Source organism: Nesoenas mayeri (genome assembly GCF_963082525.1).
Source record: "Nesoenas mayeri genome assembly, chromosome: 6".
Taxonomy (NCBI): domain Eukaryota; kingdom Metazoa; phylum Chordata; class Aves; order Columbiformes; family Columbidae; genus Nesoenas; species Nesoenas mayeri.
Window position 1 is genome coordinate 11,687,336 of NC_137545.1, and position 121,896 is coordinate 11,809,231.

The 121,896-nt window shown below is 42.9% G+C and overlaps 2 protein-coding genes across 2 annotated transcripts; one reads left to right on the top strand and one right to left on the bottom strand.

Moving 5' to 3' along the window:
- Positions 1–2,902: 2,902 nt before the first annotated feature.
- BARD1 (BRCA1 associated RING domain 1) lies at positions 2,903–46,950 on the top strand (the record flags this gene model as incomplete). Its single annotated transcript, XM_080346834.1, has 11 exons — positions 2,903–3,045; positions 3,176–3,232; positions 6,789–6,934; positions 13,080–14,080; positions 22,720–22,800; positions 23,468–23,640; positions 33,025–33,133; positions 34,600–34,729; positions 35,758–35,850; positions 45,817–45,914; positions 46,621–46,950. The coding sequence occupies 11 exons, from the start codon at positions 2,903–2,905 to the stop codon at positions 46,948–46,950; spliced, it is 2,361 nt and encodes a 786-aa protein (XP_080202960.1).
- A 22,671-nt stretch (positions 46,951–69,621) lies between these two features.
- VWC2L (von Willebrand factor C domain containing 2 like) lies at positions 69,622–116,695 on the bottom strand (the record flags this gene model as incomplete). Its single annotated transcript, XM_080346835.1, has 3 exons — positions 69,622–69,770; positions 98,754–98,883; positions 116,285–116,695. 3 exons carry the CDS (start codon positions 116,693–116,695, stop codon positions 69,622–69,624), a joined length of 690 nt encoding a protein of 229 aa, XP_080202961.1.
- Between the last annotated feature and the right edge of the window lie 5,201 nt (positions 116,696–121,896).

Genomic DNA, 121,896 nt, shown 5'->3' on the forward strand with positions numbered 1-121,896 from the left:
ATAAAATTAGGGAGAATTAATCACTTGTGACTTTTGCACCTTTCTTGAACACAAGTATTTGTTAGATGCTAGCTTCCCAGGGCAGTGCTTTGCCTCAGCTTAACTTAGTTGTAAATGTTTGTAAATTTGCACATAATGTCTCAGCACAATGGAGACTAGGCACACAAACATGGATTTATTGAGGGGGACACTAAACATATTTCAGCCAGAGGAAAGGAAGATGAGATACTTATCTGTTTTGTTGTCCTATACAGTAAATATTGGCATCTCATATTTTGAGAACATAAATGCCAAGTTGACTCAAGAGATCTATGGATCAAGTGCTGTTTGTAACCTGTGCTCAACGCTTCAAATTGCATTAAAGTTTCACCTTGGCAGCAAGGCCTTTTGCTGTCTTCCAGCAACTCTGGCAAGGTGCTGAGCACTGGTTTTTGGAGCACAGGACAAGCACACAATGGCCAAGAGGCAGCAGGATGTTAAGGATGCATCTGTCAACTGTTCAGGTTTAAAGGACAAATGACTGTTTTAGTTTATTTTGTGAGTTTATCCTTGTTTCAGCAGCGTGAGGGAGCAGGTCCCAGTCCCAGCTCCATCCCCTACAGCCCTGTCCAGCTGTGTCCCTTGATGTCATCCTTCTGCAGCATCCAGATGTTTTGGTGCCTGTGCACAGGATGGGGAGAGCCACCATGGGACAGGCTGACCCCAACCTCACTGGGCTTGGGACAAGCTTCCCTTTGGGCAGGACAGGGCACCTCTCTCTGTCCCTTTCCTCCCCCAGGACAGACAAGGAGGACGCAGCTGGCTCCTGTCAGAAACACACCCGAGCCCTCCTGCCGTGCAGCAGCATCCAACAGCTCCACAAGTCTCTTAACAAGGTGTGGTTTGCATTTGGGCTCGTTTTACTTCCAAGCTCACTGCTGGAGCTGCTTCCCTCAGTGGCAGAGGGCTGGCCGATCCCCACCACCGAGACGACAGGCAAAGGGAACACTGCTCCATGTTATTAACGCAGCGGGGGGTTTCCTGAGCTCCAGAAAACAACAGGCTATTACAGACATACAACCGCACTTTTCACAGCTGGATCCAAGCGCACAGCTGCAGCTACCAGGCGGTCGATGACAACAAACAGCCTTCCTCTGTTCCGGCACAACCCAGAGGTGTGCGGATGGGGACACTGACCTCCCTGCAAGGACAAGCTGTTGTCTGACCCTTTAGACGCTCCATGTTCCCGCATGGATAAGGACTGGGAGTTACCAGGAATGCAGAGAAAGCCAAGACAGTGCTTGCTGTGCTTGAGCAGGCTGAGAGATATGATGACATTGGTTTAATAAAGGCTGAATATGGCACCATTCAAACCAGCGTGACTGATGGTGTTTTACCCTGCAACACATCAGCTTGCCCCAGACGACAGCAGCAAATTTTCTCAGATCAATGGAGCTGAGAGATTTTGTGATTCCCCATCCTCCCCATCCTTGCTGACCTCCTTATACCTCTGGCTAATATTAGTAGCAAAGATAAATATTTAACCTTCCATAAATAAAGAACAAAAAATCTCAATTTATAACATCACTGGTGTTCAGGAGCTGCAGAGGGAATGAACTACTGAAGCAGAGGAGTGTGAAACCTGAAAACCGATGAACCTCCTTCTTGGAAGACAAGGATAACTTATTAAGAAATGTTTTCAGCCCTGATTTAACACTCATCTGAGAATAAGTTCTTCTCTCTAGGTGAGGCAAGGGCTGTGGAAAATGCCCCTGTTGCCACCAGCGGTCAAATTAGTGCCTCTGGTCAGGCTGCCATTGCTCCGCTGAGCGGCGGTACCCAACATCTTGCTACTTTTATTTTGCCTGATGAGTGGGGACGAGGAAAACGGGGGGAGATGCAGGATGAGAAATGCCACTGAAGTTCTGGATGTGTTCCTGGGATGCTGCTCTGATGGCTGTTTTCTACGACTGTGGCCAAGCAAATTTTGTGGCTCCATGCCACCGTGTCCTTTTATGATGAAGTTCCCTCAAAGAATAACTCGCTCCCTTTAATCATGTTTGCTCCGAGATTTATGGGTTGATGCTTATTCACCAGCGGAGCTTCTCAATGCGAAATGTCAGTAAGCCTGTTATAAATCGCTCCTGGCATTCCTGCTCCATCTTTTATTTGGCTGGGAGTATTTCTACCTGAAAGTGATAAATTCCTGCTATAACTGCTTTATGTGCTTCAGTAATTACACTGTATGGGAAGGCAGGGGCTGTGTCTGCTGAGGTACCACTTCAAAAACAGCAGCCTGTAAAATGCAGGAGATCGGGCTGGACCCTCTGGTGCTGCTGGGTGCACAGGCTGAAGAAAAAACACCCTCAAAACCCAAAGTTACAGGGATGGGTGAAGCGTCTCTGTCAGATAGAAGCTGGTGAATGGACAGAAGAGCGGATAGAAGATAAAGTTTTTAAAGTTGAGACGGAAAGATGCTGGCATGGGGCAGGCGCCCTGCCTGGCTCTGTGCTGGGTGTGAGGGAAGCCCTGAGCACCATGACACCGCGTCTGCCCATTTCGGGTCTGGTTTGGACAGATGTTTGTTCTGTCTTAGTCATGTTCGTTATAAACAGACAGATATACATGCACCCAGTTTCAGTATTTGATTGATTTGGATACTGAGGTATCTCAAACAGGCCTCCAAGCTTCCCCTACAGCCGCCGCGCGCTTCCCCCGAGCCCTCTCCTCACGGCTGGCCCCGCCCCTTCCCGCGCTCTCCTCTGGCCCCGCCCCGCTCCTGAAGCGCGGGAATCGCGGCGGCCGGCGGGCGTGGGGTGCGGCCCTTCCGCAGGCGCATGCGCGCCGGCAGGAGGGCGGCCCCGGCGCCTGCGCAGTAGCGGCGGGCGCGCAATTCGGAGCGGCCGCTCGGGCAGCGGGAGCGATGCGAGAGGCGTTGCGCGGCCGCTCGGGCAACCGGCCGGCCCCGGGCGGTCACACCTTCGCCGCCACCCCCATGGAGCTCCCCTGGGCCCGCACCCGCGCCGCGCTGGGGCGGCTGGAGAAAGCGCTGACTTGCTCCCGCTGGTAACGGGCGTCTCCTTTGCTCCGGCCCCGCCGTCGTTCCGGCCCGGCTGCGGGCAGCTGCCCGGCAGAGCGGTGCCCATAAGGCTGCGTGCGCGTTAACACTTTGCGTTTCTCCTTCCTCTGCCTTTAGCGCCGGCGTCCTGCGGCAGCCCGTGTCCTTGGGGCGGTGCGAGCACGTCTTCTGCCTGTAAGTAGCGGGGGTGCCGGGGCCGCCCCCCTCGTCCCCGGCACTGGGGGGGCCCGGTCCTCCTCACGTCCTGCTTTGGAGAAGGGGCTGCTGCCCTAGGGAGCTGGACACCGGCAGTGCTTTCTGCCCGGGGACATGGTGTCCCCCCGCTGGGTCCGGCTTGCTGCTCTGGGACGGGTGTCTGGCTTGCTAAGAGCACAGGCCTGGCTTTGCCAGTGCTGGTTTTAGGCTTCAGGATGCTAACCATGTGTAAAGGGAACCCTCAGTCTGATGGGGGGGGTCTGTCTGCTTCCGGTGGGGTAGGAGGAGAAAACAGCTTCCAGTTCCTCGTGTCATTTCCACCTCCTTTTCCTCCCTTCAAAGCAAAAAAAAAGCAGCCTGGAAAGGTGCTGCTTGTTTCCATGGGGTGTTGCTCTGCTTGAGAGGACTGGGTGCTGCTTGTTGCTGCTTTGGCCCTTTGCTGTGCTAATGCAGCTCTGCCACTAACTTCTGTACTCGTGCCCATCCAAACATGCTGGGATAGCATGAGAAGCTCTGCTTACACTTTGTCAAATGATGAATGCTTAGGAAACTGAGGAAGTTAGAAACATCCTGCTAAGGAGGCAGTTCTGAGGATGTGGCAGTCACCTGGCCCGTCGTGCGGGCAGAGTCAGGAATCGTTCCTGCCCTAGAACCTCATTGGGGGAATCTTCTGGGTGTCCCGTCTGTCACTGCTCTTCATGACATACAAATGCAAACATTTGGAGTTAAAAGATCAGTCACAAGTCTTAAACCAGTTTATCTGCGCTGCACAGATGTGATCAATTAAAATCTTATGCTTCTTACAGTGGATAGACACTTTCTAACTTCTGCTTGTAAGCCAGGGTAGATATTTAGCTTTGCTTCTTGTTAGTACTGTAGTCACTATGTCAGAGGAAATCCCCCCCTCCCCTGTGTGTTTACTCCCTGTCTTCAGCCGAACCTTCCTAATGGGAGCTTAAAGAGTTGAAGGCCCGAAGACTGAAATACTAGCAAAAGAGTGTTTTGATTTGTTTAAGGGATAACTGGTTATAGGACAGATGCCTGCAACATCTCTTCCACCCAGTACGGGTGTATTAGAAGATATACAAATGCTTTCTTGCTATCCAGACACGGGTTCTTTCCCAGCTTTGCCCAGTAATTGCTGTAGAAGACTCTGCCAGCTGAAGCAATTTTTTTGCTATTTGTTCCATTTGTACTACCTGTCCACAGAGTACATGGTAAAATAACCCCCTGAAGCTTGTACAAGTTATTTATAAGTATGTTCATATCTATCTTATAACATGGTTTTTCTCAGGTATGGATAGCTGAACGGTAGCGTATGGGTGGCTTGATAAATATAATTGCTTTGCTGTTGGGCATCTAAAGCCTTGTGTTTTGGGTTTTTTTTTATAACCTCAGTGTATTCTAGGTTATAGATTTCAAGCACCTACTGGTTGTTGAAGTATTTTAGTTTTAAGAAAAATTTTCAAGACATCAGAAAATGCATTGGTGAGTCTAGAAAGAAGAGCCAGTAGCTGTCCAAAGCATTCATTAGAAGCTATTTCTTACTCCAGAAGAAGAGTTTACTTGCCATGACCCAAGTTATTGTTATACCTGATGTTTTCTCTTTTGTGTCCTGACCTTGTACCTTGTAGTCATTAATTTAATGTGTCCTTTGATGACTGATTCTTGGATAGTGGCTGGTGGTTTTGTTTTGTGTGTTTTAATAAAACTCAGGAAATTTAAATTAATTTGTTTACAAGCAAATTTGGTAGGGCATGGATTGAACGTGACACGAATTGGTTCTGATCCATTGCTACAGACAGACATTTATTAATATACCTGTGAAGGAGGGGGGTGAATGGCCAGAGCTGGCTTCTGATACATGAAGTGAAAGATGTGAAACTAATGAACTGTAATATTCAGGTCACACATAATGTAGCTGGTTCTCCCTCAGCATGGGTTTTATTATGGGCAGGGATATTTATTAAGACCAGTTTCTGCAGTTTTGTCTGAGTAACTCTACTAAGTTAGCTATAGTTAATGGATAATGACTGTAAAAACCCAACAGCTAGAAGTAATTAGGAAATGCCGTGGTATAAAAGTCATTCTCTATTTCCTTTGCATTACCTTTTAGAGAAGTGGGAGACCCGAGGCCAGCTTTCTTAGAGAACCAGACCCGGTCAGTTCTTATCTTTGCTCCAAGTGATTTGTCAATGTCATCTAGAATATGTCAGAGCCAAGAACTGTACTTCAGGCTCCTGATCATAGCAGCATCTCAACCATGAGGTCCTTTACCCGCTCAGAGCAGGCTGTTAAAGCACAAAACACACCCAGCAGCAATTTTTACATACCAAATTTCCTGTCTTGGAGTTAACTGAAGGCATGATACTTGTCTTGTGTTTGAGGGAGAGATCTCAGTGCAAAGATCTGAAAATAACTCTCCTCTTAAGGAAAGTGGTAGTAGTTATAATTCTGATATTGTTAACCGATATGCTCCCAATTTTGGGTTGTGTGAACCTCAGTTTCTAAGCTGACTGTATGTTTAGAGTCTATATGCATAGACTTTGATCTTTCTCTCCAGGTAGCAGTGTCTTGATATTATTTGTATTATATTCCTCTGAATGTTTAACATGATCTGCTCACATTTAATTTTATGCCTTTGGCTAGAATTGCGTGTGCTGTGTGGTGGTAAGGTAATAGAGACTTTTGAAATTAACTCAGTCCTGAGTATGTGAAATTATAATGTATATTTAATAGGATAGATTGGAATTAAGAAGTAACAATGGTCCTTGAATGCTGCAGTTCATGTGGCAAATCATAAGGTACTCTCACTGGACTAATCAAATGAATAAAAGAGTTCAGGCTCATATGGGGAGAGTAGTATTACTAAGAAAATAAAAATGTTAAATGACCTTTACTAAGTAAACGTGTTCCCCCACCCACACTGTCTTGATCTTCTCTTGACCTAAATGCTCTGAAAGAGAAAAGTGATGGAATACTCTGAAGACCTGCAGATGCTCATGGGACTTCTTACAGAAAAGTGTTCAGGCAGGTGAAACTTCAGAATATCAAGACAATTTTAAGTAGGAAAAAGTGGAATTAGTAGTTTACTATAGCTTGGCTTTGGGTCACTTGTTTTAAAAATAGAAGGCTGCAGAAGAATAGCCCTGTCTGCAGCCGATGTGTAAAGGAATGTAGAGTTTTAACTGTTTGAACCTAATTATTATCTGACTACAAACAGCAGTGCAGCTTTAACATCCCTTGAAAATCTGGATCAGCTTGTGAATCTGTGGGAGTAAAAAAATGCGCCACATCTTTCATGACAGTGTCCTGACAAGGCTCTGGACTTGACTTGCTTAATTGTGGCTTGTCTATTGCCATGATAAATATGTCCTCTCCTGCATTTGTGGCTAACCCATGTGGGCTTTACAGTAGTGATTTGTCAATGCTAAAATAAGAGAGTCTTGCTGAGGATTTGGCTGTGAAAAGGTTGATGGCGACTACAGTAGATAAGTTATGCTGGATAATGGATTTTTTTACATTTGGCTTTCAGATCTTGCATAGGCGATTGTGTTGGCACAGAATGCCCAGTGTGCCACATGCCAGCCTGGGTGCAAGATGCGCAGATAAACCGGCAGCTCGACAACATGATCCAGCTTTGCAGCAAACTGCGGCATCTACTGGGATCAGACACCTCAGGTAAGAGCAAACCTGGGTCTCTGGCAGGCGCCGAATCTAGAGCGCTCTGTTTCATTTCACGGCCTTTATAGAGAATGAGCAGGGCAGCCCTGTTTGGGATTCCAAAAGGCTGTTCAAAATCGTGTTCGGAAAATTTGATTTGAGGAGAACTGTCTGTATGGATTGCTCATTCTTTGAATCTGTTTTACTAAGAAATCTGCATGAGCAGGTTAGTCCATAATTCATTAGAATCTGTCTTCCAAAATTAGGTGGAAGTGGGATAGATTCCCAAGTCTCATAGCACTTAGTTGCACAAACCAGGGGCACAAGTCGTCATAGCTTGTGCCTTTAGGGGAGCACAAATGTGTAATGTTCTACAGCATAGCCTTGTTTAGGGGTCCCTATTAAAGGATTAACGTATATATTCTTTTGCCTCTTGGGTTCTTGCACATGGAAAAAATTATCTGTGTTCCTTGCCTAAATGGGGAAGGAGGCAAGTCTTACTTCATTTATTTTCTGGTCCCTAACAATCAGTCTGCTACAATGGAATTTTGTCATTGCTGACTGTGCAAGAAGATTGCAGAGATCATACTCTGGGAATTCATCTCTCTATCAAATTTTAGGCTGATTGTCAAAGTAGGAAAAAATGAAGTGAAATAAGCGTAGGTGAATGTAAGCTTCTGCAAGCTCAGAGAGGACCATTTTATGTAATATCAAGTTTTAGAAAACATTCATTTAGCTGTCAGATACAGAAAAGGTAATTCTTCCTTCATTGTTACTTCCTAATGTGTTTGTCTAAATTAAATATTCTTTTCCTAAGTCTAATCCCATCAGCACCTTTCATGTTCTTTTATGGCGTAGCTCTTTATTGACATAAAAATGCATTTAAGTGAGGAGGCTGGAAGTCTATGTCCAACTGTAAAGGAATACATTTTATATAGATACAAAATCCTATCGTGATTAAATCTTCTGGAGCATAGAAAATATAGATAATGGCTTAAATAGGATTTCAGGGAAATACTTTAAATGGTGAAGGCTTTTGAAAACATAGTTGGAAGAGAATCTCTGAGGGGAGCTATTTGATGCTATAAATAAAACATTTAAAATACAACATGGTAGTATTATTGATACTGTTTAGATGTTTTGGAGATCTCTTACAGATGGATTAACTCTTAAAAATTGGTCTGAAATTTAATCGTACTAGGAGTTGAATAATACATTTAATCCCATAGTTCTTCTAAAATAAAGTTTGCGTGGTGTGGCTAAACCACAGAACAAAATGAGTGTTCTTTGATCATTCGTTGTTCTGACTTGAAAGCAGACACAAAATTGAAGTCTACAAGAGTGTTTTATTTGGAGATGAAGTTATGAACTGAGATGGGAGATTACTTTCCATCACTTGTGGTCTTTGCAGTGTAGTAAGGATTAATGGCCTTTTGGATGTTTCATGCTGAGTTTAAGGGAAAATCCTCCTGAGTTGTTGATAGTTCACTCTCAGGAATGGTTTGGATACGTAAGTGAGCAGATGTCTAAGAACAGCCAATTATGTTTTGTACTATGCCAAATCACAGGCTGCTGTAGCTTTAGAGATTTTGAGAACAAACCCTTTAGGATATTTTGTCACTCATCTCTGGCACATCTGTCACCTCCCATAGATGTTTGTCTGGAACTTAATGTATACAAAGTGAAAAATATTTGAGTTTGGAGAAAGAGGGCCTCTGTTGTTAAGGAGTTGCTTTCATGGTCTGTTAGAAGGTCAGAAATTGTATTTTATGTTCCAGTAAAGGAAACTGACTGAAAAAAATCAGTCTTTCTGCAGAGGAAAGGAAGAGAAGCAATTGGAAAAGGAATGTTTCCATATATTTGTTTTATGTCTTTTGCATATTTGTTTTATATGCCTCATGTTGAGCAATTGTGGCTTCTCTCAAGGCTTCTGCTTGAGATCCATATTGACACTGAAGTTTCTAATGCAAATGCATCATACTACCCATTTTTTAGTCTAAGACAGAGATAGTGAATGCAGTGAGTCGTGTGTGTTCTTTAAAAACACACAAGTGCTGTGACTGAAAAGGATGGGATGTTGAATAGTTCAAGCATAAAAATCCCTGTACCCCCTGGTTTCCCAGTGGAGATGAGAGGGGTCTCACTTTGTACGCCACTGGGATAAGGATGTGACAAACTGTGTGTGTGTTCCAAGCAGCAACAATAATAATTCAGGAAAGACTGCACAAAACAGCTAATTCTTTCCTTTTAAAAGAAAGGGAAGCATTAAATGACACTACAGAATAGTACTGGGGTGACTGAAGGGGAATTTGAGGTGATGGGATGATAGGCTTCACAGGTGGGTAATTAGTAAGAACTTGTTGATTTACGGACATAGTGTATATAGTATACTCGAGATGAAGAAGGTTGATTTACAGTAATGATTTTGAAAGTGAATTTCTAAAGACTTCAGCAGATTTTTGTGTGATGTTCTTTAAAAAGAGACTGTCGTAAATTTATAGATGATTTTACCTTATTCTTTATAACATAATCTGCTTCACTCTAACGAAGTCAAACAAAAAGCCTTTCCTCCCCTTTCTCATGCAGAGCTAGACCTTGCAGGTGTTGGTCAAAGCTTCTAAAGCTCATGTTGATACTGGTGGAAAGTAGGAGAGATTAATTTTTGATTAGCCTTTATAGTATCATAATTTAGTTTCCCATTTACTCATGTGGAGGGAAAGATGTTGAACTCCTGTTGTAACAGATTACATTGCATTTCATGGATGCTAGGACATTTTTCATAATAGCTAAAGATGAGTTTTTGAATAGCTGGAATTTCTCCCTTTTTCCCCCTGTGTTGAATACTTAACTTGCAAAATAATCATTCTTCAGTGAAGGCACTAATGTTGCACAGATGGTACCAAAGCACTTCCCTTTGATTTTTAATAAGGGACTAGTTTGTCAAAGAGATTTCTCAACTTCTGTTCTGAAACCCATAATAGAGAATAATTTGAAAGGCACACAATGTGCATCATTATATTCCTTTGATGCAGATTAATGATAGCTAAACCATGTTTTCTAATTGCTTCTTTTTTTCCTGCTCTAGCCTGTTATTGCGCTACAGCAGAACTTGGAGATGTAGCTCTCCAGTTGTAAGGCACCGCATAGCTCCTAATGTTTTTGTCTACTCAACCCTTTTAACACTTAAGAAATTCAACTCTCTTAAATGCCAGCAATAAGAAACTTGCACTTATCATGTGCAAGTAAGTCTAATTTAGAAAGAACTCTGTTAATATATTGTGTGTATAGATGTTACATTTAATAGATAATGGAGAGTAAATGTACTGCATTTACTATAGGCTGATTCTAATGCTGTTATTGTAGATAGTTGTTACACTACGGCAGATTCTTAAAATGTAGAATTAGTAAGGTATGCTTTACTGATTTATATTGTCTCAATGCATCTCTAAAAATGTTGGGAGGATACTTCTAATGTATTAATAAGACAAACCTTAACCATATGTAGTAACTTTTCCATACCTATTGGGACATAACCTCTGGCTTCCAATTTGGAGACAGCCAAGAATTCCTTTGGACTGATTTTTCTATAAGCGATTTTCTTGGAAGGTAATTCAACTGAATGCGCTTAGCTACCAGATCGCCTCTTTATAGAAGTTAACATTTACATGTTAAACCATAAGAACTTCCTTTCAGCTTTGTAGCCCTGTGTCTCCTCTCTCCCTTTAAGAATAATGTTTCTTTGCAGATGCTATGCAGAACTGTTCAGGTAAAGTTGAGGTTAGCTACAGAGTATTCTTAAAGCTGGAGATATTGAAGAACGGCTGAGAGACAACAGCCACCCTGGCAGATATTGCAGTTTCTGCTTTGGAGGTATTCCTGGCCTTTAAATCATGTTCTGCGAGTTCCTCCCTGTTGTAAAAAGTGCAACATTCTCTTTTACACCTAAAGCAGTTGCATGTGAGGAAAAATAATCCTGAGAAAGTATTTATTTGGTGTATTTTCAGCAAGTTTTTAACAACCCGACTAATAAGTCCCTGCTGAGCAACCAGTAATGAACAGATCAGTTGAAGAACCCTTGTGGTTGATTCTTCACAAGCTTTCTGGCTGCCAGAAGTGGTGTATGCATAGCTTCCAGTGTAAATACTTAATTGTGTTATGCTGCTTTAGATCTTACTTCTGAAAGACGGGGACTTTGATTGAATTTGTCACTTGGACTTTAAAGTCTTACTGTACTATACACATCAAAAAGATTTCTGGCCGTCACAAAATTGTCGCACAAATTATTTTTCCAAGCTGATTTTATTCTTGCTCTTTACTCGGAGATGACTGATAGTTCTAGCAAGGTAAATATTTTAGAAGGAAATCTGCTAGTTGTGTAAACAGTCGAGGCAAGACAAGTAAATAGTAACTGTGGTTTATATTTTGCATCTGTTTGCAATCAAGCGCTTCCTTTTAGATGCTATTGTCAGAATGAAATTGGATGTGATATCTTTCTGAAGGCTCGCTAGTTGGGAGTCTTCAGTCTCAATTTCAGTGCTTTTTTTCCCATGTTTGCAGCAAGCCCAGTCCTGCAGGAAAACTGCATAGCTGCAGTTCTGTACTTGATGATTATCTTTAGATACCTAAATGATTGATTAACTAGCCTCCAGCTGTATTCTTAAAGACACTTTTGGTCTGATGTCTTACATGTTCCTCTAGCTAGATCTCCTAATAGCTAGGATATTTTAATTCAAGGGGTAAATAGGGTGATTTAAATCAAGATTGAGGCAACATTTAACCTTGAACTATTGCTTTAAAAGAAAACCGCAAATGTCTATTCTGGTGTTGAATTACTAGCTTTGCGGTACTGTTTTAAGTGAAATTTCAAACATTTTTTTTTGTGCCTAAGGGATTGGGACTAGTTTGTCTGCTATCTCTGAATTTATCCTAGCTTGCTATGGAAAACGGGCTATAGTTACTAGCGCCAAACGCAGAAGAGAAGGTATAAGAAGACAAACTATCCTTAGAAAGTTAATGCCCTAAAGTGAAAATTATACCTTGTTGCAGTGAGTGTTTGTCTTTCACTTTTAATAATCAAGACTTTGAATGGCTTATTTCAAGAATGTTGAAATAAAAACTAAACACTAATCTTGGTCTTAGTTCTGTTTAAAAATAATACCTTACTTGCCTCACTAGGCAAAATTAATATTGGTTTTGTGATTGATTGCTATAAATCACCAAGCCTTTGTGCATTTACTTTAGAGGACTTGTCCAAATAACCTAAAATAACTTAGGTTTCCAAAAAGGAATTTGTAAAAAGTCACTTATCGTTCTTTTGCACTGAAAGAGTTGTTGGCAAATTGAATTAATGTCCAACTTAGAGGTCACTTTATGCTCCTTAACTTATTCTGAAGCCATTGAGGACACCATCTGTAGGCTTTGTTCTCAACCATTATTTCATGCACTGGGAGTACAGGATATTCCTCCATCATCTTGGTTATTGATTTGTAATACACTGTATGATGTGATTTACAAAATTGCTTCACTGCCTATTTTTAAAGAAATGTTTGAGATCATAAAAATGTGTAGCTTCCTTGCAATTATTTACTACTGGAGGTAAGAGATCAAATGACAGGACACAATTACTTACAGATTTTTCTATATATTCCTCTGATTCATCTGCTGCATCTGTGGAATCAGTCAAAAGTTCTCAGGGATGTTCAACATTCTTACAAGGATGTTATTTTTGTTTGCTTGCAGTGATTCTTCCTCTTTATCTTCAGGTGAACTATAATATCCTTTAGAAAATGGTTTCTGTGCTTGTCTGTGTATGCACAGACTACTTTGTTAAACCTATTTCTAAGGAAAACTGAGAGAACCAGCTTCTCTCCAATCTGGTCAGGAATCCGTGCACGTGCTGTGAGCCCACGACACTGAGGAAATTTCTCACCCAGTTGGTACCTTCAGCTGCACTGGGGTCCCGGAGCTCCAGAGCAATGTGTGACCTTGCCAGTTGTTTTAAAACCATTGCATGTGTCTCTTCGGAAGAAATGAAGGCACTTGTAGTTAGTATTTAGTAACTTTTCATTGCTTGTTACAGTTGTTATCCTGATCTTTTTTTCTTTGTGATCTTCTACTGAAGAGTACTCTATAAATTATTTTTCCTCTCCCCTGATGCACTTAGATTCAACAGAAGATAAGTTGACACCAACTGACTCAGACTTTGAAAAAAAGAGTAAGAAGGAACAGATAAAAATGTGGTTCAGCCCAAGAAGTAGGAAGATTCGATGCATCCTGAACAAGACTCAGCCTGAGACCAAAAACAATGACCTTTGTCAAGACACATCTTCAATTTATGATTTCTTTCCTTCCCCTCCTCATGAAAAGCCCTCCAAGCAGACAAAAAAGGCAACACAGAGACAGAGTAAGAAGATGAAGAAGAAACGTTTAGCAGACATTAACAAAGCGTGGAGCTTAGAGCAGCCTGAGCAGAAAGGCGGAGTAGGAGAGAAGACTCTCAAGGAAAAGTGTGTGACCATCTGCAGTCAACCAGTGGTCCTGTGCACTTCAGAACCAAATAGCCCTGAAGAGACACTTCAGCAGGAGTCTGTAAAGGAAGCTGACTCCAGTAAAAATAGAGAAAATATGGAAATATCGCCGCAGGTAAAATTGTCAGAGAAGAAAGATAACAGTGAGGTTGCATGCCCTGTGCAAGTCAGCAGGGAAAAAAAATGTGCTACAGAGCCATCACCATCAATAGAAAATGAAACTACACCTTTAAAACGTGGAAGGGAGGAATCTAGACTTCCAGTTTCTTCGCAGTCTAAGAGACCAAGAAGAACTGAGAGGAGCATTATTGGGAAGCCAGACAGTCAAGCAGATGGTTTAGAGGAGTCACTTCAGGGCTGCCCCATCTCCCCAGCAGCTGAACACAAGACACCAGTTCAGATTTCCTCTGCTGTGTCAAAACTCCCTGACACTGTAAGGAAGACAAGAAGCTCTGCAGCCTTGCAAGCAATAAATAGTGCTTCGCTTTCAGCATTGCCCTCTACCCCCTCTACTTCTAAGACTTGTAATCAAGTAGGAATACCCCACAGTCCTTCTGTATTGAAGTCCCCTGGTGGGAACACAATTGCCAGAAGAAATTACAAAGGAGAGACTTTGCTTCATGTTGCATCCATCAAGGTAGGACCATCATCTTCTAGTTCAACTCTAAACAGGGGTTTAAAAAGACAATGTTGTACTAAAGATATCCTGAAAAACAGTTACTTCAGTACATCCTGTTTCGGGGCCGGGGGGAGAATCTTATCTTTGTGGTCTTTTTCTTTTAGGTTTATTGAGGAGTTTCCAACCCAATTATTTTTTTAAGACATTACTATTGGAATGATCAAAGATGGTTATACTCGAGAAACTCAATGGACTACAGTGTCACTTATATCTGTGAATTCTAGGAAGTGATAAGCATTCAAATGTTTTGGCCTTATGTCCCAGAAAATGTCTCTGTGATTTGTCATGAGGAGTTATAACTAAGTATTTCAGATCTCAGCAAGTGATCTTGATCAGTTTAACTTGACCTGGTAACTCAGCCAGGACAAGATCTGAATTATCTACATGAAGATAATTATATGTAATGTTAATTGGGGTTAACTGTTTCATAATCTTGTGAGATTCTCCATCTGATGTAAGTTTTGGCGCCAGAGGAGTGAAGAGCTGAGATTGGGATTCCCATGCTGAGCTGTATGCTCTGAGCGTGCTGTTCTCCCAGAGAGTGGACAAAGGAGAATTAGGACAGAGTTGGCATGTTCCCAGCAGACTTTGCTTTTCTGTAGGATCAGTGTTACTCTTGGAATGACAGCTGTCACTCATTTTGCTGTTCTTATCCAGTTGCTGCTGTGGTAGAACTTCATGGCTTTGCGAGGGCTGTCCTTCGCTGTTGCTGTAGAAAAGCTGCAAGCAGGCTGGCTGAGCTGGATGCTCCCAGTCAAACTCAGCAGATGCACTAGCACAGCAGCTCTTTTCTGCAATGTCATTTCAAGGAGTTTGTAGTCTGGCAGTTTAAATGTATTTTGTGCTAAATCAAAATATGGAAATACTGTATGGTTAATAAGCTGTCTATACTGGTAGAATTGAGTCACCTGTAAGCATTCTGATATTTTTTCATCGCTTATTTGTTGAGACAGGCTGTTTTTGATAAATAACTATCCTCTTTCGAAGGTGTTCTAATGAGCCGCTCCTGCTGCACAAGACCTTTTAAAATGGAAGTGGCAGCTGAGTCCAGTTCAAATATCTTACTTGATACCATTAATATGGAATTGGGGAGAAAATGAAACGTTGTCCTCACAGGACTCAAGAGCCTTAAAGGACAGATCTTTTGTTACCTTTCATCATGAGTCCTGTGTATTTCTCTTTATTAAAGCACTGTTGACAAATTAACCTTCCATGATTTTCTGGGAATTTGTAAGGAAACTGACTAGCTCTGAAGAAATTGACCCACCTTGACAAGTTTTCACACAGGTATCTTTTTCAGCAATAAGTCTGATATAGTTCTTTGGGACAGTTATTTCACCGAAGAAAACAGCATCTCTGCGGCTTTTAGTGAGACTTGGAGTAAAGGGTGATATGCCAATGAAGTGGCTTTCCATTGCAAAGCGTTTTCAAGATAAATGAGTAAAAATTAACCAGTTCATGCTATAGACAAAAAGAATAAGCAAGTTTTGATTATCCAAGTTCAGTGGCGTAGCTGGCACTCTTATTGGTGTTGGTACAGCCCTCTGAGCAGGGGTTAGGGCTGTTTTGGTGGGCTGGAAAACTGACCCCCCAACTGTACTGCAGGCAGTGGGCTGGGCAGACACATAAATGCTTATTTCAGTACTGTGTGTGAATTCATTTTGGTGTCATCTTCTAATATTTTATAATTATTGAGCTAAAATGGGAAGTTGCTTCTGGTTCTTGTTAGTTCTGCTGTGTTTTTAATCCACCAATTCCATTTGTGTTGAGGTGCTTGTTAGCAAAGGCTTGTTTAACTAGGTAGGGCTTCAGGGTGATCTCAGCTTTACCACTGTCTTTGAAAGGTAATTAAAATAAGGCAAGGAGAGTGGTCTTTTGGTTATGGCCTTAGTTTACTTGCATGTATCTTTGTTTCCAGCTACTGAACTTCCAGTGCAACTCTGAGAAAGTTGTTTTACTGTCTCTGAAACTCAGTTCCACATCTGCAGAAGGAGACTATACAGCTTACCTCTTTTCAATGTCATGTTAATTTTATTCTTATATAGCTTAATCATGGGTATATTGTGGTATTCCTCAGAAGTTGCTGCATCCCCTGGTAGCCAGTAAGTGTAGGCACAGTTGCTAGTCCATGTAAAATGAATTAAGTCTAAGTTGCTCAAGCCAGCATGGTGGTCTTTGTAAAGAACTATTGGTCGTGGGGTTTGGTAACGTTTTACTTTGTAAAGCAGTGAGCAAGAAATAGTACTGATTAATTGCTATGAATCTGCTGGGGATGTGTGGCAATTGCAAGGAAAGATTTTTTTGCAAGCAATTATATTGTGTATAACCTGTATGTTCCTAGATAGCTCTTGTAAGCTGTAGGAACCCTGCTATAGAACTGGTAAATGTGTTTTCTCAAATAAGCTGGCCTCAAATACTAGGCTTTATATTGTATGTATATACTCATTGTGATTGTTTGGGGTTTTTTTTTTCCAAAATAACCCTGTCATTTTTTCTGTTTCTGGAAGAAGTATTTCTCTTCCAGTTTTGTTTTATAGTTGGTTTTTTTCTCTTGTTCTTTCCACAGCCAGTAATGTTTTTCCATGTGTGTAATGGGAAACAGACTTGTAGCTGCCACCCTCCCCCCAAAGTGAAATAAAGCCTAATTCTCTGGGACTTCATTAATTATAAAAATAAATCTGTATTATTTTCATTAGCTGTTAGGGTCTAATACCCTGAATTTAATTAAAACTAATTGAGTTCTCCCTTTTTTCTTATTTAAAAGAGATAATAAACAACATTATCAGGCGTTAAAAGTAAGTGTATTGGGCTGTTTCAAATGATTCTGAGGGATTGTCCCCATTTACTACAAGTTATAAACTTACTGAAATCAAAATGGTTTTCAGGAAAGGTTCTAGTGGGGATGAACTTAATGCTGAGTTAAACTAATAAATTAAAATGTATGCAGTCTTCCCATAGCAAACAGCAGTCATGTTTATTTTCCTCCATAGCCATTAAAGGTAAAACTTCTAATTAGTTAAAATATAAACTGTGACCTATTGCACTCCTGATATTGTAAACTGGTGGCGAATTTCCAAATCCACAGCCCTCCCACACAGGACTTTTTTACAGTAAAATAATGAGTTGTTCACAGTACCAATGCTTATCTGGCAATTAAAAATGCAGCACAGTACTACTGAAATAGTTAGTACAGAGTCTCAAATCTACTACAGAGAGAAAAAAAAATTGTAGTTTCTCGGTACAGTATTTAAGGTCTTGGTTGTGCCTGAGCTTCTCCTGCCTCTGAGGTGACAGGGCTGTTCACAGGGGGGAATCGCTGCCTCCATGGGTTCCAGGAACAGCGAACTGACGGTGGCAACAGCTGCACCATTGCAGAGGAGCGGATGGCCGGGAGCTGGGAGAAGGTCTTGATTTTTGTGCTTCAAGTTAGAAGCCATTAGAGTGTTGTCCCTCTTCTGAGGACATTGCATCTCTGCAGAGCATCTCCTTAGGCTGAAGAGAGAGGGAAGGAGCATTGAGACTGGTTTTGGTTATGTCCTTTTCCAGGGACCCTTCAGTTTTGACAGTTGACCAGCAGGACCTTCATAAAGGCTTCACCTGTGGGTTAGCCTGCGGTGCTGAACTCTTAATGTTTGTTATACTTAACAGTGTAATAACTCTTAGATAGTTCCTTCTGAGCCTGTGAGATTGTCCTTCCTTTTTATTGCTTTCTTACCAGTTAATGACACAAGAGAGTGGAAGATTATTTTGTGTTTTTTGTGAGCATGTGATGGTCAATGGCAGAATATCTTTTAGATCTTTTCTCCAGATGTCTGACCTAGTCAGTTGTGAAGTTCATCACTTTCAGTACCAGATGGGTATGTGTTATGGTTGAGTGTTGGGTCACACATGCCCATGGAAGGAATGTCTCTTCTCCTGCCCTTCCTGTGACACTCCCAGTGTCCCCTGAGCAAAAGGCAGCAGATAGACAGCTTTGTTCCTGCCAGCTCCTTCACAGGGAATGAATGAATGAATGAATCCCTTGGTACAAGGTCTTTTTGTCCAGACCGCGTGATTTTGTGTAGCAGGTGACTTAGCTGTGTGTATAATACCCATTTCATTGGAGAAATGAGCTCTGCTGGTGGAAGGTAGCAGGATGACTCAAACACAAGTGGAGCACCTGTAACTGCTTTGAAGTTGTAGTTTGACGTGGACTTTCAACTTTAAAGCCAAGCAGTATAAGAATGGTAACCAGCATCCCTGAATATGGGTAGTATCCAGCAGGTGGCTTAGGGTAAATACAAAGCAGTGTTGTATAATGGTTTCAAATGCAGAACTTGAGAATATGAAAATTGACCATGCATCAAATCCATCTTCCCAACTGCTGATTTGAAAGCCTGGAAACAAATTGCCATTTCTGTTTCAATAATGCTTCATCATTATGTCTCTTGTTTCTGAGGTGGGTTAAACTTAACTTCTTGAATGTTTTCTTTTTGTTAAAGGTTAAGCATAACTACTTGTACACTTGTTTATTAATAAATGGTCTGCTGGATAAGGAATTAATTTAGAGAAATGTGAAGTGAGAAACTTGCTGATTCCTGGAAAGAGTTGGTTAGAGCATTCACAATTACTATAAGCACCCTGTAATTTATAGTTGCCCCTTTTTGACCACTTAGAGGTTGTAAAAAACCTAATCTTCCTCCCCCCACCATAACTTAAACAAGTAAATATTTGTGTGTTTGAGAGCCAGTTTTTGTTCATTTGTTTGACCTAAAGATTGAAGTCACTTGGTTACCTTTTCAAATAAAGGGTTTTTAGTTGGAGTGGTACAGGGTTTTAGCTTCATTTTCATGTGTTGCCCTAATTCTTTGGTTCTCTCTCCTTTGAACTGGTAGAATACATTTTCATTAACTTAATCATTTAAATGTGACTTTTGGGTGGAAAATACTTGTGGTTAATGGAAATAGTGAAGGATAAAATGGGGGAAAAAATACCCCTGTAAAATAGGGCTGAAAGGACTCTTGCAGTTCTTGCACATCTGCCTGCATTAGCGTTGTGACACGATTGACTTGAAAAAACAAACAAACAAACTTTGTCTAAACCAAGTGAGGATGGTTTTCTGGTTTTATGCCATCTGTGTCTGCAGGAACTAAATTCCCACTGGGAGGGAAGAGTTTGTAAAGCCTGTGCAAGCCCGTGCTGCCTGCTGGATGTGCCAACAGATGGCCCCAGTGCCTTGCTTGCTTCTGTGGTTTTCGGAGCCTTAAGCTGCAGCAGAGGAAGAGCAAACCCATGGCATTATTATGCTGTCACTATACATAAGCTTGGTTACGAGATTAAAATGTCTCTCTCTTTGTTTCTTCCAAAAGCATAATTTTACATTCTGCGGTAGTTGCTGCCTCTTCAGAAGTTGGTTGTAATCCTTCATTGATAATGAGATTTTAAAATAAACACTTCCCTGTGAATTGTTAATGTTAGCATTTTCCTACCTGGTGTTTGTCCTGTTCTCTGCTTCTGAACAAGTAGTATCTCCAATTACATTTCCACTCTGCCGTTGTTACAGATTAAGACAAGCTGTGAGGGCCCCTCCTGGTGTTGTCTGGTATGGTTACAACTCCGTATGTGGGATTAGTGATTTTATGCTGGCATTACTAGAGCAAATAAACTCAAGGGGCTAAATGTATCAAGTCTATTTCACTACTAGTCAAAGCACAACTTTATGAAGCATGTTTGAATTAGCCATGTCAAAGTGATAGGTGGGTATAGGCGTAGTCTCTTCTACTTTCTTGCTTGTGGAGGAAAGACACGTGGAATACAGATATTTGTGACTGGGACTTGCCCCTACCAGGTGCTTAGCCTTTCTCGTTTAGAGCTGAGCGAAATGTGTTAGCTTTTAAACATGTCATTCCATCAGCTCTGATAGAACTGGTCAGTATGTTAACTGCACTTCTTTTGCCCTTGGATCACCATCAGATTATGATGGCCCTTCTTCCAGGGGGGACCCTAACACATGTTTGCTAAGGATCTGCTTGAAATTTCTTCTTTTTTAAACTAAATATTAACAATATAGTAACTGACTGAAAAGCCTCTGAGGGGGCAAAGGGCACGTTCTCCTGGCTATGAATTATTTTATTGACACATCTCCTGTAATCCTGATTGCCAGCACCCATCCCACCACTGCGCAGAGCCACTGGCATGACAGCTTCCCCTCCCTGTCTGTCACTCTCATTACCCAGTGCTGCTTGCAGGGAGCAGGTTCCATTTGCAGCTGTGGTGATGACAATATTTTCCTTCTGTAAACAGCAAAACAGCAATTTTCTAATTTTGACTTAAACCTGGATTTCATTCACTGGATGTCGTCAGTACTTGTGTCCATACCAGCAACATTTCCTTGAATAAACTGCAGTAATGTCTTAAAAATCAATGTTCAGATAACTGCTCTGAAAATCTGTGATGCTACTGAATGCTCACAGAAATTATTAGCTATGCTTACTGCTTTAAAGGAGAACTTTAGAAATGTCAAACCCTTGCTGTACATGTTTGCAAACTTAACTTTAAATGATAAGCTCAAGTCTTGCTCATTATATATAATTGTATCTTCTCTCTGTAGCAAAAGATCAAATGCTGAGTGCTGTCTCAGCTTGCTTCAGATTTGATGCATGTCTGTTACCTTGCAACCCTGAAGTATTTTAACAGCAGCATATTCTTTAATTGCTTTGAAAGGTAACATTTTGCTGGGACATATAGGTAATGAATATTATGCCTGAAATTTATCTCTGTGTTAATTTGTCTGACTGTTGTAAATCCAGCAATTCTCAGCGTTTGGGATGAATTTGGAGTTTACAATTGTTGCTTACTGGATTTGTTTCTGTTGAGCAATCTCTCTTAATATTTTTTGTAACTAATGAGTAAGAATTAAAGCTATTTTGTTTTTCCAAAGTGTTCCTGGATAAGGAAAAAAAAAAAAAAAGATATTATTTTTGTTCTATTTAAAGCTTAACTTAATGTTGTCTCACTTTTTCTAAGCTGGGGTAACAGGAGTTCCTTGACTTGTCACTACTTAAGGGCAGAGAACTTTCTGTATATTGTGGTTTAAACTTAACTCCGCTCTAGGTCCTAGTATTTATATATTGCAAGTTTGGCCAAGGGCAAGAGCCAGGTACCAGTTTGTGCATTAGTCTTTTTGTTTGGGGCCAAAATACCCTCGCATAAGGAAACTGTTAATGGTTGTTTTAAGATGCTCGGCTGGGGGCAGATCCTAAAACAAACAAAAATCCCTGAAACCAAAATTAAAAAGAATTGGTGGGCATTGGTGGCAAGCCGTGCAGAAACTTGAGGCCTACTAAGCTAGTTTAGCCTTTGAAAAACTTGCATTATTTAGGTAGTTTTGTCATTAGATTACACTTGGCAATCTCCTTCCCTGTTACCTGAGAAGTGGTGCGTAGCTGCTCCTCATCAGCAATAGTGCAGGTAAATCATCGCTTTGGCTGAGAGGTGTGGGAAAGCCTGGCCCCTTTGGTTGTGTCCCCTCAGCTCTGGAGGGCTCCTGGCATTGCAGCAAGGATTTTGGAACAGAATTCACGGTGCCTCCTCTGGTAGGGCAGCCCTTTGCTCTGTGGTAGCAGATGAGAAGCAGGAACTGGCTGACATTGCACAGACTCAGTCTGAAGTCCTGACACACCTGGGCGCGGGTGGTGCTCTGAAAGAAAAGAGGATGGGAGTCCTTTTGCTCTCATTCTCCTTGGATTGCTTTTCCCACCTGCTTTTAGGATGACCTGCACTGCAGAGATTTCCTTGCCTCAGCGCCTGCAGAAGGCTTCTCCTTGCCTATTTATAGCTGCATCTGTATATGCTCCAATCTTCTTACCGGCTTTCTCCCGTACTTGACTTTTTAGAGTATAAAAACCTCTAGTTCACAAATTCCTTCCTTTGCCTTGTCTCAGCCTCTTTCCTCTTCCCATAATCTCTGCACTGGTTTCCACCCTTTTGCACCCACATCTCCTTGCTTAGAGTAAAAACTGAATATTTTGTTCTTCCAAAAGAGGAAATGAAAACTATTTTGTTAGAATAACTCTCAGAGAAAGTGTCAGTGAGATTCAACATGAGTAGTATTTACACTGTTAAATAAAACTCTTTCCTTTTTCCTTTTGACTTTTGGGAAAACAATTTCTAGAAACTTGTCAGACTTGTTTATTGGTTTCACCTATGCATGTTTCTAGCCATTTCTTTAGATTAGATTTTTGAAAAAAATCAAGTCTGAAGAACAAGGAAATTCTGCATAATTATTCCAGGTTTTAATCCTTGCAGTTAACTCTGGTGGATGGGTTACAATCAGAACAAACTTGCCCATTTATTCTGAGTTCAGTCTGTTGTGTGCATCATTTTTACAAAACTATATATTTTTGTAAAATGTATAGGTCCTTTTAAATGAACAGTAATGATAAACAGTGGTCTCCAAAACAGCTGAGTTTTTATTATCTTGACATTATCTAAATGGAAGACTTCTATCAGTACATTTTTATTGCAGCTAAATATATAATTCTACATCTGTGAAATTTGTATTGTCTTTGTGTATCTTCTTCATTACATTTTAATAACTATGTTTTTTTCCTATGTAGGGTGACTTAGCAGCTGTCGAACAGCTGCTGAAAAATGGGGCAGATCCCAATGTCAAAGATAATGCTGGCTGGACACCACTGGTGAGTGCTGAACACTTTCCTTTTGTCATCTGTCTTCTGATCAGTTTTCATTTCATCCCTCCTTTCCTCTCCTATATTTTAGTTCCCTTTACATTAAAGGAATTTATTAGTAACTACTGACCTACCCAAATCTGACTCTCTTTTGCTGGGAGAGCATGCCAAGATATCTATCAGCCTGCAAGTCTGCGTATGCAGAGAACATGACTATGATAACCAGAAAAGGATCGGTTGCAGACTGTGTGTATTTCATGGATTCTAAATACCCTCAGTGTTTTTTACTATTTTGGAAATGTATCAAGTAGTTGAATGAAAAAATTACTCACTTGAATTACAGAAAATAAACAAAAGCTTATTTTCAACCATGACTTCTTCCTTTCCTGAAGAATAGTCTTGACAGAATGTATAATCTGAGAGGCTTTGTTCCCTGGATTCTGATTTGCACACAATTGGCCTTTGTTCAGTTCTTCTCTGTGCTTTTGTTAGTGCCAGGTTCTAAGGTGAATTCACATTAGGAATGTCCTGCAGTATCTTTGCATTGTCCTCCTCGAGCACCTACCAAGAATGTGTTTGAAAGTGACTGTATTAACTGCTGTGACAGAGGCCCTTCCTCTGCATTCTGTTTCACCTGAATTTTGTCTTTTTACTGCTTACGGATTTACTTGACTAGCATGAGGCGTGTAATCATGGGCACAAAGAAGTGGTGGAGCTGTTGCTGCAATACAAGGCGTTGGTGAATACCACGGGGTACCAGAACGATTCGCCGCTTCATGATGCTGCCAGGAATGGGCACGTGAGCATTGTTGAGCTGCTGCTTTTGCATGGTGCCTCCCGTGATGCAGTGTAAGTACATGTGGGATGTTATTTAATACTTAATTGTAGCTACAGCTGCAACTTTCCAGGGTGTATGTTAAGTAAATATGAAGCAAAGCTGGTAATAAATGTGATTTATTTGAAGTGAGGACGTGGGTGTTAAACATATGCTCTACTATACTTATATCCTCTTTTCCAGGTAGCTGTTTCCTTTCAATTTTGCTTCGTCCTTTTCTGTCTGAGTCATAGATAGCTGGAGTATTGGACACTATACTGGGAAAGTAACAAAATATACTTACTATTCTTACACTTTTCTGTTGGCATCTTGTTATAGCTACTGTCAGATCTAAGGTGCTGAGCTAGATGAGTTTTGAACTGCTACAGCTGTTTTTTGTCTCTTTTACTACTCTGCTTACTAGCAGAAGATGTTTCAATTCAGTATCTTCTACCTTCACAGATGGCATAGACAGGGGCTAAGTTTTGGGGACTGTGTTTTTTAAGTTTTTTTCATTCTGAATCAAAGCACTAATCTTAGTATGCTTTTAAAATCAAAAATAAAGCTTAGAAATACTTCCAGTTGAATCTTCTGTACAGTTACACCTCCTGAAGATTTTGGCATTTGTGTATAGGAGGTGCTGAAGAATCTATTAATCTATGAATAACCCTGCAAACTATTAATATTTCCGACATTAAATGTGGGGTTAGGTGGTGCAGTATTGCTGTTGTGCCAGGGCTAGTGTGTATACAATATGAGTCCAATGCATGTTGTCAATAGGTGTGTGTATATGGTAACACAATAGGATGAAGTCTTGCTTGACATGAATTTCCTTGCCAGTCACATAAAGAAGCAGAAATAAGTTCAGCTTAATCACTTCAGCTCTCCATATTCACTCTTGGAGCTTACAGAATTAAGGTACTCTGTGGAGAAGCATAGGGTTTTGAAAACCAGTCCTAATCTTGAACATACTGGAGCTTGTTTTGCTTGTTTGGTGTGGGTTTGTTTGTTTGTTTATTAAACAAAACAAAACCACACACACAAATAAACCAAAACAACCTCCTGAAACTTTAGCATGAAAAAATAAAACAAGGATTAATTGTTTATCTTCACTTTGGCCTTGAATAACAAAGACCAGTGCATTACACCTTGAAAAGCCAACAGCTTCAGAAACCAATTTTCAAGCCACTTGAATATTGGGAACTGGTTGTGTGACACTTGTCACTTGTCTGTCTGGCGTTTGCAAGTGTAGCACTTCCAAAGAGAGGTTTGATACGAGGGTTTGACAGGACTAACACACTGGAAGATTTGGAGAACAGAGACTCCAAATGTCAACAGTGGACTCTTCACATCCCTTATTAGCCTTGGTCTCTGCCACGTGTGTTCATGCAAAGTAAGATGATGCTGAACCTCTTCTTGCTCATTCTACATAAGCCAATGTGACTTTCTGTTGAAACAGCAGCTTTTTGATCGTGGATTGATCGTAAACCTTAAGCTCTGGCTTAGCTTTTCACTGAAAACATGTAATGTTCAGTTGTATATTAAAATGGTGTGACAGGATATGTCGCAGCTCTGCAAGTGGCCACCTCTTGCAGTACCTCTAAGTATCAAAAATGGCTTCTAATGCACTTCCAAGTGTGCGCTGTTCTTGCTTTAATGTCCAGGGTACTTGGAATCTCTAGTGTATGGTCTTTATAAGTATAGATATATATAAATTTCTTTCTTTTAACTTAAAATCCTTTTTGGGAACAAATTCAGCCGCCTTTGATCCTGGTTTTGTTTGTCTGGCACAAAGAACCTCCAGAGCTTTGGCAAAAATCTAGTACTGTACGTATCCCTGGAAAAACTAAGGCTTCCAAATCTTCTGTATGCTCTCTATCTCTGTCTGGAAAGTTACTGTGCCCATTACTATTGCATCGATGATGGAAACGTGGAGGTTTTTTTTTTTTCTTTCTGTTTTTACAGAGAATATTAGAGCCATAGAGGAAGCGATGTACAAGCAAAGTGTTCAGGCTTGAGTAGTAAGACTTTACTGACCACTCTCAAACATTACTAAGAAACAACAGAAACAAGAACTGTATGTCTGAGACTTCTAAGAATCTGTCTGTGCCTCCCTCCTTCCCTCCCTGTGCCCTGCTGGCTTCCAGCAATGAATTCTGCTGTGATCTTTCCTGGGATCATGACTTTGCAAATCTTGCAAAGTTTTTTTACGGCACTGTTTCTGGTAGTTGTAATCCCAATTAAACAGTGGTTGGATTTGTCTAGGTAAGTGGATTTGAACCTTTTTTAGCTGAGAAGGTTCAAATATATTTTTCTAGCAAATGCAGGCATCCTTATAATGAAGTCACATCTGACAAGCTTGCTTTTCTTCAGTGACTTTTTTTCCTAGATCTCTGAGACCTGCAGACCACAATTTTAAAAACAGGAGGCAAGAACAGGGTAATCACTTAAGATAACAGAATAGAATCATTTAGGTTGGAAAAGACCATTAAGATCATTGAGTCCGACTGTAAACCTGACACTGCCAAGTCCGCCACTAAACCATGTCCCTAAGTGCCACGTGTACATTTTTTTAAACCCCTCCAGGGATGGTGACTCCACCACTTCCCTGGGCAGCCTGTTCCAATGCTTCACAACACTTTTGGTGAAGAAATATTTCCTGATATCCAATATAAACCTCCTCTGGTGCAACTTGAGGCCATTTCCTCTCATCCTATCACTTTCTACTTGGGAGAAGAGACCAACCCCCTCCATGCTACAACCTCCATTCAGGTAGCTGTAGACAGTGATAAGGTCTCCCCTCAGCCTCCTTTTCTCCAGACTAAACAGCCCCAGTTCCCTCAGCTGCTCCTCATCAGACTTGTGCTAGTTAGAATTGACTTCTTTGTACTCAATGCAGGATCTGCTCGCCTTTACTTTATTACTCTAGAGTCTTTAAAGTAGAACTTGAACAATGATGAGTAGCACTTGCATCTCTTCTCAAAGGTATATTTTTCTTTAGGAATACATCTGAGGAGTGGTGTAACTTTAGAGGTATGCAGTGTGTGAGCTAAGACTGTACCAAACCAATGCTGCCAAACTGATGAATATGTCTGATTTCAGTTTGCATTTTTTTGTGTGTGTATGAAACTCTCTACTTCTTTTGTGGGCTCTTCAGGGTCTCAATGAACCAACTTTCAGCCCAGAGAGGACCCTCTTTATCTTGGCATATTAAAGTGATTCTTTGATATCTCGTGGGGGCAGAGAGGAAAGTTTGTTTAGTTCTCTGTGGTTTCTTGAAGTCTTTTCCTTTTGCTAAACTGAGTAAATTGTGAACATGACAAATGTATTCAAATGTTACTTGAGACACTCTGAAATATATAGTGTGAAACCCCACAAAAGTGACTGATGTCTTGCTGCCGTTTTGACTGTGGAATTAACTCAGTTTTGTGTCTTAATGTCCCTTGTGTGTTGGAGAGTTAATCTACTGGAATAAAAACAGAGCTTGTGTTGAATGGCCTGCTTACAGCAGTAGTTTTGAAATTTAGTATGATACTCAATTGTGCAAGATGAAGTATCTTTTTTATAGATGTGCAGTATTTACTGACTGCAGGCTCCAAAGGCAGGTAAGATCCTCTGGTCTGTAGAGGGATGTTGGAGATGTCTAGGAGGAATTACATCTGCTTTCCAGGGCACCTCAGTTCATGAGGCACACAATGGTGGTGTGACCCCAACCATCAGAGAGCTGAGACTTTGCAATTTCAGATGGAGCTTGTGAGGTTCACAGACCCATCAAGTGTGTTTCATTCAAAATGTCTTTCAGTCTTTTTCTCCTTGCATGTTAATACATAGTGTCTTAATAAGTAACTGCATATAATATGAAGAAGGTGCATATCTTTTAGAGCAAGTGAATACAGGTGAGAACAACCTCTTTTTGCCAGAAAGCAATCCTGGGATTTCAGAATTCCTTGGCATTTTTTATTTTAATCTGTAAGATTTAGTAGTTGTGGCTCTTCATTTGTTATTTGAAGTCCTCACTGACTGGGAAAGATATGAACTACAAATGAAAACTATTATATGGACCAGTGGACCTATTAATTGTCCCTCTGGTCTAGTTAATTTTTTTAAGTTAATCTCCTACACATAGCTAATTTATATTTTTATGGCTTTTTTTCGTGTGCTTACTCTCTTGAATTCTGTCTTCTTTCCCTGCTTCACAGCAAGCCAAGTGATTTGAAAAATTAGATCTGTGCATTTGCAATTTCACAGTACTTCCTAAATGCTTTCACTCCAATGGGCTATCTTGCCAGTTCTTCATGCACAATAAGTTTAGCATTAGTAAAAATTGTTGTGCTGCTCTGTTTTTTTAGGCGTTAGCTGGTTTTGAGTAGTTGTGACTCTGATTCTGAACCAACCCGTGGGAATGTGTAGGGATAGACTGTGGTCTTCAATTATGGATGTCGCAGGGGTAAAAACCTGCAGTTAATTCCAGGAGGCGCTGGACCCATGACACTGACATAATTTTTTTCTGCTTCTTCTGAGTCAAGATAGTGCAGGACTTTGCTGTCAAAGTGCAAGACAGAATGCTTAACTTCCTGCTGACAGCAGGTTAATTAAAACCCTGGCCCTGTTTGGATAGCCAAGATGGTCTTTCTGGCCACACAGATTGAATTTTATTCCTTCTGTCACGTTCAAAAAAGATTTCTGCTTACCATACACTCAAAACACAGGTGTTGACTGGAAAGCATCAAACTGGCTGTATTTCCACGTGGGAATTAGTGGTTACAATACTGCACTTGGACCTGGTTGTGGGACTTCCACTCACAGTGCTGAATTCTTCTGTGGGCCTGGGGTAAAACTTGGTTTATGCTCAGCTTTGGATACTTCTGGTATCAAAGAGGAGCAGCTTAAAACTCCTGCTTATAAAGTATGATATAGTTATTGTTTGCTTGTATCAGAAGCTGTGTGATCCTGAAGAATTGACAAGGGTGTCTGTAACCCCTGTCTTCATACCTAAAACTGAATCCAATTTCTAAAGCTTTTCATAAGAAGTTCTTTGATCTGTCAGTCCTTAAGATATCATCTGTCATCTCATGTAAAGTCATCCTCGGCAGATTACGCCGAGTTGCTGTTCATTGGGCTCATCTTTGTTCTCAGCACAGCCGTCCTGCTCTTTGATTGGAATTTGTTCCAGCCGTAAGAGCCCTCCACTGACTATAGTACCTTGATGACTGACTAATAGGAGACTGCTTGCATCAAAGGATACAGCTGACTCTTGAATGTTTAAATCAACTTGCAAAAAAGCTTACTTGTGCTCTTGTAGAAAGAAGCACGTCCTAGGGACCTTATATTCTAGCTTAAGCACCAGAGACACACTCATTTCTCTCTTGCAGAAGCAGTTGTGTGTGTCTTCCCTCCGAACCTGGAACTTGTCCTGATACGCAGTTACATTTACTGGACCCGTTTGCAACAAACCCAGACCTATAGTAGGGGCACCAAAACACGGTTACTGATATTTCTGAAGATGCGGTGTTTGTGTGTTGGCGTGGACCTAATGTGTATGTCCCACTTGGTTTTGTTTTGCAAACTGGATTAAAGTTTATTTTTTGCTCTGAACAAGGTAGTGGATTTATCTTGGTCTTCAGTTTAGCTGAATAAATGGAACAGCTTATCCTTGGTGCCATCTCAAGGCATATCAAGGATGAGAGGGTTATTAGGGGCAGTCAGCATGGCTTTACCAAGGGTAAGTCATGCTTGACCAACCTCATAGCCTTTTATGAGAATGTAACAAGGTGGGTGGATGATGGCAGAGCGGTGGATGTGGTCTACCTTGACTTCAGTAAAGCCTTTGACACAGTCTCCCACAGCATCCTCACAGCTAAGTTGAGGAGGTGTGGTCTAGACATTAGAGCAGTGAGGTGGGTTGCAAACTGGCTTAAGGAGAGAAGCCAGAGAGTGGTAGTCAATGGTGCGGAGTCCAGTTGGAGGCCAGTATCTAGTGGAGTGCCTCAGGGGTCAGTACTGGGGCCAGTATTATTCAATATATTCATTAACGATTTAGACGAGGGAATAGAGTGCACTATCAGCAAGTTTGCTGATGACACCAAGCTGGGAGGAGTGGCTGACACGCCAGAAGGCTGTGCTGCCATCCAGAGACCTGGACAGGCTGGAGAGTTGGGCGGGGAATAACCTAATGAAATTTAACAAGGGAAAGTGTAGAGTCCTGCATCTGGGCAGGAACAACCCCAGGTTCCAGTATCGGTTGGGAAATTACATATTAGAGAGCAGTGTAGGGGAAAGGGACCTGGGGGTCCTGGTGGACAACAGGATGACCATGAGCCAGCACTGTGCCCTTGTGGCCAGGAAGGCCAATGGCATCCTGGGGTGTATTAGAAGGGGGGTGGTTAGTAGATCGAGAGAGGTTCTCCTTCCCCTCTACTCTGCCCTGGTGAGACCACATCTGGAATATTGTGTCCAGTTCTGGGCCCCTCAGTTCCAGAAGGACAGGGAACTGCTGGAGAGGGTCCAGTGCAGGGCAACAAAGATGATTAAGGGAGTGGAGCATCTCCCTTATGAGGAAAGGCTGAGGGAGCTGGGTCTCTTTAGTTTGGAGGAGACTGAGGGGTGACCTTATTAATGTTTATAAATATATAAAGGGTGAGTGCCACGAGGACGGAGCCAGGCTCTTCTCGGTGGCAAACAATGACAGGACAAGGGGTAATGGGATCAAGCTGGAACACAAGAGGTTCCACTTAAATTTGAGAAAAAACTTCTTCTCAGTAAGGGTGACAGACACTGGAACAGGCTGCCCAGGGGGGTTGTGGAATCTCCTTCTCTGGAGACGTTCAAACCCACCTGGACATGTTGCTGTGTGACCTCACCTGGGCGTTCCTGCTCCAGCAGGGGGATTGGACTAGATGATCTTTTGAGGTCCCTTCCAATCCCAAACATACTGTGATACTGTGAATAAAGTCAAAATTGAGCACATGTTTTTGCCAGAAGTTTGTTTCCCTCTCCTGTGCTTTTCCTCAGCGATGCTGCTACAGATGTTTTCGTGGCTGCATAGATCTGTTCCTTGATCCTGATCATAGGGTTAGAAATAATATTAAAAACAGTTCCTCATGTAACTGTACTGATATTGTTGTACTAGCCTAACAGTGACCTGGATAAGGTCTCTTTCTGATCACGTTTTTTCACTTTTTGGATGGGCAGTGGGTACCTAACTGAAAAAGAGCAAATCTAGTTTTTCATCCTTTTTCTTTGAAAAGGATGTGTAGATTAAAACAATACCATACTGGAAACCTGTTGTCTGGATGTGTTCCTTGTCTTTAGTTTTTATTTTGTAAACCATCTATTCTCCTGTTTCAGCTACTTTTTCTCCCTTTCCTTAAGCTCTGGTTAGTTGCGTTTACTTTAACTGTGTCACCGTAACATCTTGTGAATAGCCATTAATTCTGCAGTGCTGCATAATGATGGGATAGCATTTTGCAACACACTGGCAAGAAGCAACTAAAATGATCTCAAAAATGGAGGGAAAAAAATGGAGATTTTAAAGAAGCGAATACAGAGGGGGTAGCTGGAGCTCTTATTTGTACAGTTTAATTGGCAAAAATGTTTTGTATTTAACTGTGGTGGCCTATTTATGGTAGGTATTCGTGAGGGTTTTTTCTAGCGGTCAAGGATCTCACTGTGGCTTGGGGGGGAGACACCCCCAAACCTCTGCTACTGCCATGCAGTGATTTCCTCCCCCTGCTTATTTCACAGGAAAAGGTCAGCCATCCAGTCTAAAGGTGATTTTAGTCTATGTGCTAATATATGTTGTTTTTTTTTTTTCACCTCTCTGGATGCATTGTTCAAAGGAACTGTCCTGCAGCAATCTGAGTCAAATACGGCCCTTATTTAAAGAAAGGGCAAGAGCTACCCTGATGATGCATGACAAAGCAGGAACAGCATGACAGTATTTAATGGGCTGCAACTCCCAGGACTGGGCTGAGATTTAACCAATTATCTTTTAGTCTGCAGAATTTGTATTATGCTAGCTCTTCGCTCATTACTAACACAGAAGAGCTTGGGGTTGGTAATATTGTAAAGTTAGCAATTGTAAAATATCATCCCAGAATCTTCTGTGTGGGATTTTTGTGGATGGTTGTTCTCCCAAGAGGCTGTGTTAGTGAGCAGTGCTCTGCCGGGAGCATAGAAAGGTGCCAAGGTCAGGCGCAGCTTTCAGCTTTGCACTGGCCTAAGCGCCCCCCCCAAGTTAAGTCAGAGCGAAGTCTTAATGATTTGAGCTTTTCTTTGGGCTGGATGGGGTTATGGCCTTAGGTGGAATTCCCTATCAAGCTTCCTAGATTCCTACTCTGCACAGGAACGTGTGGCTAACTAAGAGACAGCGCTTTGAAGATGCGGTAGTTTTTTGACCTCTTTAAATGTTTCATCGTTTGATGACTAAGCTTGCCGGATTTCAGATACTGAGTCAGGGCTTTGTTCTCGGTGACAAGCTTCCCCTTCATAACAAGCTCTTATTATGGCATTTGAGAGCGTGAGCTTCGTGAGGTGGGGAGAAGAGGTTCAACTGGCATAACCATTATTCTCGCTAAGGGTGAAACAAGGAGAATGTTTCCCAAGAGTACTGGCAGATGATTGTTTGCTAATGGCAATTATACCTGTTCTATGGTTTCAAGCTTTCTTGCACTCACTACTGTCCTGTTGCTGCAACGTTGTGTGGAGAAGAGATAGAAGCCGTGGCTGGGCTTGAAGTTGTTTATAGTAAATTGTATCTGTCTGTGTAATGCTAAAAGAACGGGGGAGGAAGTGGTTCTTGAGAGCATATCTAATAACTATGACGTGCCACCTAGGATGGCTAGTGTTCAACAAAATTGGCAAACCAACTAAAATTTGAATGAATTGCCTATAATGCTTTCTGTGGAACAGCACACTGAGGGGAAAATGAGATGCATACTTGAATTTTGGAATTGTGAGGGAGTCACAGTTCCCAAGTAGGAAGCAGAAAGCTTTTCCTGAAAAAGCATAACCACATCAAGCTGCAATGTTTGTAGAATCTTCTGACGTCTTTTATGGCAAATGGGTAAGCCGAAAATACATTTTCTTCATTATATGACTACAATGTAAGATTAAAGCTGAAGTTTCTGAGTCTTGTGAATGATATCGAAGTGCATCTTGAAACGATTCAACAAGGACTGTGGTTTATTTAACTGAACATGCTGCTCTGAACATCCCTTACTCCTCAGCTGAATGCAGCAGATTGTAGTTCAGTATCCATCTGTCTTGGATGCAGTTCTTACTTGAAGCTTTGTGGTTTTTAGCTGAAATTACATATTAATAAGAAAGTGGGAGGGAAAGCTACTCAGCTAATGTGCCCAGTTAGTTAAGAATCAAGTCACATTTTGTTTACTTAAACCCATCTGTGCTTGTTTTGCCAGTAATATATTTGGTCTGCGGCCTGTGGACTATGCAGAAAGTGAAAAGATGAAGTCTGTGCTAACGTTACCAGTGAAGAATGAATCATTTTCACTTAACCAACCCTCTGAGGTAAGAGTGTGTGTTTTTTGTTTTGCCTTTTTAAAAAAAACAATCAGGTTCATCCTTTAAGTATTGAAGGCTTTGACTTAAGTACACTACATCACCTGCCTTTATGGGTAGAATTAAAATAGGCTGGGAACTAACTTGGACAATATTTCTAAAATGTATGTGGATCACTTACAAGCTATGATATTCTGTGTTATAGCTTTATCTGGGAAAACAAAGGATGGTTGTTGTAATATGGCTTTATTATAGGGGAATGAATGCTGTGTTATTTTTGAAGTATCATTGATTGAACTTTGCTATTGTTGTTGTTTTTCTACAAATTTCAATTTGTTCTACTTGCCAAACTGGCTGAAAGCAGCAGCAGTCTTTGCTCCAGGTGCTTTTTGTGTGCCTCTAAAATGCTGTTCCAGTACCATCCTCTGTCCAACAATGAAGATACCAGCTCAGCAGCTGAAAACAGCTTTTGGAAGATTGTTTTGGGGTTTTTGTTTTTTCCCTTCATTTTGCCAAAGACTTCTCATGATTTGTGACCAAAATCAGATTATTCAGACTTAACAAGTTAGTGCATAGTGAAATGCTTTGTGCTTCCTAACGAACAATGATTAAACTGACCTGGCTGATACGAGCACTCCCGGTCTGCTCCAGGGTATGCAGCCTGTTATGATCCCTCCTCATTGGGGTAATAAGACACCCATTGGCCAAAAGTAAACTGTTGCAGCTAAAATGAACAAGGATATGACTGCTCCTCCCACCTGTAGCAAATGCATGATGCAGCTCTTCTGTCCCAAACAAAACACTCGCTATCTGCGTTTCCTTTGGGATGAGTGTGTCCCAATGGGGTGTTACCAGCTCGTATGGGTGTCCTGATCCAAAGTCTGTGGCTTCAGGCTGTCGGGGTCTCAAAGGTATGTCTGTGATTTGGAACCCGGAACTTACAAAGACCCAAGAGCTGAGGTATCGCATCCTTGTCAGTGTAAAATTTGAGCAAGCAGCTCCTCTTGCTTTGCATTAGTAGTATCTGCATAAAAATACTTAAGGATTCATTGCTTACAGGGCAATGTGTTAGGGACTTTTTAGTAAAAGGAAATGCAGGTAGTATATCTGTTGGTAATACTTCAATAAAAGCAGGAGGCTTTAATTCTTGGGAAAATGTTTTTCTCCTTCAACACTGTGGTCATTAAGGCTGTTAACCAGCTAAATGTGTGCACACCAGTGTCTTTAAAAAAAAAGGCAAGGGAATAAGAAAACGATACATAAGCTAAATGAAGTACCTCTAATGTCGAGCTTTTTTCCTCTAGAGCTGGTTTGTTATATAGAGAACTATTTATGGACCCTGTCCACTAAGTTTGCCATGAAGTGTTTTTCAAAATGCTTATTCTTTATTTAATAAAGCTGTCAAACAAGTTAGTTGCTTTCTTTGTTTCCAAACATTCAGTTTATTGTTGGGCTTTCTGTCCACACAGGCACTGAGCCCCAGCCAGCCAAGGGATGGACCCCTTGGAATACTGGGAAGCAGTCTTAGTTCAGAGCAACAGAAATTGCTGAACAAACTGGCAACAGTTCTGAAGGCTCGAAAGTGTACTGAATTTAACAGCAGAGGTATGGAGTCTTGTTGAAATGTCGCTGTGCAAATATAAGTAACTATAGTTCTGCACTGTGTCCTCTAAGATACCAGCTGCAAAGGGGTTTTTTATTGCTCCTAGTAAGTGTAGTTTCTGAAATCCCTGAATTATAGCAGTAGCAGAATGGTGGTATCTTGTGTTGCATATAAAGGCATATAAAGGCATTTAAAGCCTGCCTGGTTACTGAGGCAAGAGATTTCTGGAGGAGCCGCTGTTTGACAGTATATTGTCTGTTACTTAAAATCTATAAGTCTTCAAAGGCCTCTTCTCTTTACATTTCTTTTACCAACTTTGAGGTCTCTGCTGATGAGAGACATCCTGTAAGATTTTTGTCTTTCAGAAGGGAGTCTTGGGTAGTTGGTACCTTTAGAAAGAGCATGTTGCTGACTAGAAATTGACGAATTTCTTCTTGCATGCTTACTTCAGATTTTGTTTTTCATTAAGACGATGGAGCCAAATTATAGGGCTTGGGTTTGGTTTTTTATTTTGTTGCCTTTTGAGAGAGGTAGTATTGTCTTAATCCCTCCTATTAGTTTTAATTTGGAGCGCTGCTTCTCTTCCTTGTAAAAGAAATGCTGAGGTAATTTTCCTCTACTGTCTCTCACACCCTGATTACTTCTCTGGAATTGTGAGCCGAGTTCTGTTAGCTTTGTCTTAAAGCAGTGAGATGCCTTAGGAAGATTCCTTTCAGAGTTAAATATAACTTTAAAAGGATTGAAAAAAATACTATCCTATAAACTTTTGAAGATTTAAATGTTATCTTAGAACTATAAAAACATGGCTTCCCTTTTTTACAGCGAGTATATGTTGGAACTCACAAAATTTCTAATAGTGCTTTTACTCGCTAGTATCTTAGTCTCAAAAATCACATACTTGTGCTGGAAAGAGTGGCTCATAAATTATTACAGTCTGTTTATTCTTTAAATGGTGATTGGTTGCTTTTCAGCCAGGCATGGTTCTGATTTTTATGTGCTTTTACTTCTACTGATGTGATCTTTCTTCTAGTAACTCATCTCATTATCCCTGATGTTCCAATGCCAAGTACCATCAAATGTATGATGGCTATTCTGGCTGGATGTTGGGTCCTCAAGTTTGAATGTAAGTATCAAATACCTGGGATTCTTTGGCCTTTTTAACCAGAAATTGTAGATGGGCTTCCAGAGAAATATCTGCCTAATATCAATACTTGCTTAACACAAAGTTTGAGGGGTTTGTTTTTCAATCTCCTGAATGACAAGAGACTTAATTAAGCACAACTGCTCTTTCCTTGGCAAATGTGTGCATTTCATTATTAGATGTATTGGGTAAGTCACACCCCAAGTATTAGCGAGGAGTGAATTTGTTCATTGCTACATTAAGAGTGATTTGGAAGATTGTGGAAGATATCCTGGGAAAGGAGGAAGGAATGCATTTAAGTTCTGGGATTTCTTATAAGCAGCTTCCACTGGAATTGATAGGACACTTTTTCTTGCTTGGGGTATGAGATTAAGTGAGGTACAGTGTTGCCTATTTACATATAAGCTGAGATCTATTGAAAGTTAAAACTTCTAACCAAAGTTACGCTGCCAACTCCTCATACCCCCTGATTGTGCTTTATTAGAAAGTTCTGTATTTGTTGGGAAAGTTGCCAGGCTCTGTGCAATCACGGGCTCAGGCAGATCAAATAGATACTAAACTTTCGACTTGCATTTCTGTACATACACACAAGCCCTGCAGACTGGAGTGTTCTTCAACTAAAATAGTAACCTCCAAGATGACTTGCATAGTGTCCCCGTAGCATGCAAGTAGTTGTTCTTCTGTCACCTTTCATGCAATCTGTAATTAGTTTTTATACAGTGCCTGCTTTGCCATACAACTGTTCTGTGGACTGACACCCCGAATTCTGCTTTTCATTTGTTCTTTCTAATGTATTTCTTAGTGTCTGCTTTCACGGTAGTTGTAAAAACCATCTTCTTCCCCTTGACCTTTATGGCTAAGTCCTTTTAGCTAATAAGTACTCTACAAATGAGTTAATCATCCATGGAAAACTCACAGACACATTTCATTCCAGTTTTCTACTGTGTAGCCAAACATCAGAATATAAGGAATCTTGAATGGTCTAAATTTTCCAGTCACTAGTGTTTATGAAGGCGCTGCCTAAAGCTTCAAAAGGTGCATACTAATTATTCAAATCAAGCGCATCATCAGACACTTTGAACATTGGACTCCTTTTTTGAAGTGTTCATTTGGCTTCCAGGTAGTCAGTGGATTTGTTCCATGCTTTTCTGAAGGCTCTGTTGAATTATTGTCCCCTCAGAAATGTTTTCTGCAACACCTACAGTGGCTTCTGTTTGTGGCCTTATAAGCATTTACAAAAGGAGAACATTGCGTTGTCTTTGGTGCTGCTGTTCCTTCATATAGAAGCAGCTTTTTGTTGAATATGTAACATGGAGAAATACTGTTTATGCTTAAGCAAGTAGATGGATTTAATAACCTCCAGACGCTTTGTTAATAAGCAGAAGATGGTTCACTCAGTTCAGGAGGTCTCCATACCTTCTGTCATACACGTAGGGTGATTTTCCTTTATTTCATTTTATCTTCTTCCTAGTCAGATGCATAGAAAGCTAATGTTGCCAGTAAAGGTGTATGTAGCTTTCTTCAGCAGTGTGGTAGGGAAATTTGATTAGTAAGACTTGAGTTTAAATCTTTGTGGAAAAACATTTATATTTAGAAGTGATTGGAAAAGAAAAAAAGAAATAGCGTGGAGATTATTCAGGGAATATTTTCATATTTTTTGTTTGCAGCTGAGTTTTGTGTTGTTAGTACTGATTAGTTCAATCCTGACTGCTAATGCTCCCAGCTTAGTAAGCAACATACTACTTAAAAGCGAGTGATTCTCCTCCCTAGTGGGAAATGTTAGTAATAACTCATGGGGTCTGATGCAGCTAAGTGCCTATAATTAACAGCACCACTCCATCTGTTCCCACCAGTCTGTTATTAGTCTTCTTCAGAGTCATTACAAGTTAAAGATTGTTATAACAAATAATGGGACTCCTGCTGATGGAACATTTGTCTAGGAAAAAGAGGTCTTTGCTCTTCTTTTCCATATTTTTTCTCTTTATTTATCATGGCTTTTTGACTTCTATTTGGATAAGTTTCCTTAAATGTGATGCAAATAAACTTCCGAAAGTGTGTGCAGATTCTGGCTTCTGTCAAAGGCACTGCGAATAAATTGAAGGAGTTGCTTATAGTTCAGTCTTCTAAACCATTCACTTAAAGTAAATTAATGTTCAAAAACTTCACTGGAATATTTGAAGAAAAAAAAAAGGCTCAGTGTAGCACTTAATGAAATGATGACTATGCGTATTTGTTTTTTAACTGCAAGGTAAGCTGCATTTGACTGGTATTTCTAAAGTTATATTTATAACCTACACATAATTATACCACTTCTTTAAAAAACACTGCATGCAGTTCTATGGGGCTTCTGTTTACGTGTGTCTATACACACGGTTGAAGTGTCTACTAGTATCGGTAGAGAGGTTATGTGGAATTTTCCAGCAGAGTTTGAGCTAAATGTAAGGCCCTCTAAGTATTAGAGAACCAAGATTTAAACATGTCTTCAGTTTTGGGGTCTCCTGTTGTCTTCAGGTAGAAGATGAGGATGAAAGAGTTTCACCACTGAGCAATATTAGATCTTCACAGAAGAAAAATTTCACCTTACCAGTTGCAGTTCCGTATTTTCCATATCTAATACACTGTCAGCAATATATCCACTTTCAAAGCAGCATAGAATTCAATTGAGACACTGTCACTGTGCTCCTTGCCCTTGGCCATATCTTTCATTGGTTTCATTATTTTATTGCCTTCATTATTTCTGGGACGGTAATAGGGCACAAAGTAGCATATCATTATTCTTCTGCAAGTAGACTGAGACAAAGATTCAAGTATCACTGTTTTTCCTCTATGCTTTTTGTAGAGCATAGAATAGTGTAATTAAAACCAGCAGAAGCCTTTAATAGCTTTTTGTCTTGTGTTTTCTTAAACTGATTGTCATCTGCTAAAGCAGGGAATGAAAAATTATCTCGGTAACGATATGCATTGAAACAAGCTTGTGTCGGTCTTTGCAGCAAAGTATCTAGCAGAATTTTAAGCATCTGATTGCTTATTCCTTCATTTATTTTGCTTACCTGGAGCATCAGCTCTGATCGCTTAAAAGAGTGCAAAACCCTCTGCTTTTCGTGTAAGGGCTCAGAACGACCTGGAGTCGACTGGAGGAGCTGGGGAATTGACACTTCAAGGCCAAGGCATCGTTCTACATTGCTCAGAGCAATATGCCCATCCTTGTTTGGGTTATTAGACAAGGGAGGTGCGAAGCTGTTTGAGCAGAATGCTGCTCTGGCTGGGCTGTCTCTCTGCCATGCATAAACATCTTGTAGCGACTCAGCAAAGTCCTTCCTCCTTAAAACAGCTCAAAACTTTTCATCACCGGAATGTCACACTTGTTTTGCAGTTGGAGACTGACTTACTTCAGCTGCCTTTCTACAAGAGGACTTGCTCTGTGGGAGGTGGTAGAAATATCTAAGGTGCACATGCATGTTCTTGTGTTGGATGTACAGCAGAGGGGAATGTTCCACAGCAGTGGGGTCTAAACCTCTGCACTCTCACAGTATCCGCACCTTCTGGAAAGGAGGAGTGAAACAGCTTGGCTTCAAAGTTGGCACAAGCTTGGGCTGAAGCTGTTGGGGTTTGCAGAAGAGAAAATGGGGATGAGGATTCCTTCAATGGGGTGTTTGCCTTTGTCTGCAAAACTGGTTCAAAATAAGGTCTGGAGGAAAAGAAAACTGTGTTTCCACTCCTGCTTCTGTTTTGTGTCATCAGATCTTCAGTTTTTCATATTTAGAGGGTCCTTCTGTTCTAATTCACTTTTGGGTTGAAGAATACATTAAGAAAGCCTATTGTAAGGAAGGGGAAGGGGAATATTGCCTCATTAATTTAAAAGCATGTGACAGGATCCAGAGTGAGAGGATGAGCACTTCCAGTTGAATTTAGCCTGCTTCTGCACCTTGGGAACGGCGATGTCCAGTCACTTGGATCAGCTTAGAAAACATCTGTGGCAAATGGTGGTTTCTTAAATAAGACAGGACACAAGGGTTTACGTGAAGTAATGATTTTCATATTACATGCTTCTAGCTTCTGGGAAGTGATGTTTAAGGACTTTCTAAGCATCTGCTCCATCATGTTTAATAAATATCACCTGGATGAACTTGTTAAATCCCATTCTGAAGCAGATGCATTTTAATTTCTGCAGCATCTTGTGGCATTGCCATGTGTTGGAAGAATGGACTGCCGTTTGATCAAATGAGATTGTATGTCACTCCATGAAAATCTGTGATACTAAAGTTACTTTATAAGCATATAAGAGACAATATAAAAATTATTTTCAGTGCTGTAGCAGAGACCGGTAATGCTGTCGACAAAACTAAATTGAAGCTAGCTATGCCAGATTCCCCAAAGGCTTTCTCTCAGTCCAGATTTCCTCCTTTTCTAGGAAAATAACCTCAAGCTTTACTCAATCTGCATGTAAGTCTTAAAAACCAGCGCAGAGCGAGATAAGGTTTCTGTTGCAATCTCTACTAGATCTTTGATGTGTAGTATTTTATCTTCCTTGTTGCTGCCATGTATTTCTAAATTACTCATAGCTGTTCTAAGAGATTTTTGGGACTAACCCCTGCTCTATGCTTTATTAATGCAAATCCAACAAAACTCCACTAAGGCTAATTGAGTTACTGAGAGCAACCCCTGGGTATCTGTGGGTGATTACAACTTGTTCTTGGCAACCACTTCTTTTTGTACTTCATCCTGTTTAAATTGTTTTTGCTGATGCAGTTAGTTTCATTATAAACCAATAAGACTTACATGAATAAGGATTATAGAGCTCTGATCTTAAATTTTGCAAATAATGATTTCTTTATTTCCACTACTAGTAGCTACAGTTGTATCAAAGGTCAATTAATGATACCGTTAGAGTGGGCACCCTTTTAACCTGCTTGCTCCTCACACACTGGGAGGTGAGAAGGTAGGGGCAGCTGTTCAGTGAAGTAATAAGGATCAGTATAAGTAGTGATGCTTTACTGATCTTGCTAATGAGGGGAAAAAAAAAGAGCAGTATTCTTGCCAAATGTGGTGGCATCAAGCTATTAAAATGTGGTGGTATTAAGCTGAAACTTTTTTCTGCAATGTTTTCTAGGGACTTTAATGTAGGCTTGGTTTTTACTAGGATTTGATGCAAGTGACCTTGTTTATATCTACAAATTGCAAGTGCGAAATCAGCTATTTAAGAGGCTTTTAAGCTTCTAATGTTCTGTTGTTTCTAGGGAAGAACTTTGCATGACCCCTCTGCACATGCAATCTGGCCCCAGTGTGGTCTTCTACCACGCAAGCTTTAAGGAGAGCTTGCACACTTGAACTAGGCATTGCAAAACAGCTCTGGCCCATGTGAAGTGGAAAAGTGCCACTCAGGTCATGTTCAGGTCATGTACAGGTCATGTTCCTTTGGTGATTAAACTATAAGGCCCTTAAAGGGTAGTTGCAATAATCACCCTCTTCTCCTTAGGGAAGTGAACATGTTAAGTGAATAAACTTGATCAACCTCAGACCTAGAAGGTCCACAGCACTTGAAATAGTATCAAGGAATAAATCAAGATTGGTTGAGATCCCGAGTAACCTGAGTGGTCTTATTTTATTGTGTAACAGATAAAATAATTATTTTTTGTCAGGCTTGCCTGTAAAGAATGCACAAACTGCAAATGTGAGAAGGAAAACAACATAACCATGATCTCTGCCCCCTCCTAAAATTACAGGTGTCCTCTCAAAAGTAAGTTTACTTTCCCCTCCGTTTTCAGAGAGCTTCTTTAAGGATGTCCTTGTCCTTCTAAGATTGTCAGTCCTGTTCTGAAATTTTTTTGCATAAGTACATACAGTTTCCATCTCAGTTTCAGAGGAGAGGTGGTGGCATAGTATTGATGGTGTCCTGATCACTTTTTTAATTAGGATAATAGCCATTCTTTTTTACAGTCCATTCATTTGAACATTGTCTTGGCATCAGTTTCTCACTGGTGGCTTTTCAATACAGTGCAGAACAAATGAGAGTCTGTAATCTAAAGAGTTCTGGGAATCGGTTTAACGTGGCTCCTGTTGGAAGCCAAAGGGCATTCTACCTCTGACTTCAATAGCAGTGCTGTGGGGAAAACAGAGCTGCTTGAAATTTCCCTGTAAAAGTAGCAGAGTGATGTACCTTTGAGTACAGTATGGAATTTTATTTCCTTTTACATGTCCTCTTAATCAAGATGACATTCAGTCTGATGGGGAGAGACTATTAAAAGGGAACTGTCGTGTTATCCAGCCACTTATACACATTAGCAGCTTTAAAGTTAATAAGGCCTACTCAACAAAAAGACCTGGGTTTTACTAAGTGAACTCAGCTTAGCACTCAGTTTTCACAGAAAACTAAATCCCCATCTGTAAAAAAAGGCAAGTTGGAAGGGCCTGCAGTGTGCTCTTCTACTTGAATCTCTGCTCTTTAGTGCGAAATTGAGCCTTCAGCCCAGGGTCATTCTGTGGTAGCTGTACCATCTCTTAGAACGATAGAGCTTGTACCTGCCTTGTGCTTCCAAATGACACCATGACACAAGCAAAACTAGGTATGCTGTCTTAGACAACCTCACTTAGGCTATTGTATCCAGTTGGAGTCATTGCATCTGGAGATGATAACGCAAAATTAGGGATCCAAAAGCAAATGACTTGACACTAAGTTTGATAAGGGTGGCAGGGAGGAAGAATGAGCAAATAAGAACTCTATTTTAGACAAATACATAATGAATTGGGTAGAAACACAACTTGAGCCCTCTGTTTTTTATCTCAAATATGAGAACAGTAGGATATTTCCCTTTTTTGTTTTGCTGATTTTTTTTTTTATTATGGTGTGTGAATTGTTTAATTCTTTAATACAACATCTCTTACTAGTATGCAGGAGTTCCTGGAGAGAAATTAGCAACTTGGGAAGAAATCGGTCTGGACAACGTCTGCAGTTAAAAGACATAGTGGTCTCTATCACTTTAATTATTTTAGCTTCCTATGCGTGTTTAGGAAACCTTCCCCTGTGGGGAGCTGTTCCTTGGCTGTTTGCTTTAGGGCTGTAGGCACTTCCCTCAAACACCGGTTGCAAACTGCATCAGTTTTCTGAGTATAGAGCTGGACCATGTATCCGATGACACGTGACGTGCTGTTTGCCTCATCTCATAGAATCGTTTTGGTTGGAAGAGACCCTCAGGATCATCGAGTCCAACCATAACCTAACTCTGGCACTAAACCGTGTCCCTAAGAACCTCATCCAAATGCCTTTTAAACACATTTCTTTCTGCCTAATGCTCTCCTTTTGCTGTCACTGTCTGCATCATCTCTTTCCAAGTGATACTCTAACCACAGGTTAGTTGTGCTGCTGATTGGCGTAGAATATGTTGAAGCCTGAAGCACCACCTCTTCTAAGCTTGAGGTTTCCAATGACTTTCTTTCCCCTTTTGCTACCTGCACGTAGACAAATTGTTGGGTGAGACTGCTTGAAATGTCCCTGAGCACAGTGGTTCCAAAAAGCATTTGTTCTTATCTATCAAATATGACAAGACCCATGAGTCAGAGCAAGTTCTGCTCTACATCTTGCATGAAAAATATGTTTGGGAATTGAAAACGTACTCTTTTTCCATCACCAGAAAAACAGAGTCTGTTGCTCTGTGAAGGGGTGTGAGTGTGGAGGTCTCACAGTGCTGCCTCTTAACATATTTATGTCGAACACCTGGGCACTGAGAACTTACATTCATGGATTTTTATCCTGTCTGGAATACAACAGCTTTTATGCCACAAATCCGTCAAGACACCGATCTGTTCTGATTCTAGCTGGTTAAAAGAAGTTAAAATTAATGGGAATGCTGATCATGCAGACACTGGCTAGACATATGGTCTGCTTGCATATTTCCAGTTTTTAAAGAAAACAAATGTTTATCTTGTGGTTTTTATAGGTACAATGAAAACGTGTAGATGGGTCTTTCTTTTTGTCTCTCTTGGAGAATGGTCATTACATGTGCTAAGGAACTTTGAGGCATACAGGTTCCTTGGAGGACTTGATAGTGTAAAATGGACAGATATATGTATGTAAAACAGACATAACCTGTTTTGCATTTTCTAACAGACATTCCACTAACATTAGTCATTGTCATGACTTTTTTTCAGGCAAGTAGCAGTACAAAAAGACATTGTAGACTTTTGTATTCATTCAGCCTTTTATTACTTTTGTATCACATTTGCTTCATTTACTGATGCTGGCGCTGGATGCTCAATTTGTGATGTACTCATTGTATAAAAACCTCAGCTCTGTAGTAAAAGTCCTTGAAATTGAGCTTTTGATGGTAGATTGAAATAAAACATGCTCTTAATGAATGGATGGTTCTGTTCTTAAGACTAGATGAGGCAGTTTTTCCTTTATTGTAGGTGGCACCTATTAACATCTTTATTTTCTTGGAGGGAAAGAATAGCCATGTAAGTTAGAGGCAGATTGACATGGGAAGTCTTGTTGAGTTGTGATGATAAAAGGAAAAGCAAGCACAAACAAAAAAAACCCACTTCTAGATTGATTTTGAGTTACAAGTACTTTGAAAATAAGTTATCAGTATTCATTGCTGTTATCAATAATGAATATGAAGGTGGCAGTACATGACTAGGTTACCCTTCTAGTCCTGTACATGTTCATGTTACTTTTCCTTGAAGGAATGAACAAGTGCAAAGAATCAACCTGATACTTGTACATGGAGGAAGATACTTGTGGTCATAGTATTCAGCCATTTGTGACTTTCTGTATAGACTTATCTTTTTTTGATCTAAGTACACTGTGGATGACTTGTAGTAAATAAAATATGAATTCCCGTTGCATTTTATGAGTTTAAATGAAGTGGTAGCAAATTATTAACTGTTGGCTTTCTAGATCTCTCTAGATTAGATATTCCAAGCTGTTGGCTACTTATTGCCATGGTGTCCAAGTATTTTGGTCAGTGATCCTTCTCTTCACAGTCTTGGTCTTTCTTCCTCTTTTGAATCAAACCCCCACTTTTTACTTCTGATTTTATTCGTTTTGTATTTTGTAAGATACTGTGGGTTTCATATCTGCACAGTAGAAATAAGTAAGAAACGCTGTGCAAGGAGTGAGGTACTACTTTAAAAGCTACAGCCTTGACAAAGTTTTAAATTCTCATGGAACACTTCTGAAAATCAGCTTTGCAAGTGTGCTTTCTTGGGTAATTTTTATTAATGAGTGCAATGTATATGCAGGCAAAACGCTCCATCCTTGAGTGGGTGACCACAGCAATTTTGGTTTCCAAAGTGAGGTCAGGTAGTAATGTTTAACTGATGTTAGCGATACATTAGCATCAGCGTATTCTGTGTTGGGGAAAAATAACTAGCCTTAAAACAAGGGGAAAACCACATTGGCTCTGAGAGACAATCTCATTATGCAGCACTGGTAACAAAAATGAATGCCACTGTTAAACCCTGTCTTAAATCTCCAGTTTGTGCTGATCTTGGAGACCTTGAAATCCCATTTGATTTGTTGTTTGAGGCCATAGCTGCTCAGAAACAGCTTTGTGCCTGCTTTGAAATTGCTCTTTATCAGGCAATTGCTTCCATTTCATAACTGCGGAACCAGTTCTACGTGCTGGCTTTAAGCTTCCAAATGATCAGCAATTTGACATTAAGCGATTGACCATTATTGGGTAAGAGGAAAAGCTAATAATTCCTGGTGTTTACAGCACTGATTTTTTAGTGTGATCCTGATTCTTTACATCTAACTTGCACCTTCAACCGCTGTCATGAATTTTTTTTCAAGTTTAAAAGTAAATTGCTAAATCACACAAGCTTGATGCTACGTGCATAGTGAGTAATCCTTTTGTCCTAGTGCCACTCTTTTGTCCCTAAAACAGCATCAAAGCCTCTGTTAAAACACAGAATCTCTAATCTTTGCCTTCCTTATTGCGGTTTTTGTAGGGGTCCAAGCCTGTCTCCAAACCACAGTTCGAGAGCAAGAAGAGAAGTATGAAATCCAAGGTGGCCCACAAAGAGGTCGGCTCAACAGAGAGCAGCTGGTGGGTTTTATTGCTTGAGACAGGTTATCTTAATGACCTTTGGCTCGTGCATTTTCGCCCTTTGCCACATGTGCAGTTGCAGCAGGTGTAAAATTTTAATGTGGTCTTGTACGGAAATTTGATTATATGCAAGGTGATGGAGGGAACTGTGAAAACCCATAAAGCTGTCACTTTCCTCTATTAGCGGATATGTCGCTGTGACCTTGTCAGAGGGAACACTGTATTACATTTGTGGAAGAAACTGTATGGGATGGGAAGTGATGCCATTTTGGCTGCCTCTGCTCAGCTTTAGACCTTAGTTGAAATTATCTGAAAGTTGAAAGAAAAATGGTATTGTTACTTCTCCTTTCCATGTAGGGCCACTTTGCTGTTTAACTGAGTTAATTTCTGGTTGCTTTCTGGATTACACCAGAAAAGTTTGTTAAGTGTATTCTTACAGTAGTTATAAATATTCCTAGCTCACAGTTCAAACCTCATTGTGCTGGAAAATATTTAAACATAAGCAAGGATTTGCCGTATCAGCAAGCTTTTCTGATTGCACACTTACACTGAGGAACTTGCGTGTCAAGTTACTGTTCTAGTTTCCAGTGTTGGATATTTTAAATTGTATATTTTTTTTGTAGTGTATGATTGTTCCTTTCTGCTTTTCTCCTGTGTGATCATTTGTGAAGTCCTGTATTTATACTTTTTTCTTTCTTCCACTTAGCTGCCTAAGTTGTTTGATGGATGCTACTTCTATTTTTTGGGATCTTTCAACCATCACCAGAAGAGTGATCTTGTGGAGCTGGTCAAAGCAGCAGGAGGACAGATTCTGGTTAGGCAGCCAAAACCAGACAGCGACGTGACACAAACCATCAACACAGTGGCCTACCATGCAGAATCTACTTCTGACCAGAGATTTTGCACTCAGTATGTAATCTATGACGCGTCTTCTAAATTCAAGCCGGATAAAATTCGTCAGGGCAAAGTCTGGATGGCCCCTTCCAGCTGGCTGATAGATTGTGTGATGTCCTTTCAGCTCCTGCCTGTAAAATGAATATCAGTATCTCATGAGCAAGATTTTAAAATGTGGTGAGGCTTGAGTAGTTAGAACGCTCTGGTAAACACTGGTCTTGAGCTATGATTTATGTATTGCACTTAGGTATACAAGACAGCTTTGACCATTAAGTGAGTTACTATGATCACTGATATGCAGGCATAAATACTTTTACAATGGAGGAGAGAGATAAAATATACTGCATTGAATAATGTGCCTTGCGTTACTTAGTATGCTTTCTTTTTGCATTTAACTGAAGTGTAATAATCACTGACATTTTGTAACTAAGGTTTTGCAAAATGAAACCTTTTGCATTCTTGATTTAAACCAGCCCTTCCTAGGTGATACAGCATGACCCTGTTTCTTTTCTGCTTCATATCCATTGACAGGGATCTACTGTACGTGTCAAGATTTCCCAGCCAGGCCAGAACTTGTGTTTAAAGAAAAAAAAGCAGTAACAAGTCTTTATGCTTTTAAATATGGCCATTTGCCTGTAGAAACATCTTCTGTCAAACAACATGTGATGTTTCGTTTAACTTCTTACAACTGAATTTTGCAGGAAGTTCTTGCCATGGGATAAGCCTTGTAGAAATTAGAGTAGAACTAATGGCCTGAATTCATCTGAAAACAGACAATTTTGAAAACACTGTCTTTAAAAATCTTCATCTAAAATTTCTTATTTGTAGCAAGAGTAATACTTCATCCACTTCTGTCCTCTTTCACACTTGTAAATGTGTAATTTGAATTCGACTCTATATTCTGAAGATTTTTAAGCATCAGGATCCTTATTAAATTATTATAATCAAAACTATTTCTGTAAGTCTGGATGGTTTCTATCGTGGTTACATTAATGAAAAAAATTAATGATGGCAAAAGAATTATGCTTCACTTTGCACAATTGTACTTAAACTTAGCTGGCTACATTGGAGCAATATTTGATCCTTTTCTATTTGTTACAATAAACTTTTAATGCTTTTCTTGTAATCGACTGTAAGTTATTGTCAGAATCTTACTTCCTCACTCTGTGTGTAATGTTTTGCATCTTGTGTGTTTCCCTAGTTTGTGAATTCATAATTTAAAAACTCTGTATTGTAATAATATGCGAGTGGTGGTTGTGGGATTTTGTTTTCTTTTGTATTCCTTGTAATAATAAAACCAGTGGTGCCAGTAAGTTTGGAGTGTCTTATTTCATGAGATTAGCTGCAGAATAAGTACATAGTCCATACGTGTCTCAACAAGTAAATGGAAACTTAAGTGCTTTTCTGCGCACTTGATAGAGCTGTGAAGATAGCGTATCCACCTGCAAGAGCAGCTCTTCCATGTAAGAGACAGTAGTTTTCTGCAACCATTGTCATTGGAGATCCTCTGCCAATTTTCAATATGCTCTACAGAACACTTAAAACTGTATATTTTGGGTATAACAGGTATAGTTTTCAATAGCATCTACTAGACTTCGGAAGCTGGAGTGTCTTGATCTATCGCTTATGCTGGACCGAATCATTGCTCTTCACTAAATGCAGTTCTCAAGTACTCGCAGGTTTGTGTGAGCGAGCGCAAGTGCAAGGCTCATTAATAAACGGAACAGCCCATGGGATGGATGTGTTTTGGGTTTTTGTGCAGATAAACACTGGCAGCAAATGAGGTACCGAGTCGATACTGCACCGACTTGGTTGTTTATCTTAACAATTGTAGCGCATTTTAACTTGGCATTTCATAGCACATCAATATACCTAATGCGGTATTCTTTGCGAAAGTAGCAGTGAATCGCTGCAAAATTCTCAAGAATGGAGCATTTCTGCTATCTACCAGCAAGAGATGTGGCCCATCGGCAATCCTGTTCTATGTCCCAAAGTAGAGGCAGCAGATACAGATTTTTAGGAGCTGTTGTTCCTTGGCAGCTGAAAATGAACTCTATTAGAAAATTGCCATCAATTTATCTATGTGGAGTTTTTAGGCCATGCTCTGAACTTTTCCTAAGGTCTCATTTGAATCGAGTCATGTTTTCAGGCAGAGTTGCTATCAAATCACATCAAGAATCTCTCCGTATCATACTGAGGCATGATCCTGCTCATTGAAGTGTACTCAAGATTAACCCTGGCCCTTCTTCTTTGGATCTCATCAGGAGTTCAGAGCTTGAGCGTAATTAACTTGCGAAGAGCCTCCCAGAACTGCAGTAAGCAGACTGTGGTGCCAGAACTGCAGCAGGTGTGGAACACGACTGAACCAAGAGGTAAGTCCACAAAAGCTCGAGGTCGGTGACACAAACCCTGCTTAATTTGCTCTTACTAAAAGCAGACATGTTGCACTTGATAAAACATATACTAAAAAAAAAAAAAAGTCTTATAGTAAGCATAAATCTTAATATATTGGATGGATATTGGCTGGTGAAAGCAAGGTTATAAAATCATGTGTCAGGTGGTAGAGGGTGCATTTGTAGAGATCATTTCTCACCGTCTCTTCTAGTTCAAGGAGGGTGCAATGAAGGCAGTGAGTTGGAGACAGGCTCAAAATTGGGATTTTGAGCAGTGTAAATAGGCTTGTGGCACTGCCAGCTCTCACGGGTGCTGTATGTTTTGGTGTGGTGTAGAGCAGGGTTCATTGAAGATGAATTCATTGATGAGTTCATTGAAGAAAATCTGTTAAAGGTTAGTAAAGAACCTTAGCTATAACATAAACTTACATTAGTATTCTGCGGAAGTGTATATGCTTAATATGTGTTGATGATTGGGGCATCTGAGGATGCAGAAGTCTAAGACTCACATTCTGGATTATAGATTTTTTTGATCTTGTATCTATACCTAAGAAATGCTGTGAATCTCAGGCTAATGATTTTCAGGCAGCTTGCCTTGAAATGTATCTGTTTATCTCATTATTCAGTTGAGACACCTGATAAAACCTTCCGTAGCAATGTCTTGAGTTTCAGGGACATCATTTTAACATCACTAATAGCTAATATCTTTTTGAACGGCTGTGGCCCATGCTCTAAGGGCAAATATATGAAGCCTGGCTGGTTTGTTTGTTCGCTTTTCTTTGTTTGTTTTTTATTTTGCAGTTGGTTTGGGTTTATTTGGTTTGTTGGATGGTTTTTGTGGTTTTTTTGGTGTGTGTATTGAGGTGAAAGATACTTGAGAGTATGGAGGATGTTTCTTGCATCACTATCCTGGGTAGATCCCAGGGAATATAGTCACAGAATAGCTCATAGTTTTGCCTGTTCTATCTCTATTTGGTTATTAATTTTCCAAGTTCTCATAGGTTTTTCTTATCCCTAAAATACTAATAGTTCCCTTTGGACTTTGCTCCTCTAGCTATAAAGTAAGATCTCTTCTCCATTGCTGGACATTGAGGATTCATTTGTTATTTGAGATACTCAGAAGTGACTTTTTTGAGGTAGAAGTGAGTAGCCCATGAAGAGGCCTTATCAGAGCAATGCAGGAAAGCCGGGTGCTGCATTGTTTCTGCAAGTGTTTCAGGGACACAACAGGTCAATGGGTCACCCAGAACAGTGACGGCTGCTTTTGATCTCAAAGTAGAATCGACGTGCCTGGAAGGTGCTCAGGGTCTGTTGTCTCACGGTCCTTGTCCGAATTAATAACAAACATGGGAGGGTCCAAAGATTTGCATCTCTCTAATAACACGTCAGCAAGTGCTTCACCTGACCGGCTTCTACACAGCCTTTGTTAGGCTTGAACTAAAGCCCCTCTCTTCTGCTCCATCACAAGCATCTGAGCTGAGGTCCGGTGTCTTATTTAAGATCAAACTTAATCTGAAGCAGTTATTTTATGCTGTGGTCTTGCAACAGAACAGCTCTTTGGCTAATGAAACTTGCAAGTATTCTGCTCAGGACCAAGGTGTCTGTGTGGAAGCCACCGATGTGTTCTAAAACTACACATCAGTGTGTACTATTTGGGGAAAATGTGTAAACGTAGGGATCATCTGGTCCCTCTGCCTGTGCTATCTGTGCTGCTTCTGGTTGACATGGGCTGGCTTTACTGTCAGGGTGGTAGAGGGACAGGGAAAAATCAGTTTATAGGTGCCGATGGAGCGCCTGTTCTAGCCTGGCCTGTGGAGCGGCTGAACTGCCAGCAAAGTTTGGATGGCAGCAGCTTGGGATCTTGTTGAGGACAAGTCTATGAAAAATAGGGGAGAAAAAACTTCTCTCTTTTTATCCTTAAGCTGTTTTATACTTCAGTGCTGGAGGATCATCTATCAATGCTCTTGGTGAGAAGGCTGAATTTTAAGTCAGATTAATTGCTCTTGGTCCCCGTGTCCTTTTTCTGAGTTTTTTCCATACTTTGCAAGAAAAAGCAGTTGGATGGAAAGGTTTGAATCTTTCTCACGATGGGGACTGCACTGTGAGAGAGTTTCAAACCTGTCCACCAAATGAGTCTTCACGTTGCTGACCACACTGTGTTGCAGAAGCCAACAAAGGAGCCTTAAATATCAATTTAAAAACTACAGGAAGAGGTAGTATTGGCTAGGAAATGGGCAGTAGTGTCTTGGATGGAACAAATGAAGATTCAGTGGGTTTTAATAGCAGTGCAGCATGTTCTATCTTTTCAGACTTGTTTGATTTAAATTAACAGTAGTTTAACTAGTGTTAAATTGCCCTTAAAAGCAGAAGAACATTTGGTGTGTAATCAGATGGGAGAAGGGGAGGAAGGTTCCCACCTTTCTTGTTTTTTTTTTCCCTATGGAGATGATGCATTTTCTGTGCTGCAATTTAATTCCTGGCAGGAGGTCTAGTCTGATGAAGTAGCAGAGATCCGTCATCCCCTGCTGTGTGTTTGAGACGCTGGTGTCATTCACTGCACGGAGATGCGATGACGGGTGGCGGGGCAGCCGGTCCCCACAGTTCTGTCCTGCAGCGCGGGTTGCTGGATGCTGGAAATGTTGTGCTCTGCAGCCAGGAGAACTGAACCGTGCGGTGCCACGGTTCAGCTGCCCTATAATAATCTTCCCTGGGCGCCAGAGTGTGTTTAAGAAGCAGAGAGTTTTCTTCCCTGATGGGCACAGCTGCAAACCACAGCAGCACTTTCTCACGTCTGAGTTGATTTGGGGGCTGTGTCTGCTGGGCTGCAGGGCTGTGGCGTGATGAGGGATGTGCAAGCACATACGATGGTTTCCTGCCCAAGCCCACAGGCTGCAGAGATACGTGGTGAGAAAGGGGTTAAAAATGGGTATCAAAATGGGATGTGAAGCGACAGCTGAGCTGGCCGTCTTGTTCAGCTTTCTGAATTGATAAAAACTTATTTTTTCAGTTAATATGGGGCTGGGTTAGTCTCCTGCTAGTTTAGCAAACTGCTAATTCTCAGAGAAGTCAAAAAAGTGTCTGATGGGGGGAGCTGGTGTGCAGTGCCTATTTTGGGAGTGATCAGCTGGGGCTCAGTTGTGGCACATGGCCTCCAAGATGAGGTTTTCCCTTTGCCCTACACACTTGTGCGATTGCATCCCCCAGTCTCGCTGGGGGGTTTGTACTGGGTGCTAATGGCAGCCTGACCAGAGAAATGGTTCTCCCCTGCTCTGAACAGCTGAGAAATCCACATCAGCTATAGTTTGGGTCCAGCTGGAATTCAGGTCTGTAGTAAAATTTAACATTTTTCTTCGGTCTAAAAGTTCTGGAAGAACATTAGAAATATATAAACTGGGGGGCTTTTAATTGAATTAAATATTAATATGGATAATGCAATCAATGCTCTATTGATTGCATTAGCCACAATAATATTTAATTCAATAAGTCTGCAGTGCTTGATCTTTTTCTTCCCCTGTATTTATTTTATGCTGTACAGCAATGTAATGCCAGGCTGTGCTCTGGGCTGAACCCCTTCATGTGCCCTCAGGCTGGCTGTGTAAAATCAGGGTCACCTGCATGGCTGATGTAAACCGGAATTCAAAACTGCTACTCTTTGAAGCACGCATGTTTTTTAAAGCTCTGACACAAACAATATTGCTATTAATATAAATATTGCCCGTGACCTCTATGTGTTCTGGTTTTGCAGCCTGGGCACAATGCAGCGTTTCATTCCTGCTCTCAGTAGTTGAGTCCCAGCAGCTGCATGTGTCCAAATGGGAAGATTTTCTATCCTAAGGTCTCTAACATGCTTCTGAAGAGGTGCCAGGTTCTGGTTTCAAACTCACCCAAGCTTGAATGATTTTATTTGTGGTTGTAGGCTGGAGATTTTTATTAAATTAAAATTCACCATTTTGTTTAACTGAAAAATTGGAGGCAGATGTTCTCCCCAGCTCAATCCACTTACAGTACAAGTTTTCTGGTCTCTGGTTCTTTGTTTGCTGTGTACCTGTTGGACAACACATGCTAAAAATATGCAGGAAAAGCCTAGAATAAGCATTTGCTTTTTTCCATAGAAGTCTTCTTGTGGACTCTTGAAAGAGTTTCCATGGACTATTGGCTTCTGGTTTTAGAAAAAAACTTCTTGATGAAATCAACCTTGACTCAATAATGAGAGATGGAGAACCTGCTCGCACCTAATTAGACATTGCTGTAGTCTGTGCACCAGCATACATCTGTGGCTCAGAAGTGGGGTGTCCCTGGCTAGCTCAGGTCTTGTGAGCTACAGCCTTGCTCTCTCACCCACCACAGGACACCAGACTTGCCCAAAGAGCTGAGCCTGCCCTGCACCCCAGGTTCCTGTAGGACACAGCTGGTCCTGTTGGCAAGATAAGCTTTCGCCAGCCCCTGCGGACACTGGGGGTGCTCTCCTCCACAGGCAGAGACAACAGAGGGACAAAAGTGGCCACGATTTGATTTGTTCTTGATGCATTCCACCTACATCTGTCAAATGCGAAGAAAATCCCATAACCTTGCTTCTCTTTCCTCCTTACAGCGCTCATGAGTTTTAGCATGAAGCCTTATTAATGTTCAGGGAAGCAGGTAGGTCCAAACAGTATCTGTGTGCCAAAGGGTCAGGCACAGTGAGCTCAGCTGGAGCCAGCACCAGCAGGGACCAGGTTTGAAGCAAACCATACATTTTCATCTGTTTTTGAGAACTTGCGATTAGGTACTTTGAACTGGATTTTGACGCTAAAGACAGATTGTGAATGCAAAATGGAGCTCCAGGCTTGGAAACTGAAGCCGCAAATTCAGGCATAAAGGAATAAGCGGTCAGATGCAGCAGCTCCTGTGTTAAGATGCCGTGGTTGTGGCACACACCATTCAGAGGGCAAGTTGTACAAGATCCACAAGTCATAAGGAGCCACAGCTCCTGCTGAAGGTCAGGCAAGGTAGAACTGGCTCTGGATCAATTTCTGGATGGCACCCATTCGAGGTGCAAGCTGCCTTGGAGGTGATGCTGTATGCCCAGTTGTACCTACACTTAGTCCTTTGAGGACTTGACCATGGTTGGAGGAAAGGACAGAGATGACAGCCAGAGACTGGAAGAGGTTTCATGGGGAGCTAAGAGATGAACCAAGTACCTGGGAGCTCCAGCACCTGGAGAGAGAAAGGTTTTGTCCAATTCCAAGGTCCTGTCCTGGTGGCCCCAGGGAGCCCCAGCTCGGCACTTATGGCTCCTGGCCAGCTCCAGATCATAAACGAAACTGGACCACGGCCTCTTCTCTTTTAGGAAGATGGCTGTTAACTGTGACAGCCAAGGAGGCTAAATCACAATTTTCTTCTGTGCTGTACAGGTGATAAATCTTTGTACATTTTAAAATATTTGATCATGGCAGAGAAACATGCCTGAGTGCAGCAGGGAGAGAGGCTATAACCAGCCCTTGGGATGTGTTGCATATTCCCACACCTAATTAGTGCACATTAAGGTAAGTATTGGAACTGTCTTTGCGTATTAAATTATAATATTCACTTCTCCTGGTCTCATTCTTTCCCTTTTCTGTTCATATCCCTGAAAGAAAAGCACTTAAATGTCACAATTTTGAAGCAGAGCATCCAGCAAATGAAGAAACCCACAAATGCAGGCATTTGAGGCTGTTTTGTGTCTTCAGTGTCATGGTCACCCTCCCCACACACACCTTTCTTGTTCCTGCTTCACACTGTGCCCAGGCTGCTCCTGGTATTTCTTTCATCTTCAAAATTATGATCTTAAAAAGAAAAAGATCATTTTGTACCTGCCTGGAGATGGGTTACTTTTCCCATGACAGGCAGGAGCTCACGCACTCAGAAGATGGAAAAAAATCATCATTTTGGTGCTGCCCAGGCCAGCACTAGAACTTGGGAAGGAGCTCATGTTAGTATGGGGTGGTGCTGTGCTGCCCACCAGCCAGGCAGCCATGGTGAAAGGATGTGTTGGAACCAGCAAAGCCCCTTTGTCTCCCTCACCACAGCCTCCACCAGCACGCTGGGCGATGCTTGCACAGGCAGGCAAGTGAAGGAAGACAAAGATGCAAGAAAAAGCATGTGTGTGGCAAGAGAAGAGGTCCATGCAGGTGCTTCGAAGCTCTACCCTTGGGGTAAGCAAGAAAATTCTCCTGCAAAAGGGGCCGCTGTAAAGTTCAGTTTCCAAATCGCCACCTTTCCAGCCCCTTTTTATTGCAGGTTTTCTCCACCCATAGCAAATCAGAGAGCTCTCTTTAATCATCTTGCACTTGCAACCACCTTTGTATGGGTCTCTGTCCCTGGCATGCCTGTTTCACATTTTTACAGACTTATTCACTGCATTACAACATTTACACACCATGGTTCCCAGGCACTTCCTTCTAATGGATTTTGCATTAGTAGCTACTATCGGGAAATCTAGTACCAAAAGGTTAATGTACATCCATTAGTCCTTTTTTTGCCCCCTTCTTCTTTATGTGCTAGTAGAAGACAACCAATTTCAGTAAATACATTAGGTCTGGAAAGGGTCTGGAAGCACTTGAAATTCAGTACGTGCAAAGCTATGGGGCTATTAATATTGTCCTGTCTAAGCACTGTGGGTAAAATGGGATTTGCAGATGTTGAATGATACCTTTCAGGTGTTGTCCAGCCTCCACAACCTTTCTTTTCCTCATAAAAAGAGTTGGGTTTTTTGAGACCTGCTCTTTTTGTCAAGTGGACTACTTGCTCTGTGTATCTTCCATCATGAAGGAAGCTATGCTTTCACCCATGTGTTCTCTCAGCTGTAGGCAAGCTAAGGAGGAACCATGTTGGGGTAGTTCAGGCTGTTGTGTGGGCAGCTGAGCTGGATTTAACAGTTAGACTATTCCTCAACCTGCAGCAAATGGTTTTCTCCCTCCTTCCCCTAAAGCCAGCGTGACAATTTCTGTCCTGCTAATCGGAGCGGAGCTGAACCCTAAGTGCATCTCATTGTGTTCTCCGACCTGCGCTTTACACAAGGTCAAGCTTTTTCACTGAAAAAATCTATTACTCTAATGACCACAAATAGCAAGAAGGAGGGGTAGGCAGGGCTCCTGATGTATTTACGATTTGCAGAACTTGCCATGTTCTCTAGCTGAAACCTTATGTTTTAGCACCTCAGACCTTTGGAAATTAATAGTTTGGGTCATGATACTCTCATGCTGGCTGTCTTTGTGTTCAGCACTCAGTCAGCATGGGCTGAACCTCCTCGCCCTTGGAGTCACCTGTCAAGACCTTAATGGAGAGGGCATCATCACCCTCAGCCTTCGCATGCTCTCATGTTCACTTCAAACCAGGACTCAACCCTCAGGTCTCCAGTTTCCCCAAGGTCCTAATCAATATGTCCACCATGTCTAACCTGGTGCTCCATGGTATCCCACTTTCCACCCATGTCAGAGCTGGAGGGCTGGGCAGCAGAGCAGACACAGTACGTGCAAACTGAGGCATGACCAACTCACTGCTCTGTGAACCATCAGCTCCTGATCTCTGCATCTTGTCGCTGTTATTTTCCAGTACCATGTAATTGTTCAGACTGAGGATTTGTGTTTGGCACTAAACTCTGTGGCCCACAGCGAACATCTGCACTGGTCTGTGGTGCACATTACAAGCTGAGCTGCCCCACCACCACGTGTGGGCTCAGTTCTGCAAGCTGCAACATCCTGACTTGAAGGTATTTATGTGAAATAGGGATACACAAAGCTGGGTGCATGAGCAGCTCTGGGTATGCGAGTTCAAAATGTTACAGAATCAAGGCCAAAAGAAAAGAAAAAAAAAAACCCTGTGTGCTTTAATTTCGCTTAATGAGAAACGATTCACAGCTTTCCATTCCTGATCCGTATCTTTCCATTTCTATTCTAATGGTAATTACTGTAGCAGTTTATTAACAAAGAAATCATTTAATAGCTTTCACATATTCCCATACTTCAAGTATCTAACAACTTATTGATTCGATAGCTTGGCAGCGTTCCTGATTGAGGAGCTGGAGTTTGAATTTTTTTTAGGCACTTTGATCAATTCACATGCAAAGGATCATTATTTTTCTGGTTGAAACAAGGGATGGATTGCAGATCGATAGAGTCTACAGTATGTTCTTGTGTGTGATCTCTGCCGGACCTATAGCAGGAGCAAGCAGTGTCTGCGTTTTCTTATGGAAGGACCTGGAAAAATTGTCTTTGGGTTGGATTTCTCATCCCTGGGCTACCACAGTCAGCACTGAAAAGGTATGGAACACGTGTGTAGAGAGGTAATTTCAATATTTGACACCACTGAGCACATCTTTATGAAGCATTTTTGTATTTGCAGCTGTATGCCCTGCTTCCCACAGGGCCCCAGCAAGTTACTGCATAGAACAGGCTTTCCAATGGCTTCTTCATAGCCTTCACTCTTGCTGTAGACTCGTGATGCTGCTTGTTGCTTCACCACCATTGCTCTCACCTTCTGGATGGGTCCTCTCTTCTTCCAGGTAGCTGGAGAAATTTTCCCTGACACCAGTTCATGCTGGTGCAGAAGATCAGGGCACTGCAAGTGCTCCCAGAGGACTACACAACATGTGATGGGTGAGTCTGCAACAGCACATAAACCCAACTATGGTCCAGCTATGGTCCAGCCTTTCAGAGACAACCAGTAGCCAGTCTGCCACTGCACTGGGATGGCTGGTGTGTGTGAGATGTAGAGGAGGCTTATGGGAGTGAAAAGTAAGGTTGGAAACAGTATGACACATACTGGAAACAGTATGTGTCATAGATGGCATATGCACCTTGTTGTCATGCTTTTTTGTGGATTTCTAGCAAAATATTCCCAATTATTCTGGAGTTCTACATAAGAGTTGTATCTGTGCTATTAAACAATGGGGTAATCTGCTTAGAAAGAGGCCCCAGGTACTTCAGTAAATGTCCAAATGCTCTTAGTTGCTCTTAGAAGGAGTGAGGGGAGCAAAATGGATGAAGGTGATTTGCTGTAAGTTTTCTCACATAGGTTTGGCAAGAACAGAGACATTTGACCGCTATGAGGAGAAGCAGCTACCTGTGTCCCTGCAGGCTTTTTTATGCACATGACCCTAATGGGCTTCCTGACTGGTTTGTTAATAATTCATGTACTTCTGAAATGGCCCGGTTTGTTCATGCAATGCATAGGTGACCCTACAACCTATTGGGAATAAGGCACTGGGAGAACTTGAATTACAGGTTAGTGATTTTCCCATCTCATATATCACAGACTGAAAGCTTTATGACTTCAGAGCTTACTGTATTAATTTTATGCATGAGTGCTTTATTTTTACCATACGAGATATATCACTAGCTTACTAGAGCAAAATATCATTAGACCTCGAAAGGGATTTGGTCACTTACACTTTGTCACCAAGGATCATTGCACATAGATTATGTAGGGCTGTACTGTGCCATTTCTCATGTGTTTATTAAGTGATTATAAATATCGAACAGCGTGCCTTTAGGGGACACTTGAGATCTGTTATTGTAGCAACATTTCATTCAGAAAGATGGCACACATGCCGTGATTTGTGCCTTGGGAGGGTCTGTCAAAGGGTTTGTCTGATGAGAAGGCAGAGGTAGTCTGTTCTGCCTTGAAGTGGCTCTCCTTCATTGTTTTTAGTCTTAGCCATTATTGCTGTGTATCTTCTCTCATCCTGGTGGCACATCCTGGTGGCTGGAGTCAAGGACAGGATCATGAGACACCCAGAGCCCAGCCCTGCGTGTGCTGGAGACCTTGACTAAATCACATCAAACTACTTTGGGTCCTTTGGGTTTTCCTTTCTCACTTCAGAATGCCAATCATGAACATACCACGAACTCGATTTTTCAGAAGTGCTATGCCCTCAGAGTCTTTAACGTTTCAGTGATAATGAATGTGTTTTGTATATGAACCCATAAAATACACCTGTTTTCCCTGAACATTCAATCTGCTTCTGCATCAGCCAAGGGAAAAGAGCCTGTTGATGTACCAGTGGCTGAGGGACACCTAGGTCCCACCTCCTTGAGAGCTTGGTGCCATTTCCCACAGCCCAAAGCTGCGCAGGAGTCCACCTGGGAGCTCGTCCACTCCTTGACTAGAGAGATCAAAGAGCAGCCCCATTTCCAGGCTTTGCTTTCAATTTGCTGTCGAGATTGCTGCTGAGCTGACATCTCAATTCAAGTTTTCAGAAGAGCTCTGTTCCTCTTTGGTCATTGCAGTAGATTTGATTTTTTCCGCAAAAAAAAAAATTGTAAAGCATCTGCAGGAAGGTTGGTGAAGGCTCGGCCTTTTTCTGGAAACTGATGCTTCTTTAGGTCTCTGTTTTTAATTTAAAATTTTACATTAAAATGTTTCCTGCTGGGTATGTAAAGCACAATCTGAAAAAGAAGCTGTTCTCCATTTCTGGATTTCCACTTATAGCTGAACAACACAGGCCAACCTTTGATTAAGTGATCCACAGAAGAAAAAAACACATTGCTATCTGCCTCTTAAGCATTAATTAATGCTTCCGTGATTCATTAACTTAAAAGACTGAGATGAGAAGATGTAGGTAAGCAGCAAAGAGCCACATAAATTCACCAACAAAATTGACAGAGGTCTGCAATTGTGTTCCCAGACTGAGAACATGGGGAAATAGGGTAAAAATGATTTGTGACCAGAAAAAAAAAGGAAATTTCCTTGTGTTACATGACTGCATGCTTTTATTAGTTTGATGAGGTACAGTGGGACTATTTCTCTTGGAAATGGTTTTTTGGTTAACATTTCATTTTCCTTCCCAAAGTTAGCTCTTGCTAGCAGTAATATAAAACAGCTCCCTGCAATTGGCTATCCCCGAACTTTATTAATACCACTTGTGGTTGTTGTAAATGATCTATTTCAGAACAAGTAATAAAGCTCTTGTGTTGTAGGTGAGCAAGCCCTCCTTGCCCTTTATCACATGCCATTGCCACAGGAGGGGAAGAATGAAAAATTTTTTAATAAAAAAATAATAAGAATAAAACTCATAGTACATTGCATTGATAGTTGTATCACTTTTATACCAGCTGCTTCTCTTTAGGACTTTGAGGCTGTGCACTAATTTAATATAGCTAAATTGGTACAGGTTTTTTTATGTGATCTATCCGACTGATATTGCATTTCCAGACATTGTCACTTTGCTATTACATGGTGCATCCAAATAACAGCGTCTGGAAAACTACCAAGTCCACTTTTAGCCGTAAAAGGCACAAGTTTCCAGGGTGGTGCATATTAGCTGGCATAGGATTAACATATGATTATCACTAAATAGATACGAGAAATTTTTACTGAGGGGCCTGTTACTCATACCCCTGGGAATCATTTCAGCATGGTGAATGGAGCTGGGCAATGGGCTGGGCAATGGGAAGAGACTTCTGATGCTGGATGTAGCATCTTTGCCATCCTTTTTTTTTCTCCTGCATCTTCTCCAGGAGCAGACTCTGGTCCAAATTTGTGCTTGTTTAAAGGGAATGTGGGTCAGCCGTTTTCATGTTTCCTTCTTTTCATGTTTCCTAACCTTCTTGATTTGTCATTTCTCTTTACTGATAGCAGAAAGGCTGTTGACACCTCAAGGTTTCCCTAGGACAAGGCTTCAGAACTGTTGCCAACCAGCTGCCCCTGCACATGCAGGTATCAAAATCTTTGCTATGTGTTATGTTCCTACAGGTACTTATATTCTGTCTCAAAAACTAAGGGCAAATGCCACTTGTTGGGTAATACCCGCTGAAAAGCATTTGACAAAATGACAGAACAAGTCTGTGGTGCGCATGCATTTCTCTAAATCTCCTCTCCACCCTGCTCAGGGTTGGTGGTGTAATGGGCCAGGCCTGGCTGGTGAAACTTTCCTTGCTCAGTAACTCCTTCAAAGGACTCATGTCTGCTTCACTGGTCAGAAATTCAGACATGCATCCACCTAAATGTCTATTTCTACACTGACCCAGTCCTCAGGATCTTGTTTCCCATTCAGCAAATTCTTGTTTCTGCCCTTAACATGGTTTTGCAGGAGGAAACTCCTGTAGTTATGCTACAAGGCATCACAGCCATTGGTAGCATACAAACATTGGACAAATTTGGCCTTGGAAATGTTGGTTTTGGTTTATGATTCACCGTCTCAGCTCCAGAGGAACAGAGTCCAGATTGATGTTAGCAGTTTTGGTGGGAGATGGAACTACAAATAAGACGTTGGTCCACAAGCTCCAGCTGGATGGAGACCAGCCTTGTGTCTTCCCAGAAGCACCCAAGAGGAGCAAGCAAACCCCATAATCTCGGCATTTGTGGTATCTCCACCTCACAGGCTATATGGTATCTCTACTTTTCCCACATTGCCCACTTCCCCAGGGAGGCTATTTCCCTGTGAGGGAAATTTGAAGTGGTTGCAAAGGGTTTTCTTCCCCTTTGTGCCTCCTGCTCCCTGCCAAAGGCACCTGTGCCTCCTTCCAATTGTTGTTTCTCACACTGCTGACAAAAACAGTGGAATTCAGGATGTTTTAAGTAAAACCATGAGGGCTAAAATATTCCATGGGGCTTCACAGCATGATCACAAACACACTTTATTTTCCAGGTGTGTCTCCCTTTGTTTTCTTTTAATGCTGGTGGGGCAAGGAGGGGCAACGCTACTACTTGTTTAGAGATGCAATTATCCCAAGTGCGTAGGCCTGCAGTAAGCCAAGAGGATAACCTTGAATCTGGAGAAAATTAGGGGAAATGTAAAGCCAGCTGCAGCTCCAATGGGTCCCCGCGCACCCCTTTTGCTCACAGTTTCTATTCATGCCAATAAAGTACCAGAAGATGTGCAATACAATGGGAAATTGCTTCTTTGGGTATCGTAGCATCTTGACTTAGAAGTGCTTTAACCTTGACCTCATGCTTCCTCCGGGACCTGTTGCCTTTGCTGCAGAAGTACCGACACCAGCCAGGAACATGTAGGATTTTCCATCTGAGTAAAATTAAAACCCGAAACCTTTACCATCCTCTCGACGCCAGACGTGCTCTACCTCCATTAACTTGAGCTTAATGGACTGCAAAATGAGCGTTTCAGTACGTATGGGAGTGGAGTATTTGTGGGAGAGCAAGTTCCTCACGTTTCCGTCTCTTCCCTTCCCCACCGTACCCCAGCTGCCCCTGGAAGCGCAGACATCCAACCATGATCAACACAACACAACTCCAGGACAGCTCCATTTCAGAACATTAAGGATAATCTTTTACAGGGAAGCTGTTTGCTGCCCCCTCAAAAAATAAATGAATTGATACATAAAAATTTACAAAGCTTTTTGTCCTTTTTTTTTAAAAAAAAAAAGCAAATTCAGCTTTAGCAACACAGCCAAGCTCCAGAAATTCCAGAAAACTGTTTGAGCAAAGCAGAGGTTGCAGCCATCAAGCTGGGTAAGTAAACGGAAAGAGCAAAGATGAACGATCCCTATCTATTAAACTGAAATGATTTTTATTAACCAAGTGCTTGAGGGTGGTGTTGAGGATGATGTAAACACTGAAGATGACACTTTTCAGCAGGCCAGCGAAACACCTCACTCTGGCTTTATTACAGCCTCTTCTGAAGTCCTTCAGTGTAGGACCCCAGGAGCCAAAAGCTGGAGCCCGCTGGCCTCAGCCACCCAGCACACTGGCTGCACAGCTGGTGGTAGGACACTCCAAGGCATGGTCTACAGTCTCCACCGTCATCGTCATACATCATACAGAGGGACAATGTAAAACCTGCTTCCTTGGAGTTCTGTATTCCAGATTTATAGGATTTTTCAAAACTCCCTAGGCTGGGATTTGGCTGTTTATCCAAACACAGAGCCTAGTCCATGCTGAAATACCTGAAAGGATCATCTGTGTGGTAACAGGATCAACCCTTGGGGTAACCAGGTGGGAGAGTGGTCTAATGGCTTCTCTTCACGTTTTCACGGGTTATCACCATAAAGAGAACAGCAGCATGAAACTGCATGTGTGTGTGTATGTTGTAATGACCAAAACTACCTTGACTAAGTCTTTCCCAGTGCCAGATGCCTTACAGTCTAAATGAGCATTTTTAATAGTGGTATTAACCAGTATAAAAATCCTGTCCCATTGAAACAAGTCTAATAGCTTGGGCTCACTCTGTCTTTCCCTTTTTTCTGCAGATCTACATCTCCTGTGTCCGAAGCAAACGTCAGGAAGTCACATGGCAAAGGGTCCTTTAATCTGACTGCTTGGGCCACCGAAGTGGGGAGACCACGGGACTCTGCTGAGCCTCGTACTGGCCAGGTGAGCAGAAAGCACTCTGCATTTCATGGAGAACACAGCTCTGAGCATGCAGATGGGGTTGGCCACAGGTGTCAGCACCAGAAATGCTGCAAGGGCCGTGGATCAGAAAGGTTGTGGTGAGAAAGATGCCCTGAAATTGTCAGATAATGTCTCTTGGTGCTACTCTACCCACCCTCTTACTGCCTTCTGTGGAAAGCCCAGTGCCAAGAAAATATCCACTGGCAGCTCCCAGGGATGCAAATAACTAATTAATTGGTGAGCTCAGGGGAATCGGCATGGTCAGAGGACATGCACTCCCTGAGAAAGGACAGGCTTTGTCTGTCTGTTGCTGAATGAACCTTGATAACGCCAGCTGGCTGTCTGCCCAAAAGCTGACGCTGTCTGTGCACAAGGGTACAACTATCCCCAGATGGGTGCAACCATCACCCGTCCCCCAGCCTTGGCAGGGAGGACACCAGCCAATGCTGGCGGGGACACCATCTAGCTCTGCACCATCCCAAAGGAGCCTGATTTAGCTTTCTTAGTTATTTTTGTCTTTCCTACCAGTTTCCTGGTACATAATTATACCTCTGTCTGGGCTTGCACATCCTGTATTCAGAAGCATGACAAGTCTTGGGAATGGCTTAGTCTTCCCTGCCTGGGGCTGGTTATGGACATAAAGAAAGGCCCAAAATAATATTTTACATGGCTTAATATGGATCTCTTGGCTACATCAGGACTCTGATCGCTGTTTACTTATGGGATATTAATGCTAGCATGCCTGCTCCCCATACATGGACTGTTGGCATCTATTTCCATGGATACAGGGAAGGGAATTGCCAAAAGGAGCAATTTAGTAACTGAGCACAGTTACCTGGGTTAAGATGATATGTTTAAAGGGTTTCTATGAATCTCAGGTGCTTTATTTTTTTTTCTGTGTGGAGCTGTTGGAAAAAAAACACCAACCACCTACTCTGTGCTCCTCTGCTATTTATTCAAATGCCAGTCTGTGGCCACGGTGGCTACAGGGTTTCCAAGGCAGAGTCGGCTTCTGTCTAGGTGGCTTGGAGAGTGAACCAAATTCATGGTTGCCCTACAAGTTCTGTTCACTGAGAAAACCTTTAAAGAGAATTTGGAGAATCTCCATCATTTAGTATGCAAACTGAAATAGTCATGTTCACAGAGCTCTTATGTCAACAGGGAAGTACATGTCACCATGTCATGTTGAACAGAGTCCCATATTGGGCATATTTGGATGCAAAACTCCCACTGCAGCCTGTGGCACTGGGGTGTTACTGGCTCTTCTGGGAGCACACGGAGTGCAGCTAAGTGAGGGCATGAACTGGCATCTTTTGAGAGCAGAACTCTTATCGATAACGAAGTTAAGGTGGAAATAAATGTTCTCTAAAACAAATCACTTCTGAAAATGTAGGAAGCATATCTGCAAATATAAATATATACATATTATATGAAATCCATAAATACAGGCACTCCTGTCATTTCCATGTGTTCTACTCCTTGTATTTTAAAAGCCAACCTTCCATGCTGCAAACAAAGGTGTTTTTTTGATAAATTTTTCATTTTCTATATTGTTTTGCTGTTGCAAAACCATGTAATTTTGCTATATAAAAGGTGTTAATTTGCTCTACATTCACATGGGCCCTCTTTTCCCTCTAATGGTCACCAAAGAGAAACTCATTATTGCTCACGCCGTGCTGGAAGATGAAGATTTCCTCCTTGTCTTTACATTTAGCAGAACAGGGGTTGCTGCAGTAGATCCATCACCCCTGTTGGCTGGGACAGCCAAGCCAGGGGAAGGTCACATCAGATGGAACTTGTGTCATTACGTGCCACTGAATCCATTGAATGCTCCTGTTCAGTATCCCAGTTCCCCATGGCTGGGTGGGACAGCAGGATGGAGATCACCCAAAGTCCAGTTTTTTCCCAGCCTTAGCCTGGTTTGGAGTGTGTCTTGCAGGCTTCTGCGGGAGGACAACATTGCCCAGCTAATGCTTTGCAGGTGATCTGGAGCTGAGACAGCTCTCTTTGGGGCATGTGGAGCATAATCCCATAATAATAAAATAACCTTGGGTCATGGCGTATTAATGAGGATGGGGAAAAGCTGATGCTCTCAGCATGGGCTTTCCCACTGCCTGGAGAAGGAGGGAGGCTGTTACACAGCTGCTTCACTTTGGGGGTAAAAAATGGCATCAAAGTGAGACGTAGATGCAAAGCACCCCAGGTCAACAGATCACCTTTGTGGATCTGGGTATGTTTTTTTCTGTAAAACTCACTGTTACTCATGCTGATGGTGTTGCCTCTAAGACAGCTACTCTCTTAGTTGTTCTTCTGCTCCAGTTCAAGAGCTTTTAGCTCCCTTTTCTATCCACGTCTCCCAGGCTGTATCATTTCTGTCTCCCCTCATGATGCCATCTTTATCCCTCATCTTTCCAACTATCAGCTCCACCTTCCCCTCCTTTCTGCCCAAGCCCCCTGCTCTTCTCTCTAACCCTCAGCATCTTCTCCATGTCCCACCAATGCCTCCTGCATTTCCATGAGTGTCAGCCTGGGGAGTTGGGAAGGACGGTGCCTGTGGAGGAGGTTGTGCTCCCCCATCTAATAACACGTGTACCAGACACCTTTCCCTTGAGATGGCAGCCTCTGGAAGCCAAAGACGAACCTTTCAACAAGATTAAAGAGATTGTATTAATTGCTATCGATCATGGGTCAACAAATTAAATTGCATCTGCAACTGCATCTCAGAAAGGTCTAAAAGGGAAGAGTAGTTAATAGGTCTGGCTGGCCCAGAGCTGTGATTAATTAAAGGGAGAAATGAATGAAAAAATTTTTAAAAAAAAAAAAATAATTAAAGGCAGAAAGGAAAGAGATTGAGATAAGGCTGAAACTCTTTGGTCCAGAAATGAAATAGCGCATCTGGAGAGAGCGCAACAGGATTTCAGTTCTGGATCTGCCCTGTCTGGCCTGATCTGGGCTGCTGTGGAGCAAACCCGGTGGTGATGATTTTGGGAGTTATGGCTCCGAGCACCCCAGCTGCTGTGGAAACACTGCCTGCCTGTGGCTGACAACTCTTCCACCTCAGATAATCTGATCTGTGCCCATCACTCCTCCCTGTGACCCCAGACCTTGCCCTGCTGCTGCCTTGGTGCTTGGGGAATTCTGCGAGATCCCTCAGCAGGACACATGCCTAATGCTGCTGGGTTTGGCTGAAACAGACCCCTGTTCCAGTCTGAGCTGGCATCTCGTGGTGACCTCGCAGAAATGCCTGTGATGGGATCTGCAGGGCTTCACCCAAACACACGCTCCAGCTCACTACGCGTGGTCCTTGGGGTGTCCCCCTGCCAGCAGCTTTGTGTTTGTTTTTTTTTCTTTTGTTTTTAGACTCAATGTCCTGGAAGGATAATGGAAAAAATATCAAGCATCTCCATGTCACTTAGAAGTCCTCCTCACTGTAGATACTGTTCTTCCTGCTCCCAGCCAGCCCCACAGCATCCTGGTGGGAGCCGGGAGTAAAGTACTCCTGGGTGGGAATAAGGGCGCTACCACAACTCCTTGGGAAATAATAAATTAGCACAGTATGGAGTGGAAATGGTGCTTAATTAATAATGAAGAAAATAATAATATGTGGCACGTATAGTGCTGTACTTGTTCCAAGCACTGTACAAACATTAACTATAGTAATTAAGCTGTAATTAATTAGAGTAACTACTAATCAGTGTAAATAACGATGCATCTGGAGGTACCAAATGGAATTTGTGAACTGAAAGCAAATTTCCATGTTCAGGAAAATGGCATCAAATATAAAATGGCACCAGTAAAAGGCAAAACCAGATGGAGGTTAAAGTGAGAGCCTGAGAGCTGTGTCGGTCCACGCTGGCTTCCCAGAAGGGAATCCCGGTTTGGCAGGTATTCTGTGACACACAAAGCTGATTTACTGATTTACTCCCTGGGCAAACCATCCCATCCATAGGAATTTTCACAGTTCTTTCCAGGCTCCAAGCCCACTCCTCCTGCCTCAGCCGCATTGCTGCTGAGAGCCAGGGGCTGGAGCAAGGGACGAGATGGAGAACTGGAAGCGTGCGGTGGGGGGAGATCAGCAGAGGAAAATACACAACAGATATCATTTTTCTTCTTTTTTTTTTTTTTTTTTTTCTGGTTCACACACTTTATATTTAACAAAATAATTTTTTAATAATATAGTCTTTTACACATCAAATATTGTTTCTAGACACTCCCTTCCCCCCCAGTTTTTACAGAATAGGTTGTTATTTTGTTTTGTTTTTTGTATTTTCTCACTAGTTTCAGGCACGCTATTGTTTGAAAATTTTGAAACTGGATAGTCATTGACAGGCAACAGCTTACAGAGAAATGTGGCGATGACTCCTTTAATGGTACCAGTTCAACTCGCAGGAAGCCGATGCTTAGCTGAAGTACGGCAATCACTGTGCTAGTGCTCATCCTACCCCCTGCCCTCCAGTAAAATGCAAAATCGGGGAAGAAATAAAAAATATAAAGGCAACAGTGTGCATAAACCAAGACGAATTGTGCTGATCTGCTTCGGTGAAGGATTTGCTGTCGTCGCTGCTACGAGCAGGTGCTGGACTGAAGTCTGAACAAAATAAGCACCGTCGCCCTAACAGCCATGACCAAAAAGCAGCAAACCAAGCGTGGACAGTGATGGGTAAAGGCTCCTGCACTCACCTGGGAAGGGCAGAGCAGGGAAATGACATTGGTGGCTTTTCTCTCACAGTATCGCTTGGAAGCCACAGCCTGAGAAAGCAAAAGGAGCTGAAAAGCCCAAAGGGGACCCTTGGAGTGACGGGGGCTGCTGGCGGTGATCTCTCCTCCTGGCAGGCAGGCATGTCACTGCTTTCTGGAGAGACCCTTCACCAGGAGCTGATTCCCATGGACGTGGCCAGCCTGTCCCCAGCCCCTCGTGCACCCTGGCTTGCTTTATCCCTGGCAGTACGGATGCTCCCAGGACCCGGGCAGAGCCAGGCAACCTCCCTTGTGCTGCAGCAGGGCGTCTTACCCGCCAGCTGAGCCAGTTTAGTGGTGGCACAGCAACGGGGCATTTCTGGAAACCTCCCAAAGGGTTATGGACAGAGGGGAGGATTAAAATACTTTAATTTTGCCTTGCAGTAGCAGAGTCCCACTGTCGCTGAACTCAATGAAATGATGCCTTTGGCTCCAGCAAGAGCAGCCTCAGCGCCAGCAGAACACGATGGGGCTCTGCTGGAGGCAGCAGAGTTGCAGCACAGCTGGGGCACATCTGGGACCCTCTTCCAACACTGATGCCCCAGCTGGGCATCGCACAGAGACAACCCAGGTAAGACGTTACTTTCTTGGTGCCTTTCCAAGGCTTTCTGGCTCACCGCCCATGCAGCTGGTTTTGTTTCTTGCTCCAATCAAGGTCACGGTGACTGTGTAGGTGTCTTTGACTTCATTGTCCCCACTCAGTGGAGAAAGTGTAACACAGATGCAGCTTCTGTCTTGGGTGTCCAGTCGTATACCTGTGCATCTAACTCGGCCCTTCTGCAGGTTACATTCCAGTTGGGGTATTTTAACTCTTCTTCCCCTTGTAATTTCTACCTCCCTCCTGGCCTTACCAGCCCTCCCCTTACAGACACGATAAAAATGATCCATAGCTGTATTGCCCTGACAATCCCAGGTTAGGAAGAGGCTTTAAAAAAACCAAATCACAATAGCAAAAAAAACCCTTAAATAAATAAATGGGAAAAACCCTATGATCCACACTGTAGAAAGTTAGAGTGATGAATCAATCAGCATCTTGGAGGTGTCACCAGTTCAAGAACTTGTGTGGGCCCCTCCTTTTTTTTTCCCTCCCCAGATCTGACCACTGCACCCCTACCAAGCATTGATAATTACAAGAGTAGATACCAGATACATAGTGTGTAAAGTGAGAGAAAAGCAGGACAGTGTGGAACGGGAGACCCTTCCCAATGGGTAAAACCTCTGCTTGTATGAAACCCTTGCAGGTTTTGCTGGTGACCCTGTTGAAGCTGGCGGGAGGTTGGACACGTGTGCAGCGTTGAAGCTGTTTCTTTGTCATCGTCATCATCCTCATCAGCAGGTTGTTTGGCCGGCGGTGCCGCTGGCTGGGGGTTTTGCCGCTACAGAGCCTGCTTGCCCTGGCACTCGCGCTTGGAGCACTGCGCTGGCTTCCACCAGTCCCCATTGTGGCAGTGGCAGATGTTGCAGTCATCCACCTTCACTTCGATGCCAGCAGGAATTATCGTGGTTCCTGCAAAGCAGTTCGGACCTGCAAAAACACACGGGAGTAATAGAAATAAATACTAGAAATAATTTGTTTGTTTGTTTTTAAATTGGGTGCAGCAGCTCTGCTACAAGCACCCAGGAGCGGGCGGGTGCTCAGTCTCAGCCCCTCAATGTTCTCCAGCTGCATTGTCACCACTGCTGAAATCAGCAGCAGCTCTCCCAGCTTTGCCCATCGCAGATCACTTGTCTCAGGCTTTTTTCTTTTTTTTGTGCTCTCAGGCACTAAAAAGAAAATAAAAAAGGCTTGAAACTTTCCTTCTTCTGTTTCTGTACCCAGCCACTAATACAAATAGCACCAGTTGCATCATGGATGCACATGGCTTTTTTTTACTCAGTTGGCCACTAATTTATTATTGCTTTTTCCTAAGATTTGGCTGCCAGATGGACAAGACCATGAGGACAAGCATCAGGATACAGACCAGCTTTTGCAGCTCTAGCCTAGTGAGTCTGCGCTGCGGGGACCAGAGCAAATTCATCCCCCAGGACTGTGATCGAACACCCAGTAACTCCAGGGTTTCCCAGCAGCATGGGGCTATTAGCCATAAATTATTTATAGCATCAAATTAACAAAAATAATTCACCTCCCAAATAAGCTTTGTGATAAAATCTGCTTTTTCTCAGGGGCAATTCCTTTAATCTGCTCATTAGTAGCAATTTTTAATTTGGCTTCTTTATTGCACAATATCAAAGCTGAGCAGCAAATCAACAAGAATCCTATTTTCCTCTTTTTTTTGTAAAAGCCTGGTGAATACCCATTGCTCAGTGGTCCCTCTGCAAGCCCTCTCCTCCTCCCCTCTTGCTCCCACATCAGTTAGCAATGGGAATTAATCTCAGAGCCAGCAGCACATGGAAAAAAAATTGGGGCGGTGGCATTCATGGCATCAGGGAAGCGTGAAGACATTTGAAATGTGTCTCATGGCTCCAGTGCTGCTCTGAAATGTCACCCCTCGCCTGGCCACCGCTTTTAATCTATGCCTCCAGTGCACAAGGTGCATTTGAAATATGAGAGCATGTACAGACATGAAATTACAAGCAAGTTGTTAGTTTTTAAAATAAGACTTAAGACTGTTTGAAAGGGAAAATAGGGTCCCTATGTGGTTGGAAACAGGCTGAGCTGTAGACAGGGTCTCATGTTTTATCATCTCAGAGAACTACTCATTTCATCTCGCTGATTTATTATTGCCCTGACTTTATTAAGATGCTCCTCAGGACCCTATGTTTAAGCTCAACAGGCCACCAGTTTAACAGGGCTTGGCTTAACCAGATGTAGCTAATTCAGGTTGCTGCCAAGCCAAATGGTGACTGCATGCTGTTTGTGCTTAAGCACCCTCTCCCCTTTACTAAAGGCCTCTTCAAATGCAGATCAGCTCTACAGCAACTTTTAACATCAGTCTTAATGAAGCCACAGCAGAAAGGCCTGAGAAAGTTGCCCCTGATGGCTCCTCTACCAGTCTGGGGTGACTGGGTGTACCCCAGGGCTTCTGCTTCCTTCCATGGGCAGGACTTGGGAAGACAGGCTGTGGTGCTGGGAAGGTCTGTGTCTCTCCATGACGGGGATGATGTCTCCTTTGCCTGGCCAGCACGCAAATCTGTCAGGATGCCAGGAAGAAACAGGCTTGTGCTCCCAACAAGGGAATCCCACATCACTTGTTGAGCTGGAGTTGAGGCTAAGCAGGTCTGCTGGCTGCTGACGACCAGTGCGCTGGGACATTTTAAGCCTGCTCTGAGCTGGGCTTTGCGCTAGACAACCTCCAAAAGTTCCCTCCAACCTCAGTCATGCTACAGTGCAAAGAACTGCAAAGCCAGGAGTTACCAGCCAAGGACACACAGTGATATAGAGAAGACAAACGCTATCTATGCACACATATATATGCTATATGTGTTTTTTCTTTACATGCATTTGGTTGAAAAAGTCATGACATATTTTGGTCACGAGCTGAAGATTTTTGAAGTTGGCATCCCTCTGGAAGACATGATCCTGGTTGGAAAGGCTGTGATCCCACCTGCGGTATTTCTCTGGCCACCCACTGAAGTTGTTGCTTCTTCCTACAGCTTTTGGGTCCCTGTACGGGCCAAGCTGCTGCCTCTGCTCTGCATCGCAGGTTTTAATTCTCTACTTCATCAAGTCTGGTGTGTATTGTGTGATGACACCAAGTGAGGATTTGGTTGTCAGGTCAGCTCATTTGCTACTGTTAAATGTCTAGTGCTCTGATGCAACGAAAATGCCAACCATTGTAGCTGGCTGTACTTAAAGCTGAAGTAAGCGCCTGTCAATCTGTAAGAGGATGCTCTGATTGCCTGCTGATGTCGGGGACACCCAGAATGAGCAGCCTCCATACAACAGCCTGCTCTGTGCTCCCAGAGCAAAAAAACCCACCCTTTTAATTAATATTTAAACAAAAAGCTTCCTCTGGAGATCAGGGTGGCAAGGAGAGGGGAAGATTGTTTTCCCTCTTGCTGCCCTGCGGCTGCCTGTTAATCATCTCATTTGAGAAGCCAATACCGCCTCAACACCCACACACGGCTCCAGACACAGACGGTGGATTTACAGCACCATTCAACGTGGCTGAAAACGTGCAGGAGGCCGGTGGTGAGGGGAGCCGGTGTGTTTTTCTCAGTGAGCTGGGACTGGCTGAAGGGGAACTGCAAACTGGGGAAAAGCTTGTTCTTCCTTGCGTCCTGCTTATCTGTCCATCCCACAGCCGCTCCATCGTGGCCACAGCTGCCCTTCCTCCTCCTGGCAACCCCTTCTCCCTCTTGAGCTTCCCTAGCGGGGGTCATTTGGGAAAAAAAAATCATTAACCACACCTCATTAATGTGGTGTAAAGAGGTGGTATGTACTAAAAGCATCACCCATGCCTTTGAGGTCCCCAGTGGGGAAGGGATCACTCATTTTGTGGACAGCACCAGAGCAGCAACATCCCTGCCCCAGCCAAAGACATAGTGCGGGTCTGCAAAAGAGTAATTAAACACTAATAATCTGCCTCTCTGATCTCTGGCATCTATCGAGCCAGGAAGAACCTGGCAAGCGCCTTCGTGACTAACGGAAAATCCTTGGGATACAGCCATGTCCCCCACAAATAGGCTGCGAGAAGGGAAGAGGTAAAACTGCAGCTATTTTGGATAAATTGCAGTGACTGAAGGCTGGGAGGAACATTGGGGGGTGGCCAAACCAGCCCTTGCTGAAGCAACACTGAGCATCTCTGGGCATCTAGGCATCACCTGAGCACACCTAAGGAAGGAGCTGTATTCAGAGACTGAACCAAGGCAAAAATTACAGGTTTGTTTTCCTTTTCCTTGGCTTTCAGCAAAATGCCTGAAACCCTGGTGGTGGGCTCTACTACATCATCTGTCGTCTTATGAGTTGTGCTGCTGTTTTCGGACATCCTTCTCTTCTGTCAGACCTTAGTACTTTTAATTTAGGCAAAGACTACCATTGCTCTGGACCATTCCACCCCCTGGCTCCTCCCCAGCACTCTCTCAGAATAGTCACCTCTGCATTCCCAGAGTGAAATGTTTTGTTTTGTGCACCACAGCAAGCTTTTTTTTGTTTTACACACCAAAGCAATTTTTGCATTCTCTCTCCTCCCCCACTATCTCTACCCATATAGAAACGTGGATTTCTAACGGAAGAGAAAATTTCCACACTCCATTTCCATTAAATCAACTTAAATTCCCACTGTCTGGAACCAATGAAATCCAATTTTCCAGCACAGTCACTGTCAGCCAGCCCCCCCGCTTTTTTTTTTTTTTCCCCATCTAAACTTCTCCCACCTTTATATTATACTTGAAAAGTGGATTTTGTTGGTTCAAAATGGGATGCAGTGAGTATCACACCCACAGCTGAGGCACCAGAAAGAAGCAGTCAGACAGTGACATTGCACTGCTGAAAATACACCCCAGACAATTGACATTTTCTATGCAATGGCACAAGTCACCAGCGAGTTTTCCAGAGACCTCGGGTTTTATAGGGCTGACAGCTAATGTGTTCCCAGAGACAACGCGCCGCACCTGGGGATGCTACGTGGCTTTGGGATGTGCCTCAGAGAAGCTGCAGGTTGTGAGGCCACTACTGGATGCCACAGCAAGAAAAAAAGTTCTCTTTTCGCTCTGCAGCACAGATAACTGGATTCCTTTAAGTTCTCTGATATTATTTTTTCCTCCCTTAGATCAGCCTCCCAAAATTTCAAAAGCCGAGTGCCCCAAACCCATCCTGCTGGGGACTGTCCTGAGCTTTTCTCACTGTGGCTTTGTGCTGCACAAAGGAGCAGGCTGAGACCAGGATCTGCCAAACTGATGTAAGAAAAATCACAAAGAATGGGACAGAACAGCACAGCAACAGGGTTTTATTATCATAATTCAAAGGATGACACTGCTCAGAAACACTTGATGACATGTCAAGCACATCAAGAAAGTTACTTATGATAATAGCAGTAGGAACAAGAAGCTGCTTTGAGCAAGGGCTGTTTTCCTGGTCTTTGTAAAAGCATCTTAAACCATGACTGCGATGCAAACAGGTCAGTAATCATTCTCTTTTCCTTCCTCAGAGAGACTGATGGGAGAAATTTGCTGCTCCCACAGACAATATAATTGTGAGATTTGCTTTGCTTAACGTAATTAATACTCATGAAAGACCACAGCACTCCGGGCTGTTTGCTAGAACAACTGTGAAGATTTTTATGGAGATATATTAGGGCTGATCAGATGCTGTTTTGATGGGAGAGATGTAGCACAAAGAGAAAAATAATACCTGGTTTGTTGTCTGGGAAGAGTGACGGCAAATTTTGCAACTGTGTGCTGAAGACCAGAGATCCCTGGGTGATGACCCACATTGTGCTACTGAACTGCACCTCTGCTGTGGAGGGGATACATCTAATCCCATGCATAGACATTAAGACACTCCTGCTACACCATGCAGTTCCACCCAGGGGTGTGCAGTTAAGTCCTCCTGGGACTCAGTGGCATCGTGGTGCTTCAAAGCAACCCAAACCCCAGAGATGAGACACTATCACACTGGAGAAAACTCACGTCCCAAACACAAGAGGAGCAACCATTCCAGCTCACAAGCATACTACATCTGCATGGTCCCCACGATGGGGATGTGGAGGAAAACATCTGAATTCAAGAGCACCCTGCACAGATGGTGAGTTAAAGCTGAAAAATCACAGGAGCACAGGGTTTGATGCTCTCCAACGGCATGACCACATGGTGTAACACTGATGCTTTGGAGTCACTCAGTTCCCAGTTGCATCTCAGGTGGGGTTTACTGAAGCTGACGGCTTACAGCAGCTCTGAACTCAGCTTTGTGTGTGCAAAGCAGCAATAAGGGGAAATAAGATGTTATGCACAGCAGCAAGCACAAATCACTTCAGACCAACTGTGATACTCAGATTTGCCCTGAACAGCATCTTGCACGAGACAATGCTCATCGCCTTCACTGGGACTTTTCATGGTACAATGTCCGATTTCAGTGAGCAAGCGGTATTTTCCTTCTAGTTAAATATTTTCCAGTGATAATCCTGTGTCTCCCACCACTCCATTAAGAGCCTCCCCTGTCTCTTTAGGAAATATTAAGGCTGACTCCAAGAGAATTTAGCCTATTCAGTCAATGCATAACATTGTCAAGGAGAGAGGTGATGATGGCTATGCTTATCTACCTGGCACCAGTAGTTTAGACAGCTGCTAAATAGCAACCAGCCATCCGCCAGGCCCCTGCATGATGCACCCCACAATTAAAGCAGAAGATAGTGGTGTTTCCTGACACTACTTAGGAATGGATACAGCCTGAAAACATCCCCGTGGAGGCTCACTCAGCTGAATGAGTCTTGACGACTTTGTTTTCTGAGCTCAACCACAAATGCAACCATGTGTGGGAATTTACTGCTGGCAAGTTGTGCTAGACTGGAGGAGTTGTTTCTAGAGAACGTGGCTAAGTGTCTTGTCAGTGGGAAGGTGGATTTTTCTTTGCACTTCTTCACAAAACAGGCAACTCATAGTTTCACCATGACCATCCACGCCATAAGCTATGCGGTCTCCAGTGCCGGTGTCCATCACTCCCGTCATTGCTTGGCTGAAACAACCACTTGCAAAGCAACAACCAGGTGAGGGTTAACTACAGACCAAAACCTGCACAAGGATGCTTGTGGACAACTCCTCCTCAACAGAGAAAGAGGCAAAACACAGCAGAAATACAAGTGATTCCCCAGGCTCTGGTGCAAAGGGCAGAAATTACTGGCTGCCTGCACCTTGGGAACTTTTCCCACATCCAGGCTGAACTCCGTGCTCAGAGGGAAGAAAAAAAAATAGCACCTTGTTTTTAACGACAGACTCCATTTCTGGAGGCTAACACATCTCCTCTGTGCTGATCCTGCAGGATCTTTTCAAATGTTCATTTAGCTCTGTCAACACTATTTATGCGATCACTTCAGATTGCAAGAGAGGAGCTCAACTTGTGGCTTTAATTAACAAGCTGAGAAGGGAAGAAGTCTTGTTTTTGCTGTCTGGTATCACGACTGCCTGCTGCCCCCTCTCCCTGGCGGGAGGAGAAGGCAGCGGGTGAAGCCAGAGGCGAGACATAAAGAACTCAGTTGCTGATGCTGAGATTTGCCTTATTGAAAATTAAATTTGGCGATGCTCTGCAGGCAGGGCTGAAAACCCCAACAAAATATAATAACCCTGGAATTTTTTTTTTGGTGTGTGTGTGTTAGGAAGAGCCAGAAGCTGAAGGTCTCAGCTCGAAGCACTGCTGAAGCCTGAGGGTGCATCGGAAATGGGGCTGCCACGATCATGGCGCGTCAGGGAGGTGAGTTCACACTCCAGTAATGTCCACGTCTAATCCCTGGTCTGTGACTAGTGGCAGCAGTGTGGTGGCAGGAGGGCTGGGAGCACCTGTGGCTTTGCCTCCTCCCTGCCTCCAGGCTATGGAGGACACAGCTCTTTGCAAATAAGGCACTGCTTCATCCCAGGTGTTCCCAATACACACACCAGGTAAAAATACTTACCCCCTGGGCTCCCGTACAGCTCAAGTTCAACACCACTCAACCTGCATGAAGGCTCCTGCAGAGCTGCAAACCAGACTGTCTCAGGCCAGTGCCCCCATCAAGATCACCAGCAAGACTTTGAAAGACTCCTTCTGGCCCGCTCGCCCTCTCCAGCAGAAGTTGAGCTCTCCTAAGCTGCCTACACCCACACATGGATGCTGTGGCAACGCCTCGACCACCACCCCTGAAAAATCTGGATGCTGCTCCATCTTTGAAAGAGACCGGGAGTTGAGTCCACCAAACCACATCGGCCTCAGCACTGAAAACTAAAAAATCCCTACAGCAAACAGGTGGTGGGTGCTGGAAGTGTCAGTCCTCACCTCTGTAAGCAAAACACTTTGCAGAGCCATCTGTCACCCCAAATGCTAATTGGCAGCACATCTCAGCTTGGGAGCGCTGTGCGCGGGAGCACATCAGTATTTTCAGCGTGGGTAGGTGAAAGTTGGTCACCAGTACAAACAAGCCATCACCTGCTCACCCCGCCATGCCATCACAGACCTGTCAGATGGCAATCATGTCTGGTGGGTGTGAGGAAACCCAACCCAGTGTGGTGGCTGCCAGGAAGGTGACGTCTCTATCTGGCAGGTGGGAGGGCTCTGTCTCGCAGTGGGGCAGGCAGCAAACAGGGAGAAAAAAGGGAAGGGAAGGGAAGGGAAGGGAAGGGAAGGGAAGGGAAGGGAAGGGAAGGGAAGGGAAGGGAAGGGAAGGGAAGAAGGAAAAGAAAGAAAGGAAGAGCGAGTGAGCAGCACCTTTTTTTGGCAACAGGCCCAGGAGTGAGTGGATGCTGGGATGAAATCATTGCAGGTTTCATCCCCTCCTCTCCCTCGAGTTGAGGAATGAAACCCAAGCCAGGCATGAAATGCTTTGAGGAGGGGTATGAGCAAGCACAGGGCTAGCGTGGTGCCAGCAGCCCCCCAGCCCTCTGCCATTCACAAGCTCAGGAATTCCTCTGTGCATCTTTGTTGTTGATGTTGTTATTTTACAATCACGAAAGAAAGCCCCGCTTGGACCTAAAGTATGTAGGTATATATGTGCCTGCGTATGCACGTATAAACAAAGCCAAGGAAGTTTGAAAGATATATTTCACACAGAATTTTTTTTTTTGTTGCTCATTTGCTTTCATCCTATGTTGTTCTGAAAGGACAGGATGTTTGTGCAAGCTTTTCCACCAAATCTTAGCCTGCTTCATTCACCAGCACAGACACTATTTTCTTATTTGTAAAGAGCTCCTGGCAAGGTGGGGATGTTAGTCCTGCCCTCTCTGCTGAAAGGAACAAAAATATGGATATGTGCAACAATGGACCAAGTGATATTTCTGTGACAAGGCCACCTTCTGCCTGGGATGCTTCCACTTTTAGGCAGAATATTGTATGACGATGGCTCTTAGCCATTGTAACACAGGTCACCTCAAGGTGACCCCAATGTGGAAGGTTCACTCTTCCTCTGCCACCTTATCCAGCCACCCATGGAGACATGACACATCCAATAAATGTCCCCAAGTTTGCTCTGTTTTCTAAAGTGTTGCAAAATGAGAGCCTTCTCTTTACTTTTGGACAAACCCCACTATCTCTGATTAAAAGTTCCCTGGAGTCAACTGGTGGTATCTCCTAGACATCCAAGAGCTTTCAATCTTGCGCACTGTTGCCCCAAAGAAATAATCTCCTCTGAAGCTGATTTGCAGCGCTTTGCCACCATTCCTGCATATTTCACTCCTCACAAGACAATGCTCAGCTCTTCTCAAGCACTGCCTGTTTACATGAGAGATTTTTTCCAGCCATAATTCACATTGCTGGGTGCCTGAAGATGCCTTAAAGTTATTTAATCTTTGCATTTATATATCTCTATATATATCTACCTATATCTGCAGTATCCTTCTCCAATCTAAATCCAAGTTGCTCACCCTAAGCAAGCCCTACATCATTAAAAGGAGTGCATTAAGAAGGCAAGACAGATAAAAAGCTAAATTCAGGGCAACAGGAGCCTTTCCACTGACTATTGCCAGTGATGAAGCCAGCACAAGATGTGAAATAAAATACACCTGCAGCTCTCAACCAGCCCAGCAGGATGGTGATGTCCTGGTGGCCCCATGTCACCTTCTGGCTCTCCTCAAGTGGAGGTGTTCACATCATCTGGGCTTTGCTCATGCGCTGCCTTGGAGTCTAATGAATATGGGGGACACACTCAAGTTCTTTGAATTATGACCTGGCTCCCAGTGACACAGACTGATTTAACCCTCACTGTTTTGCACCATGGTTAGAAAATTACCGATAGCTCATTATCCATCTTAATCAGGAGCAACAAACAAATGAGGGACAGGGAGACATCCAGAAGGGAATACACTGCATTACTCCTCCTTATTGATAGCAGAGTTACTTAATTTGATGTGGAGACATAACTTCAGGCATCACTAAATACTGAAGCAGGAATGTTTTGGTGCAAGGAAGATCTATGGGTGCAATTTAAAAGCAGTCTGTTTAGGAGCGGTGACATCTACCAGTGCCAATGCAGATCTGAGCTGTGCAGACAGACTTGAGGTTATCACTCAGCAAGTTAAATAAAGACAGCGAGTCTTGGACACTTAAAAAGCACTGGCCGAAAATTGCAGCCCCACTTCTCTCTTCATCCACTGCCCTTGTGGGGTGAGCATGACGACGGGGGACCAAGTCCAAGGTTGATGCTTGCACAGCATGTTCAGCACAGGCATCTGCATAAAACAGATCTCAAACAGTGCCAATGACTGACAGCTGCTGCTGGCAGGTATGAGGGGATGCCGAACAGGGCAGATCCAGGGTTAAAGCTCAGAAGGAGCAGAACTCTTCCTCCTGCAGGAACAGCGTGAATTGAGATATGATAACAACCTACCAGGAGTCTCAACTGTGAGAACGAATCTTTTAAATCAGTTTTTTTTTTTTTTAACAATCCAAGACTAGTGCAGATAATCTAAGAAACATGATCCGAGCACACTAAAGAAAACAGGGTAGGCAGTATGTTTCCTACTGCTTTAGATTAAGGGTGTTTGCCTCATCATATGGGCATTTACACTGAACCCATACACCCATATTTCTGATCCCAAGTGAAACCAAAGCTGGGAGCATGCCTGAGTGCATTTCATACTCCACCTGCCCCATTTTACTGGGTTTCTAACCCAGTGGTGAGTTGTGGACTGTTGACCAGCAGTGTCAGGAATTGCTGCAGTGCAAGTTAATAGGCAATAGCAAATTTATAATAATTTACCAAGGCACACACTCTGGTGATGGAATAACACACCTGAATTGAGGGGAGCATTGGTGGAAAACCACCGTCACCAAAGTCAAGGAGGAGCCAACACACGGCGCGTCTCAGGATCAGCTCTCAGCCAGCAGAAGAGCAAGTTACAGGGCTACAGATCTTGCCTTAAATACAAGGTTTCCCCTCTCCTCTTTTAATATAAAATGCAGGTTGGCATTTTCAAAGTCACCTATGGGATTTGCACACCAAATCCTCTTCATTTTAAAAGGATCTACGTGTGCAAATACCTTAATCAGCACTGAAAAGTTTAGCTTATGGTAAAAAAAAAGCATAGGCAAGGCACTCAGCTTTGCAAAAGTAGATACTCTGCATATAAACAGCTTTTCTGAATCCCATTTTTACTGTGTACATTCAAGCTTGAAGAAGGAAAACAGTAACACCTCAAAGACAGCATTAACCATCTATTAAGTGAGAAAAGCATGTTTCAACATTTACTTGACCAAACAAAAAGGATTAGCTCTTAAAAATCTCTTTGCAGACAGCATAAAGCTTTGGGAGAATACCATAGTTTAAAAAAAAAAATTAGGTAATTTTAATTGCAGGCAATGAAAGCTGTTCCTAGGCCATTATAACCTTTCAGGTAAGTAATAGGCTTTTAAAAACTTGTCTAAATAGATATTTCCCAAAATGAACTCCAACAGTGTTGAAGGTACATTAATTCTTTTAATGGTTCAAACGTGGCAAATAAGGCAGGATGGTTTTTTTTGGACCAGGTATAAAATAGAACTAACACTACAATACTGCATCAGTTAAAAAAGTTACCAGTAAAATCAATAGTCAAAGGCAGGAAAAGCTGGACTGGACCTTCCAGACATTAAACCTTTAACTGAAGAAATATGTATCCAAAGGGTATATATTAGTATATAACATGTTGCATTTCTGCTGCCTTTCCCTCCCCAGCTGGGGTCCCTTGCAGCTGCTGTTTCCCAGGTGACCCTAAAAAAGGAGCAAACTCAGCCTGTGACTTGGCTGGACATTCACCCTGCCCCATCAGCCTCCCAAGGCACTGTTCTCGGACACCATCAGGGAGCAGCAGCTCCAGCAACAGCTTCATCCATGAAGACGTGAGGGAAAACCCTTATCTAGGGAAGTGGACAAATCACCCTTGCTTGCCAAAGTACCAGGTCTTTGCTCTCTGCCTGTGTGACTCCATTCAAAGGCAAAGGTTAACAACAAAAGAATAACAACCGGGACTTTTTCTCTGGGTCTTCTGAGCTTTTAGCCAACTTATTCACCTCTTGGTTGTACTCGGTGTGAAAATTTAATGATTTTTATGGCCCATTTAAACCTTTTAATGTCTTTTTTCTTTGCAAAAAAATCCCCACATTTGGTGTAAGAATTAAAACAGTATTTCATCCTTAACTGCGATGAGAGATGATGTATGGAATAGAGCTGGCTGCACGTCAAATCAGTATAAAGCCAGAACTGAATCTCACTTGGTCACTACAGCCGTGCATGATGTTTTACGGCATGTTGTTTTTTCCATATCAGTCATAAATGAAATGAGAACCATGACTGTGCTAATTTTCTATAAAACAGGAGTAAAAAAAAATGCAAACAGGCATTACTATATATTACTATATATTACAATATATTCGAGTTGTGCATTTACATGCACAGTCTACTGAAAACCACTGGTGGACAAGGAAACTGCAGGATGATGGTTGCACCACAACACACATTAGTCGTGGCAATGGTTGCCTGTTGGTATAGGTAAACTTCTGTGCAAACCTCTTATCGAGGGGCAGAAGGGTTTCTTTAGCACACTCAGGATGAACCTTCATCTCCCACCCAGAACACAGAACTTCATCGCAATCCAGATGACTGGGGGAATGAGTAAATTGGTAGAAAAATGCCTCTATGCCTTTCTGCCAGCGTGAGATGAAATGTGAAACTTTGAGAGCATCAGAGTAGTCCCATTTTTTTTTTCTTTTTTCCACCTGGTGACAGCTTTTTCTGATGAGGGTTTTGAACATGGCATCATGTTAGAAATGGAACTTCAAAGCAAAGCAGTAACTTTTCATGTAAGAAGAGAGCTGCTGCTGAAAGGATTTCTTTCTGCTCCCAGTTCCTGTTTGAGTTGTCAGGTTTTCTGTTGCTGGCTTTGAGCAGAACCCAATTTTGACACTTTGTGTGACGCGGCAAGCCCATCTCCTGCTGTCTTCTCCATCATTCCCATCCTTCTGGCCTCCAGGGTCTTCACCTCCATTCTGCACCCTCCTGGCCTCCATGACGATGCACACAGCAATGACTGGCCATGGGCATGCAAGACCCAAGTAAAAGGTGAATTTAATGAAAATGTTTGTGGATAAAATCTAGACATCTAAGTCAGGAACCACAGGTTCCCCTTCCAGCTAAAGGATGGACTCTTCTGGAAAGTGTTTAACAGAGCTAAGTGGCACCAGCCTTTGGGTTTGCCTTTTTGCCATCCTTTTAAGTCTGCCAAATGTCATCCCGTCCCAACATTCAGGCCAGACTGCCATAGCAAAGCTCTCACTTTCATGCAAATCCCTACAAATGACTGATTACCTGGAGAAAGGGAACAACCACAATGGCAGAAACGTCATGTCTGAATTTGTTTAGGGAATTTAATTTCCTGCCTAGAACATGGAAAACGAAGCTCCAGAAAACATCTCCCCTCTGACCCCACCCCACACAACTGATAAGCCTGATGTTAGAGACAAGCTGCTGTGCCAAGATCTGCAGCTCATGGTGGAACAGGAGGAAGGGGCATGGCAGGATGGATGGGACCTCGAAGGGACATATGGGGAGAGCAAATCACTGCAAGGACAAGCACACCTTGGGCTGATGGCCAGACCGAGACACCCAGAGGTTGGTGTTTCTGGAATAAACAGGCTCCTAAACCCCGCTTCTGCGACCTACCCTGATTTCTCCAACAGCTGCAAAAGCAGCTTTAATCCATGTTTTGTCCCCAGATTTTGGTCTTCCGAGGGCCCATTATACTACCTGAATTTAATGGTATCCATGGCATTTGCACAATGCTTTCAGATGGCGCCATGCAAAGAGTCAGGTTGCTAATAAAACTAAAATGAGTGGTGCTGTTTTTGCATGTGAATAGTTGCATTTAACAAAATCATCAAATGGAAAAGGATCGTCCTTTCCTTTGCTAATAATTCTGGGTGTCACTACAAAATGCATTACGACAATATATGTGGGCTTTTATACTCAAGCAGGTGGCATGTGATATTATGCTGATGTGCCAGACCAGGATAGTTATTTTGCACTGTAAGGCAGCAGCTAGGAATGATGAAAGGCTGGGGAAAATTCATGGTGAATAGATGTGGTTCTGCATCCCTCCCCCACAAATTTTCAGAATGCTTCGTTACCCCTCTTTCTGCCAGTCTGTTTTAATTACTTAATTACTGGATAAAGCTATTACTCACTTTCTGATCTCGGTGGCACCACAGTATCCGAATGGCTTGCAACTGAGAGCCTGTTATCATCTCATCATTCCTGTGGGGTAGGGAAGTGCAGAGGGGAAACTGAGGCACAGAGGCAATGCCCTGCTTGAGGGGAGGTGGGTCATTAAAACTAAACCCAGCAGACAGCTCTTTTTAACAAAACTTGTAGGAACATGACAGGATTGAGGCTGCAAACTGTGTCCTCAAATGTGATGGAAATTGCCTGGCTGGTTCAGACCTTACTGGCAGGGGGAAGGGACTGTGGGACGGAGCAACAAAGTGATGGACAATGATTTCCAAACGAAATACCCCATTTCTGACCATTTCCACGCTCTCTAGCAAGTATTCCCTGCTGCCTTGTTTTTCCTTTGTTCATTTTGTCCTTTAGAATTGTTTTTAAAACCAGAAGGGGTATTTAGACATTAGAACAGCTACTGACCTGATACAAGTCAATGATTTTATAAAGCACCTAAAAAAATGCTTTACTTTAAAAGACTGATGTTTCCTATTGTATTTTTTCAATGCCAATTAATTACTTAATTCATTAGCAATGTAACACAAGAATAGTCTTTGAAAATCTGGTGCTCTGTGTAGATGCCTTTAATTATGGATAATTAAATACTGTGGAAGGACCTGATTATACCTCTGAGCATTTTCTAATCTGGAAAATGAAACAAGCTCTTGTGCTCTTGAACGCATATAACAAAAGCTGAGCTCAACAACTACATGCAGTGAAAAAGAGATGGAAAAAGAAAAAAAAAAGGCACCCCAAAATCCAGACCAGCCCAAAACCCCACAACTAAAGGAGGGTAGAAATTCTGGGAGAAGCTTGAGGGCTTTGTGCACACCCTGCCTGGTTGACTTCTCCGCATGTCCACAGTCTTGGCCTCATCAGGGATGCAAGTGGGACCCCAACAAGCTCAACATGGAGCTGCCGCAGCCAGCGAGCAAACACTGAGGGCTCAGGGCAACTCGATGATAACGCTTGCTAAAGATGGGAACAGGTTTCCAGGTGCTCCTTTTGTACCTACGGCTACAATAGCCAAAACTGCGACAAAGAGCAAAGCACTCTTCAAATGAAATCAAGGCTGACCTTGGAAGATGAAAACTCGCCAGCACCAGAAGTTATTTTATTAGCTTGGCTTTCCATTCCTCTACCTTCCTTTTTTTATTCCTTTTTCTCCTCTTTATTCCTCTGCAGTGATCGCAGTGAGCAAGTCAGCATCCAGAGGGCTACAATAACAAGTGTCACTGTCTTGGAAAGGGTTTTAATCTCAGAAGAAAGCCAGGGAAATGTTTGTTTTGAAGACAGCATTGCCCCAGCACTTTCAAGACACTTCCCTCCCTACCACAACTGGAATCCTGCAGTAGGCCAAAAGAGGTTTATTTTTGGATATGCTGGAAAAAAGCAGGGGGAAAGGAGGGGCATCAGTGTCTAAATAAAGTCAATTTGTGCTGTCACACCAGGCACCCTCGCTGTGTACAACCTCCTATCCTCCGCTCCCCAGTATCTTATTTATACTGTGGCCAATTCCTCCCAGCATCCCTGCCCCTCCTGCGCCCTCCCCGACTGACTGCCTTCTGCCTTAATTAAAAGCCAGCAATTACGGTGCTGAGTGATAAAACAAGGCCAGGGGCTTTCTGCTGCCAGCGGCCAGTCCTGCTTGGCTGGCTGGGAGCTGACTTTTGCTGCTGGGCAGCCCAACCCAGCTCCCTAATGAATGGCAGGTTATCGATGCACCAAGCACATATGCTACAGAACAGGGCCATTAAGCACCATATCGCGGGCAGGCTATCAGCCAGCGAGACTAAAATATTTAAGTATTTAGCACAGGCCAGGGCTCGGTAAACCTCCAGTGGATGCTTTCGAGAGCAAACAGCATCTATTTATAACCCCCAGACTCTTATTTTGCATCCTTCTTTCCTGGGCCATGAAGTGATTGCCAGACCCAGTGAATAAACTCTGTGGTCTTTATTGAAGGTATTTCTCCACTGGAAAAATTTGGGAGAAAAGCCAGGATGGGTTCTGTGAAAGATTAGGGGCAGGATGACATGAGGGTGACATATAAATGGGCTTCACGCTGGCACTGATTGATCAGGAGCACCGAAAAAGAGGGAAACTGTCACCTGTAATGCACGAGCTGCCTGTCTATGTTAAAGAGTCCAAGTATCAACCACAACTTTGTGGGTCCTGATATCCAAGTGCGGGGTGTTCCTCTGCCCTAGAGATTTCCTCCTGGGGTGTACCTCCAAAATCCTCAGCTGAGGCAGCTGATTTCATCTGAGAAATGCCGAAATTCAGCGACTGCAGGGTAAAATGCACAACTAGACACTGCAGGACACGTTAGCAATGCCTCCCAGGAACACGGTGTCTATGGTCATTTGTTGGGATTTTCTGCCTGACGCTGCCAAAAAAGGCTCCCTCCTATAGACAAGGGGTCAGGGACTCATTGCCACCCCTCACTCAGGTACCAGTGGGGGTAATGCTGAAAGACAGGGGTGTAGCAGACCCCACTGAGACAACAATAATGCTTCATTAAAAGAAGCTAAAAGGGCCTTAGAAGGTGCCATGTCTGCAAACACTCACAGCCTCTTTGACCTTACCCACTGGGAAAGTTTTGGACACATGAGCTTATGGGGGGGGTGTGTGTCATTTATTTATTTTTCCCAAGAGATAAATGGAAAACACAAAAGGCAATGATATGTAGCCCTTTTGCTGACTCCCTGCCTCTTAATACATACAGTGAGGGAGAACCATTGAGATTTCCCCACCTTGAAGTCAATTCCCCACAAAACTGCAACTCAGCCAGCACATGCAATACTTGATTTACTGCAGACTTCACTGTGTCAACGTTTTGTGCACCAGAGCAAACCACGCCTACAAAGCCCGGTCCTCAGCTGGGAGGACAAAATGCATCAATTTCCTTGATGCACATTGAGCATCACCTACACATCTGGCAGATTGTATTGCAAGAAGGAAAAGCTTTCACATCCCGCTTTTAAACTGCAAAAAAATGCTACTGCATGGAGCAGAGGAGTAAGGGGGGGTGCGCGGACCCTCCTGGCCCAGACAAGCAAGCCCCCTGCACAGATAAATGCACCCTGGGACGATGGCTGGCTGCAACTTCACCATTTGTCCCGAGGGACAGCAGTGTCCCCTGACTCGAAGGGCACAGGGCCAGCTTACACGGGCACAGGAACTGGCCCTGGCTATTTTTTGCTTCTAACAACTTCATTATTGAGCTGTTAGGACCAATAAGAGAGGGGGGCAGACCCTCGGCTGCTCAGAAACCACAGGTGTTTCCCTTGGAGTAAGGCAGACAGGCCAATTTACACCAGTCTTAGGAACTGCACCACAGTGTATTTGCTCTCTGGGAGGCACGAATGCATGCATACCAAATATATCTAATTGTTACGATTGCGGACAGCTTTCAACTTTTAATCACAGTTCTCTAAGTCCTCAATAATTACCATTTGACATTTCCTGTAATACATTTCTTTTTTGTTTGACACAGCTTGAATAGTAACCAAAAATCCCCTCTTGCTGCTTTCCCTGTAGCATGGCGAAGGTACCAGAGCCTCACATGCATCAACTGCAGTGTGTTGAACAAAAGCAAGCTAAATTAGTTCATTAATAGCTGGCAGCCACTGCCCTGATCCACAACCCGGTGAGCAGGTCTGCAGGACTGCCGTGTCGCCACGAAGGGGCCGGTGCCCACACCACCCACGCGACTGCCGGCCCCTGCGTGCTAGCAGATAAGGGATGACGCATCGGATGCTGCTGCGGACCCAGTTCAGATGAATAATCCTCATGCAGAAGGAGTCCCTTGGACGTCAGCGGTGGCTGCGATGAGTCAGAGATCAGAGAATGAGGCTTTTCTGGAAAGAACACCCAAGATTGGCTCAGACTTCATGAAATCAGAGCCTTTGACTTGTAATCTGAGCTGGCTCGGCACCGAAAGGCTGCGTGTCAGCTGCAGCACGTTCCTCAGCCTCTGCTCAGACACAGCCCAAGGAGCTGATGGGGGGATTATTTATCCCCCCGCTTTTTGTAGTCTCTCCTGTATGCAGTGAGAGCTGAGAGGGGACGGCACAAAGACACACTGGTATTTCGGTTCACAAGCCAGAAACCAGGCAAGCGCACTGACCTGTGCTAATGAGACTCAGGAGTACCGAAGCAATATTGAACGAGGGCTCTTCCACCCGCGCCTCCTGACATTTCCCATGCATTTCAATCAGACAAGCAAGTGCAATTCTGCAATCCTAGGTGCTGTTTTGCAAATAGCAAAGCCTCTGGGCCTGATACTGTAAGGTGCGGAGGGTTTCCAAGAAGTGCTGGGTACCAGCAGTGCTTTCCAGCCAGGAGTGGAAGGTGGTGGCCCCAAAGGCATCTAACCCCAGAGGAGTATTTTAACCCTGTCCTGGGCTAGAATACTTACCCAGAGCGAGAGCTGAGCAGGAAGGACATTTCCCATCACAGTCACAGTGATCGCTGCTATTCCTCTCCCACTTGAAGGGAAGGAAAAGTCGCAAGCACTTTTTTGTTTTAATAAAAATCAGAGCAAGTAGTCTGAAGTAATTCATTGGGCAAAAAGCCCCTTCATTTTTGTCTTCCCTATCAGAAATGTTCCAAATTATCAAATAAAGATCTACATCCAAAACCATGTCAGCCCCAGTTGGGTTTTTTCCCAACTTGGTTTTTTTTAACAAGCATATAAACAACGAGCTTGCTTTAATGGGCCTTTTTCCTGGGGACGTTTCAGTGAGTCAGCATTTTCTGACCAACATATTTCCAGCTTCTTCAAATACTCCCAAACAGCTGCAGTGAAAAAAGTCTGAGCTTTGAAAGGTCAGGGAGAACTCTGTGTGCTCATCTTCACACAGACCCATTTCTCCCAACAGATCGCTGTGCAGGTCATCAGTAATTTTTGGTAAGCCAGCTCCTGCTCTGTTTATTCTAATAAAGAGGAGCTGCCCTAGCAACACTGAACTCCTGCCACAAAATGTTTTTAACTGAGACAAAAGTGTGGCTTAATTGCTGTAATATGAGATAAACCAGTTTACATCAGTTGTGGGACTGGTCAATATTTAGTTTTTTTAATTAAATCTACTTCCTGAATTCCTTGTGGCAATTATGATTTCAGAAATGGGCACAAGTGGAATACACATGTCCTAGAGTCTACCTGAAAAGAATAAAACTGGGGAGCCTCCATGACGGAGTGCTGACAACTGGGGTCCCATGGGTGTATTCCCTGCCCAACCCTATTTTATTTAGCTGTACCAATATGGCCAGAGACGTGAGGAAACGAACCACACCAACCCAACCAGTCAAAGCAAAGAAAGCAATGTCCTCTCCTCTTTTCCACTGGGCTTTTATTTGCTGATGAGCACGCCTAAGCTCTTCAGTCTCAGGTATGAATTCAGATCAACACTGCAGAAGGATTTTCTAAACAGAAACATGGCAAGAAATTACCACCAACCAGCCAAATGCTGCAGGAACTGAGGCAAAAAAAGCTTCATGGTGCAGGAGCAAAGACCTGGTGCTCAGCTCATAGACCTGCACCGGGAGCTGAAAGAACCCATGGAAAGCCAGAGCATGAAGACAGCTAACCGAGATGGAGACAGGTGGAAGGGACGTTGATGTTTATGGGCAGAAGAGCATCTCTGGACAACAGGGATCAGCAATATTCAATGGCAGTCCCAGCAGTGCACCAGCCTCCGGCCCATCCTACAGGAACCTTCTCCAGGCAGCACAGCTCAACCACTCTCACACAGCAGTACTCGCCGCCACGTGTAAGGAACGTTCTTTCACCCTCACTCGGACGTGCTGTAACAAATTGTGAGTCCCTCTGGCAAATGGTTCCACCAAACTTGCACTTGTTTTCATCCTGCCCAGGAGATGCACTCCATCAGCAAATGAGGGATAAAGAAAAACACACCTTAAAAATACTTCTTAGTCTCTCCAGATGAACTGTTTGGTGAGCTGGCAAGCACAACAGGCTAGGATGATGTGCAAACATACAGTAATACCCAGAATGAGATTATTGCACTGATTTCTTTCGCAGAGGTACGTAGGTGTGGAAGAGACAGAAGGCTGATGCTGAAATATAGGATCCAGCAGAGAGGATGGAGATGTAGAAAAGGCAGAGGGAAGAAAAGGAAGCAGGAGAAGAAAACTCCTAAGTGCCTTTTTTTAATTCTAAGTCTTCTCAGACTTGCTTAGCTCTAATCTTTAATTCATATTTTCATTACAGTCTCTTTGCTCTGTAAAGTCTGCATTTCATGTAAAAGGAGCAGCTCAAACATCAATTATTTGACATAAGTCAACCCCTTGTTAAAGTCCTCTACTCTACATATATGTAGGCTCCAATAAAAGAAGCATTAAACATTCATTAAATTAGAAATACATGAAGACAGTGTCTGCCACTCTTCGCATACAGATATGCTTAATAATCCCAACCTCCTAGAGCATCAAAAGCAAACCCATCTCTAATCCTTTTAGAAAACCTGACCATGCAAAACACCCCAACCTCCTGCAATTTGCCTGTGAGTCACCCAGAGATATTCACTCTTGCAGGTCAGATCCTCAGCTGGAGTAAATCAGAGTAAAACAATACTGCCGGCATTACACCAAGTGACACAGACTCAGGATTTGGCTTTAGGCTTCTCTTGCAGCAAAGTGGTTTACAGCAATGTAATTGGATAATAATGTCACTTCTGGTCTTTTAAGTTACACCAAGAATCTGATCAGGCGGGGAATTGCAACACCACATCTGCTAATTTCAGTACTGCCCAGGCTGCTTGTGTTCTGCAAAAGGAATGTGGTTTCCAAACCTGATCCTAGGAACTTTTTTCCCCCAAAAAACCCCAAACCCACCCCCTCCTCTACAATATACTATCATGATGATAGTGGATTTTGAACTAACACTGCCGTAGGCTTGTGCACACAAATTTCAGCAACATTTTCTCAAGGGGAAACAATCGCTGATGAGCAGATGCTTCTTCATAAATATTTCTGAGTTTAAAGAGCAACACAGACCTCATAACGTGTTTCCCACATCTCTGTGAGCTGTGTGCACTTAATGAGAGCTTTGGAGCAAGGCCCGTCCAACAAACAGCTTCTCATAATCCTCCCCGACCCTTCTCTTTAGGCTGCCTGTAGACATTCATTTTGAAGTCTGCTGGGGTGGGAGCACGGAAAGATGGTTAGAACCTGGGGTCCAAATTCAAGAGAGCGGCATTCAGGTCCTCCCTGGCCTTAACGCTGTCTGGCAGAGTCTTCTCCTGCCTTGTTTAATACGTGAATTATCTTGTTCTTGTTGCCTGGGCGTATGAAGAGAGCACAAAGGCTCGGGAAGCATTCACGGACCTGTAAGCGTGCAGATGAACACATCGGGTCAAAAGGGGTTGCTGTCCCGCTGGCTCCCAACCGCAGCACTCTGTGAATGGAGCTTTTCCCGGCAGCATCCCTGTCACTCTGACACTACACAGTTCAGCAGCCACCGCTTTGTGTGAGCACTGAGCTGTGTGATAGAGTTAATCACGTTAAGTGCTGTTCAATTCATGTCTTTTTTTGTTCTCTAAAGGCTTTTCCTCTCCCTTGCCTCTTTTAGCCTCTCCTTCTTTTAAACTTCAGGAGGTGGCAGCTTCAACTCAGTGTGCCTTGATGCTATCCAGCACCAGGATGGATAATTTTGGAAGGTTTAACCTCTATATACCTTTCCAAAGCTTTTCACCATTAATAGATGACTCTTCCAACCGCCGTGTCCACAAGGAGCAGGTCACAGTCTTGAGTCAGCAGGGCATTTAAGCATCTGGATAATCCAACTGCAGGAGATTTCCAAAAGCACTGGAGGGGCCAGCCGTTGGCAGATTCTTACCTGCCTAACTCTCATCAGCAAGTTCGGCATCTTCGTGCCTTTAACCACGTGGCCCAAAGTGATGGAAGTGAACGACCTCCACTGAAAATCAGTTTCAGTGAAATTACGTCTTTTTGCAAGGAACAGTAAAGCAAGTACTGAAGTATTTTGTCAGGTCGATGACTGCCTGGCCCAAACATACCACCTTGTTTTCAGTCTTGATCTTCTACCAGCTTTTAAATCAATCCTTTGTTTCCTCTGTTGGTAATCAAATCACTCCTTTAATTGAGCTAACAGGGCACCACAGTTGACATTCCTGCTGGTAAACACAAAGAACATTAGCCGACAAACAATCAAAACCACTTCCTTTGTAGTCTCGGGAATTTTCTTTTGCATTCAGTCTTCCAAAAACATTGATTTTCATAGCTGGCCACAAAGACTCGGTGCAGTGGGCTCTGCCATCACAATGTTAAGGCAACTTCTACGGGTTCTTGCAAAAATGGAAGACGACTCCTGATTTGGGGTGGCATCTCTGCATCAGCACAGCAGCACTGAGTCAGCCGTGAAACAACCACCAGCCCACATACACTGGGCAAGTGCTGCCCAAAGAGGACCAGGTCCTTCCTGTGACCCCTCAGCCTGACATCTGAATGGGGAGGTGGTGGGGGTGTCAACTGAGTACCCAAAAAGCTGGCTGGCTGCCATGAATACTTCATCCACCAAGAACGAAGGGTGATGTGGCTACGCTACGCTACCAACTTCGGTCTCCGGGACCTATGAAGAGGATCGTGGAGTCCAGCAAAGTCCAGAGTGGTGGATACATCTTCTTGGCTGGTCGCGCTCAACTTGCATCTGCACAATCAATCAGCATATTGCATAGACTTTGACTGAAGGGGTTTTAACTGCAATCTTAAAATCTGGCCATTTCAGGAATTCCTGAAATAAATTAGAAGAGGAATTTTATTTAGTAGTTTTTTTCTAAAGGAATCTCCCCATGGCTCCAAACCACTGTTTTCCATAAAATAAATGAATATGAAGTCTTCTCTCATCCTCTTGCCACATTTCCTTGTGATCTTTATCCTGCAACAGTTCTGTACATTCAAGTGGCAGATAAAACATCCTTTCCCCAAAACCTTCCTTTTTTTCCTCAAATTTTTAGTAATTTTTTTCCACACATCATTGATTTTTTTTTGTCACTGATCATGTTAGCAGCAGATGCTTTCCAAAATGACCTGGAGATTCAGTGATCCGCATCTTGCAGATAAATAACAAGCTATATGTATGCAATAAAGCACAGGTAACTTAATATCCAGGCACTGGATTATTCAATATTAAAAATCTTAGCTTTTTTCAAGATAGTTGATAATTTGGAACAATAGATACCATGTGGGAAAGTTCTTTTTGTCAATATCGGTTGACAACTTGCACTGTTAACCCATTACCTTCACTTAAAATACATTTATATGGAGCCTTTTGTTCCCCAAAATCCCAAAGAGTTTTGCAAAATAAACACATTGTCCTCCTAAGACAATAACTAGGCATTAATTTGCTTGTCTCCCTGATCCAGAAGAAAGAGCCTTGGTCATTGACTGTATCGCTGACACCTTCTAGATTTTCCTGGGAGATCTATACACCTGAGTGCTAATCACTATTCACCCTGCTTAATTTATGAATTTATGAAGTTCCTGAACCACTTTTCACTCGACATGTGGCTGGGCAGGATGGTAACAGCCTGGTCTACGTGCTGCCCACTGCCCAGCACCAACTCCCTTTGTTGTCCATTGCAGAGCCTTTCCAAAGGGACCTCCCTTTGTCCCTTGGGGACTCCAAAACAATCTCCTGCTTAGGAAAAAGGTATTTCTATAGATCGCTTGCTAGGAATATGCAGCCTCAAAGGTCAGCTCCCTGTGCATTGTTCTGCACAGTGGCATGCAAAATTCACTTGGAGACAAGCGTCGCACCTGTTTGTTTTCTGAAGGAAAGGCTGCCCTCAGCTGTGACGAGCTGGGGAAATCCTTGGGGGGTTTCTGGGCAAAACGTGCTGTGTTACAGAAGGAACACGCTGGGGTACAGAATGCTTATTTCAAATTAACTCGAACTGAGAAATAACGAGCAGCAAGTTTATATTCCAAGTAAATAAAGAGAGAAACTAGGGTAAAATGTGGCTTATATGCATGGAAATAAATCTTTATTTACTCACTTTTGTGCTCATGCCCTCAAAGATGAAGACCTTTCTATGGAATTATTAATATTTATAGCATATTACAATAAATACCCATAAGAGCCTTGCCCAAATACACACTATTTTACCAAGGGAAAAACAGTTGAAGGTCAAAGGAACCCTTTACTTCTGTGTGGAGGGCAGGATCATGCTCTTTACTTTGGAATCTGTATCAACTGTGATAATTTAAAACTTTAATTAAAGATTCAGTGACAGATTATCTACAAAACGTCTTCCTGCTGCCCAGTATTTCATCATGAATGTCTCCAGAAGCCCACGCTGAAGTGAGTAAGCACACTTGCCAGGAAGTATTTCACTGTGGACATGTTAGCTTTTATCTGCCTTGTTGGGTAACAAATTCTTTTGTTGAGGATTGGTGGCAACAAAAATTAAATTAAAAGCAAAACCAGACCCTAAACCAGAAATTTATAATGCTTATTCTGTTCATCCCTCAAGAAAATGAAAGTGCCAAGGCAAAGTCTATTTTAGCAATTGCGTTAATGTATGTGTAAATGGGTGAAAGTGCCTTTGAAATGCTCTGAAAAGAATTTCACACTTTAGAGAGGAGAAGAAGTTAACAATTCTATTGTGGCATTTATTGGAATTTCTAAATTAATTTCCCGACACAGCTGTGCCATAAAATCCTCCATGATGACGAATTTTTGCTAATGTCGAGATTATTTTTGGATGCCATTCTGAAGGAGCGCTAAGTAAAACCAGGAGAACATGGGTCACCGGGAGCCCTGCATTGCCCTTTCCTTGGCTCCCCTCATCTCCAGCCATTCCCCGAGCAGCTGTGAGGTTGCTCAGGGGAAATTTCAACTAGTTTTTCTCCCACAAAGCAGCAAACACGGGACAGATACTTTAGTGGCGTGAAGCTGAGCCCCCTTAGAGCAGCATGTCACTAACCCAGCACAGCAGTGAAGGAAGGACCTCCTAGGCCACCCGGGGACTCCCTGTTGGAGAACATCTACTTACTCCCCCAGAAAGGGCATGTTGGGAGTGTGTGGTTTTGGCTCTGAACAAACAGCACTGGGCAAGGTAAAATGCAATTAATTTCTCCCTTTGCACACAGCAGTAGAGGTGAGAGTTGTTCTGGGTTGGCAAAGAAGAGGAACCCATTTAATCCGGATTACAGATTAAATCAGATTAATGGATGTGAATGATGATACACTGGCAATTCCCCCCCCATCCCTGCATCCTTGACAGACCATGTCCAAAGGCTTGCAGGAAACATAAAGAGCAACCTCGCAGCGATGCATAAGGAAGGGCTTCAAAAACCACACATCCCACCAATAATGAGGCTCAACCCGCAGCAGTGGATGGATTTATCGGAGGGTTTGGAAATGAAGAGCTCAGGGTCAGATAAGAAGACCCAGGGGAGGTCTGAATAACACCACACAGGCATGTCTGCAGCCCTGGACACAGGAGGATGAGGACCTTGTGGGGGGATTTCTGCTCAGAAAAGCTTCATCATAGCAATGTGGATGGATGTTCTTGCTGGGGGGCAGGAGAGATAGCACAGATGGTGGCAGCCACGAGCTTGATTTTAACAGTGATGGGCAAGTTTTAGATCCCACAGAGGAGAGAGTTAACAACAGCTGACACACTTTTGTCTGGAGAAGTCACAGCAACTAGAAATAACATCTCAGGGCCATAATTCTGCAGTCTGTCACTACCAGGAAACGTGAAATCCAGTGACCTTTCATCTCCACGACAGAAATACTGTGTAGCACCTGGAGCCATCACCCTTAAAATCCACTCTGACAAATCGGATGATGGGACACGAAGGAGAAAACGTCCTCTTCCCGCCTCACCCCCAAATTTTAGCCTCCCAGTGAACTCTGCCTGCTCCGCGTGTAATGTGGCATCCCCTGCTGAGCAGAGCCAGCTTTGCACGAGCTACACCACATTTAGCAAAGCACAAGATAACAATTCTATTTCTTTTGACAACAAGGAATAAATCTCCAAAGCCACTTGTTCAAACTGCTCTTAAATGATGGTAGAGGGAGGGAAATTGATATTGGCTTTTTATGAATCTTCAGGTCAGGTACGTTAGAATCAACAGATTTTTGCATTAACCTCACTGCTTCACAACACTTTTGCCCTTGGCAAGACATAATTAAGAAAGGCATGAAAATCTATCTGAATGTATTGAGAGGAAATTATTCTCCCGTTAATGGCAACAACAGCTAAACAAGCTGCAAGCCACGCTGCTAACGGAGTGCAGGAAATGATGCAGTGCTGTGTTTTATCCTAAAATGAGGATTTGCCATACCAAAATTTTAAGGAGTAGCTTTTGAAATGAGGATTTGCACTACATGTTGTCCTGGGGATTAACTTTCCCCCCGCAACAGCTGTATCCCTTGAGCTCCCCTGTTTGCCAGTCTAAAATGATGACCACAGGGATTGAGACTAAGCTAAAATCTTTTCATCATATGGAAACATGGCACTGTAACTGTCTTCACCACTTCGGTAGAACGCAAAAGCTACTGGATGGAAGTAAAAAACCCTAATGAATTTAAAAAAAAGAAAAGAAAAAAAAAAAGGAGGGGGTTTCAGGCATTCAAGTGGGTCTGTCAGCTTGTGTTATCTTCATGCATTTGTGAAACTGAGCTTTAACTGACTGGCTCCAGTGGAGAGCCAAAGGATAAAATCTGCGTCTCAAAAAGAACAGACAGCTTAAAGTGTTTTGATCCAGTTTCATTAGAATGTGTCAGAGGGATTCAGAGGGGGAAAAGACACAACAACATCTCTTACTCTTTCACATGAAGTTCCCAAAATGTAAGAGGGAGGGAAGGGTGTGCGCCACGCTCGGAGCTGCATCCAAGAGCAGTAATAAAATTTGCTCATCAGATTCTCTGTGATAACAGAGACTATCTTGGTGCCAACTGATTTCCATCACTGTGTGAATTATTTCATTTGTGAAGGTTAAAGCCAAAACTATAATCATTGGCCAACCATTGGCTAGTCAGCCCCAGGAGCAGAAAGCCCTGCCAGCTGGGGGGTCTCACAGCTCATCCCAACAGCCAGGCTGGGATGTGAGGAGGGGTTCAGCTCCCCTCCACAGCACCCCCAGGTAGATACGCTCCTCGATCCCAAGGAACTGCCACACCACCACACTGCCTCTCTCCTTCATCCGCAGCTCAGAGCTGTGCTGCAAGCCCTGGTGTCCCTGGCCCCAGAGACCAGGATCCCCAAGGCATGCAGGCTGCTTGCAAGAGGATGGGGAGAAGCACTTCCCGGCCTAAAATGTGTTTCAGAGAACTTTACAGCTCTATCTCCAACAGATGAGTGAAGAGAGGAGTGGAGAAATCCAGCAAAATCATGAAGGAAGGTTCCTGGCTGCTAGTTGAGGGTTCCAATCACTACACTGTGTTCTGGAGCCCCTTCAGTGGGTGGCTGATTTTCCTTCTGCCCTCACTCCCACCAGCAGGAGCTGCTTCTCTCCCTTTCCTCCTGGTTATCTGGGCACTCTGTTTTGGAAGAAAGATGCTACCCACTCCTGGTCACCAGAGATGTTGGGGACAACAACACAGAAAGCCATGGACCCCCGAAGTGGAGGAGTCTGGTTATTGGGGAAATATTCATGGTGGTGAGGGGTTGGTAGGGAAATCCAGCAGCTCCTGGCCCTGTGTGAAGCCACATTTGAGTCTGCACACTTGGGAAGTCTGATGGATGCTCACAGTTTGGATTCATGTGACGTGAACCAGATGGGAAGGAATTGGCAAGTGCTCCCACTGTCAATGAAGGGGATTCAGCATGGTACCCTACATACGATGTGAACACAGAGGCCAAACACACATGAGTGGCATTTCTTCGGGTGTAAATGAGTCTGAGCTACGATGACAGGTATGGCAATGGCCAGTGTTACCCTCCCAGTCACCAACCCAAGACATTAGTCTTGTTAAGTGAGATGGGAAACCTCACACGCCAGCACACCGGGATGTATGCAAAGGTGGTGCAGAGAGCTGTTTAACACACTTTTCTCTGAAGTTCGTCAACAACAAACCAATGAAATTTCCTATGAATATTTTCTGCTTTTCAACAGAAACATAAAACTCCAACTGAAAACCTTTCAAAATTTTTTTTTTTGAGTAAAAATCATGGTTTAATATAAACCTCAGGATTCCAAGTAGTATTTTTGGTATAATGTTCCAGACCAGTATCAATGTTGCCAGTTGCTTCAGTAAAAATATTTTGCATTTCCAACTCTTTGCTTTTTCTCTGTCTTAAAGAGCAGAAAATGTATTGAAAATGTTATTTCTTTGTAAACATTTTCATTTAGATACAAAAGCAACCATTACTCTCATGCAGCAGTGGTGATGTATGTAAGAGGAAATATATATGGAAAGTGAATTCTAAATACGAGAAGATGAGTCTAAGTAGCTATTTCTTGTATGTTAAGAAAGCCATGAAGAGGTTTATGTGAAGCTAGTATACTTTTTATTCTGTCTTCGTATCTACATTAGGAGAAGAGCGCTTTTCCAGAGAGATATGTGCATACAGGCTATGGTACAAGGCTGGGGAGACCTTCTTGGACACAGATTTATTTTCTAAAGAGGTACTTTCGGTCATCCCAAAAACTTTCTTGAAAGTGTTGCTCAATCCGACTCCAATTAATGAAATAGTTCCAGCAGGACAATGTGGGCCAACACTATGCACACAGACTCCAGCATACAACTGGTGGCATTACAGGCTTGGTGGGCGTCTTACTGGTCCCAGTGGGAGTTGTGCCATTGATTTCGGTGAGTTTTCCCCTTGCCTTAGGCAATAAGCATTGGTTTCTTAATTTAGTGATGAAGACTGTCTCTTTTCTTATATACTTGATTTCAAGTTAGACTAATTATGAGAAAAAAGCAAAGAGATATGAAGCAACTATCATTCATATCAGGACTCAATCCTATGAAGCCTTACTCAAGTCAGTGACCACATAACCTCCATGTGAAGACACAGGGGCCTTAATTTTCACAGTTGCCACCTCATAACTGAAGCCCACACACAAGGAAAAGCAGTAGCCCCAGCACCAGCCTGTGCCAACAGAAGCAAACCTCTTGGCGATGCATCAGTAACAACATTTTGAATAAAATGTTTCCCATATATCTCTTTGTTAAAGCCAATACAGTACTTTCTTACCATTTTTGCAGACAGGACAACACTGTTCTGGTTCATAGACTGGGTTGACACACTCAGGAACTGCGCAGTCTGCTACAACACAGTGAACTTCATTGCTGGGCTCGCAGCGACACCATTCGCATGGCGAGGGCTAGGAACAAATCTAAAATTAGCCCATTTCTTTCCGTAACTCACAAGTTGCAACATTTCTATCTTGCCATAAGATAAACACATCAGCGTTTAATACTTTTTGACTGCATTCATTCATTATGGAGAATACAAATTAACCTATAGGACAAAATTAAGCTATAGGACAAAGTAGCAACACCTGAAATAGGCAACCAGAACATTAGAAAAAAACAATGAGCAGGATACTTGTTTTCCCAGAGAGGGTGTGGGGTTTTTTTAGCTTTCATGAAATTTTAGATCCCTTTGTCAAAAAAGTCCGAGCCAAAACCACTAGGTACCACCTCTGCTCTACCCATGTGAGATTTTTGGAAGATTATCAGTGGTGGTTCCTCCCAGGAAAGGATGGATTCAGAAGGACAGGGTGATTTTCCAGGTGATACTCATATCTCCTGCAGACCATCACTGCCAGCAAACCCCAAGCTGTTGGGAAGGTGTTGCTGGGTGGCCTGTGCATCTACCAGCCCCCTGATGAGCTTTCATTCCTGCTTTTCAGAGCAGAGGAAAACAGTGTTGTTCTTGGAGGGGCAAAAACCATTCCATTCTGTGTTTGTGCAGCACCTACACCAGGTGGCTGTGAGCGCTCCCGTAACGGAACCACTAGATCTGGTCCTGAGCCCACTCCTCCCTGTTTCAACATGGTTTGTGAACAACTGTCTCGCATAGAATATGTAAACAATTAAGAGCCTGAATAATTCTGCTGAAGTCAGGAACTTCTGGATTAAAGCATTCAGATAAATGGTTTTGTTTCAGCTCTGTCAATGCAAACAGGAATCTATATCTACCTCCAAATAGTAGAGAGTTGTCACTGTCTCACCCTTTGAAAAGCTGTGGAAATTGAAAAATTTGAAAAATATTGAAAAATTTTGAAAATATTTTGAAAATATTGAAAAATAGGTCAGTGTTTTAAGGTTCCTGGTGTCCTTATGTGTGCTCAAGTCTGATGAAAGGATGACAACAAAGCTAAGAAAGAAGAATAAGAGGAGAATTTGAAAGGTAAATAACTTCCTTTCAGTACCTGTAGGTTCAATACATAACTCCCAACCCCTCAGCAGTGGTTAAGTTCATCACTAACACTTGAACAAATAAATATGGGTATTGGAAAAGATTTTGTGTTCTGTTGCATTGGTGGGAATCTGCAGCAATGGGAATTCCTCCATATTAAATAACAACAACAAAAAACTGAGATGCAAAGGTACAGAGGTTTCATTCCCATGTGTTTCAGACCCCAGTGATGTGTCACTCATTTCTACAAGACAGATACAACCTGTGAGCCCTGGTTCTGGCAGGTAAAAAGCTTTTCAGTTCACCTCTAAGAAGCTCCATATGTCTTGAGTCAAATAATTTATTCCCAGGAAATTCATTTCTGCCTTAAAATGCACTAATTAAAGCTTCCCTTGCTTTGTCTCAGCGTCTGCAGTCTATAATTCCCATCACCTCTCATTTGCTCAGGGCTTCAGCAATTTAGACAAAATCAGCACTCCTTGAGCAAGGGAAGAAGTCTGTGGAGGTGGAATTCCTCTCTCTAATTATCTTCCCTCATTCAATCCTGCTTTGATTTCTGTCTGAAGCACCAGGAATCTAAATTAATTTGACTGGCATTTCTTATTCAAGGCTATTTAATAAGAAGAAACAATACAAAAGAAAATAGACGAACTATTTGCTAAGGGATCAATAAGAAAATTGCTGCTTTGTTTTTACTCATTTTAATGGCTAATTATATGGAGCAGTAGAACTAGATCTTGTGATTTGTGGAGGCTTTCACTGATGTATCCTTCAGGACTTGTCCCCATCTTCACTACTCTAGTGGCTGCAATGCTAAGAAAGACGTGATGCATTCCCAGGTCTGCAGCCCAATCTACTGCTTGAAGATGATCAGCACAAGTAGAAGATGACCCTGAACGACTCTGCAACTGAGTAAATGAGACATGACACACACAGCTTTTGCTTTTGCGTTGTTGGTGTAACCTGAAAATGACACTGTAATAAACCATGATGTTGTTTGACATTGAAAGCAGCTTTTCAAGAGGGAAGAACCACACGCAATTAGAAGGAAAGCACACCTCGGTGGTGCATGGAATGAGCAGCCAGCAAATGAAAAGGCTGCTTTGACATGAACGACAAGACTTTTCTCAGCTGCCTCCTCTTCCCCATCTTACGAAGTTCAAGCTACTTAGTCTTGCCTCTAGGATCTTCCTCTATCTGACCATTTTGTTCACTTGCCAGTGCCCCTTAACATGGTTCTTACCCAGCTCCTCTCCTCCACAAGTGACTCTGGTCTTCCTGCCCACTTCTTTCATGAATGTCTAGGTACTTTCTCCCATAAGATGTGCTTTGGGATCTGATTTGTAAACCTCTGCCCTTTCAGAAAGGACTTTGCCCCAAGTACACTGATTTAGCATCTTTTTGCTGTTGTCTGTGAGCTCTGCATCCCAGCTATTAATTTCCCTGGAGGTACTCTTCTTGTGGAACAACTACAGGACACTGGCCAAAAAAATTCCTCTGTTTATCTACACAGACAGTATGTAGGTGAAGCAGTGAAATTATGATTTGGAATCAGTGAAGAAGAGGAAACTAGTGAAAGATGTCCCACAGTTTTGTTTCCTGATTCCCAATTTAAAGGTTCATCCCCCATGGAAGAGGGGGATGGGTTTACTCTTTTGTAGCCACTGAAGTTCAAATACCAGCTGACACCGGTTCCTGAAAAGAAACTCTCATCCCTACTGAAAAACAAGGTTGAAAAAATACAAAGGGTTTCAGAAGTCTGAAGGAGAGAGGACACAAATCAGAGGCTACACCATTCCCACATGGACAGTGGAAATGCTTTATTGGTGTCCCTTAAAGTGATATTCCGGAAAAAGTGTCAAGATTAAAGGACCATAAAAGACTTGGGCCTGAAGATGATTTATTCACTTCACCTGTCCAAGGCAGAATAATCTCTAGAAGACTCTCTAGCAAAGGATTTGTTAGGAAGGATTTCAACAGAAGTTGGTGCAGAAACACTTTTCTCACCATTGTCCAAAAGGAAAGGATGTTCATGGTGCCCAGCCACAACACCCACCCAAGAACCACATGGTTCCTTACTGTTCAAGGGTATGGCGCTGTCCCACATAGCGGGGCATACGGAGGAAGGAGTCAGCACTCATCTGGTTGAGTGGCTGGAAAACCTTAGTCTCAGGTGTTGTCAAATGGGAAACATCTGCAATCAGCAGAGTTTGTTAACAAAGAAAGAAGGAAGGAAAATTAAAACAGAGAATAGAGAATTCACATGGCTAATAAAGATTTTATGTGCATGAGCACATAATGATAAACTTGATAGATGATATAAACAAACAAATGAAAAAGACAGCAAAGGAAACAGAATGAGAAACTAGGTACACCCTAAGCAGGAGAAATGAGGAAGCCAAACCAGATGTGGATACTTTATCTTCTAACCTTCACTCTTGCACCTGTACACACACCACGTCCCACTATTTTCACCTTCTCTTCAGAAGTAAATGTCAGCACGTGTAGGAATTATGTTGCTAACATCATCCAGCTACTCCTCGCAGTGATAAGGGGCTCCCTCTCTTGTGGGGCTGGGCAACTGGTGAGTCCTTTTTTTAGGTTTCATAAACCCACAAAAATTTCACAGCCCTGCCAGGTCTGCACTTGGACAGCTCCAGCAGCCCCTCAAGTCATCCAGAAGGATTGGGGGATAGACAGACAGATTGTGTGATCAAACAGTTATTCAGGAAAATAGCCTGATTCTTCCCAAACTTAAAGCAGAAATGGATAAAAGAAAATTGATTTCAAATTTCAGTGTCTAAATCTACTCTTTTATCTACTCTAAATCTACTCTACTGCTTTCCTACAGCTGAAGAAATCTGAATCAATCATTTTCTTAGACCAGGGCAGCCAGAACAATCACAAAAATAAGTGACACACAAAACTTGAAGTTTTTAGGCAAGATCTTGCAAGATCTTGCTTTACCGCATCTGAGACATCCCATTTAATCATAGAAATTCTATTGTCCCAAATACCTACTGAACTTCACCTGTATTTCACTCTCTTCTCAAGCATTGTCCCCAGCTACAGAACACTAAAACACCTCTTTGCTGTCCCAAACATGTGAAGGATTTTTCTGTCACATGCAGATTGCCCTGCAAGAGTATATTCCTGAGCAGTAAGTATTCTCCTTGAGCGAATGGAGGAAGTATATACGTATATCTATATATATCTATATATATCTATATATATGAAACATTATACTGCAGCCCTCCTCTTCCCTGCCTGCAACAACGATTTCTCTGTCTACATGTCTGCTTGTCAATCAGTCTTAGCTGCTTCTACATAAACATCTCTAGAGAGGTGGAAATAAAGTGATTTACCTAAGACAAACGAAAAACTTCGAAGATGACATCTGATTGATACTTTTTCTTTACCTGTTTGTTCTGTCAATCAGAAGCGCTTTTCCTCAGTGATTTTGCTCCGCTGTCACATTCACCAGGCTAAGTGTGGTTTCCAAGGACACTCATTTCAGTGCTGAATGTGGGCTGTCACTCAGCTCAGAGTAGGTCTCAGACCAAGCTTTAAGGCTGCAGTCTCCTGTGATCAGCTGTGATTAACCCCTGAGGGTTTGCAGCTTACGCTCCTCTGGGAGCTGGGAAAACGGTACCTGTTCTCCAAGCCACCATCTGAGAGCAAAGTGTTATTTGGCACCTAAGTACTTCAAGAGTCAGTGAATCTTGTACCATTAGAACAAACTATACACAGACCTGTTTCTCCTTGAGACTTCCCACTCTGTGAATTTAGATGACAGCTCCTGATTTCCTCCAGGCACGTTTAGAATAGTCATTTCCCAAGACTCTCCTTACCTTTTCAAGAAAAGACTTGGTGGTACTTTCTTCGTATCTGGGTTTTCAGCCTCATGGAAGAAGGTTTACACCTTTGCTGGAACTAGCGTACAGGTTTGCTCAGAGCTACTGCAAATTCTTGCAATTGCCTTCTACTCATCTGTTCTGAGATACATTTATCAGGATTTATTTGGCTGCTCTCTTCCTCCTCCTTCCTACACTCTCCAGCTAAGACTGAAGAGGGTATTTGTGTAAGAATATCCCATAATCTCAGACTTCATCTCATTGACTAGGTCACATAAGGACCACGTCCTCATGCTGTCTGACTGCTGCACAACAGCCCTTTGTCAATTATACACAGCTACTAGCAAACAACTACAAAGCAATACAGACTTCACAACTATTATATCACAAATACTTGACATTTCTTTTGAGGAAGGAAATAGAAAAGTTTCATCTAAGTGTTTACAACCATCTAATCATGGTACAATAGGCACATACTGATCATCATGCAGGGGCTGTTCAAGTTAGTAGAAGACAATTTAGGTATTTCCACTGAATTGAATAGACCTGCTATTAGGGCCAGTGATGCTTTTCACAGACAAATAGGTATATTTACAAAATGGGCTGAACGACTGGAAAAATCTGCTTGGTTGACTGGAATCTGAAGTGGTGCACAGCCAAGAAATTAAGCCAGTGGGCTTTCTTTCTGAGCCCCATGGAAACCCAAGGATCCATCACACCAGAGCAAATGCACAGCAGGTGTCAGGACTCCTGATATCACTGCAGACCTTAATCAGGCCTGTTAGCTCCCACCTCCTTTAAACGCCAAAAAGGAAATGGTGCATAACTACATGCCCTTTCTAGATTATATTGCAAAGGGAAAAATGCTTTTTGTGGTAGTTTCACTGAACATGGAGTTGCAATGCTTTCTCCCCCTTAGAGAACACGTTAGAAAAAGACGTGCAAATGCCTTAAAAAGGAGATAAAATCATTTCTACTGATGCCAAGGTGGCTTTCAATGCAATAGTTCCAACCTGGTACTTCTGCACACATTTGTCAGTGTCTTGCCTTAGATTCGGATCCATTAGCTGTGTTGACACGCACCTCCTGCCTACATGTCCCCAGGAAGGACTGGATGCGTCCCATCCCTGCAAGTGCTGGACTCCAAGGGAAGGAAAGCTGTAAATCATCACTGCTGCCAATTGCTCCATCTTTTCGTTTACAAGAGACTATGTGCCAGCACTCACATGGATAATCACATTCTGTCTCCCTCCTCAGACAGGCTCGACTGATGGCATCCTGCTCTATGCAGATAAAACAGCAGGAAAAGCAGAGCGATGTAAAGTGAAGTCTGTCAAATTGGGCACTTACATCTTAAGAGTAGCTGTAACTTTTAATGATGCTAAGGACAATGGCAATTCTGATGGAAATGATTTTTGTAGCTACAGTTTCAGGTGGTGAATTTATTGGCAGGAAGCAAGAAAGGGAAGGAAGTGAAAAAGGACCTGATGAATAAAATCGGAGGCAAAAATGGTTTCTGCATTACGGCTGAGGTGGGAAGTCATAAACCATGGGAGACGAATAAAAAAGAAACTGGAACAGCATTCAGCGAAAATAGTCCTGGAGTTGAAATTAGAATAATTTTCATTGTTATTGAAATTGCCTGTGATCTCAGGCAGATTAGCAGGAGATTGCAGGAAAGCTCAGAGAAAGCTTTCAACAGAGGAGTTTTGCAGGTGCCAAACTGGAGAGAGCAGGCTCGCTTGCTAGCTGGTCCCACCTGAAGGCAAGACTGAAATCACCTTCTCTTCTGGGCTGCTCACTTTGCCTTTACTAATAGCAGCCCATACATAACCATCTAAATTGTGTTAAAAGTTTGGTCAATGGCTCTTCTTTACTAATAGCAGCCCATACATAACCATCTAAATGGTGTTAAAAGTTTGGTCAATGGCTCTTCTGTGTGTGTGCTTTCATGTGTGCCAGCACAAGAACTTGCACAGAGCAAAAATTTTACTCATTTTTGCTACTTATTTAAAAAAGTAAAACTCATCCATCCATTTAGTGGAGACACAGTATCAATTATGACACAGAAACCGTAATGACTTGGATTTTCCATAGGTGAAAAGTTGCTCAAATAAACAATCTGGCAAGTGATTATAGAGGAGTACAATCACTGAAAACACCACCAGGTTGCAAATGATTTTGCGACAGGAATAAACTACTAAGTCATTAGATAATTTATTCACAGTGAAAAACTGGAGCTGTATCCTGCTTATTGGAGCACTAGCAATACAAATGAACTGTGCCATCCAAAAACTGAAAAATGCTTGCACCACACTGCAGATCAGGTAACACAAGGAGCTGGCTTCCAAGATGAGGCAGAAATGGATGCTGAGATCTCGTATTTCTAAGGGAGCCCCCAACATGCACACAAACATTACTAATGTAAGACTTAAATGTAATGACAAATTTTTCACTCAACAGAAAGGGCAAAACACACATAAATACATCACTGAAAACATTTTCTACAAATGGTGACCCCCCATCCTACACTCAAAGTAGCCTCATCACAAGGAAGTTGAAGATGACTTGCCTATTTTCTTAGCATAGAGTTGCTGCAGCTCTCTAACCAAAGCTCGATTTTAGTTTCTCCTAACTGCTCCTTGTCTATTCACAGCTACAAGAGTCTTTCCAGCAGGCTGGTGACCAGGCTTGGATTCTGGAGACAGAAAGGCAGAAAGATGCTGTAATCCCCCCAGGTGACGTATACCTCTCCTCCCCTTAGCCCCAGACTATGCCTGTCCATACTTGGAAGCAACATCAGCCTTGCCACCCCTTTGTAAAAATTCCTGAGGAGCTGCTACAGATCAGTAAGCCAGCTGAGGGAGAGAAGCACAGAAGACATGCCTCACTGTGGGCATCCTGGGCCCACATCTGATGATTCAGGATTGTGATAGCATCAATACATTTGTAGTCATGTATTTGCTATGCATCATACAACTTGATGGGTTTAAAAGGCTCCTGGAACCTCGTCTGGGTCTGGAGAGTGACTCCTCCATTAGCTGATTAGAGACAACCTTGAGCTGAGCCCTGGCCCTTTTTCCACAGGAGCTGCATATCTGCAGTCTCGTGGTTGTTTTTCTCCCCCGAGAGCAGCAGTGGAGCTTTCTGTAACAACATGACTTTGCACTTCTTCCATAAGAACACTCTCTTTGTTTTGATATATGTCTCATTTTATTCCTGACAATAGCTGCACCTCACCTACCCCAGGCCTGAGGGGACTGGAGGTCTCTATTACTTTGGTGATAATTTTTATGACTCTATTACAATAGTTTTCTTTGGTTCAGACATGCCGAGTGCACAGGGAACAGGACTCCTTTCGAAAAGTTACAGATATGACAGATGGGACTGTGGCTCCAACGTGCGATGCGCAGTCCTGTTTGCACACAGACAAAATGTTCCTGCGTGCTCCACATTTGTTAAGCTCCTTTTAATATCAACAGGGAAAACGAACCCAGCTGGCAGCTTCCTGCTCTCCCCTCTATGTCTGCTCTTGTCTTTACCAACGAAGGAGCCACATCTAGAAGAAAGCCTCCTGGGGCAGGGAGAATGGAACCAAGGACCTGGTCAGAAAGCTGATCCCTTTTACATATGCTTTCCCTACACATGAATCTGCTGTTTCCTTCTTAATTCACACCAAAAGATGGGAGAAAGTGGTGAGATCAGCTTTATGGACTGCCAAAATACTGATTTTGTATTAAGGAGGTAGGTATAACATAACCAGCCATCACTCGGGAGGAGATCTGGATCATGGTCCCATTCCTGCTCCTGCACTTTTCTTGTCTGGATGGTCATATGCACTTTCCACAGCCACAGTACAGGGCAGGTAGATTTATGCCACTGATGGATTTGGCCCTGTGACTCTTTACTCACAAGATACCCAGATGATGGGTGTTTGGCCAATCTGAATGCAATCTTTGCAGTGAGTTTGCTTTACCAGAAGACAAGCTCTGTGTCCCCATGCAGCTCAGGCAGCTGGAAAGAATCAACCCATGAATTTCAGTGCTGAAACACAGTCTACGTCCAAGGAGTGGCTAGGAGATGACTTGCTTTTATCCTTTACATTGCTGAGGGTAAAGGAGCATTGCTGAGCACCCACCTTTACATCCACAGCACATCCCCTTCTCCTTTGTTGTCTCCAGGACGTGCTTCAAAGCCCTGTCCTGACAAGCAGTGAGTTGTGGTTGTACCAGTGAGTTAACACCATGTGTCTGCCGGGGTTTGCTGTGGGTTTGGTTTCCTTTGCTCCTGGGCTTTGACACCAGCCCTGTTTTCCTTGCATGTTGAGAGGTGGGACTGGGGCAAACACATCATATCAAATACTGACTTGTTCCTGATTGCGCTTTCTCTCTCATTCTCCACTATCTGTACTTTTTTGATAGCCTTTTTACTTTCTGGCAGCTGGCAAGGTGGATTAGGCTTCATGAGAGCTCCCTCAGGCAAATCCTTATCTCAAGTCAGCATCACGCAAACTCCACAGAGGAGTATCTAACTGGTATTGAACTTGACATGGGTGTAACATCGCAATGGGCCATCTGTGATCCATGGAGATGCAGCAGTCCACAGCGGCAGAGAACCTGCCCAACAGAATAAAGCAGCTCTTTACCAGCTGGTTACTAGGGAGAAGGTGTTTACCAAATTCTCCCTTCTGCCAGTTGTGTGCAGTTGCTATTGCTTAAACCCTCAGGAGAGAGGCCACCAGGGTCCAGGAGGTTTCTGACCCTTGAGGAATGCTATCACACTCAGTTATGAGCACAAGCTGGGAAGGATGTGAATGAAAATGGGTTTGAATAGGTTATCTGTGATGAGAGAACACGCTGGGGTCTGCTAACACTGGGAGCACACTGGGTCAGCTCTCAGTCAGAAAGGTTTTCCTGCCTGGGATGACCACAGTTAACAGACCGACAGATTCCCTGCTCTGCGGAGCCGCTTCAAACCCTAATGCTTCCCCAAGCACACAAATTGCATTATAATGCCCAAAGAATTACCTCTGAACTGTACCACAGAACAAAGAGTAAGAAAGCCTGATGCTACATGTATTTTTATTTTGCAACTCAACCAAATGTTGTGACTACATAACCTACCTAATTATAGCCTTAAAAACAATAACAAGGATAATTAGCTAATTGAGCATTATTTTTAATGAACACAATTCTGCACAAAGCACATTCCAGTAGCAACAAACACACACCTGCACTTCCCCTCGCTCTGGTAGGAAACAGTTGTCTAAAAAACTTCTCGCCAACAATCTGTCAACATTTCTATGGATGACATCCTTCTTCACAAGCTGACGACCTGAGGACCTCACGCTCACCATTCCCACAGAAACATCTCGGGTGACAGAGGACATAGTGTGGGAAAGCCAAGGGATAAGCGCTTCTCTCCTTGGCCCCATTGAGCATTGTCTGGCATGATAATAAAGCCTCAGACTTGATTTCACGACTCTTGGAAGGAGCTAGTAACAGTTGCACGTACAACACATCCTATTTTCTTAACAGCACGGCTCCGGCAGCAGTGGAGAGAAGTGCCAGAGCCTCTTCTCCGGCTGTGCAGAGATATCTCCTCTCTCTCAGTAGCTCTCTGGACAGCCCCCAAATCTGGAAGCAAGCAGAGCCAATGGACTATTTCCTGGAGCGAATATCTGAAAGCCCAGTCACAGCTTTGGCAGAAAAAGCGCTGGGCACATGTTAATTCCTGTGTCATATTTACTGAAAAAACACCAACCCCTCGGGCTTTGCACGTACAGGCCAAATTCTGCACCGTGCTCCTGCACCAGTGCACTGTGATTAAAACACAGGCTTATGCTTAATTCCTGGTGATTTTGAAACAGGCTGATGCTTGAGTTCTGGGTCTCATCTATTTCAATGGGGAGCTTTGAAAAAGTATGTGTGTAGTGCAGCTGGTGCTGCTGAGCTCTGAGCTTTTGGGGCCTCCATCTATTACTGTGATGTGGGGAAAACAAGAGCATGAATTTTTTGTAGCCAAATTCTGAATACAGCCCATCTTCTTTCACCTATTGTAATAATATACTTGTGCATAATGTAATATATATATTACAGAATCAGTAGCTAAGTACATAACATAACTTAAAAAATAGGTATCACTACAGATCAACATGTGACATGCCTATCTATTTTAGTATGTTTTCTTAGCACGAATTATGACAGAAATACAGTAAGTCAGTAATTTCAGATTCCTTTGCATAGACATTGTCACTGTAATTTTGCCAGGAGGGAGATAATAAATCATACTTTTCCATCTGACTGATGTTCTGTTTCCCCTGTCTGATTTCAATGGCTGTATGCTATCTTCAGAGCTGGCATTGTTCATGGCTCCTTTTATTAAAGCACAGGCATGTTATTGCAATTTCTTTTGTATTATGATTTTCTAGCCGTACGTGAAATTGCAGAACACACAAGGAAAAAAAAAAAAAGCCCCATTCATTTGAATCATAGTAGGAGAAAAACCTGCTGCACATATCTTGGAGAGAAAAATGCCAATATTAAAATTGGGGCCCCATGCTGGCTTGGGTTAGAATCAGTTTCTTGTAATTTATGGGCAAAGATCCACAAACTACTAGCGATTTGGATGACTGTTTAGTATACTACCAAAAGGCTTTAATAATGCTAGTTCTTATGATGATCAGCTTGCCATGATTTGAACACTTTCCAAGATTCACCAAGAAACTGAACACTCACAGAGGAGAAGCTCAGTAAAGAACCTTCCTTTTCCCTCCACTTTGTTTTTCTTGTGGCCTAACGAAGCTTGTCAGACTTCAGGTGTCATATCTCTGTTATCTCACACTGACATAAACCCCAGCGTCCATGGCCCAAACCTGCAGCTGGACAGTTCGATCCACCTGGGCAGGGCTGAGGGACCCTTGGAGCATCTCTCTGCACCACCCCAGGCACTGCGGGGTTGGACATGTTTCCCTCACCTTCCCTTGTGACCCAGGGCTGCAACAAACTCTTCACCTAACAGCATCATCCCGTCAGTAACGCCTCAGGAGTGTCCCAAGTGTTTCATTCATATTTGATGAGGTTGCACTCCCAGGCTGGGTAACTAGTGGTCACAGTAAAGCTGCAGTTTGCACCACTTAATTTCTATTTCTAGCATGGTTCTGGGGGTAGGGAAACACTTTTTTATTTCATTGTCTCATTTTCTCCAGTGACAGAATGGACACACTGCATTTCAGGGACTGAGAGATACTGGAATAGCAGCTGAATACACTCTTGCATGTGCTAATGCCTTTTGATGAGAAGTCTTATTTTGTTAAGTTACATTGAGATAATTGCATTAATAAAACATTTTTAAAGAGCATTAACGAAGGAGAAGGAGGTGCCACTGTTTTGAAGTAAAGGTTTCCATAATGAGCTGAGAATGAATATATGATAATGCTATGCTTATATAGTTCCTCATTTATTTTGGATTCTGATTACACCTGAAGATCCCTGGTAGAGCTGCAATCCCTACTGTGCAAAGTGCTGCTCAAGAAGACATAAAGTCAGCAAGAAACAGAAGCCCTAGCTGAAGGATTACAGGTGATTTGTGGACAAAACAAAGCAATGAACTTAAGATATAGTGGCAGGAAACATGGGAAAGAAAAATAAAGCAGTACTCTGGCAATGAACTCCTGGCCATATTCAAGTGAGTGGAGATTTTGACCAAAAATAAAATGAACATTTCTCCTTTTCTGGTGTTTTTGTTGTTGTTTTTAGCTTGGTTTTGTTATTTCTTTTTGCCACAGTGCGAAGACCTGCCCAGGGGTAGGGGTTGTTCTCCAATCCCTCTACACTTGTGCTTGCTGCAAGGGCCAAATGTTTGGGCATCATCCAGGGACGGTTTGAGCAAGGATGGGTTTGGGATGGGAGCAGTGAAGGTGGAAGGGGAGAGAACAAGGAGGTAAAGTCACTGGAAAGGGCAGGCAGATGAAAGGCAGCAGCAGAGGTTAAGCATTAACAGAGCCAATGGCTGGAAGAAATTGCAGGTCTGTGTTTGGCAGGAAGAATGGGGCCACTGAAGAGCACCCAAGAAATACCTTTGATATTCAGAGTTGCTTCCAAGCCCAAGTTCACAACTGTGGGTCGAAGCTGCTCTCCTGACATGAATATTACCGGGAAGGCCAAGCTGTGATGCCAAAACCTCTCGTGTTCCCACCCAAAGCAGAACTCACCCATGTCCTGCCAGGCAAATGGAGATATTTTAATGTGTGCAGCTAGAAAAATTCTGCTACTGACTTTGAGAAGGATGGGACCATGTTACCAAAAACCACATCCCCAGGACTCACTCTCCTGCAGGGACAGGGAGCAGTTCCTGCCTACAGGGTCTAAAATGAAGAGAATGCTTCAAGCTGTTGGCTTGACAGTCTCTGTGAACCCATCATCCATTTCCCAGCAAGGGTATTTTGCTACATAAAAATATAGGTCCATGGAAGGTGGTTTTGGATATGCCTGTATTGGGTGCTGAGAGACTTGGGAAGTTCAGAAGTGGTTATGGACTTTTCAAACTGACAACCTAATCTTCTTCCAATGGTTCTAACTGTGGCTACAAATATACCCTAACCACACTGTAGACTGCATTTCTCAAATGTGGGTAGACACATGCTTATCTGTCAGCAAGTTATGCGGGAGAGTAAAAACTAATCAGCACTTCGGAAAACTGTTGTCTCACTGACATTTGCACGATTTCTCCATAAGCTGCCAAATGAACATCCATCACGCTGGCAGCACACTGTCTCCTCAAGTTTACATAAGCTGTTGTCTGGGAATGTTCACTTAAAACACAACCATGTGTACTTACAATAACTGAGACTGCTCTCTGAATTGTTATTTGCTTGTTTTCTGTCTCTGGGAAGAAAGGAGAGTGTTAACCACCTCTCTGAAAGATCTCCACTAGTACAGGCGAGCACGGAGCACTTGGGACTCGGACCTTAACCTCCAGGACTGAAATCAAAACACAGCTGATGTGTGGGAGTAAAAGCAAGCTGCTAAGTGACCCCAAGAGCCCCTGACAGATCTCTCTGGAGAAAAACAGAGAGACTGCCTGAGACTTGGAGCATTCTTCACACCTTCCCTGCAGCCACCACAGCTGCCTGACACTCCACGCTTACTTCTGCAGGGGGCCGGAGGAGACCCCAGAGACCAGATTCAAGGCCAATGAGAAGTGGAAAATGAAACAGGAAAGAGATAGATGAATCCCAGTAAAAGCCACCAGACCGCCCCTTTTTCCTACGTACTGCTCCACAGGAACCAAAATCCTGAACACTGGGCAGCGATCTATACATTAGACATACTTGAGTCAGATCTTGATTCGCATCAGAAAAGAACATGCTGACCTTTTCTGGGGGGGTTTCCAGGTGGAACTGCAGGCTGAGCCCAAGTTGGAGATCAGTCCCAGGCAAACCAGGCTCCATATGGACAGCTGGAGCCCCAAACCCATAAAGATCTCCCAGAACCCATAGCAGAGCTAGGATGATGCTACACAGGGTTACTGAACCATCTGTCAGAGATACAAGGTTCTACAAAAGGACACAAGAAAAACTACTAATGGGTTTAGATTAACAATTGAACTTCAGTTCAGCATTTCATTTGTACGTGTTAACGGCTTAGGGGCACAAGCATAAACATTTGGACAGCTGTCTAAGCTAGATGGCTTGTTGGCGTGTTTATATTTTGCACTTATGATTGTTTTGAGTTAAAAAAAATCAGAGATACAAGATCAACTCACTAGAAGAAAGCTAAATATTCAATAAATGGATCTTTAATAATTACTCCTTTCCCCTGAGATAGTCACGGTTACTGCCAGTGGTAAGAAAAAGATTAAATCACATTTGGATTACTCACCTCAAACCTAAACAGAAACCTAGAAAAGAGACAGGAAAATTCCGCCAAATGGAAACCTCTCACGGATTTTGATATCCTAGAGAAAAAAAATTCCCTAGAGAAAAAAAATTTCTAATTTGTGAAAGACCAGACATTGAAATTTCTACAAGATGAGTCAGTCCTGGTAATACTAATAGGGCAAGTATGGATCTTTGTGTACGTACACTCACAGACACACTTGCGAAAGATTTTTAGATGGAGGCTAATTTCAGCTGTAACCAAGCAGTGATGACCACTTCTACAGATTATGATGATTTGGAATCAACATATTAGCAAAAGTAAATCAAGTGGGCAAAAGGGTTATGAGCCCATATAAAACAGGGCCTTTGTTTCCACTGAAAGCAGCCCGGTTTTGAGTCAGAACAACTGAAGAAAGCCTCTTCCTCTGGCAAAGACAGACTTAAATATGCATGGAATGGACTTGAGAAAGTCTTCAGACCTTATCAATTCAACAGGACAAGGGAAAAGCAGAGCTCAGAGCCTACAAATCCTATGGACTGCTCAGAATTTCTTCTGTGGAGAAAGGAGGTAAAACCTTCATTAGGTTCAAGTTAACAGTAAAATGCTTGGATAATTTGATGAAGTCAAGATCTCACTTCATGGCAGCAGTTTACTGCATCCTGAAGTTTTGTTTCTCCTATAGCATTTATAAACTCATAGTTATGGGTGCTCCTTTTCTCCCCACTCCCCTCTCAAAACACCCCTGGAAGTGCAAAGTAATCTTCTAGTGCCTGAATCTCCTCCACTACTTAGAGATGGGGAAAAAGAGTTTCACTGTTTGTTCTAGGCAAACACATAGATTTAAAAAAAAATAAAAAATAAAAAATCACTTTTTACTCTATTCGACAAGGTATCAAGCTCACAGCAAAACACAGGTCCAGGTCAAAAGCTTGACTGTCAACTATATTAAGTCTGAAGGAGTTCACATTAGTCCTGGACTGAAGGTTACCATGTACGAGAGTCGAGTGCCACCATCTACTTTGTATTTCTCAGAGGATACTGAAACTTCGTTTTCTACACAATACCTCACAGTTTCTGAACACAGCGAACAATGAACCAGATTGCCTTTCCGCTCTAAATTATGTTTCTCTATCCTTTAATTTGTTATCAGGGTGCAATTATTTCTTTCAGGAAAAGTGATTAGTACTTTTGTACTTCATTCACATGCAAAATATACTTTAATGAGAAAATCCACCTCATTATTATTCTCCTTCCTAAAATCACTCCAAAAAGAGTCCTTAAAACTTTCACATAAGAACCTGACCATGTGCCAGAATTACATCTAGGTGGGACACTTCACCACCTCACAACACAGGACTCAAAACCAGGCCACCAAAGCGCAATTGTGGGATAAAGTTGGGCTAGGACTTCCTAGGGCAAGAAGAAACTGTTATTTAAGCAGTTCACAAGATCAGCATCTTCACTGTTATTTAAGCAGTTCGCAAGATCAGCATCATCAGCAAGACAAGGCAGAGAACAGGTTGATTGGGATGGCCCTCAAGGAGATGTTCCTCATGTGTTTGTTTTGCCTTGTGTCTATGACATTAAACTGAGCGATTGCAGTTACGGATGGAGAGAAAAATATTAACATAAACATAGACAAAAGAAAGGAACTAAATACTGCATTCACTGAAAAGGACGATATCTGGGAAAAAGGAAATTGTGATCTATGTTACTGAGAACTTGTGAAGTACACAGACCTATATAGAAGTACTTTCATTGTTCAGAAAAGAGAATAAATTGGTAAGTGTATAATGAGATCAGGTACAGAGCCATGAAGAGTTATAGGCTTCTGTTAATTATGGAGGTAAGAATCTCAAAGCTATGTGACCTGAGAGAATAAACTTGTGTGTACCTATTGCCTTTGCAGACTCTGTTCTTCATAGTGAAATGCTATTTTCGTTAGCAGAAAACATACAATCAATCTCATTAGAATGAGAGATGCAGGTTGTGTAACGGGTCATGGGTTTTGAAAATCTGGTCCTACTTTTAAGATATATTGCAGAAGGATTTCTTTACAACTTTCCTAATAGGAATTACAATTAAACCTCATATTTCTCATTACTTGAGACGGTCATCTGCCTAGAAATTAATCTTCTGCTATTCTAGACAGCCTTATCACAGTTGAAATGGAAGTATTAAATATAGCTTGCAATCTACTTACTTGCATTCTCACACAGTTATGAGTAACAACTCTCAGTACTATGCCATCAATTTTTGCTATCCAAATTGGAAAAGGGGTTCATAAAAAGCACTCAGTATTGGTTTATCAGCATTTTTACAGACACCGTTGGTAGTCTGACCTGACTGATGCTATCAGCAAAGAAGGATGTTGTCTGGAGCAGCAGATTCGGAGGGCTGGCATTTCACATGGGGACTTTGGACAGATCATTGGTACTCACTGTGTGCACTTAAGGGAGGAGGTGGCAGCTTTTACATTAGCCAGACCTGCATCACAGCTAAAAGGGCTTCAGCTTTGGCATTCATTAATAGCAGTAAGCAAATACAGAGTGCCTTTGAGAGTCCCCACCAGAAATACAACTCCTACAGCATTCTATTATTAAATATTGAAGAAAGAGTTTCATACCTTAAATTCCTCCAAGATTTTGTAATTTTTCCCATGATATTCACAAAAGTTTTTCACTTCTTTGCATTCTGGACAGCATCCATTGTGTTCCACTTTTGTACACTTTGGGTGGATTTTAGGGCATTCTGGTTGGTCGCAAACAGGTCCATCCTCAGTACAAACACAGGGACAGTTGGAATGTCCCGGGAAAAAGCGTTCTCCCAGTTTGTACACAAAGCCACTGTCATCCACGCAGCCCTTCCCTCGGTAGTCATCAAAGATCAGATTGTCATTACTGGAGGTCTGGTCCCCTTCATCAGCAGGGTAGTCTTCATGATTGATGGCAGCTGGAGTGACCAAAGCAGGGATTACAACCAGAAGTATCCAGGCTTCATGGATATGAAGAGCCATCCCCCTCCTCAACTTCTCCATGAGATCTCAAAGCCAGATAGAAACAGCTGCTTCCATAGGGAGACCAGTGTTGTAGTCTGAAAACAAATAGTTTTAACTGAGAACAAACTCAAAATTCTAAGGAATACTGGCTTACAATAGCCATACTTTCAACCAGCACCCAGAATAAATCAGTGCTTTCAAACTGCACAGGTAACTATCACTTCATTTGAATTAAGCCTCTTCACAATTAAAGAGAATAAAGTGTATGAAATACAAAATTAGACATACATGCCTGAAAGCACATGCCCACAAAGCATCTCTATAGAAATGGTGGTTCACAGAATCAGCTAATTTTTTACTTTCCTCATTTGTGCCGCTGAGTTTCCTGATGCACCAGAAGTTAAACTAGCTGCCTGAAAACTCATGGTGATGGGCAGTTCAGAGGGACTTGAACCCAGGCTTAAGCATGGTCTTAACCTCTTGCTGTAGTTACTGTCCCTCTGTGCTATGTATGATGAACAGCCCACTTCATTAGACTGAGGTGGGAAACCTGAGTTGAAAATGAGATAAGCATAATCTGTAGGTAGATCTGCATCCAATATGAACAGTGGTGCTGGGTTATCCTTGGTCTGTGAGAGGTGGAATAGTCCAGAATATTATTTACAGCATTTCTGGAGATGGACAGGGACTACCTGGGCTACCGACACAGCCCAGCCTGCAGCAGGTCTGTATAATCCCGACAGAAGCAAAGATGTAATTCACCTTCTCCATTATTCAGCATTTCAGTAATTCCCAGAGAGAATCACAGAGAGCAGGATGTCAAATGCCTCTGTAATGCATGGAGCTGCTGAAATGGGTTTGTCTTACTAAGCTGGAGCCTTCGTAAAACTTCAGGAGCGATGTAGCACAGCCCGACCTTTGGAGAGCTCTGCTTATGCGGTTGAGCTGAGGGCTGACCCAGGGAGGGAGAGGAGGTTTGCAGTGCTGCCTGGGAGAGGCAGCTCCGACCTGAGGCTCCCTGTGCGTCTTGGGCGTGCTACGGGCTGCCGGCACTGCCACACCACTGCCACCAATGCCACACCACTGCCACCAACACACCATCCTGCCTGCGCACCAGCCAACAGCCCATGCAACCCCAGCAGCAAAAGGGTTTTTGGCCTCTCTGAAGAGAACTGGGCAAACTATTCCAGGGAACTTTTAAATTAGATGAAATATTAGCATTACCTGGATTGAGGAACAATGGAGGTAGTTGCTGCCACAAACCAAAAATGGCCTGTTTGGATGTATGTGTCATTCCTTCTCTTGCTGTGTTGCTGGAGTGTGCATACACAGATACACGCAGTGTATACAAACATGCATTAACCCACACAGAGACGAACACAATCTGCCCCCTCCACCCCTGTGAGGGCTATTTTTTATGTATCGGTATTTTTGGTGGACTGCGGATGTTCAGCAATTAATTCTCCCTTAATCAAAGTAAAAAAGCAGGAGCAGGAGAAAGCTTTAATCCTAGAGAAGCAGCTAAAGGTTCCCGTTGACAAAGCAGTTTTTCCAAAGCCACAACAGAGGGAGACACCGGATATTACACAAGCTTTATCAAATTCAAAATATATCTTCTTAATTGAAGTACTAGCTACGTTTCCATCACAAGGACTACGCAGCCTGTTACTACTATCAGCAATATTTGCTGGAACATGTTGTTTGGGAATCAGGTGATTCATGCAGATACATCTACTTTATGTATTTACAGAGCAGAAAATCTTGCCCACCTAAATGCTACAGGTAGGTTGCAATATTGCAGATTGGTGAACACTTAGGAGGGAAGAAAAAAAAGGCAGAAGCAAATGAATTCATGTCTTAGGAAATGTGACATAATCAAGAGAATTTTTTAAAGTTTTATGAGGAAGCTGTCAAAATTAAAAAAAAAAAAAGTTATCTGAAGATCATAAATAAGATCACTATGTTTTGCTACAGCATCTGAAATGTCCCACAGCAACTCACGAGCACTCGGCTCAGTAATGATCCTGGAAATCGGACAGACTGCAGACGTCTCGCACGGAGAGATTTCAACAAGTAAACAAATGCTGCTCAGCTCAGAATTAGTTTACAGCTGAACTTTCTCATCATTTCCCATCACGAGCGAGGCCAGGATCATAGGTAAGTCTTTAAGTAAAACATTTCTATCTGCCTTCCCTCACCCCAAGTGAATAATTTACACTTACCTAATCAGGCTTGATTTGAAAGCTGAAAGGGGTCACAGGCCAACATGGACTAAAAGGTCAGAAACAGATTAGTGAAAGCAGTTCCTCCTAATCACATTTTCAGTCTTGACTCACGGACAATCCCTTTTCCTCCACCTCCCATCGCAAAAACACGGGAAAGCGGCAGCCCAGCAAGCACAACATGAGAATTAAGCTTTAACCCAGCGTTCAGGATTCAAAGCCAGCAGCGGCGAGGCGGTCCAGAGGCAGGGATGCCGCGGAGAAACCCCGATGCCAGCAGCACAGTCATCGCGGCGAACTTGGGCTGGATTTCCTCAGGTCTTGAGGCGTGGGGGGGGAAGAGAAAAAAAACCCAAACATCTCTATCCCCTCCCTATGCCCGGCGGATTTCTTGCGATTCAAGATTTGCCACGGCGGGGGAAGGGGGGAGCGGGGGCTGGTGGTGGGCTGGAGAGGGAGAGAGGGAGGGCGGAGGAGCCCCGCGGCCGGCGGGCGGGCAGCCCCCGCGGCGGGCCCGGCTCCCCTGCGGGGACTCCCCGGCCCGGGGACCGCGCATGCCTGCGCTGGGCCGCGCAGCTCCGCGCTCTCTCCTATTATTATTATAATAATTAATTATTTGGGGGGAAGCGGGGGAAGAAGAGGGGGTGGAGATATCCAGCTGCGGAGCGCTCCGTCCCGCGGGTGTCAGCGCGGGCGCGCCATGGCGCGGAGCGGCGCGCTTTCCCCGCGGGCGGCGGCCGTTCCGCGGGGTCCCGGGCAGCGCCGCTCCCCGCCCGGCTGGGGCGGCCGGTCCCTCAGCGCCGCGCTGCCCAACTCATCCCTGCTGCCCTGGCGGCGTCCGGAGCCTTCGCTGCAGGGAAAAAATGCCCCATTTCTGCGTTATTAAAACTTCACGTCCTCGCCCAGGCTGGCGCTGGGGAAGGGGCGCCCGGCTCTGGTGTCTCGTGCTGTGTTACATTAAAAATCAATCTCCCTGCAATTCGTCTGCTCTGTCATTAGGCGTCATTGTAAAGCTATTTCTCCAGAAACCACCAAAAGAGAGATTCTTGATGTTCGGGAAAAACACAGTGTCAACAGAAAGAGGTAGAAATTGGGGATTTTATTTGGATAAAATGCGGAATGATATTCCTTTAGGGAGATTATTCCCACTGCAAACATTAACTACGAAAACACTACGCTGCTATATTGTCAAACCTTTCTTTTTTTTGAGAGAGAGAGGGATTAAGGTTACATTAAGCAGCGTGCAGGTCCTCAGGTCCAGAGACAAACTGTACCGTCGGCAGCCCCGGAGAGCAGCTGCTTTGCCTTGTGAGCGAAGAAAATGCTGCACACTTGGCCGCCACGGCCCCGCAGGCTGGAGAGATGCGCAGCCTCAAGTCGCAGAACCTTAACGCATCCATCGCTGCTCACCAGAGCCACAATGCAACCTGGAATTCAAAGGAAAGTTATCGAGGTTTGCAAAGGCTAAGCGAGAGAGTGGCGCTGGAAGTTCCGAGAGCATCACTTTGAAGACGCCCGTGCATACTCCTGTTTACTGAAATAAATTAACAGAAAGTTGGACAGGTCAGTAATAATGAGATTGGATTTTGGAGTGATTAAGTGAATCTGAAGATCCTAACATGCTACTCCTTAGGAGCACACCTATTTTACTTATATTTTGGATACAATTATCCAGGGCCATATTCTGACACACAGAGCAAGCACTGGAAAAGTACATGCTTTTCTGATACCTGGAGATACCAGCATCATACTATGCTCTTAACACAGCTTTTCTTCTACAGCTCTGTGAGAAATGAAGATGTGGGTTTTCAACTGAATTTCAAGGAGGCCAGGCATCTAACAGAACTGAGTGCCTTGCTCCCTTGTATCACTATGGAAAAAACAACCATCATTAAATTGTTAGTATAGAATTGGGTCTAACAGTAGAAAAAACAAAACCTAAAAAAGGTTCTAAGGAGTTCCTAGTTTCTATGTGTTTATTTACAAAGCAAATGGACTCAGTTTTCATCATTCTCAAGGAGGCAGAATGTGTTTGTAAGTTTATTATCTTCCTGCTTAAATAAAAGCAGAGGTAACAGCTGGTAAGTGATACATTTAAAGCACCTTTTACTTATCCAACCACCAGATAACAACTCTCTCCTTTTTAGAAATTAACTACAATAATAATGAGCTTCATGTACCAAAGGAAAAAAAAAGAAGGATCAATACATTCATTTCAAAGCTGATGTGGTCCTCCCAACACTGGGATCATTGTAGTGCCAGTCATGATCTTGGTCAAACACTTTTTTTTTTTCCATTAGGAGCAAGTTCAATATATCCTCCAAATTATTACAGCTCTTTTTGTGTGTATCAGGATTTTCTCTCTGAAAGCAAAGGCATCACCAGCAGAGGAATAATTAATATTGACACTGACAAAGTCAATCTGGCACTGAGGTCATAATTTTGGGGAAGATTATGAAAAACAGGAGATATTCTGCTATTTTTAGTCTTCTTGGTTATTTGCCAAGTAGTCAATGGGAACATATTGCCCAACAGAAGTTACTATGGAGGAATCTTTCCCAGTTTCAAGAATGTGCAAGCCATAGGGCCTTGGCTGTGCCTTTGTGATGTATAGTTTATGCAAGGAATATATTGTCCCTCCATTCAAACTATTTAATGACAATGATGTTCTCCACTCAGCTCCTCAAGATCCAATGGCTTCATTTGACAGCATAGGGAGTAAACAACTGCCATTTTCTCCAATTATTGCAATAACACATAGTCTAAAATATCTTACAAATGCATTGAGAATATTTAATCCCAAGTTATGTTTAGCGTGGTCGTAGATATTTGTACAAGAAAGGGAACTAGAAAGTAGAGCTAACTGTGATAAATATGCCCTATTTGCAAACCTTTATAACTACCCAGCTTCTTCATCTAGAACAAAGCCTGACACAGCAAAGATCTGTAGGATGGATTAGAGTGTCCAAAGCAGCAGATGTGAATATTTATTATAAACTCTCTTCCAGCAAGTCTTTG